This window comes from Primulina eburnea, chromosome 15 (assembly GCF_022965805.1).
Source record: "Primulina eburnea isolate SZY01 chromosome 15, ASM2296580v1, whole genome shotgun sequence".
Classification (NCBI taxonomy): domain Eukaryota; kingdom Viridiplantae; phylum Streptophyta; class Magnoliopsida; order Lamiales; family Gesneriaceae; genus Primulina; species Primulina eburnea.
Genome location: NC_133115.1, coordinates 7,652,347 through 7,796,525, shown reverse-complemented (window position 1 = coordinate 7,796,525; position 144,179 = coordinate 7,652,347). Strand labels below are relative to the sequence as shown.

Sequence of the window (144,179 nt, the reverse complement as noted above, 5' to 3'; positions counted from 1 at the left end):
AGGAGCCATACGTATAAACGAGTGATAACTATTGTTGTAGGTGAAATCCACCAGAGGTAACTTCGGCTCCAAACTTCCTTAGAAATTGATCACACAAGTTCGGAGTAGATCCTCCAGAATTTGAATCACCCTTTTGGACTGACCATCGGTTTGAGGATGAAACAATGTGCTGAACGACAACTTTGTTCTCATCGGTTAATGCAGACTCTGCCAAAAGGACGATGTCAACCTCGGATCTCTGTCAGAAAAAAATAAACACTGAAATTCCATGTAGTTGGACTACGTATCAGATATACAGCTCTGCGTACTGTGTCTGGTGAATGTCGTCTTAATAGGTAGAAAGTGTGCTGATTTTGTAAGACGATCAACTATCACCAAAATGACATTGAATCCTATGATAGTCCTTGGAAATCCCACTACAAAATCTATCGTGATATTATCTCATTTTCACTCGGGAATAGGAAGCGGCTTAAGTTTCCCTACTAGCCTCTGATATTCTCGCTTAACTTGTTGGCATGTCAAACACTCGGACACAAAACGCAAGATGCCTCGCTTCTTGCCGGCCACCAAAACAATGACTGCAGATCCTTATATATCTTTGTAGTTCCAGGATGAATGGAATATTATGAGCTTCTTTCATAATAACCTCTCTCATTGAATTGCCACTAGGAACCCATAGTCGATCTTGGTATCGACCTATGTCATCCTCCTTGGAATACAGCTTATGGCCTTTAGATTCATCTCTCGGTTTCCATTTTTTGTAATTGCTCTCAGAAAACTGTCTTTCTCGGATTCTATCTCTCAGAGTCTGTACTGTCATAGTATAAATATTAGGAGCCTCACTCATAACATACACTACAAGTTTGAATCGCTGAATCTCTGTTTTCAATTGTCTTTGAACTATCAATTAAGCGATAACAACTGTCTTTCTACTCAAATAGTCTGCAACTACATTATTTTGGAACATTTCATGTTCTCAATCTTGATTTTGATGTTAACAAAACTTTTTATTTATTCTAATGAGTTTAACTAAGTGCACAGAAACTGAAATTGATCAGGCTTCGAACTGATCAGTAACAAAGCTTAAACTGAAGTTATTGAGACGCAAACTGAAAGTGTCAACTGATTGATCGAACTGAACCAGTACAACTGAAGTATCAAGAGCAGTTCAACTGATTATCCAGTTGATAGGTGGTTCAGCAGAAGACCTTCAGAAGCCCGTCCAGCTGATGAAGTGTTCAACTAATGAAGATCCCAACTGGCCAGTTCAACTGAATCAGTGAAATCAGTTCAACTGACGAGTCAACTAATTTCACCTCACTAGTTCAACTAACCAGTTCAAAACATCAGTTAAGAGCAAACCAGTTTGCAGATACGACAAGCTTAATCCAGCTGTGCACAAAAGTACAAAATCTATTGTATCGTCAAGGTACAATAAGAGACGTTGCAGCAGCGCTTAAAGCCAATTGTTTCAGATATCTATTTGAGGGAACAAATTTAAACTACAACGGATTCTTTCACTGAGTCTCACTATACGTTCAGCCAAACGCCTATAAATAGAAGTTGAAGCTCATTGAAGATGATGATGAGAGTTGACGACTGAAAAGATAAAATACAGAGAGGGCACGCACAATGCTTATCAGCTTAGAGAGAAGCAATTAGCCCAGAGGGAACACTTCAATGTGTTATCAGCTTAGATTAGAAGCATATTTCCCTCAGTGTATGAGAACACTTTCGGGTAGTTTTCTGAGATCAGTTCACACACACACACAAACAACCACTCAAATTCCATCTTGCACAATGATGTAAAACTTGTGTATATAGTCTTTCTCACATAGACGTTAAAGAAATGTTGACTTGAAGGTGCGGCCTTCAGTCTTGTGGGGACCCGGACGCTAATCCATTCCTTAATCGTCTTGAGGAATATTTAATCATTCATAATAAACAGGGTCTAAAAATTTTTCTTTTAAAATGCAAAGCGGAAACGTAATGTAATTAAAATCCAATTACATGTTAAACATGAACATACAAATCTGATGTCATCTACAATAAACCAACTAGGTTCAACTACATATCAGTGCTGAATCCTAAGTTGCTTCTGAAGCCCGGATCTCCACGCTATCTAGTCCAGCCTCGTTCTCTTCTTGACCCCGCTCCTATCCCACCTGTTGCCATGCACACATACAGACAAGACAACAGCCGGATAACTCTGGTGAGATATAAATATCCCAGTATAAATCATGTATACATGCAATCATATAAATCATATAAGAGCATATAACAAAAATCATATCCTATATCCACATCATGATATAAATCAATAACAAGCATAAATCATATTCTAAACATGTACCCTAATCAGGAACATAATTCAATATCTAGAATAAATCCTATTCTAAGCATGTACCAATATCAGGAACATAAATCAATATCAAGAATAATTCCTATTCTAAACATGTACCAATATCAGGAACATAATTCAATATCAAACTGTCGACAATACTCGTAGCTACATCATTCAGACTAGACTCAATCCTAGTCTAGGGATCCCGGTTTCCAGATGTGGTATTCCTATATCGAATTCCGTAAAGGATGGAACCATAATCTCTATTACTCGATATAACCAGTGCCCTGGTATTCCTATATCGAATTCCGTAATAGAAGAATTCCAATACCCTTTACTCGATATAACCAAATATGGTGTTCCTATATCGAATTCCGTAATAGATTCCATTACTCGATATAACCAAACATCCAGTGTCCTGACCTAACCGTCAAGGACTGTAGCTCTATCGCTAGCATCCTATCTTGAGACATCGTGCAATGTGCCGTGGCGATACCACCACTATCCGGCACTTCTGTCACAAGATAACTTGTCTAATACCTGTTATCTAATATCAAGAGAACAAGTACATAAGTCAATTTAATGCAAATATCCATGCAATAAAATAAAGTATGTGATTTAGGGAAACTCGAGTCAAACCTCACTCGAGTTGTGCAATCTCAACTCAACATTAATTTATACCTTTATCTTCTCGCTCAGAAGAAGAAGAAGAAGTCCCGACTCTATCTCGGTCCATTCCCAATCTGGTAATAACAATATCGAACAGATATAATATCAATAAACAACTCAATTCAATACTTGTTCTGATCAATACTCAATTCAAAACGCCTAATCTGATCAATATCAATTAACTGATGTTTCGACGGTATAACAATACAGTCTCGATAACCCCGTCAGTCCGAACATCACAGATATAATACAGAACTCATAATCAATGTCGATACCAGTCATAATTTCAATAACAATACAGTTATGATATGAATTCTCAGTCAAATCGAATCCAAAAATCATAACAATTACATAAACGGTCTGTTTCTCAATCTGACTTCGCTTCTATGATGTCTAACATGACAAGAACATCATATATGAATCCTATCCAATTCTGACAATAGCATAATTTCAAATCATGTCAAAACGTAGCAAAACTTACGTCCAGTTGTAGCCTACATTGATAGGAACTCAGTACTGAAGTCGGATTCAAATTCTGACGGACGGATCCTTCGTAAATTGAATTCTAAGATCACGAAGTAAACCTTCCCTCGAAATCTCGAATTTCTGCTCAAGGAAATGAGGAAGGAATCGTGTATATATATATACACACATATATACACACGTCGCACAATTAAGGCCAAATGGCTTGCCCTTGCCGCTCGAGCGCGGAGGTTTCTGCCCGAGGATTTTCTCATGACCAATTGGCGCTCGGGCGGTAATTCTTTACCGCTCGGGCGCCATACATTCTGCCCAAATCCTTATTTTATTATCCTCTCGCGCTCGGGCGGTCAATAACTACCGCTCGGGCGCGAGACATTCTGTCCAAATCCCTTGAAGTTCACATGTAGTCTTGTTTTCGTGTCCCGATTAATCCTTTCGTAATCATATCAATTATAAATCAATAATTACCGATTACTGGGATTAAATTTCCGGGCATTACAAGTCTAGTCTAGGAGTTCAGTTAGGCATTGGGTAAGTCCTAAGCTAGGTGGGTTTGTACAAGTATTGTATAAATCAAAGTCTTCTAGTAAATTTTACCCAATGTGGTAGAAGGGATGACGTAGGAGCAGTTGAAGTCTCCGAACATCCTTAAACATATCTTGTGTACTCTAACTGTTAACCCCTATCTTTAAACTGACTTGATCAGTTCGAGTATCTATCAGTTCAGTTCTCACCATAACTGAATTGATACATACGAGAACTGATCCCGCATATCTTCAGTTAATTAGTTACACAAGATTAAAAGTTTAAACCGATTAGTTTTCTTAACGAATTATTACTTCGAGTATTTTCCGCTTGGTTTCTAACCCAACTCGATCTAATTCATCGGTGTAAACATTCTTAGAACACGAGCTATTGCAGCTCATCAAGTTTTTAGAGGATTTTCCCGATCCTATCACATTAGCTTTTCCCGGATAGTAGCTAATATCACAGTCATAATCCTTCACCAATTGTAACCATCGTTTTTGCCTCATATTCAACTCCTTTTGGGTGAAGAAGTACTTCAAGATTTTGTGATCAGTGAAAACTTGCACTTCTCCCCATATAAGTAATGTCTCCAAATCTTGAGAGCAAATACTACTGCTCTCAAGATCGACATCATGATTCGGGAAATTATTCTCATGAACCTTCAACTGTCTAGACGCATAAGCTATAACTCGGTCATTCTGCATCAGCACTACACCTAAACCAAGCTTCGAAGTATCAGTATAAAGAACGTACTCTCCTTACCCTGATGGTATCGATAAAACTGACATTGAAGTCAAAGCTTGCTTCATCTTCTCAAAACTCTCTTGGTAGTCGGATCCAAATAAACTTTGCGTTCTTCTTCCTCGAGGCGATCAAGGGTACCGCGACCGCAATAGAAGAGAATCCTTGAATTAACTTCCGATAGTAACCAGCTAGACCCAAGAAGCAACTGATCTCAGTTACGCTCTTAGTTACTGGCCATTCTCTGATTGTCTCGACTTGGATCGGCCTCGACTCCATCTCTAGAAATAATGTGGCATAAGAACGCCACTCTCTCAAGCCAAAACTCGCACTTCCTGAATTTAAAAAATAACTTCCGATCTTGCAATATTTGTAGTTTCCTTCTTAAGTGCTGACTATGCTCGTATTTGTTTCTCGAGTAAATCGAAATATCATCTATGAAGACTATGACAAACCGATTCAAATACGGTTGAAATACGCGATTCATGAGATCCATGAAGATCACCATTGGTCAACACGAATGGCATCACCATAAACTCGTAGTATCCATATCGAGTCCTAAAAGTCGTTTTATGAACATCAAACTCCTTAACCTTTAGCTAATGATATCATGAACGAAGATCTATCTTAACGAAAATCGATGCTCCTTCCAATTGATCAAATGAGTCCTCGATTCTAGGGAAGGGATACTTATTCTAGATGGTGACTCTATAACGCCTTGAAAATTTAAAGGTCCACGTAAACCACATGAATATAAGTTATTAAATTATTTTGTATTTTAATTAAATGTTTTAATTGCATAAATTAATTATGTTGTACATATTGACATATTTAAAATATACTTCTCTACATGATTGCATTAAAAAATGTATTTTTAAAGGTCAATGAAGTTGCGATCGAGGAACGGAGACCGATGGCAGAAAAACATAAAATGATTATATTAAATAATTGCTTTTAGTTATTTAAAATATGGTTGATGATTTTTCTTATTTTTTAAAATAAGGAGTTTTGAGGTGATTTTATACGTCAGGACGCAAATTTTATCGGTGTTGGTTTTTCAACAAAAACATGAATGTTTTGGCAACCCAGCTAAAAAACTTCTATCAAAACTGACTCAATTTAATGGACCAAAGATCACATTTCGAGATGTTTCTCAAGGTAAAACTTTGGGTAAGGGTAAGCTTATCCATGGTAACATTGACATTAAAGGCGTATTACTTGCTGAAAATCTTAAGTATAATTTAATTAGCATAAGTGAGTTGTCTGATCATGATTGACTTTAGTAAGCATAGTTGTACTATCAGAGATATTTCTGAATGCGTTAAATGATAGGTTACAGGTGTGGTAACACATAAAAAATTAGTTGGACCATACAACTCTGAATCAACCAATATGCTTTATTGCTTCTAACCTTTTAAGGAACTGGTTATGATATAAAATATTAAATAATTACTTTCAAAATAATTGCAAATCTGAGCAAGAAGGACTTTGTTACTGGTCTGCCCCAAACTGAATTCTCCGAAGACAAATTATGTTCAACGTGTCGGTTTGGAAAGCAATTTATGTCATGTTTTAAAAAAAAAGGTGCAACTCATTAGCCTGAAGCTTAGAATTGTTGCACATGGAGTTGTTCGGTCCTATTCTAGTTACAAGCTTAGGAGGAATGAATTATAATCTAGTTATTATTGATGATTTCTCAAGATTCACTTAGGTTATCTTCTTAAAATCAAAAGACCAAACTGCTACGGAATTGATCAAAATTTTGAAAAGACTTCTAATTAAAAAAAATCAAAATGGATTGACAAAATCAGGTCCGATAGAGGAACTGAATTCATCAATCAAACTTTGTGATTGAAGAAGTAGTTGAGAGAAGGAATATAACCCTTAAAGAGACTATTAGAACAATGATTTATGATTCTAGAATTTCTCGAAGATTTTGGGCTGAAGCAGTGAACACTGCATGCTATGCTCGGAATATATCAATGAGTAACAAGATGTTGGAAATTTGAAGTAAATTTAAAGTTTGAATAAAAATTGAGTCTCATGAATGTGGGAGTATCTTTTGGCTCTCCATATATTTGAGTTAGTTGTGAATCATGATTGTGGAAGTGTCTTTTGTTCTTGAGCTAATAGAAGGCTTTTGGCTTCATATTCTTGAGTTAACTGAAAGATTAATTGAGTCAAGTAATCTTTGCATGACTTTTGGTGTGCATTTTGGAGCTTTTAAAAAGTGTGTTCATTTCCTCATTCCACACAAAAAAAAAAAAAAAAATTAAAAAACAGCCAAGATTTCTCTCAAGCATTCTCTTGCATTTCATATTGTTAGCTTTCATTTGACCTCCATTAATTTTCGTTTATAAAGTGAAGGTATGTTTTCAGTTCGTCGGTGTAGTTACATTGTGCTAATTTGCTGCAAGGTTTTTTCCATTGTATCCTGGGAAATATTTGTTCATCTAGATTCTCGAAGCACCGTCGTAGGGGACAAATATGTTTTAAGAAAACTGTATTTCGTATATGCATTGGTTTGATTTACTTGTTTCCTATTGTTTTACATACTCAATACTATACTTCTAGTTGCATACTGCTTTTTATTAATGCTTTTCATTTACAAGATTTTTTTCGTTCCCTACTTATATATTTTTTGTTTCTATAAATTTGTTATTAGCAATTTGGCTAACAATCTTAAAACAGATTTTGTTATAATCATTATGTCATTTGTTGAAAACATGACTACTGGTTCGAATGACTCGAATGTACCAAAAGTTAGTCCCAAATGGTTTGGTTGATTCATATACAATGTGTATAGTGAAAAGTAGACAACCCTGGAATTGTGATGGTCCCTAGATCAGAGATACAAAACCGAGGGCGTCGTGGCCAAGAAATTTATTTTTAGTCTATTATTGTACTACAAGGTGGTCGACTCCAAAATGGTTACAGTCAAGTTCAAGAAATCCTTGTGATTCTTCACGAAATTCACGCTGAGGGGATGATTTTGAGCGAATCTTTCCAAGTGGCTATTTTCAAAAACTATTTGAAACAAAAGAAAAAGGAGATGAATTTTCAAGAGCTTATTGTTCGAATTCACATTGAGGAAGACAACAAGAGTTCTAAAAAAAAGATTTTTTTTCTTCAGTTGCTGCCAAGGCAAATGTTTTCGAGCATGACCAAAGCTCAAAAAGGAGAAAATTTATTCTTCCAACAAAGAAATAATGAACCACTTGATCAAATTCACGTTCATATATGCGATTTAAAAGGTGTGCAAACACGTGGTGGAAATAAACACTTCATTACTTTTGTTGACGATATCACAAAGATTTTTTTGTGTATCTTCTTAAAATTAGAGATGAAGCAATTTAAAATTTTGTCCACTACAAAAGTGAAGTTAAAAACCAACTCAGGAAGAAAATTAAGGTGCTAAAAAATGATCGTGTAGGTGAATATGAATCATCATTTACTGAGTTTTGTGCTCAACATGATATCAAACACAAAATAACTGCACCTTATTCTCCTCAGCAAAATGGCATTGTAGAGAGAAAGAATCGCACCTTGAAAGAAATTATGAATGCATTGTTATTAAGTTCTGGTTTACCACAGAAAATATAGGAGGAAGTTATTTTAACAACAAATTACCTTTTAAATAAAGTACCCCTAAAGAAGAAAGATAAAAGACCATATGATTTATAGAAAGGAAGAACTCCTTCCTACCAATACTTGGGAGTGGGGGGTGTTTTGCCAAGGTAGCAATACCCACTCCGAAGAAAGTAAAGATTTGACCAAAAATTGTTGATTGCATTTTCATTGGATATGCTCAAAACAGTAGCGCTTATTGTTTTCTTGTACATGATTCTCAAATACCTGATATTCACAAGAATACAATAATAGAATCAAGAAATGCTTCGTTTTTTGAACATGTGTTTTCATGCAAATCTAAGGAAAAATCAAGTTCATTCAAAAGATCACATGAGACAATTGGAAAAGAACAAGAGTTTAACCATGAGGTTGAATCTAGACGGAGTAAGAGAGCTAGGACAGAGAAATCCGTTGGTGCAGATTTCATCATTTTTAAGATGCAGAGTGAATCTCTAAGCTTCAAAGACGCAATGAATTCATCCTAGAGATGTAGAGCCAAAAATCTGTACACGTAAACCCATTGATTTATTAAATTTTTTAAAATTACTTATTTAATTTTTAAAAGGATTTTTAACGATAAATGATTTATGACTTGTATTATATTAAATTATTACTTGTTTATTTGATGCACGTTAAAACGTTCTCTTGAGTTTTATGTTTCAAGCGAATATTCGATGCGGGAACGGGAAAAGAGACATGTGACGATTTAGGTGAATTATGAATAAGGTGGTATTTTATTTCAAATCAAGGAAATTGTTATTTTTAAATGATTTATGAAATTTTAAGCCTTTTAAAAAACCTAGTTTAACTCATTAGATGAGTTTAAGATTTTAAGTTTTTCTAAAATACTAATTTGATTTGTTGGGAATTTTAAAATCTTAGAAGTTTAGCACATGTGTAGTTTATTTAAATTAGGGGTGTTAATCGGTTATTAGTATTTTTAATTACACTAATTATCCCCTAATTATCTCCCTAATCTATACACACACACGCACACACTCTTGCACGCCACACACACATACTCACACACACATTTTTTTGCTCTCTCTTTTGATAAGAAAAACTAGGGTTCTTGGAACTCTTTCAACAGCCACCATCTCAACCCTTTTCCCTTGCAAATTTCTGGAGTTTCACGTCCTTTTTTCGAGCAAGAATCGTGTATCAAGCGTTCCCCGGTCATCTCCCGCGATCCACCGCATCGGTATTCGTTATCTTAGAGCGTATAGAAGAAAATGCATGTATATCATTTCATTTTTCGCATCGATCTTGTCCTAGTAAATATTTTGATGTATATTGTGTGTAAAAATCCATTTATGTTATGCAAAGTTTGAGCAAATATGTTTGAAACAATTTTTGGAACGATTTTTAGATCTCAAAAACAGAATCTGCAGTCATTTCGAATCCTGTGAATTTTCAGTCGGTTTTTTGGAAAACCCTTCAACATATAAAACGTATTAATTTTCGATACCTTCGATTTCACAGTAAATTCGTAATTTTCGGACAAGAGTTGTGTGAGTTATAATCATTCTCGTGTGACTGCTCAACTGTGTTGGTTTTCAAAAAAATTCGCACAGTGCGGCGCACGACGTTAGATTTTACGGCTCGAGTGCTAGGCCTTTTGGATGGGCGCGCTCGAGCAGTAAGAAGTTACCGCCCAAGCGCCAAGATTTCTGGGAAAAAATTTAAATTAAATTTTTGTTTCGGGCATGCATGCATAATGTATTAGTATGTTTCACGTGCAAAGAAAATGTTTTATGTTTTTGAGGTATGTGAATTGTCTTGTGACCAATTATGAACGGGTTTGGAAGCCGGAGAACGTGTTTGGGGACCTCTTCACCCTGGTAAAGCATGACTGGGTTATGATCATGATTGGGAAGCGGTAAAGCATGACCATGGACCAATCCACCCAGTAAAGCATGACCGGGGATCTTATGTATGTGGTAATGGACATCCCTGTCAACCTAGTATTGTGGTTTATTCTGATCAGGCGCAATGTGTATGGGTCACTTGCTTGGAAAAATATGTGGTAATGGACATCCCTGTCAGCCCGGTATTTTTGTTTATTCTGTAAAGCGTGATCGGGGATCTACGCAAAATGATGATGATTATGCACATTTAAGTATGTACGATGCAAGAACGTTTTTGATATGTTTATGATTTGATGGCATGTATATGTTTATGTAAGTATGTTCAAATTTTAAATATGTATGTGCTACTTTAAAACGCATGTGAATTTATTATGTATTACTTGATATTCTCAGTTTATACATGTCGAGTCTTTAGACTCACTAGACTTGATCGATGCATGTGATGATGAGTTTGAGGAGACGAGTGGCGAAGACCAGTGAGATGGTCCGGACTAGGCGGAGAACTAACTTGAGGACCGCTTAATTTTTAAGGATTTTTATGCATTTTGAACTCATTTACTCTGATTTTAACGAATTACTTTATGTTTTTTAAACAAGTACTTGTTACAAGTTCGTTTACATTTCAAATAATTGATCAAGACTTTTATTTGCAAGTGTATTTTGAGATATGGTTAATTATTTAAGAAAAAATTTTATTTTCCGCCAATTTTAAGTATGTTCAAAAGTACGGTACGTTACAAGAGACCTCAATGGAAAGAAGCTATCAATTCTGAAATAAAATCCATTTTACAAAACCATGCATGAGAATTAGTGGATCTTCCTCCGGGAAGCAAATCACTGGGTTGTAAATGGATTTTCAAACGAAAAATTAAATCAGATAAAACTATAGATAAATATAAATCCGGATTGGCAATCAAATGTTACCATCAACGCGAAGGGCATGATTACTTTGACACTTATTCTCTTGTAACGAGAATAACCTCTATTCGTGTGATACATGCAATTGAGGCCTTGCCAAATGTTGAAGTTAACCAAATGAATGTAAAGACAACGTTTCTACATGGAGATTTAGAAGAGGAAATTTACATAGAACAACTTGATAGATTTTCTACAACAGGGCAAGAAAATAAGATTTGCAAAATGGTGAAGTCTCTATATGGCTTAAAACAAACACAAAAGCAATGACACACAAAAATTGATAAAATCATTATAGAAAGTGGATTTAAATTCAGTGAATGTGAAAAATGTGTATATGTAAAGAACACTGAAAATGGTTATGTCATTTTATGTCTTTACGTAGACGACATACTTATTATTGGTAGCAATGACAAGATGATTAAATCTACCAAGAAGTTGTTAAACTCAAGATTCGACGTGAAAGATTTGGGCTTAGCCGATGTGATCTTTGGAATTAAAATTCATAGAACATCATAATGGCTAGTTCTAAGTGCATCACATTATCCTTGAGAAATTCAATATGGATGACTCTTGATTGGCTTGACTCCCGATAGATACCAGTCAGCATCTATCAAATAATCGAGGCGAGAGTATGTCCCAATTGGAATATTGTTGAGTCATTGGAAGTCTGATATACTTAATGAGTTGTACAAGACTAGACTTAGCTTATGCAGTAATCAAATTGAGTAGATTCACGAGTTATCCGGGTGTTGAAAACTGGAAAATAATTATCAAATTGCTAAGATACTTAAGGTACACTCGTGACTATGGATTTCACTATACTAGATATCCCAATGTTATTGAAAGATACAGTGATGCAAATTGTATATTTGATTTGAAAGACTCGAAATCTACTAGTGAATTTGTATTCACTCTAAAATGTGCAACAATTGCGTGGAAATCTTCTAAACAAACTGTATTAGTCAGATCCATGATGAAATCTGAGTTTATAATTCCTGACAAATGTACTCAAGAGGCTGAAATACTGTGTGAATTCTTAGATGAAGTTACAAAAGGAGCAAATATGTCCCAACTATATGTATACATTATGATAGCCAATCTGTGATTGGAATGACACAAAATAATATGTATAGTGGTAATTCTAGGCATATACGTCTACCATTAGATAGCTACACTCAACTGGAGTTATCTCTGTTGACTATATTAAGTCAAAGGATAATATAGCGGATCCGCATAACAAAAGATTAAACAGAGAGTTTGCGACGAAATCGTCTAGGGGAATGGGGATTAAGCATATAGAATAAATTGGTGCAAAGGAAAATCCAACATATGCTGACTGGAGATCCCAAGTACTAGGTTCAATGGGACAATCTAATCGCAATGATTTGGTATATCACTGTAACGGTTGTCCCTAGCCCATTCCTATGATGAAACAATGAATGTTGAGGATAAGTATACAGATTTTAATTATTCTAATAAAATCAAGAAAAATCACATATGTGATAGAGAAGTGGGACTGCTTCGAATAAATTGTTAGGCTCAATTCTAGACTCTTTCGCAGAACTAGACATGCGTTCATGGCCAATATGAACACGATATAATATGCTCGACAAATCTTTCACAATAAGGAAATAATCTGGGGAAAATAGGGATGTGTCATTCAAGTTTATAAATTACCAAAGATAAGATAACATAAGCATAAGTATTATATTCAAGGTAACTTTCCTTACTTGAGTTCTTACCATAATAGAATTATTTTCATACTAGGTACCTAATTTAGGCTCTACAAATACCAAGTATTTGCTATATTTTTTTATACATTCACTCATTGTTTTAAAGAATCACTAATATATTTGTGCTAATTAAATTTGCTCTCATGGCTGACTTAAACATCAGAGGGGTTATACCAGAAACAATTCTTTCGCCCAATAACGTTTTCTCATCCACACAGGTATCATCTTGACTACTTCTTGACCAGGAGGTTTCTACTCGGCCGGATACTCTCATCCTGGGAAATTTGTTCGCCAGACCCGACCCTAGTTACATGAAATTTCGGACAGCAGCAAATAATATTGTATTTGTTTTGATTTTAAAAATACGGTATTATAATATCACTTATCTACATGTAATGTCACAAATAACCTTGAAAATATAAATATAAAAACACATATTTCAACATGGTGGGGTTTTTAGTAGTAAATTTACTTGGAGTAAGGGTAACAAAGATGATTATAATTGCATAATGGTGGGGCTTTATCAGCGTCCATTATCAATGACCAGAGTTATATAATAACACATTTTTTCTGATATATAAATTCTAATGTGTCTAAAATTACAATCCAAGCACTTGTTACCCACCAATAGTCTACATAGGTCAACATAAATGTAACGTCTCGAAAATTTCAAGGTTCGCGTGAACCATATATATGCAAATTATTAAATTTTTTTGGTATTTTATTTAATTATTTTAAAGCATTAAATGCATGTTTATTTCATTAATTCATGTTTAATTATTTTTATGCATTATATGGATAATTCATGCATGATATGATTTAATTCATGAAATTTTAAAGTTCATGCATTAGAGTTTCTAGATGCATTTCACGCTCGATCGTGGAACGGAGACCGGAGAATTTTCAGGAAAATTATTTTATTGCATGATTAATTTTTATTAATTAATTTAAGATGTTTTAAGTGTATTTTTCAAAAGATGGGATTTATTGTGTATTTTTATCCACAAGATTTTATTTTTAACGGTACACAAATTTTATCGAATCGGGAGACGTTTTGAGGTTTCGGCTAATATTATCAAAATCTTTCCAACACGAAATATTTTTCGGGATGCGTTTGGATTTAATGGGTTTACTTTTAAGCTTGTTAGGCTTAAAATCCTTTTAAAATATTAATTAACAAATTAAAGCCCATTAATCTACTTGTTAACCATTTAAAAAATATCTAAGTATTCCCTAAAACACATTTAACCTAATTATCCTTTTCACCAGCCGCCCACCCCCTCCACTCCTCAATCTTCTCGTGATTTACTTTTAAGCTTGTTGGGCCATAAACATATGTTTTCATGCTTGTAATGATCGTTGGTTGCTCGGTTTTTGGATGCTATTACACTATTTCATTCGGTTGCTTTGAATCCTTCGTGACGACTCACATATTTATATTATTTTTGTGCAAGGGCTGCCATTCGTGTGCGTCTATAAGGACTGTATACGGTGTTAAGATCGCGTCATTTTAGCTGGAGGTATGGTTTGTTAGAATAGGTGTCCGGTAAGCCAACATGTAGCTAGGATGTAGAATCCGTTAAATCAGACTACATATTAGTCATGCATAACTACTATTATTTAAAAATTAAAATGATTTCTTTTATATTTAAAGCATTTTAAAAGTTGTTAGTCATGATCATTTATTTTAATTAGTTTAGTTTTTGTCTTTTCGGTTAAATAAGCGAGGCTGGACTGGAGTTGGAGTATTGAGATAAAATTTAATGATAAGAAAATATTCCTAAATTTAATTTAAATCAAAGAATAAGTTATTTTAATGTAAAAGAATGTTTAAGGATTTATTTAATTAATTAGATATAAGTAGTAAATAAATTCTTTTATTTCCAATAATTTAATTAAAAGCCTAAATTAACCTGTGTGACCAATTGAGATAAGTTAATCTAGGCTTATTTTATTTAAGAAATTGTAACTTAACATGTTAGTAATTTATTTTAAGAATTAGCCATGCATGCAAGAAAATTAATATCCCAAATTAATTTATTAATTCACTAAAATACATAATTAGTGTTTAAAACTTTAAGGAGATAAAATTCAATAATTAAGCAATTTTTTCCTCCATTTAATAGCAAGATTTCGGCAACCTCCTTGATGGGATTTAATTAGTTTGACAACTCACCATTTTGATTCATTTCCTTATTCTTTTCTTGGTAGATAATTCCTTCATTTTTAATCATCAATAAATCATGATATAAACAATATTCTCCCCTACATTCGATAAGAAATAATCGGTCATCTCACCTCCAAAATCAACCCCTAGATCCTATGATATCATATCATTTCTATCTAACAAACAACTAGGATAGAAAGATATTGATTACCATTCAAAAATCTCATTTAATTAGTAAACTTCCCTTCATTCCCTAGCCATTTCCTCCATCCATTCCTTCGAATTTCAGATCATATTTCAGCATAGAAAAATCGAGAGAAAACACAAGAAGAATAAGAGAGAAAACAAGAGAAGAAAACTCCGTTTCCCCTGCGCCGTGTCGTCGTATTAATTTGTTTTCTTTTCAAACAAATTTCAGGCATGTATATGTCCTTCTTTTCTCTTCAATCAAGTCATATAATGATTTTTAAACATCACACGTCCATGATTTTTATGGCAAAACAGAAATCATCACAGCACTTTTCGAAAAATCTGTGCAGAATATTTTCGGCTTCCATCTATGCCTTCACGAGTTGGCTTGTTCTTTTGATTTCAGGGGTTGGCTCGGTTCCAGGAGTTCAAGGCTGCTTATGGTCATGTTATAGGATGTGTTAGGAAGGGATTAGTCCATTGGTTTGAGCCCTTTCGCCCGAGCAAAACCATTTTTGACAGGAACTTTCCATGTTGCAATTTATGAGTCTCGATTTGCATTGTTTATTGCCTAAGGTGAGGGTTCGGATCTTGGCTGTCCTAGGGGCTGTAGCCATGGTTAAAGCCCCTCCTTATCATGTCTAGGACGTGACCAAGATGACCTTTCATGGCTTGGTTCATGGTCCCATCGGTTTTTAAAATAAACAAGACAAGTGCCCCTTCGGTTTCAATTTTCCGGTTTTTGTTGTGTGAGTTGGTTTTTGAATTTAGGTGTTGGGTTGATCTTGGTTGGCTTCTAGCCCTTAGCCATGACTCATAAGACACCTTAGCATTTCTAGCATGGACCATGGTTAACCTCATATCTATTGGATCCATTATTTGACAGCAAAACAAACGCAACACCCACGCGTGCAGTATGCGTTCTCGGGTGAAGCGTTGGATTGTCTTGGGTGCTTGCTTGGATTGTGGTTGGCCTAGGGCCCTTAGCCATGGTTCAAGCCATACCTTAGGATGTTTCTAAGAGGCTCTGGTCGGTGGTTCAAGCCCCAATGACCATTAGCCTTGTAATCGAAGCGAAGCAAGCACAGCTGCTGCCGCTGGAATTTTACAGCAGCTTTGCTGCAGTTCAGAGGTCACGTATGAGTTCTTGGTTGGCTTTTAGCCTATGGCTTTGGACTGGACAGTACCTTATTGAGTTAGGAAGGTCATGTTTCTGGCCGTTCGTGATTTGGTTAAGTTTAGAAGTCGTACGAGAATTTACGGTGCAATGTGCCAAAGTGACTCTCGAAAGAGCGTTTCATGATTTTGCCGCACAATTTCGTGTATTACAGCCATATGGTTATGTTTTCCAGTATTTAAGAGTATTTTAATCATGGCTAAACGATGGTTCGATGTTGGTTTGGGTTGGTAAGAAGCCATGGTTGAATACTATGTTTGTTGGGCGTAATTATCTCGTTTTTGGTCCGATGTTGAAGTGTTGGTCAAGTTAAGTTTATTTGCATGCACCTCATGTTAGAATTAGGTCGCAGCGAGCCTGGGAATGATCCAACCCATTTGGTAAAAGCAAGATTTTATATATATTACGTGCATAAAAATATAAAATGTTTATTTTTTAGATATATGCGATATGTCTTGTGGCCACCTCACGCTTATGGGATTCAGCTTATGGGATTATTGTTTCATCCGGTGACTTACAACCGTTTTATATTTATGTATGGGTACGGATATCCAGTCCAAAGACTGTGATGATCTTTACCGCCAGTATACTGTGGTTTAGTCTTATCAGACGTGCATGTTATGTCATGTTATGTTATGGGCCACTTGCGTAGAACATTATCTCAATAGAAAATTTTGATATGCTATTTTATGACAGGGCTCTATCGAGCAAACATTTTACGTACGATTTTTCAGATATGTACGTATTTATAATTATCCATGACACGACTTTCACGTTACGCTTTATGATACGATATTTTTACGTTACGCTAGATTTTATGATACATTTACTTGTTATTCACGATATATGCATGCTGAGTCTTTAGACTCACTAGACTTGATTGTTGTAGGTACTGATGAGGTCGGGACCGAGGGCGGGGACTAGTGAGCTAGCTTGGGTCGGCAGTAATAGGAACCCGAGGACCTCATGTTTCAGCTTATTTATCATTTTTATGCTCAAACTCATTTTTGTCTTGTTGATATATTTTTAAGTGATTGTTTTGAAACAGTATTTACTTCCGCTGCTATTTTGACATTTTAACCTTTTTATCAGTTTATTTTATGAATGAGACAAGTTATTTACTTTTAAAAAAAAATTAAAATATTCCACAAATTTACAAATACGAAATACGGGCCTCTACATAGGGCTTTTATTGACTCCAATGCAAAACAATATTTATTTTAATAATATTTTACGATTTTATTCGATTATGGCATTATACTTTATCTGTATACCCATGCAAGCTGCATAGATAAAGTCCTTGAAAATACAATAGGTACCATGAGGTTTGCGTCGCAACGTAAGATCATGAAACTCATTAGGAAGTGTACCGTATATTCTAAACAAGTTCTTAGTCGAATCAGCCGCCTAAAACAAGGATAAATGTCGCTCGAGCGTGAGACTAGAATTTGTGGTGTAATGGCCATGTTTCATTGGCAAGGGCATGGAGATGTCCATTCACACAGATGGGTGATCATATGATGATACACTGAACAACCCTCCCTCGGACTATCCAAGTGGTTCCCACTTATCGAGTGGAATAGTTCGTAGTTATGGTTGTACACCATTAGTCCTTTGACCCGAGACAATGTAGGGGTTACACGTACTAGCATGCACTTTGATCCGTTTACCGACTCCATCGAGGGTCATCAGTTGGCGAGGTTGGGTGTAGTTTCGAAATACGTAGGAGCAAATGCATTGTAGTTGGGGATTCACCATTCGTCTACGGGTAAAAATATCCTATGTGATCTGATGAGTTAATAGTGCAAGGAGTCTCTGGCCATAGCAAGAAATGTGCTTTAGGGAAAGGTGTTTTCCTAGTTGCACATGTCATGCCACTATTAGTACTCAAAGATAAATCATATTGTTATCAAATTCATATTAAACTCTCGATATACCAATGGTTGCAGATTCGATCGGGATATATGTGTTGAAGGGACCGTATTGTATGCTAACCATGACTAAAGGTTCTTGCAGGCACTATCAGTGATACCTAGGGGATCATGGGGCGATGCTACTAGACGCTCTTACCATGATCCGATGGGTGCAATCAGAAATGAGTTCTGACATTCTTGATCAAGGAGTTGATTAAAAGAATGGGGTTAACTAGGGTAAACCCGAATAAGAATAAATGTTATTCTGAATCACATGGAGATGTGAACCCACGGCTAGCTGTATCTTTAAACCATTGAGAGTCACACAAGTATCGGATTCTGTGTTCCCGTTGAGATATTCAAATTTCAAGGAGTTGGAATCTGGCGACTATAGTTTGATGGAGATCAAACATGAAGCTTATAAAGGAGTTTATGAGCTGATTCCAAAAAAGATGGAAGAACTGGAAGTTGGCATGATTGCTAAATAAGGAAAGAGAGTGGAACTGCCTGTTTTGTGAAGTAGTTCAGTAAAACTGACAGCTGCCAAATATGGTAACTGCCATATATGGTAAGTGAAAATTTTGATCTTCGAAATTTTCGATTTTCATTATATGAACAAGATTTGTATCCTTGATACATGGGCGCTCTCGGATCGTCGATCAAGGTTATAATGAGTTCGAAATCATTTTTTAGTGAATTTAGAATTTACTAATTAAATTATTGTGCTAGTAGTAGTGACTGCTAACATGCATAAATTCCCATAAATGTTCTAGAGGAGTCTAGAATTAATTAACTAAGGAGATAGTTTATAAATTAAATAATAGTTATTTAATTTAATATACATATACATGTATATATTTTATATGGTGATCTAAAATATGTGTATATGATATTATTATATCATATATTATTAAAAGTTAATAAATACATTATATATTAATTATATGAGAGTTTAAATATAATGAAATTAATAGGGTCCTTGTGGGAGAGGGACTCCTAATTAGATTAGGAGTCCCACTCTATAAATAGACCATTAGGACTCCCTTGAATGAAAGTCACGGCCACTTCATGAAAGATGTGGGAATAAATTTTTGGCCTTTCAACGGCTCTGTTAGTGGGTCTTCCCACTGCCAAAGAGAAGACAACAACAATCTAGCTTTTCCTTTTTCTGCCCTAGCCGCCATACCTCTATTAGACTTAAGGAGAAACTTTCTAGTTATGAATCGGGTATAGAACCACTGCGTTAAAGTGGACTAAGATCGGCGCATCAAGCGAGGAAGGAATACTCGCGGCTAAATATGAATTGAGACAAGAATACCTTCATGAATAACTCTTTATAAAACAACTATTCGGGCGGGATCGAACGGGAAACAGGAAAAGAAAGGCTATTTCACGACTCCTCCATCGAGCAATGCAAAAAAGGGCTGGTCCGTCAAAAGCCCGGTTCTTCTTTGCTTTGTCTTAGCCCATCCCGTTTTTCAGGCCTTTCTTTAAGCTAAAGATAAAAAAGGGGTATTGATCGAAGCGATGAACCACCCGCTGTATACAAAATAAACTCTTTATCCCCATCTTCGCCCAGGCTAACGCCGCTACAGACTACTTCACCAAATGGGTCGAAGTTTTCCATCCTGTAGTAAGAAGAGGTTCGCTTACTTGTTTTTTAGTACAAGTAGCTACGGGGTTTGCTATGACTGACCTGGGAAAGAAACTGTAATCGAGGTACCATTACGAGCTCAATATATACGAGTGTTACCTCTTTGAGGTAAGCCTGCGTGAATCTTCTTTGATGCAAAAAAAAGGGGGGCCGTAATGCAATTATCCGTGAGGCTTGCAAATGGCAACGCAAGTACTAGAACTCTTGAACTAGAAAAAAGCGGAATTCTAAGCGTAACTCCATTACGAATTACTACCAACTGAAGATCTTGGTTCATCCACATTCTGCTCAGCGGACACTATTCAGTAGGAAGATATAGGAGCACGAGCAATCAGTGGTTAAGTGCCTGGTGAGACACAGGGAATTCCTCCTCTAGCTGAATCAGGTAATGTCAAATCGCCTCTTTGCGCAAATCCTTAAAAGCCAAAAAATACTATGAGGTGCTCGGAAATGCATTCGTTCAGTCGGATCACCAAAACCATACCAATCTGATAACAGCTCACCAGAAAACCTGGAAAGATTATCAAACCATCAGTCTGAACTTGGTTTCTAAACCCAGCCCCAGGCTAGGAAATTCGATGAGTCATCGTAAGAGTAGCCTTTTCAGTCATTTTCGCCCTCTCTCCAGGAAAAAAAACTAAACAGCAGAACCCCGAAGGCGAATACATCAGTTTTTTCATCTACTATTCCATGCATTAGAAATTCAGGTGCTAAATACCTACAGCAACAATGGATTAGCACCAAATACCAATCATTCTAAAAAATTGGGTTGAAAAGGATTAAGGTATGTTAATTCTACTTACTCGAAAGTGCCTTCAACATTTGAAACATGCGATCAAAGGAGAAGAGCAGTTCGTAGGGATTTACAAGAAGGGCTATATCCGCCTAAACATCGGAATAGTTTGGACTCCAGCGTTAAGAACGCAAAGGTATAATTCTAAACACCCTATAGATGTTTTTAAACACGGGAAGCCCAAGCAAAATTTTTAAACTTCCGCTGCGTCTTGAGTGCGAGAATACGATGTCCCAACATGGTTTAGTTGAGATAGCGAGAGAGGCGATCGGTGTGGTGGAAGTTTTGTCACGATTGAGCAGATCTGGAGTTTGGGCTGAAACCGGTGGCGTGAAGGGCTGTTCCATGGTGTGAACTAAACCCTGATGGGTCCGAGTCATAGCCTAGAGTGGCTGCATGCTGTTAGTCTTGACGTTGAAGCGATGCTGGGAGCATGGGGTTGTGGCTTGCATGTGTGAGCAGCCGTGAGTTCTTGGGTTCAGAGGAGTCCTTGGGGGGTCTAGGGAAGGTCGAGCCACCACTGGTCCATTTGGTTTTGTGTGAGGGAAGAAAATAACGGAAAGGGGCACGCATGGAGTTTGAGAGGAGGTTTTTGGAATTTTCCAGCAACTTTCAAGGGGTGACCGAAGGGTTTAGGAGTTGGGTTTCGAGATTTTTAGAGCCATTTAAGTTTTTATAAGGTGTGGTAAGAAGTTGGGGAAAATTTGGTTAAGTTTCAAGTCGATTCGGGTTAAAACCGGAACCCCGGTCCAAGTTTTAAAATGAATCGACAAAGTTCTGAATTTGGCTCGATTTTACGTCTAGGAATGCTTTTAAAAATGTTTTGCGACATTTTAAGGAGTTTGGTAAGCTTCGGGTCAATTTTATAGGTTCAGGGGTAAAATGATAATTTTTGGGTTTCCGGGGGCAAAATGATTATTTTGCACCCGGGGTGAGATTTTGGTCCTGGCAGCGTCCTGAGTACAAATTTATAATATTTTAAATGTTTATGAATCATGCTTTTGATTTTTAACGCAATTATGATAAAATCGTTGCATGCTTGGTTTTAAGGAAAATGTTACGTATATGCATGTTTTATTAAGTGGTGAATAAAATTTTATTTTTGAAGGATGGGATTTGGTTGTGACTGACGATGTATATATATACGATGACATAAGATATGATAAGCTGAGGCCCAGGCTCAGTGGACGGATAGTGTTGTTGCTGACGTCCCCCACCGCCCGGTACTGTGGCTATACGTAGATGGTTCCATCGATAGAGATGATACAATAGAACTGATACGAAAGTCACAACTAATGAACTGAATTGAATTAAAATAAAATGTATACGTTTATGATGACATGATCAGATGACATGATTTGACACGTTATGATTTTACACGACACGTTTATGTTCATATTTTTAAGTTCATGAAAATTATATTGAGTGTGATATTTTTCACTGCTGTGTGCCTGTATATGTACTCGTTATTCCTGGTACAGGCGTGTTGAGTCTCTATACTCATTAGGCATGTGTGATGCAGGTGAGTTCGATGTCGAGGAGACTGGAGGTGCTGGACTCTGAGTAGGCAGCTCTGGTGCGGTGACATGACCCGAGGACCATTATTTTTCCGCATACTGATTTATGTGTTGAGAGGGGTTACACAGTTTTTATACGTTGATGCTATTTCGATTTTTACACGTTTACGTTTACGTTTGATATTGGTTATTTTAAACTGCGATATTTTTATTGCGAGCTTTTAAAAAAAAATATTTTTGCACTTCTAAAAACGAGTAGACGTTATAATAATAATAATAATAATAATAATAATAATAATAATAATTGTTGTTGTTGTTGTTGTTGTTATTATTATTATTATTATTATTAAAAATTGGAGGGCCATTGCTGGCCAATCTTAAATAATAATCCTCCTCCCTGCTTAATAGATGTTGAATTCAAAATTTATTTTGATTAATATAATTATAGTATAAAAAACGTGACCTTGAGTCTGATATACATTTTAAGAACTAACATTTTTTATTTTATCAAAATTTATAAATCAGTATAAAAAACGTGACCTTGTAGTATGGTAACGATGTAACTAAAATATTTTAAACATATATCGTCCCGAACGTCATGTTCTGGTAGTTTTCCTAGCAGTAATAATTATTAATCGGAACAAAATTACCCTAAACCCAACATTGATTTAAAAACCAAGGGTCTTGTTTTAAAAAAAAACAGTGGGTTGGTGTTGTATCGGCTTCTAACGCCGAAGTTTCAACAAAGGTTCCTCCAAAAAGTTATATTGTCAAGTAACGGAAAAGCATATCCATTTTCACGCAAAATTTTCAGCGCATGCATATTTTGTCAAATTAACTCAGCCATTCAATTTTCGTACGCAATTTGATAAGACAAATTGCAAGATTATTGTCTGAAAATGATTACAAAGACTAATATGTGAATAGTAGGAGTCTAATGTATAATAATAATAATAATATTCCTATAGTTTTTTATTTGTAAGCTTCTTTTTCCCTCTATAAATAGTCCATTTTTCCTCATTTCTTATGCACTCAAAACATTACTTCTTTCACTAGTAATAAATATACAACTCGAGTCTTCTTCGTTTAGTCCATTTTTGTATTTCATAATGGGTTTGATCACTTACGAGCATGAAGTTATCTGTTCCATCCCACCGGCCAAGTTGTTCAAGGCCTTCATCCTCGATGGAGACCACCTCATCCCCAAGGTCTTGCCTGAGGCATTCAAAAGCATCAAAATTATTGAAGGAGACGGCGGCGTTGGAAGCATCAAATTGATCACTTTTGGCGAAGGTATCGAAAGATTAGCGCGATTGTCGTCGTGTTTTTTGCAACAAAAAATTTATGAAATATGTATAATAACGCAGGTAGCCAATACAAGAGCGCGAAACACAGGGTCGATGAAATCGACGAGGCAAATCATGTGTACAAGTACTCAATCATTGAAGGTGACGTTTTAGGCGAAGATCTTGAATCCATTTCCTACGTTATCAAGATCGAAGCCTCCGCTGATGGCGGCTCTGTCTTCAAGACTGTAAGCCATTACCATACCAAACACGATGCCCACGGCATCACCGAAGAGAAGATCAAGGAAGGAAAAGAGAAAGCGAAGGCCTTATTCAAGGCTGTTGAAGCTCACCTCCATGCACACCCTGATGCTTATTAAATCGCCTTCGTCGTCGAGGCCGACGCAGACGAACCGTATTCTAAATTCCTGAGTGCAACCCTTGTTTCGATCTGTTGTGAAAGAGGTTAACATGTGTGTGTTTCGGTGTGCAATATGTTTGTGGATTTGTCATGAGTTTTATTTTTAGTTTTTGTTCGCATGAGAGGGAATAAATTTAAAAGTTGTATGTGCGATTATGTTGTAATAAGTGGTTGTATTTCTTGTGTAATAATAATAATACGTTGAATATTGGATGATGTCATGATTTGCACAATTTTTTATTTGACCGATCTTTTAAATTCCTTGGCGTTTTTATATCCCATTTGACATAATTTAAATTCTTATTTATAGAGATTGATTTAGTTTATTTAGGTGGAAACATATAATTTTTTAAAAAATATTCCCGATTTGGATTTCAAATTACAGCATGCACTTATATTACATAAAATATGTACGTTTCTTCTATTGTGCAATAAAATAATTAGAAAAAGAACATATATATTAATATATTTTGGCCAACATAAAAATATTATTTAAATTTTTACCCACTTTAGTTTTTATCCTAGATATGCCATATTGTACGTGAAAAATTTCGATTTTGAATATAAATTCAGTTTGGTTATTTGAATAAATTAGTGCATGTTCAACTTAATAAAAACAAATACGTAAATGAAATAAACATCCACGGGCAACTTGTCCAATGAATGATAATTCATTATTTTAAATAGATTAATTATTACCACCACTCTTGAATTTATGCATGCAAAACGAGATATCTTATTGAAACTAGCTTGTTACTATACGCGTTTTGTGTTTTTACGCTATTTTTTTCCAAAGTTTATTTATCAAATAATTATTAAAATTGATGAAAGAAAAAATTGCCGAAGTGATATTTGTGTAAATTGCTAAGGTGTGAAATGATACGTGGCTATCATATGCTGCTTTTTGGTGAATTATTGAATGTCTGCCTAACTTCCTCTCAATGTCATCTTCAAGGTGTCTTGGAATATCTGTGTTGTGCAAGTTTGACTCCGTAATGAGCTATCGTAGCAATTATTCCGTAATCGTATTTATTTTACGAAAATGATTTACTCAAGATAATATAAGAATTCATTGTAGTCCATTATTATATATCATTTAAAATTTATTTTTCTAAATCATGTAAGATAGATAATCGGAATAATAATAACCAAAAACACACCAGAAACGTGGTTACACAAGATTACAAATAATTTCATGATCTACTATCGGATTTGTGTTAGAGCACGTGCCAACTAGCTAACTTGTGTTTTTGACTTTATTGACTATAATGTAAAAACATCTTTATTTTAATAATATTTTACAATTTTATCTAATTATGACATTTACTTTATCTGTATACTAATGCAAGCTGCATAGATAAAGTCATTGAATATATAACAGATACCATGAAGTATGCCTCTCAACGTAAAACCATGAAACTCATTAGGAAGCGTGCCATATATTTTTAAAAAAATTCTAGTAGAATCAGCCACCTAAAATAAGGATAAAGGTCGTTTGAGATTGAGACTAACATCTGTGATGCAAACACAATGTTTCATTGGTAAGGTCAAGGAGATGTTCATACATATAGATGAGTGATAATTTGACAATTTATTGAAAAACTCTCCTTCAGACTGTCTAAGTGGTTATCATTTATCAACTGGAATAGTATGTAGTTATGGTAGTACATCATTAGTCATTTGACTGGGAAAAATGTAGAGGCTCTACGTACTAACATGCACTTTAATTTAATCCGTTTATCGACTCCATTGAAGGTTGATCGAGCTTTTCTTGCACTATGAATCTCCAAGAAAAGTTATTGAAAAGTTCAAACTCAAAATGATCGTAAGTGCATGATACAAATTATGCTATAATGTATAAAAATATGGATATCGTTATACCGAGACTATATTACATGAATATTATTGTCAGTTGTCTATTCTTTAACGAATAATATTTTGAATTGATTATTAAACTTGAAACATCTACTGCTTAAAATACTACTGAATTTTTTTAAAAAAAAAAGTATAGGCCTTGGCCGAATTATACATACATATACAAAAATTCATCCCACTTCTTTTATCAAACGACCCAAATACTGAATAATATAACTGCGGTTTAAAAATAAAAAAGGTATGACCAACGGAAACGTTTACGGTTTAAAGTAAAACAACCACATAATACTAAAAACCTGCCAAACCTCAAAATATAAAAATCATAATCGTTTTGAAATATTGTTTAACCATATCCCTGGAAAAATCATAAAATGCAGAAGAAACGAAAGGTCCTCGGGCTTCCAATGCGACACCAACCCATTCCACTCAGTCATCAACACCACGGGTCTCCTCATCAACAAACTTTTCACATGCATCAATCACACCTAATAAGTCTAAATGATCAACACACCTAAACTATTATAGCAAAGTACATAACCATATCAAGCAACAGTGAAAATTACTACAATTAAAATAACTTTCATGATAATTCTAAAGCATTTCCATATACATAACCATAACATAAACATATTCAAATCATGCTATCATAAGAATATTCGTTTTTTTTTCCTTTATTGAATTCAGATCATTAGTTGTGACATTCATATCAGCTGTTGTTCGATGGATCCATTTACGTATAAACATAGTACCAGGCCGCGAGGACATCAGCGATACTCTCACCCATCAACTGAGCATTGGCCTTACATGTTTCGTGTTCGTATTCGTATTCGTATTAGTCACAACCAAGTCACATCCATCAATCATGTCATATTCATCACTTAATAACATTTCATGCATATTTTCTTGAAACCAAGCATGCAATATATTATCTGTGTTTTCATAAAAATTCAATATTCCAAGGAAATAAACATTTTACACGTTCATTTTTAATTGTTAGGGTACTGCCAGGACTGCTAACTCGACTAGAGCGCAAAATGATCGTTTTGCACCTGAAACCCTAATTTGATCATTTTACTCCTGGGCCTTAAAATTTCGAACCGAATCCATCCGAACTATTTAAAATGCCTAGAAACATACTTATCATCATTACTCAGACGTAAACTCGAGCTCATGTATTAAATTATATAATTCGTTTTGAAACTTGGACCGGAGTCCCGGTTTTAATCCGAATTAACCCGAAACTTAAAAAACTTTAAACATAGTTCAAATATTCCTAAGCAAACCCCGTATGACCCATTTAAACTATCTATAACCTCATACACATCGACATAACCTGCTGGAACACCCAAAATGAGTCATGCCCACTAAAATCGTTAAATCACATGTACTGGACTAGTGCTAGGCGCTGGCTGTATAGCGCTACGGCACTTGGTAAGAGCCTAGGTGCTATGCACCAGTGCTGCGGCACTCTAAGCGCTGCAGCACTGAAAGAGCAGTGTCGCGGCTCTAACCTCATTCGAACAAGGAACCCAATCGGTCATGACCTTGCACCATACCATGCGTGATCTAACCCATCTAGGACCATGAAGTGAGTCTCCCAAACCCTCTGGTCACTGCCCGTAAGCCGCATGCACAGCCCCTCCATCTCACAAGCCATACGTGCCATAACACCTCCAACAACCAAGTCAGGAAGAATTCACTCGGATCCCCTAAATCGCATGTTCAAGATCTGATATCAACACTTAAAATACATATACACCTACTGTGGATCATGCCTCATACCTCAAACCTAGCAGCCCCCTTCGAACCATGATAAAAGCATGAATCATATGTCAAAAGATCGAATTTCCTCATGCATTTCCGAACAACACTTAAATAAAACATTAGATATGACATCTATCATGCATAATCAAACGAAAACAAGTTTTATGGTGTGAAAGACGAGATAATTAAGGTTTCGGGTGTGCCTTTGCGATTAAAAGCTCGAAGAACAAAGTAAATGATGCGTGTTGGAACAATTCATACTCGGAATCTTGATTTTAATGATAACAAAACTTGTTAATGTGTTTCTAATAATTGTACCTAAGTGCGCAGAAACTGAAACTGATCAGGACTCGAACTGATCAGTTATCAAACCAAAACTGAAGATATCGAGAAGAAAACTGAAAGTTCCAACTGATTGATCGAACTAAACAAGTACAACTGAAGTATCAAGAGCAGTTCAACTGATTTTGTCTAGTTGATGGGAGATTCAGCAGAAGACCATCAGAAGCCCGGCCAGCTGATGAAGTGTTCAACTGATGAAGAGCCCAACTGACTAGTTCAACTGAATCAGTGAAATCAATTCAGCTGACGAGCCAATTGATTTCACCTCACCAGTTCAAGACCAGTTCAGACCATCAGTTAGAACCAATTAGTGATCCAGCTATGCACAAATGTACAAAAGCATCTATACTATCAATAGTACAATAATGGATGTTGCAGCAAAGTTTAAAGACAAAATGTTCCAAAATGACTGTTAGAAAAGTTGAGACACAGATTTCAAGGATTGTATTCAAGCTGCAACGATCACATGTGATGAGTCTTGATGTACGGTCGCATTACTTCTATAAATATAAACCAATACCATCAACAAAAATATGAATGAAAGGTGAAAAACAAGAGAGAAAAGAAAGGGCACGCTTATTTCATATCAGCTTACAAAGAAGCAATCAGCCCAATCGAGAGAACACTTCAAAGTTATATCAGCTTAGTGTAGAAGCTTATTTCCATCAATATGTGAGAACACCTTTTGGGTTGCTTTCAGAGATCAGTTCTCAAACACACACACACACACCACCACTCAAATTACGTCTTGCACAAAGACGTAAAACATTTGTATGTAGTCTTTGACACACAGAAATTAAACAAGTGTTGGTTGGAAGGTAATGCCTTCAGTCTAGACTAGGAGTTCAGTTAGGCAGTAGGTAAGTCCTAAGTTGGGTGAGTTTGTACAAAGTGTTGTATGAATCAAAGTCTTCTAGTGAATCCTACCCGAAGTGGTAGAAGGGGTGACCTATGAGCAGTTAAAGTTTCCGAACATCCATAAACATATCTTGTGTATTGTAACTGTTAACCCCTAGCTTTAAACTGACTTGATCAGTTCGAGCTGTTATCAGTTTCGTTCTCACCATAACTGAAATGATATATGCGAGAACTGATCCCCTCATCTTTAGTTAATTAGTTACACAATATTAAAAGCTTTAACTAATCAATTTTCTTAACGAATGATTATTTCGAGTATTTTCTGCTTGGTTTGTAACCAAAATCGATCTAATTCATCGGTATTTACATTCTTAGAACACGAACTATTGCAGCTCATTGAAAATATTGTGTTTGAAGCACCCTCGCAGGTTCCCGAACCGATCCATCAATGCGAGAGACGGACATCGGAGGGACGGGACAACATTTCCTATGAAAATCCTAGAGAAAACGATCAAAGAGTGGCTGTGGGACACTCGTGCTGCTTGTTGCCGTGTGGGAGGAGTTGTGCTTGGGTTGGGGCGTGTAGAATGAAAGAGAAACATTAAAAGAGTTGGGCCAGATTTTGATATATATGAGGGATTAGTGACCTAGGCTCAAAACTTCTACTAAAACAGGCCCATCAGGTCCAGTAACAATATTTTTTTTATACGTTTTAAAACACCTAAACCCTCAAAAGTCATCTAATTTGCTGAAAATCGACTATCGTTTTAAAATATGACTCGACGTGTAAAAATATCCAAAAATACTCATTTTCAAAAATTCATAATAAATACATCATATATTAAATAACTTAAACAAGTATTTAAGAAAAAAATTTCCTTAAACTGTCCCCCGTCTCCTTTCCTCATTCGAGTATTGAACACTGCTAAATACCCTATATTAAGCCATTTTAATAAACAATGCCATATAATAATAAAATCATGTCATAATCATGCATTAAATGCATTTAAAATATTTAATTAAGCATTTTTAATAATACCCTAGATTTGCATTCAGTTAGATTACGTTGCTTGAATTTTTCTATGATATTTTATGCATGAAAAATATTTTGAGCGATGTGAATTGACTGTGACAAATGATATATGATTTTGTGGGAATGTCGTGAGGGAAAAGACCTCAGAGAGAATCTATTTTCTGGAGAAGGCCCTAGAGGGAGCCACATCTATGGGAGAAGGGCCTCGAGGGAGCCCTGAAGATCGTATTTCCACGGCGGAGCCTAGTGCCCACCCCCATGGACCATGTGGAGCTGAAGACTGATCAGTCGACCAAAGGATAAATACTAGCCACTTTCAAGGATCGAACTTCACCCAAAATGATAAATGATTGAAAGCTTTATGATTAAAATGATTTATGATATGTGATTTATGCTTAAAATCTTTTCAACAATTTATTTATGCGTCAATGATTTTAAATGGTTTATTATTCTTCAAAACTATTTTAAATAAAAGTATGATTTTTAAATGCATGTGATTATATATGTATTATTTACTACTCATGTTTAGAATGTGTTGAGTCATTAGACTCACTAGGTTTGTTTGATGCAGGATTTGATGATTTTATGAGAAGCGCTGACGATTGAGTGGATCGAGTGCAGCTGTACACTCTCAAGGGATCTTTATGTTTCCGCACTAGATTGTTAGATATAAGATTTATGTTAATGATTTTATTAGAGATATTTTTATGCTTTAATTTTATGTTAGTTGATCTTTTTAAAGGTAGGCGTATGATTTTTGCTTAATCGATGATATAGGGATATTTTGATACACTTGAGGTTTAATAAATGTTAAATTATTATGATTTATGAAAATGTTAAGTTATTTTAATTAGTATTTTTGAGTTTATGATTTTTTAAAAAAAAATCGAGGTCGTTTCAATTAAAATTATCATTGACATCTATATTTATAATTTAAACCAGTTTACTACCCAAGAACTATCAACTATTCTTACTCCCTTTCTCAAGTGGTGCGTATGAATCATTTATCTAAAAAATCGATTTTAATATCCCTATTAAAAATCCAATAATAAATAATTTCAATAACACAATATTTCTTTTAATTGATTCATTTGATTAATAGGCCTTTCGAACTCTATAACTACTAACGATATATTTTCCTACACTCCTATTTAAAATTCTCTTCCCCCGAGTGAGAGATCTCCAATAAATATGACAATCCAATTATTGACCAAGTAATTCAAATAAATAAGATATAAATAAACAAAAAAATAATACGTATATATAAATCACCAATTCATAAATAAATATCTGACCAAGCTGCGTCATCCTCTAGATTAATAAACTAAGTAAAAAAAGGGAAGAAGAATCGAATCAAAGTTACCACTCCGTCTCCGATAGATGTCATCTTCATCTTTGTTCTTCGTTCTCACTCTCTTTCTTGTTCTCTAGATTTTTGTGTGTGACTGCGGCTCTCCCTTGTGTCTAGGGTTTAAATTATTATAAGTGTCTGAATGGTTGTAAAAGCCCAAGAAAATCCCATCGGATTTGTGCCTATCACGCCTCTCATGTATCCTGCGCAGCCGCGCGCGAGCTTCTAGTCAATATGCAGACGCGCTGGGAAGCGGTTTTCCACGCACGTGCTACTGTTCATTTCTTTTTTGCTCACGATTCTTCTGCTTTTTTGTTCTCTTCATTCTTCCATTTCAAAATTTAATTTATTCCTTGTTGGTCACAAGTTAAGCGCTCATGCTTGATTTCTGGAAAGACATAAACAACTGTCAAAACATGTAAATCCGCTCGATATTCCCACACTTTCATGCCACTTATTTGGGTAATTTAAGTGCAAAACTTGCATTTATCAATTGACATGAAGTTCTTGGTACTTAAGTAAAGAATTCAGAGTTGAAAGTTTTTTATTGAGCAATTATCAACACCCCCCCTTTTTGGGGGATGGTACGGAAGGGAAGGGGGGTAGACTAACTACACTATCACAACCGACTATACCCAACCCTTTAAGTGCATATTAAATAAAGCATATTCACACTTTATCTTGGGCGGATAGCGGGAATCGAACCCACCAAACGGATCCACTTACTAAAGGATTGTCACCCAAACAGTTTTATGAGCACACTGCTTGTATAGGTGTTACGTCAATTGAGGAAAATCAGTTTTAGTGAGTTTGTTATTTTAAATACTTTTTAGTTGTAGACATTTTCAGTTATAATTATATAAATTTATTTTTTTACAGAAATAAATTTTAAGTTAAATCACACTTTGATTATAGTTTAAAGTTTGATCTCAATAAAGTCTAAGTAGGACCAGTTAAAAATAGGAATGTTATTATCACAGTGCATGAAATTTCCATGCTACACATCCAGCTCATAGTTCATGTCATTCAGTTGTGTTGGTATCATGACCATTGATGACTCCTAGTTACATTGAGTGTAGCGAAGACTGTTTTGATCTTATGTTAATATGATTGATGGACTGAATTGGTTATAAGTACATTTCTGAATGACAAAAATTTTGATCTCATAAGGATATTTTCACAAACATAATTATAAGGTTATATATATAGCCCAAGTGGGAGATTGTTGGATCAATTTTATTTATATGATCTTATATGTGAATAATTATGTATTATAAAGTTTCGGTTAAGTTAAGCCCAAAACAAAGTGATCAACTAATGTTACGGGTTACAAAAGTGTAATTTTTATACTTTGAAATATCACAAGATAATGATAGATATTATCTATTTATGAGTCAGGGTCCCGAGATCGCACGGCATCACATTCACTATTCTCTCTCCCATTAAGAATATAATTCAGAAGAGAAAACTAAATGATTCTCTCAAAGAAAAGAGTGCGTAGATCTGGAAGATCAATGTCGTTCTAAAAAATTCATAATTATGATTTCAAGTAAGATTTCGCTTAAATTTTTCAGTCATTTTCTTAATGATTTAGTACGATGGATTATGTGGTTTATAGATTTTCTTCATCATACAAGGCATAACCATATTAAACACGACGCCCATGGAAGAGAAGATCAAGGGAGGTAAAGAGAAAGCAAAGGCCATATTCAAAGCTGTTGAGGCTCAACTCCATTCGCACCCTCATGCTTACTAAATTGCCTTCGACCTCGGGGTGGATGCAATAGGAGCGAACGGCAAACCTTATTCTAAAATCTTGAGACCGCCCCCGACGATTATGCTAATTGTTTCCTTCTCTTGTCAAAGAGGTTGATTTCTGTGTTTTTGTTGTCAATATGTTTGTAGATTTGTCATTATTTTTCTCTCTTCTGTTCTGTTTTAATTAGAGGGAAGAAAACAAAATATTATTTGTTTGATGAAAGAGTGAATTGTAATTCTGGTGTAATAAATAAAACGTGGAATGGATTATGTGACATTGTACAATATTGATTTAAATAAATGAATGAATAAAAAGATTGCCTTTTTTAATTTCCTGCGGGTCATCCCATTTCACACAAAATCAAAGTTTGTATAATGTCGTAAATGGATTTGATTTAGGTGGAGAATTTTGATTCGATAAAATAATTAAAATATTGAATTTTAAATTAATTTCACATTAGATGCATGTTTAGCTTAGTATACAGAGTCATTAATTTCCTCTTTCTAGAATGGTCCATATTTTTTTCTTATATATATATATTTTTAAAATTATGTTAAATAATTTAATTTTTCTAAATATTTAAATAATTATTTTACTTAATTTAGAGACTTATATTGCGCTAGTATATGAACTGATTAAGCATTTACGGGGTTTGTTTTAATTCAAATAATTAAATTTTAATATGAAGTTGAATTTAAATTTATAATTTTTATGTGGTATTTATTTATTATAATATTTTATAATATTAAGTAAATTTAATGAAATAAATTTAACTAAATAAATGAATGAATCCAATTATTTATATATTTAGGCGGATGTAAATTTAATATGTACAATATTAACAAACTTGTAAATAGAAATTTAATGTAATAAAACACATATGGTAAATTAAAGTAGTAGAGAAGATTATTTATTCCAGTATCTAATGTTGTATTTAGATTAATGAATATGTATAATTTCAAATTGTTTTACTTGCTTAAATGAACAAAATTCAAGTGAATTTTGAATCAATTATATATCAAGTTAAGCAACTTCTATGTGATTGTGGTGAATTTCAAATTTACCAAATAATAGATGTTATTTGAAAATTCATCCTCAAACCCTTCCCTGAAAATCAATTTAATTAATCCCAGCACAACCTAAGGCACCGATTAGTGCAAATGATGAATCATTAGTTGATTACATATTTTTGTTTAATTCAACGTTTGACTCAAGTTTTACAAAAAATTAGTTATAAATCATTATGTTATCCATATATATTGATTTATTATTTCTATATCATACATCATTCGTCTCACAAGTATGTTCGAAATAGATGAGTTGAAAATGAGAGTTTTATATAATGCAGACAAAATAGAAATGCCGGTTGGAGATGGACTAAGAAATATTTCCATCCAATAATACTTTTTTTTCTTAGTAGATACTTCTTTAATCTTTTCTATTAGTGGAAACTTTATTGTCGAAATGTGGAACTTTCGTGCCTTCATTTGTTGACTAATAATTAACTGATTAATAAAAAAGACAATACTTTTGGTAAAGAAATGTCCACAAGAATTGTTTCACCATGTCTCCATTTGAATGTCACAACACAAAGGCCGCCCACCCAAATTTTGTTCGAAAAGTCTCATGTTCATCAAAGAAAATCATCCTACAATATCTCCACTTGAAAAAATAAAAATAAAAATTAGGCAGCGATCACCATACACAATTTCTTGGAAATAGGCACAAACCCATCTCCACTTTATATATATTTTTATCCAGGTTTGTTAAAATTCATTTTGCTAGGCATAAATCATCTAGAATTTGATTTTAAAATACTTAAACATGGGTGTTACCGAAATAAATCAAGAATTTGCTAGCCCCATAGCCTCGGGACGTCTCTTTAATGCTTTAATTCTAAATTCTAACACCCTATTGCCCAAACTCTTGCCACAATCCATCAAAAGTGTTGAAACATTACAAGGAGATGGCGGAGCCGGAAGCATCGAGCAAGTTAATTTTACCGAATGTAAGTATTTATTCGATTATCATAATTTCTCGAAAAATTTAATTAGTTTGTGTTGGATTGAAAGATTTGATCAGAAAAAATATATGAATCTTAGATTCATCTACATTAGTTTTGGATGTGTTTTAATTATGTTACAATCGGTTTCACCTATCCCTCAATTTCATTATTATTTTTTAAATAATCGCAATAATAATAAGAGTAGGTCTCTTGTGAGACGGTCTCACGGATCTTTATCTACGGGTCAACCCTACTGATATTCACAATAAAAAGTAATACTCTTAACATAAAAAGTAATAATTTTTCATGGATAACCCAAATAAGATATCTGTCTCACAAAATACGACCAGTGAGTCGTCCCACACAAGTTTTTGCCTAATAATAATAGGGTACTTCAAATTTATATGATTTGAATCGATTGAAATTCATTTATCAAGCTAAATATCTCAACGACACAACTAAGATATATATGAAATCTTGATTTCAAATGAGTCAAAACAAGTGCACGTTTATTATATTTATATATGTTAAATTAAATTTTTCTCTTTTACATAAACAGCTAGTCATTTTAAGTATGTGAAGCATCGAATAAATGAGCTAGATAAAGAAAAACTCACCTGCAAATATAGTATGATCGAGGGCGACATGCTCGGGGACAAGCTCGAACGCATAGCGTATGACATCAAGTTCGAGTCATCCGACGATGGCGGATGCATCTGCAAGATGACCAGTGAATACTATGCTGTTGAAGGACATGAAATTAAGGAGGAGGATATTCGAGCCGGCAAGGAGAGTGCAAAGGGCATATACAAAGTTATTGAAGCCTACCTTCTTCAGAATCCTCATGCTTTTGCTTAGTTTCTATTGTTTTTATTACATACAATACATATATATATATATATATATATATATATATATATATATATATATATATATATATATATATATATATTCTTGGTTTTTAAATTTTATAGAGATTGATTTTATAGTGTGATTTGAAAATTTTTGTGTGAAATAATGAAATTTGTGAATAAAGTTGTGGTTGTATCCACAAGCTCTCTGATTTTGTAACCATGAAAAATGATTATAAAGTGAAAGATTTTCTTATGATTTGAATTTGAGGGAAGAAATTTTGAATTATGAATTTATAATGACCACATTTTTTAGAATTAAAAAAAATTTAAAATTTTAATTTGAATGAAATTAATTTAGGTACATGAATTTGATTTGTGGATTTCGAAGGAAACCCACTGTTACTAATAACAATATTTAAAGTTGATACTGAACGAATTTGAAATTTATCTAAATTAATTTTACATAAAAACTATTGTGAGACGGTTTCACGGATCAATTTCGTAGGTCGAATATCTTATTTAGGTCATCCATGAAAAAGTATTACTTTTTATGCTAAGAGTATTAATTTTTAATGTGAATATCGATACAGTTGACCCGTCTCACAAATAAAGATTCGTGAGACCATCACACAAAAAGAGACCTAATCTTAATTTTATCCAAACAATTCAAATAAATTTGGAGATTTAAATGTTATATTTATTCTGATTTAACTGTAAAAATAAACCTGGGTATTCTCTAGTTATTAATGACTTCATTTCACATGTTTCCTATCAAATTAATTTGCTAAAAATTCCCAAAAACCCTCCATCTCCAGAAATATTACAAAATAACCCGTATAATTTTAAAATTGCAACCTAACCCTTGCCACATTTTGGATTCCTGATTGACACAATACTCATCATTTCTGAGTATTAAACAAAATCTATGTACGTAACTCAACCTACTAACCCGATTAGGCATATCCCAGCTCTACGCATTGCCGACAGACTCCTTTTTGAATCAATTTATAAATCAATCAAATCGAAAAAATTGATCCGATTCGAGTTTAAATAAAGAAAAACTGAACGAAACCGATTTTACTAATATAAAAATATATAATTTTCCTAATTTAGTATGATTTTCTTCTAGATATAAAAATCTCAGATGATTTTTCGTTTATGTTCAGTTTAAAGTTTTGTAAAACCACCAAATTTGGTTTTATCCCAAACCAAACCAAACCAAACCAAACGGCACGTGACATTCAGGATTATCAAAGTTGAAACAAAAAACGATGTCCCAGAAAAAATAAGAAGCAAGTATTGCTGAGGGACGAGGAATTTAGGACCAAATATAATTCTTGAATGAGATTTTCGAACTCCAAGAATCGGATCTGCAAGCTAGAATCTTATATCTTGTTTCTATTTGTGCATCCAATTTGAAGCAAATACCACCAATTAAGGCAAAATTCGAAAGTCCATTTCGAAAATAATAACACCAGATACCAAACACAAGGACCACAAGAGCTCATTAAATTCATAGTTGATAAACAGACAATTTGGAAATACAAACAAAAGATGACTCGCATGATTACGATATGAAAGCTAGCATGGATCTCGCATCTTAAGAAAGACTTGTGCCAACAAGCACAATGGTTATGCATAATAAGTAAATAAGAGATTCTTCACTTGTATATATATGTAAGGCATTCAAGAAATGTAGAGTAACAGAACTGCTTTATGGGCAAAGGAAAGGACACGTACAAAAAAAGCCAAAAATTCTTGCTTCTTGTTAGGAGACATGCCTACTCATCATTTTCACTGCTCGTATGAGAATCTTCATCTACATCGTAAAGCACTTCATCAATACTCTCATCTTCACTTCCGCCATCTTTTTCATTGTGTTGTATTACAAGATTTTTGTAACTTGTAGCCTTGTCAATCTGTTGTCGACGCAAAACTATTAGCATAAAGTTTTACAAAAACAAATCAGTGATTTACTTGAATCTGAGACACCGTAAAGAAATTAACCTGAGCAGACACAAGCTGCAGCCGACCAGATAACTGAAATAACCCATTCATGAAGGCCCCTTTAGATCTGGTGAGCTGAATAAGAAGCAAAGGGTAAACAAAGAACAATATGCATCATATACTAGCAGGTAATCACCAAAAGTTAAGGGAAACAGGCAAAAAAAACCTATATTGAGTAATGCTATTACAATTAGTGAACACAAAATGTGTCAAAGACAATCCTTTTTTTACCAGAAATTGTCAAGTAGTTGCAACCTCCAGGTATAGACGCTATGAGATTATTCCATCAATGTTTATATTAATGGTGACAAAAAAAAATAGCTGACACTTAATGTCCACGGATTAAAAAAAAATGTTTTTATTGTGAGGAAATAACTAACTAAAGCACGACAAGGTTGATCAGGTTCATTATAATGCTTCATCATGCACACGAGAGTAAAATAACACCATGACTTTCTTAAATTATAGAGATACTCGTGGTCCGATATAAAGTAAAAACAAAAAACTAAGGTTGTGAAAATTGAGCATTATAAAGTTGTGTGTAAATGGAGAATCACGATGTCTTCGACCCACATTGATTAAAAATAAAAGTTTAAAATGGTTTATAACTGGTGGTAATGAACTCTTATAGCAACTTGACTAGTAGCTATGGAAGCTCATTATATGGTCGCGCTTACACAGGTCTAAGCCCGAGCGTGACAAAATGGGTATCAGAGATGGTCACTAGTGGGAACACTAGAATATATAAATGTTACGTGTATGGAAGCTACATCTTGAACATGCAGGACAAAGTGCTATATCCATAAGAGTGACTTTTTGAACCTAGAGAAGTCACCTCTAGATTCCCCGTACCGAAAACGTCACGTTCTGAAGTAAGAATGATTGTGATACCCTAGTCCTAACTCCCACACAGGTTGAAAATTAAAGTTAAAAAGATTTATAAGTGGTTGAAATTCTGAAGTAAGAATGATTGTGATACCCTAGTCCTAACTCCCACACAAGTTGAAAATTAAAGTTAAAAAGATTTATAAGTGGTTGAAATCGACTTTCTATAAACAACTTAGTTAACCATTTATGTAAAGTGAAGACGAATACAAAATAGTTGTTATAGGAGTTCATTGTGAAATGTGTGAGTCTGACTCAGGTTGTGACATGTATTTCAATTTGTACAAAGATTACAAAAAATCTATTGATTTGAAAAGATTGTGGTTAGAGTTAGTTTCAAATGTCAAAATACATACAGAAAGGGTTAATTACATATACCTTCTCTGAAATTTATAATAATTACAAAAAAAATCAACTTACTTTGAAAGTTACATATACCTCTCCTGGTGTATTAATCTTACGTTTACACCCACTAAATTTAAAAATTACACTCACCTCCTCTAAAGTTTTATCTACCTGTAATCATACCCTCATTTTCAAGGGAACAATTGTAAGACGGAGAAATACCTTGAGGAAAGTAAATATAAATTGTAAAAATAATGGGTGTAAATATAAGATTGGTACAAACCTCAAGAAAGGTATTACTATAAATATATGGGAAGGTATATGTAATCAAACCTATACAAAACTATGTTGAAACTAAAGAGGGGAATTTTAAGTACACAACTAAAATTTTAATTTTAAATACACAACTAAAATTTTTGAGCTCACATATACCACACAGTTGAGGTGTAGATTTTAAAATCCACTCATTCCAAATTCTATACCACCAAACCGCTGCCAAAGAGTGCATTCAGATGGAAAGTTTTCAAATCAATGATTTAAATTTATTATATTTGTTGGCTATCTACAAATTTGATGAAATTCAAACCCTTCACTCGACATTTAAGACTTTGGTTTCATCAATACAACAGATTTCAAATTCTTCCAGATCATGGTCATTTTAAGCGTCAATACTTCTATCCATAGTTCCATACGCAATCTAACAGTTCACATTACAACGGGAAAAAATGAAGGCCGCCAACATTTATGCTTGTTGCCCACAAAATAGAGTGAGAGAAATCTAAAGCACTACATGCAAAAGATAAATGAAGCTAAAATTCGCCACATTTTACCTTGTTCAAGGCATCAAGAAGTTTTGGTTCCTGAGATTTAACAAAATCTCCATGATATACTAATATACAACGTATCCATGGAAGAACATGAGTCCCGCTCTTATGTCTGACAAAAGAAACATGGCAAGAGTATGAGCTAACCATGAAAATCACGAGCAGTGGAAAATGTTGAAACATAGATGATTATCAGGAACACAATTTATATCGTATCTTCAAAATTTTGAAATCTTCCTGCGGAAAGAGGTTGTCTCGGCCTCTCTGGTAGTCAAAACAAGTTGCTAAAAAATGCTTTAGAGCATACCTTGACTGCCAAAGATCTATCAAGCCCTTTAAAAGGATGATTGCATCATTCGGTTCCATTGACAAGGTAGTCGCCTTCACCTGTATAGTTTGTAAAACAATTGTTTTTGACATAGCAATACGGGTATAGAAACAACACCATAATTATATCAAGAAGGCGAACCTTCTTATACGGTGTGTTAGAATCAAGATCAATGGCCTTCAACATTTTGGAATTCAATATTGAGCTAAGTGAACCATCGCTGTTGCCAAGTATTCCCAAAGTTCTCAGCTGGTCTTCCATACAAATGGACACCGAGTCGAAATCTTTATCTGCAAATGAAAAACACTTAATAATGAATTAATGATCCAGTCATCTTAAATATGTTACCAACAATGAGCACCATTTATTAGTTCTTCATCTTCAGGGATAAGATCCTTATTCCTTACACTGAGAATAGCTAGGCAATCAAGTTATCATATTTCAAGGGTTTAGGGTCCTTACACTGAGAATCGCTAGACAATCAAGTTATCATATTTCAAGACATTATAGAGATAGATTTCATTTACTATAGAAACTACTGTGCTAGTGGCAAATAACTAGAAGAATAAAAAGCCTTGTTGTAGTTTGTTTTATGCATGTTCAACAAAAAAAAATGATAGAAAATTGATATGAAGGGAATGAGGTTGTTAGGTTCATTAGCCCAAGTGGAGCACCCACTAAGATACTAGCCTTTTAGATGAAGAGTCTCGAAATCTTATAAGTCAGTAAAAAACATTCTATAAATCCAAAATGGGATGGCAACAGTTTTGATACCCAATGACTTGAGATGTCTGGCCACCATTCATGCATTCGCTACATATGCCACAAACACAATGAATAATTTTTTCAAGGAGGTTTAAGGGTATCACAAGAAGACTGGAGACCGTCACATTGTCACACACTGCTGATAAATAAACAGTTGATAGGTATTGTATTGCAGAAAAGATATCACTTTCCATTACGATGCGTTTAAAATTTGGAAAATATTTTTCATCAAGGGAACCAAAGCAACTAAATGACAAATACCACCATGAAGTCATTGAAGATACATTTGCCTGACTTGAAGAAATATAAAAGCAACTGGCAAAAATTAAAATCCTTCCCGTGAAAACCAGAATGATTGTGAGTTCAAGAGAAGGTCGGTTATTAACTTTTAAGCATACCTTTTTGTTCCATGGGATTAGCTCCAAATTTGCTACCAATCAAATCAAATACCTTAGGCACAGGACATAAAGCGCCCTCAGCATTTGATCGATCCAGAGCAGTAACTGTCATACATCATAAAAATTTGTTAAGATTAAAATAATTCTGATAGCAATATGAACTTTCAATACAGTATCAAGTTTATCACTAAGTGAATAAGCACTTGTCAAAAGTTCCATGTCATTCATGCTCAGCATTGAACTGAATTCAAGGTGGCATAGTCTTGCAGAAGTTTTAATTTGGAGAAACACATCAGAATATACATAGAGCACTATGCCATGTTCTAGTCAAATAGGCAAACAGCAACTGTCCGAGAAAAAATATAGCATGGGCAAGACCGGGGTGAACCAGGTAGTTGGGTGAGAAAACTAAAGGGTAAAGATACACAGACAAAACAATTTCTGTTTTCAGTTCAGAGAAATAAAATATTTCAAACCAAAAAAAATTAATATTAGGAGAAGATTAACTCGCCTCGATGGTGCATGTCTGATGCTTTCTTTGGTTTCTGAGATTGATTGATGGGAAGAAGGATCCCATCGTGTGAAATATTCAAATTTATGTCAGTCCCTGAATGCACCACAACTTTGTTGAATGATGGTTTAATTAGTAAACCATATGCAAGAAACACATGACCACATGCAGGCCTGGAAATGGCTTGTAGTTTCGCAGCAAAAACAGAAGTAACTGCCCCCTTGTGTTTCTGTCCCTCGTCACAAGCTATGCCAATTTTGGTGGGTTTGGAATTGCGTAATTCATCCATGGTATTTGCGTGCCAAAAATAGCATATACCCATTTCTGTTATAGCCAGAACAGAGAGGACTGTATCATCTTCTTCTCCACTATTGAAGCACCTGCAATCCAGGAAAACTGCGGGATGGTCCATAGCAAGAAACAAGTAGGCTGATTTTTCTTTACTACCATCAATTCTCCAAATTGCAACATATCGTTCGCCCATAGCAGAGGAAAGCACATATCTACCATCCTCTGAGAAAATCAAACATCTCACTTGCCCCTATTCAAAAATACAAATAATCCATGAATCGTGCCAACATGTACCAATAGTAAAATTCACAAATTAAATGTAGCCATGAAAGGAGTTAGAATCTCACCGGATGACCAGAAAACTTTTGAAGTTTTTTGCGATCTGAACTATTGAAAATCTTCAATTGACCTGCAGCAGTCGCTACCCTTTTCCCATCTGATATGTAGCCAACCCAAGACCCGAAGTAAGCAGAAAGAGTTTTCAACTATAAGTTCTCAAATAACAACATTGAAAGACTATCAGAAAAGATAAAACAAGATTTGCAGGCTCATAGATGTGGCAAACTTGTCAATGATTCATGTAGATAGCTATATAGCCTATCAAATGCACATGCAGAACATCAAAACAACACAGTGGAACTCTAGTTGGTATAACCAGAGCCTATACTTCTCCTATAACCTCAAGAAGATATTTATTATCGATATAGTGTTCTATATCAACAGCCCATACCAAATTATCCATCTACGTCCTTTTCACTACTTGGCAGTCATATCATCAAGTTCTACCAGAATTGTGATTATAATGACGTAACTGCAAAAGGAAAAGGAGCCTGTCCTCCAGCTGCAACATGGAATGTAAAAGTGTACCTTGGGAAACAGATAGAGAAGATATTGATCTTGACATAGCACTAAACTTTCGTAACAAATCTCCTGACATTGAGGTTATTTCACAAACCATTCCATCCACCCCAGCAGTGTAAATGCTTGAAGCATTAGCAGGAAAGGAGATGTCATTAACGCCCCTGCACTTGTCACATATAAAAACAAAAGAAAATGGTTAGACTGATCTTCTGGCTTCTGTTATTCATATCTGTAAAATGCAATTGAGTAACATAAGTACGAGCTTTGTTTCCCTATCAGCCATGATTTCACACTTTCCAGAAGATTCTAAACAAAATTTTAGAATGAAATGTCTTATTGCCGAGCTACTAACAGATCAATTATTTAAAAATCCACTTCTCCTCAAGTAGATTCATAGCGGACCATAAAACTAGGTGTTTAACTGCATCATTTTGTTAGTCCATGGAAACATTCAGAATAAATCTAAACAAAGATAATTGCAGCTGCAACTTCTACAACTATTTCACAAAAAAAAAAAACTTACCCGGGATGACAATTGTTAATTCTCCACTTCACCTGACCAGCAGACACGTCCAATGCCAGTACATCGCCACTGCCAGTTCCTAAGACCAATAAAGAACTTCCAAGCTTCCTTTTTTTCTAAATACATTAGATACAAAGGGTATATTGGGACACTCGAAAACTGACAAACATTAAAAACAACAATAAGAGTGTAAAATTTCAGCTGTCTTGAAAACTCAAACCTTTCTGTCCAAAGACAACCACTTCATACATGTATAATCCATTGAAAGGTGCCCTCGTTCATCTTTTCCAAATATACCAGTAGATTCGGCCGAAGCAATATCTGTAAATTCAGTCTGCACCTGACCCTTTCCTGTGTCCCATATCTGACAAATCCCCACATGAAACACAATAAATAAATCTTTCAGGGAGAATTAAAACTCATTCCCTAGACAAGAAACCATCTCAAGAATTCATTCTTAAACTCTCTCAGTTTCCCGTCACTCCGTCTCACGCGTGCAAGAATAAACAACATTTCTATTAAAATCAAATAAAGTTCGATACCGTATCATAAATCACAGCATATAAGCTCATTGACATTAGAATCGACAACATAAAACAAAACACTGCTCTAATACATACTTCACACTGGCAAACATGAGCCCATAAAATTTCAGTAGAAAAACGACAGATTCGTATAAGATGCATTCAAAACCGAGCCAAAGCTAAGTGTATATAACTCATATGGTAGAAGTAAATTCTTGAGATTAACAAAGCTAAACATAAACTAGAACAATTTTCTGGCTATTTATTTCCCCCTTTTTAAAATTCAATAGGATCCAAAGGTAGAAAGGCCGTACCTTGATTCTACCATCACCAAGACTTAACGCAAACAAGTCTAGAGTTGGACTGAAGGCAGTTAATATGTCTCTGATGTGGGAAGAAACCATTGTGCCTTTACTGAAAGCTGAATATTAGGAAAAACAAACGAATGATAAAATGAAAGGTGGCCCTAATAACTTGTGTGTATCTCCGTGTCTTTGCTTCACCAGTTTTGTGCATACAGGGAGGTCTGGCGGAGAGGCGGCGGCGGGAGTAGTGGTGGTGGTAGCGGCGCAAGGCGGCACTTATGCTGTTGTGTTGTGCTGGGTCATGGGCTCTAGCCTCTATTAACAAATTAAAACAGGGAGTCACGGAAATTTACCCGATTATTTACCCTTTTCTCGTAAATTTTACCCTTTTTACTCTTTTCTCGTAAATTTACCCTTTTCTCGTAAAATTTACCCTTTTTACCCTTTTCTCGTAAAATTTACCCTTTTCTCGTAAATTTTAAACGTCCAGTTATATATATATATATAAATTGGGTTTTTAATTTAGTCCGTCAATTTTAATTATGTATTTTTATTGGTGTTTTATATTTTTAGTTTTATATAATTTTTTAAAATAATAATCATGTAATTATGTTTTGATCAATTTTATTCTATCAACTTAAAATCATGTAATTAAATTATCAACATTATTTTTAAATTTTTATAATTGTGGTTTAAAAAAATAATTTGAGATATGCACATGTTTAACAACACAACTATAAATTTAAAATATAATATTAATCATTTAGTTACATAATTTTAATAAGAATAACTAAAATTTATTTTAAATAAACATAGTTACAGGACTATTTTTTATTCAAATAACATGAGTCACTAAAAATGTCACATATCAATACATATCGGGCTAAAATATGTATTTGGTTTTCATTTTATATATTTTTATATTATATATGTAGATTAATTTGATTATCGAATTGATGGAATTATGCAAAGTCAAATGAATCGAAATTCTTGTGAACAAATCAAACCAACCGAGCTCGAGTTTGGCTCGACGAACTCCAGCTTGACAATTCTATTGACTCGAGATCGAGTTTAAGGATATTCAACTTATAAGCTTGTGAGCATGCTCATTTATAGACTCTATCCTGTTTACGAGCTCTCGAACTCGGCTCGTTTATGTGGCTCGCGAGCTCGAGCTTGGATCGTTTAATATTCGCAAACATATTCGTTTATATGATTCGTTTATGTTTTGTTAGCTATTAGTTTTGTCGTTTTGGTTATTTATGAATTGATTTATATTTTTCTGTCTTATTTTGACATTTGTTTGAAGAAATACATGTTATTGTATGTTTGAGCTCGATTGTACCTTTTAACGAACCTGAATCAAGATTGAACTCGAGCTCTATTGTATGTTTAACGAGCTCGAGTCAAGTTTATTAAACATGATAAACGAGTTATTAACAAATTGAACTTGAGCTAATTGTAAATTTAGTCATTTAAAATGATTTGAGATCGAATTTCATGATAAAATCTCGAATCGAGCTCGGACCTATATAATTAAACAAGATGAGATTGATCATCATGTTGTTTGACTCGGTTTAGTTCGTTTGCCTCCCAAATAGAGACATTAGCAACACATACAAGGTGTGTGTTGTGTATGCATCTCACCGTTATAAAAATTGGCCTATGCGGTCTCCTAGGCACTAGGTGGTGGCCGACCGCCTAGAAAAAGTTAGTCTGCTTGGATATGTAAACTGAATAGTAAAATGTACGCAAGTTTATTTTTGGATGTTCGTAGACCCCAATCTTCGACGTCCTCTTTTTTCTTTTGGGAAAACTCACACTAGAAAGCTTTGATCTTTACAAGAAGTTTGTAAAAGCCATGTCCAATTTGGACTTGACACTACAAAACTGAAATTCTTGATCTACTCAACTGAATGAAAAATAGTATACAAACTGTTCTCGAATACAATGAATTCTCCTAGCACTTAATGGATCTTAATGATCATGAATAATTCTTTGTAAAGTGTGCTCGACTGACTAAGTTTAGCTCAAATACTTGAAATCTTGAATATATTGAAGATCGTAGACCTTTACTGAACTAAACTCATTCTTTATTAATAAATTATGAATCCAATGGTCTCGAGTTTCAAAAAAATATATGTTCCAAATAAAAGTGTCTGTTGGCTTGTCTTTTATTCACGTCATCAATCTCAGACATCTGTACAAAATAAGTATGGTTTTAGCAAAGTATGGAATAACTTATCCGATAATCAGTTTAGTCACATGATGTAAACTAACGTCTTTACGAATAAATGATAATCTCTTAAATTGAACTTGATAAAAGGTGCTATGATGTAATTCAGTTTAGGGCTGAGTCAATTTTGCTTGACTAGTCCAATTAAGGTAAATTAATTTAGTTTGTGGAGATTAGTTAGTTCTGTTCGGTTCGGATAACTCAAATTTTAGTCTAGTTCAGTTTACATATATAAGATTTGCCTTAAATTATTTGTTAACACCAAAACATAAATGTTCCGACAGTGCTATATTTAATAATGTTTCAATTTCCAATATCATTAATTAATTTATTTTTTAAAAATAAGAATATTCCTCATTTTTTTCTTATATATTTATTTGAATGTATTGGTTTTGAAAACCTCATTAAACAAAAAAAATTATATATTTATATATGTAATTAAAGTAATAAATTACATTAAAATATAACAGTTCAAATATTTATTTCACTAAAGACAAATTTATTTGAGACAGTTAAATCTAAAATGACAGACACAATAATTATGAACTATATAATTATTCACAATTTTTTATAGTTCATTAAATTAAATAAATATTATAATTTAAAATTAAAATAATTATTTGTAAAGAAAAAAACCATCTTAAAATTCGGTATAATATATTTTTGAAAACAATACTAACAAAAATTATTATAAAATAATAATGTGTTACGTACTTTAAAAATAAAAGAAATCAATAGTCTATTTAAACTGTTTGTTAACATATTTATGAAAAATTATTCCATGTAAAAAAATTATCTAAATTAGTTTGAGTAAGTCTCTTATTAAACTATCTCACGAATCTATATTCATGAGATAAGTCGACTTGATTCGTATATTGAATAAAAATAATAATTTGTGCGTAAAACAATACTTTTTCATGAGTCAAGTATGGTAGAAAATTTGTCTCATAAATTGACTCATTAAACGGTCTCATAAAAGTTTTTGTAAATTAATTTTAATATTTTCATATATTTAACAAAAGAAAAATGTATACAAAACATTGTATGTTTATGTCAATCAATATTAAAAAAAAAATTGAGAATATATTAGACATTTTAGAGTAAAGAAATAAACATGAAGTGTATTCCTTAATGTTTGCACTAATCACATTATTTCATTTCGATTACATTTTGTGTTTTCTTTTACTTTTAAATATTTAGTTCTTTATACTCTTTAAAATATTAAAGAAACTATAACAATTTTTATATAATATTACACTTTTCAATTATTTAGTGAAGTTGGTATATTGATTGTCATACATCAATATTATTAGTATTTAATTAGAATTTAGTATAAATAAATTTTAAAATGTTAAAAGCAATAAAAAATTTTAAAAAAATTTCATCTAATAATTGATTTTCTTTTATTTTTGAAATAAATTTATTTATTATTTAAATTTTGATAGACAAATAAAAATTGATTTTTAATATCTTTTCTATTATTTTTTGAGTAGGTCTTATGTGAGACCGTCTCACGGATCACAATTTGTGAGACGGGTCAACCCTACCCATATTCACAATAAAAAGTAATACTCTTAGCATAAAAAGTAATACTTTTTCATGGATTATCCAAATAAAGATCCGTCTCACAAAATACGACCTGTGAGACCGTCTCACACAAATTTTTGCTTTATTTTTTTGTATCAGTTCATTGAATCAATATTTGATGACCACAAGAGATAATCAAATGAAGGAAAACACCGGTTATAATTATATATATATATATATATATATATATATATATATATATATATATATATATAAATATCGAATGCAATAATAAATAATTCAATTTGACTGTGGGACTTTTATCTTTATTTGATTTGAACATAATATCAAATTATATAATAGTACCATATTTTCAATATTTGTGTAGATTTTTAAATAAGAAAAGACATGTCATTAATACAAATACTTGATCTAATACTCATAAATAATATCTTAGTGTCAAATCTAAAATATTTTGTAATCAAATATCATATAATAATACCAGATTTTCAATGTTTTGTACAAAATTTCATCCAATAAAACAATTGGGGGCAGGGTCAATGAGGATATAATTTTTTTTTTTTTTGAATCATGGCCTGCATTCTGCAAAAAAAAAAAAAAATTGGTCTTACAAAAACTAAATGCAAATACAACTATGAGTTGGAATTTTTTGATAATTTATCCTTAAATAAAAACGCAAAAAAAAAAGAAAAAGTATAGACTATTATAATTATATTTTATATAAAATTTATTATATGAAATCATTACTAGGGGGTGTCGAATATTTATTTTATATTTATATTAAAAAATTTCATTATTTAATATTTATTTTGTATATTTTGTTTTTAAAATAATTGTTTATTTGATTAATAAATAGCATTTAATATTTTACGATTAATTTTTTTATTTAAATTACATATATAAGAGATTTTGTTATTACATATTTAAATTAAAATATTATTTATTTTTTTGAATTTTTTTAAATTTTTAAAAAAATTAAAAAATAAAATAAATTTAAAAAAATTAAAAAATAAAATTGGATTTAGTTGGATTAATCGAGTTTGGGTTGTGAGTTTCGGGTTCGGTTCGAGTTGTATAATTTGAAATAATATTATAAGTAGAAGGGACGAGACAAGACCCGACCCACTTGATCTACCCGATTCTTTACGCTCTAGGAGTGGGCCACTTATTTATATTGGCTATTATTATTGTTATTTTGGCCAAACCCTCAAAGTTAGAGAAATAGAAAGTACGAAGAAAAAGGTGCAAGGTATCACGCATTATGTGTTTTCCTGTTAAGATATGTTAATTTCTGATTCTTTTTACGGTTTTGTCGAATTTTTCTTCTTGTTTTCCCTTCAATTGCTTTTGTCTGATCGCATTGTCGAGGAAAGGTACTCGTTTTATGACGTTACGTTCTTTCTTTTGAGCCTCTATTAGGGGATTTTAATTCCTGTGCTAACGCTAGATAATTAGGTTTGGAACTGAGAAATTGAGATTTGAGTACGTTTTGGGGGCGGGTTTTGATCCGAGTTGCTTTTCCCTGTGATCTATCTTCTGGAAGATAACATCTTCACTCCTTGTGGTGCCTCTGTATACAAGAAAATATAGTTTTTTACTAGTTTAAATTTGCTGTTTCTTGATTTTTCTGTGATAACTATACATAATTGTGTTCCTTGTGAAATTATTGTGGTTTTAGGGTTGAACGAGGAAATCTAATGTCGTTTTGTATTATCTTTGCAATCTGAAATTTCTGTAGTTCAATCTATTTTGATAGTTCGGCATGTCAAAGAACAAAGACGAAGGTGGTGGTCAGGATGCAGCAGAAAGAATCAAGGCGGCAGCTTTGTCCGCAACTAAGGGTCTCAGCCGAGCTCAAGCTGAGCGTGCAGCTGCAGCAGCTGTACGGAATGTGAATGCATATGGGCAGAAGGAAGAAGGACCTAGCAGATGGCAGGAAAGGAAAGAAGCTAAGAGGCAAATGTATTTGATGAGTACTGAGAAACAAGTGAGACTGGGTGAAAGGAAGGATTTCAAGAGCTCAACTTCCACAATTGGGGCAGCTTCACAGTGCCAGAAATGCTTCCAATCGGGACACTGGACGTATGAATGCAAGAATGAGAGAGTTTATATATCAAGGCCTTCTCGAACACAGCAACTGAAGAACCCAAAACTTAAAATGAAGGTTTCAATTTCTTATGATTTGGATAACCCTGATATCCCAAAGGTCGAGAAGAATGAGAAACAGGAAAAGAAGTGTAAGAGGAAGCATAAGTCCAAAACTGAATCTGATAATGATAGTGAAGCTTCAGTGTTTGAATCTGATAGTGAGACATCCTCAGTTACTGCATCAGATGATTCTGCTGTTGCGAGTGAATCAAGTTATAGTTCATCTACTGATTCTGAGGAGGAGAGGAGGAAGAAGCGCAAGAGCAAAAAGAAGAAGCAGAGGAAGAGAAGGCACAGAGAGCATAGCTCCTCGTCTGAGTCCTCTGAGTCGTACTCAGATTCAGACTCTGATTCTGAAGAGAAGACCAGTCGGAGAAAGAGCAGGAGTGGGAGGCATCGCAGAAGGCACTGAGGCTAGTAAACATGAATAATAAGGTTTTCTTGTTTGTTTTTCTTTCGTAGCTCTACTGTTTGTCGAGTCAGCTTAGCATTCTTAAGACCTGAAGACATGTAAGAATATCGCCTTTGATGATTATGTCATGACAAAGATGCTTTTATTTGTAACGTCCGTGTCTACTGTTTGTGTTAGATTCCCCTTGTTGCTTCAAATTCATGACTTGTGATACAGTGTAATTTATCTGCTGCCGTAAGTTTTGCCTTTTGGATTTAGGTCCTTCTCTTGGTCTTACGGCCTTGCATTATCTTAGAGTTATCATCTTGGGTTTTTTTGCCGGTGTGGAACGTTGTTGGTTGGATGGTATTGGCGACTAAGATTTGCGATTAGTCTTGCTTTTGATTTGCTAGCATCTATGGAGTTATGTATTCTTGAATCTTGATCTTCTAGGAGGCTAACTACTAATAACTGATATGGCCTAAATATCGTTGTTGGATTCTTTACTCGTCTTACCATGTAAAAGGATATGAAATTGCAGTTTTCGACTGCTTTAAGTTTGTCTTTTTGAGTCCCCTGGCTTATCACTCATTTCAGTCACCTGTTATCGTGTTTTAGTTGTATAGTTCAAAGCACGCGAATCCTCCATGTGATGTTAATTAAAATATTTGGAATTACATGATATCTTTTGAATTTAACATTAAGGTTAATTTCTGATAAGTTAATTTAGTTTAAGTTCAAAATTCGAATATAATGTATTCTATTTCGACTTTTAAAATAACTATATATTATGGAAATTCCTAAATAATCTAGCTCATTCTAATATAACATGATATTTGCATAATTTTTTTTTTTAAAATGTTGCTTTACTGCTTCATAATCCCAATTTCACTATTCAAAAATATATTCGCACACATTTTTATGTAACACTAAATGCAAAACCAAATATACCCTTGTAAACGAATCTTTTTCATGACATCACAAATTAACAATTTTTTGTCAATAATTGTTGGATCAATTAAATTTTGGTAAAATAATAAGACCCTTAAGTTAAAGAGAAATTTATAAAGCTCATCCAAACTAAATTTATAAGAGAAATTGAACATTCATGCGTATTGATTTCTTGAGCATAACTGATCTTCTAGGCCTAATTGATCTCAAAGCGCAATTAATGAAAGATAAGTGATTCAAGGATCACCGATAAATCCATCTTATTAAATCATTCAGGCACGTTATCGAACTGTGAATTATATATAAGAATCGTTTCTGGATTATAACTAGACGAGGAATTCACGGAAGAAGCGGATCGCAACTCAATAACTGGTTAGTACAGACCCTTTTCAAATATGAAGATTTCCACAACATTCCTCTGAAAATCAAAGCTCAGCTCACATATCGGAAAAAATCTTCATTGTAACTTTTTCAGTCTATTAAAATTTAGAATCCATGCACACTACCGAATCGTACTATTTGTCAGAAAAGACGATGAAATGACACAAAAACTTCTATTTGGAACGACAATCAAATTCAAAAAGATGACAATTGGAATCGGAGCTTATAAATAAATCAGTTGTATGAACTTTCAAACTCTCCTACAATTTTGAATTACACACTACTCGGGGTATCAAATTTTTGAGAGCCTAATTGGTCAAGGTATTATACAACACATAATTAAGACTTTTTATGTGATAATTGAGGATCAATTTGTCGATTCTTACTGGTCATTTTGTTTACGTTGCGAGATTTCTAACAGTTTCAGTAGGCCAAAGATAATCTATCCTGAAGTGGCTTGTTACAAATTGTTCGTAATCAACAATTTCTTCTAGTGGAATTCTTCATGAGTTGAAGAAGGGATAAAATAAGAGTTATTACAGTTTCCGAACATTCATAAAAATTTTCTGACTTTTTTTTTATTTTTATTTTAGTTACTTACTTTTACCTTAAATTTGATAGTCTAACTGTTCATTAGCTCTATTATTTATTGTGTTCAAACCATTTCAGCGAGCCTCTCTTTGTGCAATATCTAACTGTTAGCTAATTGATATCCATCGGCAAGAATTATAATTCAGTGTTGCTAACCCAATCGAATCAATTAATGAATTTGTTGAGATTGTTTATTGTAACCCCTCCAAAAAAATATTTCTGATCCTGACAAGTTGTATCAGAGAAGGTTAATTATTTTCTCTAGACACTATACATAAAGTGGTCTCCTTCAGTATGATATCAATGTTCTCTAATGAGGATTTTGATGATTGGAAGATAATGATTCATGCTCATTTAGCTGCAAAAGAGAATGATATGTGGTACGTCATTACAAACGCACAAATGCAGATCATGAAAGCAAATACAGTTGTGTTGCCATTACAGAGGATGTACCATAGAAGATCGAGAAACCACGAATGGAGTGGACAAGTGAAGACAAGAATAAAGACAATCTGAATAATGTGGTTAAAGACATTTTGTACAAGACGCTGGATAAGAAAACTATCAACAAGATCAAGATGTGTTCCACTGTAAAAGATATCTGAGAAAAACTAATTCAATTATGTGAAAGCAATGGACAAAAAAGGAAAACGAATTTTATTACAATATAAAGGTTTGACAACATCAAAGTGAAGGGCAGTGAGTCTAGGTCAGACTTTGATGAGAGATTTAGCAACATAATATCAAACTAACTGATTTGGAGAAAGAGTATGGCAACCGAGAGATGGACTTGAAGGTGCAAGGGAACTCCTGAGAGATTGAGAAGTTAAGAATATGGCCATGAGAGATTTTAAGGACTTGAATAATCTGGAAATCGGTGTTTATTTTGTTGACAGAATCAGTTTTATTTCGTAATAATAATAATAATAATAATAATTCAATTTGACCGCGTGACTATTATCCTTATTTGAATATAATCTCAAATAGTAAAAAAAAATTTACCTAGTAGTAACATTTTTCAATGTGATGGGATTCATCTAGTACAAAAATCAAACACGATCGCAAATGGAGTCACGCCCTCTATTCAATGAAATAAAGAACGTGGGGTTGTCCCGATCTTTTTGAATCAAGTAATTATTTGCAATATTATCCTTTAAGATACGAAAAACTTGGCAACAAATATTCACGAAGATAAAAAACTGATCTCAAACGAACCTTCAAAGAATTGGTCTTTGACAATTCGAGTGAAGAACAATCGAAAAATTCCACAAAGATTAAATCTTTGATAAGTTTGATTTCTAGTTATACAAGCAAAGTTCTGAAAATCTTGAGAGAAAACTCAAAGAAATATATTCAATCTTCAGTCATTTTGTTTCTAAAACTTTAAACTTTTGTTTATATAAAAATACACTAAATTTTTTAATCTAGGGTTTCCATCTTCAAATATGCACTGCAGTGCGGTGAGGCGGGGAATTATGGTCACTGGGGCGCAAGGGTCTCGCAGAAGGGCGCGTTGGGGCCGGTATTATGCCTTGCTAGGGCGCATTGTTCTGTGAGCTGGGGCATGTCTGGCTGTCTTTTCGGGTCATTTCGCATTCAAATGCTTTGTTGATCGATGTTTTTTCACGGAAGGATTCATTGAACTCATTCAAGTATTCAAATACGCTTGATTCTTCATCTTTAATCATCATCAAGCTTGACACACCTGTTTGTATCTCCTCTCAAGATATAGCACGTTTAAGGATCGTTTGCAGAGTACCTTGAGGTGCTTCAAACAAAATATTCTCCAAGAGCTACAATAGCTTGTGTTCTAAGAATGTATACACCAATGAATTAGATCGAGTTTGGTATAGACCAATCGGAAAACACTCGAAATAAACTTTTGTTAAGAAACACTGATATATTTGTATATCTTGTGTAGTTGAATAACAAGAAGACTAGATTAGTTTTTACATTAATCAGTTCAGTTATGATGAAAACTGAACCGATGGATACTCTAACTAGTTAAATGAGTTTGAAAACAATAGCTAAACAGTTAAGAACACGAGATATGTTTATGGATGTTCGAAGACTTCAACTGCTCCTACATCACCCCTTCTACCACCTCGGGTAGGTTTCACTAGAAGACTTTGATCGATACAAATACTTGTATAAACCCACCCAGCTTAGGACTTACCCACTGCCTAACTGAACTCCTAGACTAGACTGAAGGCAACACCTTCCAGTCAACACTTCTTTAACGTCTATGTGAGAAAGAATACATACACAAGTCTATTGTCTTTGTGTAAGTCTGTATTTGAGTGGTGGTGTGTGTGTGTGAGAACTAATATCTGAAAACTACCCGAAATTGTTCTCACACACTGAGGAAAAAATGCTTCTAAACTAAGCTGATAACATGATGAAGTGTTCCCTCACAACTGAGCTTCTTGCTTCTTTCTTAAGCTTATGTAACTTTGAGCATGCCCTCTTGTATCTGTGTTATGCTCTTGTTGTTTGAGTATTCACTGGTCCTCTATTTATAAGTGGGAAGACTGATCGTACAGTGAGACTCAATAATTATATTCGCTGCATTTAAATTTGTTCCTTGAGATCTGCGTTGTACTCCCCGACAGTCTTTCTGGAACATTTTTGTCTTTAAGCTCTGATGCAACGTCTATTATTGTCCTTTGACTGGACAATAGCTTTTGTACCTTTGCGCACATCTGGATTCCAATAAGTAAGCTTGTCTTGATCTGCAACTGATTTCTCCCAACTGATGTTCTGAACTGATCAGTTGAACTGGTCTTCTATTCAGTTGGTGAAATCAGTTGACTCGTAAGTTAAACTGATTTCACTCTTGTTTAGTTGAGCTGATCTTCAGTTGGGCTCTTCATCAGTTGAACACTCCTTCAGCTGGCCGAGCTTCTGAGGTTCTCCTGCTGAACCACCTATCAACTGAACAATCAGTTGAACTCATTTACGACACATCAGTTGAACTGGTCTAGTTTGGTTGATCAGTTGATGCTTTCAGTTAGCATCTTTGACAGATTCAGTTTTGGCTCGTAATTGATTATTTCAGTTCCAGTTATCTGCGCACTAAGGTAGATTATTAAAAACAAACAAACAAGTTTTGTTCACATCAAAATTAAGATTGCGAACATGAAATGTTCCAACATACGTCATGCCCGATCAGATTCATATCATAATGTTTGTGTCGATTTTTATACGAGAAAAGACATATCATTAATACAAATACTTTTTATACATGATCTAGTACTCATAAATCATATATTAGTGTCAGATCTGAAATATTCTGTACTCGAATATCATATATTAGTACCATATATCAATGTTTTGTATCAAAATTCATCAGAGAACAATTGGGGGATGAGGGAGGTCATAATTTTTTTTTAAATCATGGACTGCAAATTTTTTTTGGTCTTACAAAAACCGAACACAAATACAACTGTGTTGTTGGAGTTTATTGATAATTCATCCTCAAATATAAAGATGACTCATCTGATGTAACGTCCGAAAAACCAAACTTACGTAAACCACATGCATGAGAATTATTTGAATTGTTTTATTAAATTGATTTAAAATGTTTGCATGATATTTATTAAATGATTAAAGGTATGATTGCATGATTAAATGATTATATGACAATATTTCATTAAATTGAAGGATTTACCTGAATATTCGATAATAGGATGTGGAAAGGAGACCGGGGACGACCAAGACAAGAATATTTATTTTTCATTAAATATTTTCAAGGCTTCCTAATATGATTAATATAATATAATATTTCTAAAAATAGTAGAGTTAGAATTATTTCACGAGTCGAACTCGATTTTACCCGAGAACCTAGTTTTGGGCAAACGAAGAATTTTTAAAAGATCAAAAATATTATTTTTGAAAAGTAAATTTGATAAAATTTTATATTTTTATTAAATAAGAGTTATTGGGCCCAATTTAACTAAATTGATTAGGCTCAATTGCTCCTATATTTAGAGGCTCAAAACCAAAGTCCATTATCATGCAAAAATTAAATCTATAAATAAGATACCTAGGCTTCCCAAGCACCATATTGGAACAGAAAATCACACACAATTCACTATAATATTTTCGAAAAATAAGAGGGAAGAAAAGCTAGGAGTCTTCGTCGTCCGTTCGGCCTTCCTCGCCGACGATCATGTATTCGAGTATTAAAAAAGCAAAGGCACATTTTCTAAACCCTTTTGATGCATCATTCAAATCATAATATGCATATTTTAATTGTTTATACACGAAAATTATAGGTGTTTGATTATTTTTACGATAGAACGATTATTTTCAAAGTTTGAATATTTTTACGCTTATATGAAAAACGTTATGAATCCAACAGACACATTGCCAATCATATGTGTTCAAGGAATGGAAAAGAGTTGTAAAAGTGAATAAACGAGAGCTGGACAATAAGAAAGATGGCTACGTGAGTTGCTAGAAGAATCCTAGGGTTTGGAATGGTTCACATGATTCAATTAGCTCGGCGTTGTGCATGGTGGCTCATGGCTAGGCTAGGGCTCGGGTTGGGACCTGTGATGGACGTGGGCAAGGCTAGGAAGAGTCCTAGCATGGCTAGGACTCGAGGAGCAGCGTGCAAGGGAAGAGTCCGCTGATTTTAGGACTCTTCCAAGGCGCGCAAGGGTAGCAGGGGCCAAGGGGGCTCGTGGCTATGGATGGGCGGCCTAGGGTTGGTCCAATATAGTCTAGGGAGGATGGTCAGGGGTTGGGACATGGGTTGGTGCAGGTTGGTTCGCTGTTGGCTTGACCGCAACGTGAGGTAGCTTCTTGTGCGCGAGTTGTTGTGTACAACAAGCTTACAACGTCTTTGTGCGTGGTTCAAGGGCCTGGGCTGGGTTCGGTTGATTCTGAGCATGGTCCATGGTCGGTGAGGGTCAGGTGAGCTCAGTGGTGGCTCGAGTAGAAGAGTCATAGGTTGACTAGGAGTCCTTCGCATGCGAAGCCTCACACGCGCAGCTTTGTATCTTCGGTGCAGGGCTCGTACGTGAGCTAGGGTCTGTTCTATGGGTCAATGTTGGCCAGTAGGGTACCTAGGTGGGTTGGCTAGGGTCTGGTTTGAGGTGGCTTGACTGCGGCTCAACAAAATTAGGGGATGGCTCGGTGTGTTCAATTAAGGGTCAATATTGCAAAAATTAATAAGAAAATTCGAACCATGGGTCCACGGGGGTGGTTCATGGCTCACAAGGGTTGTTTAGGTAAAACAAAGGCTATGTTTAAAGTTTTGGAAGAAAATATGAAAGTTTGAATTTATTCGGGAACTAAACGCCTCACGAATTATTAATTAAAGAAGAAAAAGTCACAATCGAGAATATTACGTCTAGGGGCAAAACGGTCATTTTACACCTGGGTAGTACGAAAATTCTTGGCAGCGTCCCGAAGGATCACATCGCATGATAAATGATATTTTATGATGATTTTTATGAAAATATGATATTTTACGATTTATGGTAAAACTGTGTAATTTTTAATGTAAAATTCTATTTTTGAAATGTCATGATATTTTACGATTTTCTTTACTATGAAAAATGTTATTTTACAAAGGTGGAAATGAAATGATATTTTATGTCGTACTCTATTCATCCTGGGAGTACGAAGATGTACAAGACCTGCAGTTATTATATTGGTAGCCAGGGATGAAGAGGGATATTAGACGATTTGTATCCGAGTGTCTGATGATCGAGCAAAACTTGCACAGTGAATAGTCCCAAAATTTATTTTATAATTGAAAGCTCGATTTAAATATCGCAAGTGCACGATAGTCAAGTTATAATAAACGTAAGTGAATACGAGTATCGATCCACAAGGACTGCGTTACAATATTTTTATTTTCAAGTAAAGTTCTTTAGCAACGATAGAATGAGTTGATGATTGAACTAATGTAGAATAAACAAGTAAAATAATTAAAATGCAAAGGAAATGTGTTCAAGAATGCAATGATTAATTTGGATCAAATCAAAGGAGAAATGAATTTGTTGGGAAATTATCAGTTCACTTACCACTCGTGTTTAAATAATTGCACTCGACTTTTACTCGTGCATTCGACGGAATTCCCTATACTAATTAATATACTCTGTCGAGCTATATTAATATTAATCATAAACATGCAGTACTCAAGTGTCCTCAAGTATTTAACAGTTCAAGATTGCATTACATTCTATGGAATCCACTAGCTTTCATCCGGGTGAACTATCACTATCGACACGTACCCAATTCCGTATATCTACTAAAATTGTAAATCCGTGGTTTATACTATTTGATCGTATTGTTAATTATTCTATCGAAATCATTAACAACATGAAATAATCAAAGGAAGTTAGCTAAGCTTCGATTTAAATAAGAAAGAACAATAGAATAAACAAATCACTAGTAAAAACGTCGAGAAATAATGTTAAACAACGAGTACGGGGTAGGATCCCCTCAAATCCCAACAAATCTAGAGTTTAGCTACTAAAATTCATAATAAAAACCAACAACAATCTAAGAATTAAAAACTGAATAATGAAAATACTAAAGATGACGACGGATGACGGCCACGACGCGTGGAAATCTCGAGGTCTTCGAATCTCCTTTGCTCCTAGCCTTTTCTCCAAGAAAAAATGATGAAAATAATGATATCCCCCTCCAAAACGGCGCCCCTCTCGTGTATTAGGTCTATTGTGTAGGATAGAGTCCATAAAAAGTGAAACAAATCTTTTCAAATCTCGTGCCTCGCTAGGGCGGTCAAAAGTGTCCGCCCTAGCGAGAGGTTCTCGCAGAAAATTCCTCGGCCATGTCCCTGGGTTCGCTGGGGCGGTCACTTTTGACCGCCCTAGCGAGACTCTTTCGCAACAACTCCTCGGCTAGACCAACATGCTCGCTGGGGCGGTCAATTGTGACCGCCCTAGCGAGTCCTTCTCGATGTTTTGGCACATATTCTCCCACTTTTTGGTTCAATTCCTACAAAATAACCACCAACTACACGAGATCAGTCATATGCTAAATAATGCTAGAAAAATGCTAAATTAAACTAAAACAAACAAATATGATGCATGAATGCGACTCAAAACCAACACTAAAAACACGTAAAACCGAGTCCTATCAACCCCCTCATACTAACCTTTTGCTCGCCCTCGAGTAAAATAGGTTAAAGCACGAGATACTAAACAAACTCAACAACCACAAAATTACTCAAAAAAGAAATAACTAACACGAGTAAATGTCAATGGTGAGTTAACACCGTTTATGTTCATGCCTCAGTTTACTTTCCCACTACCAATCAAGTCAAATCGCAACCGAATACTCATTCTCATCTACACATAAATCTCGACACTAATTTGAACGTGTGTGTGTGTCATGATGGGTCTAGTCATTCGTACTTCAAATGGATCAATTATCAAATCATGCGAGTCACTAAATTAACACTTCAATACCAGTCTCACTAGCATGCATCCCCGTGTTCATTTATCACTAGCCATAAATTTAACTTTATTCAACTTCTAAGTGCAGATAAGGGTGTCGAAAAGAAGGAAAATTAGCTCAAGTGGCTAAAAGTTGGGAGTACACCGATCATTTTCATTGTGCAATCGTCAAGACTTTTCGTCTGACTTTCCTCGTCTCCTTACATCTCCAACTTTTAGCCTAGGAATAGAATTTCATTCCTTTTATTTCGGCTCCCCCTCACCTTACATCTCCTTCTTTCTTCTCTTTTTCTCTTTTTTTTTTTTAAATGCACAATTTTCACACATGTACTCCCTAGGCTAAGAATATAATACTTTGGATTACAGCTGGTTAGGAGTATGACATTTTAATTCAGTGCATTGGAAAGGAGGTAAATGTAAAGTTCAAGGCAAATTAAATTTTCTCATTCAAGGTCCCAATTAGCGACTTATTTTCACGGGTTTACATGCTAAATCAACTCATAACTGGTGCCTTTCAAGTTGACCACACAAAACTTTCAAATTTCACCATTATTCCTACAAAATTCTAGTCCCCACACATGTGTGCTCAAAAAGTTCAAATTTTGTACCAAAATTCATGCTTTAACAATCAAGAGTACCGTTCACGAAGTGACCCAATCAATACTTTTGTAAACTATCAATTCAAATCATCATTGGCTCATAAACTATGTTTTCTCACCATAAACGACACCAAACAAAAGAAATGCAACGAAACTAAGCCAACTAACTAAACAACCAAAACAATCTACCCCCCCTCATACTAGAGTTGTGCAATGCCCTCAGTGCACAAAACGAAACAAACACTAAAAACCAAAAAAACTCATGAATGCAAATGCAATGACAGAATAAATAAAAAGAAAGCGGAAACAGTAAACTCCCCTGGTCAGAAATCATCCTCCTCGTCATGCTCAGGCGGTGCAACTCCCTCGTCAGCTGCTGGGGGTATAGGATAATGGTACTGAAACTGGAAGGGTGGCGGGTATGCGGGTGCAGGTGGCCGTCCGGACGTGTCGATGCCCAAATGAGTGGAGATCCCCTGCACCAAGTACTCGATGTTCTGAATATGAGCTTGATTAACGGCCTGATACTCAGTCTGATAAGTGGCCCAAGCGCCCAAGTCGTTGATGCGATCTCGCATGGCACGGCGGCGTGGCTGCGGAGGTGGTGGTGCATGTCCTAAGGCCGGAGGTGGTTGAGCTGCTCTCCCATAATCGAAAAATACCTCCTCGGGCAGCTCAGCCTGTCTTTTCTCCCTCTTGGATCGATAAAGAGCCTCATCAATGGCTCTCATCGGCGGTAGCCACTCATCATCATCGGCAAATATCACCCCCGCTCGGGCACATAGCTCAGTCACTTTTGTCGGAAAGTAAAACGCCAAATTGCTGCTGTTTATACACATGTTGAGCTGTCCAAAGATGAGCCTGCCCACATCAATCACCATCCCAGTATATATGGCATACAGAACAACCGCCCGCTCTCGCTGCACATCACTCGTATGACCGACCGGCATCAATCTCTTAGATAAAAACGCATACCACAATGCCGCGTCCACTTTCAAAAAAATTTCAAGAAAAACCGTATACGTCCCCGGTTGTTTCCAAGTGGTGCCCGGATAACAGAGTGTGCGAATAATCAAATCATAATCCGGGTTAAGCACCCACGCCTGAAACGCCAAATCATCAACCGACTGTAAACCCAACATGTCATTGATCGAATGGGAATCATACGGGACTAGATGTCCCTTCACAAATGCCTTATGCTCATTCCCCTCCGGAGCGTTGGCATAGAATTCACGCACAACCGGAACCACTGCTGCGTTCGGTTGTGCCACAAAGGCAGTCCACCCTCTTCCTGCTACTAGGAACTCCGCAAATTGACCGATAATACACGGGCTAAATCCTCGCTCAGGGATTGGTTTCCTATGTAGTCTAGAATTTTCATATCTCTCCCTAGCATTATCATTCACAAACATAGACGGAGTAGACCGAGAACTAGAGGCACCACGAGTTACCTTAGATCTTTTGGGTGCCATGTGGGGAGTGGAGTGCACAAAATATCCAACCGCCGGAAAATTGTTGTTGAAGGTCGCCGGAGAAGCTCGCCGGAATTTGTGGAAGATGACCAGAGCAGAAAATCTTGTAATCTAAGTGCTTCCTTGTGGAAAGTATGGACCAAGATGGAGTCTTTGCCCTGAAAAATCAACAAAGAAGAAGGATTAAGCACAAAACATGGAGGGGGCGTCGATTATTTGAGAGGAAAGGGGTAGGGTTCGAAGTGGGGAAGAAAGGAGAAGGGGAAAGGTTTTTATATCTTCGCGACTCGCTAGGGCGGTCAAAAGTGTCCGCCCTAGCGAGAGGTTTTCGGTGACAGACTATTTGAAAAATATGAGGGCTCGCTGGGGCGGTCAAAAGTGTCCGCCCTAGGGAGTGGTTCTCGCCAGTAAAACCAATTTAAAAAAAATTCGCTCGCTGGGGCGGTCAAAAGTGACCGCCCTAGCGAGGCGTTTTCGGTGGCTATGTTTTTGAAAAAAGACGAGGGCTCGCTGGGGCGGTCGGTTTTGACCGCCCTAGCGAGACACTCTCGAAAAAAAGAAATAAATAAAAAAATAAAAACAATGAATGCCATGCCATGCAACTACCTAAATGCAAATGATGCGATTAAGGAATAAAGGAAAAAGATAAACTTAACATAGGGAGTAGAAGTAGTTCTCAATTTACAGTCTAGAGCTCGACTTTTCACCCATGTCCTCAATGACTGTCATGGAGCCGAGTGACCCCAATTTGTGGCTCAATTGTGCCACCGATATAGTGCTTCAATCTTTGAGCGTGGACTATGAACGGCTCCTTTTTCCCATCTCGTATAGCACATGTCGGCGGTTCCTTAACGCTTCACTTCCGAGGGGTCAGGTCTCTTCGAGCTCCCAATTCATCCAATTTCATTCTCACTGGCTTCGTCCATGGGTGGTTGACATTAAAGTATGCTCCTCTCTCGGATATTTCTTCATCAGGTTCATCCTTCACTTCAGTGGTGAGGGTGACTTCCAATGAATCCTTTATAGCATCCTGCACAAATTGACACACAAGTGAATCCGATGAATCAACTATAAAACAATCATTAGTGTGCAGTGGATGCTTAAGAGCGTTAAAAACATTAAAAGTGATTTATTCCTTTCCCACTCTCAATCTCAACTTCCCTTCTTGCACTTCAATCACGGCCTTGCCAGTTGCAAGGAATGGTCTCCCTAAAATCAAAGGCATCTCCCTATCCTCTTCCATGTCAAGCACCACAAAATCTGTAGGAAATGTAAACTTTCCCACTTTCACCAACACATCTTCTTTGACTCCTCGTGGATGTTTGACAGATCCGTCAGCTAGTTGCAAGGACATCTGTGTGGGTTTAGGCTCGCCCAATCCAAGTTTCTTGAATACAGATAAAGGTATAAGATTAATGCTCGCACCAAGATCACATAAAGCTTTAGAAAAGACCACATCACCAATCATGCAAGGGATAGAAAAACTCCCTGGATCCTTTAGCTTTGGTGGGATCTGGTTTTGTACCAATGCAGAGCAATTCTCAGTCAATTTTACCGTCATGGGATCCTCCAACTTTCTCTTATTAGCTAAGATGTCTTTTAGAAATTTAGCATAACTCGGCATTTGCATCAAGGCATCAGCAAAAGGAATATTGATATGCAATTTTTTAAATATCTCAAGAAATTTACCAAATTGTGCATCTAATTTAGCTTTCTTCATTGCTGCAGGAAAAGGTGGAGGGATAACAATTTTATTTTGTGCAATAGGTGTAGATGTAGAGTTAGAAGACTTACCTCCTCGAGTTTCCACCTCATCCTCACCGTGCTTGGTCTTTTCCTCATTAGACTCGAGTGCTTTTCCACTACGCAATTCCACAGCCTTCACATGTTCTCTTGGGTTAGTTTCCGTGTTGCTTGGCAAAGCTCCTTGCTCCCTATTAGCAATCAACTTAGCCAATTGTCCAATTTGATTCTCTAACCCCCTTATGGATGCATCTTGATTCTGAAATCTCGTCTTTGTTGCAGAAATAAATTTAGTCATCATTTGCTCTAAATTAGACTTCTCCTCCCGAGGCGGTTCTGGCTTGAATCCTTGGTGCATCCCATATGGTGGACCTCTTTGTTGGCGATTTTGGTTGTTTTGACCTCCCCATGAAAAGTTTGGGTGATTCCTCCATCCCGGATTATATGTGTTCGAGTAAGGATAATTTCTAGGACGGTTCTGGAATCCCACTTGTTTTACCGGTGCTCCCTCAGGCACATAGAATGGATTGCCATCTTGGCAATCCTGCACATCATGCTCACCCCCACACTTATCACAGAAAATTTCTTGCAGACGCATAGCCGACCCACTCATGCTCATCCCATCAATCTTTTTATTCAACGCCTCTAACTGTGCTGAAACCGCCGCCAGATCATTAACTTGATTAACTCCAGCACCTCGTCTCTGCCTATCAGACTGAGGATGATAGCTACTAGCAGCCATTTCCTCCAATAACTCATATCCTTCCTCAGCCGTTTTTCTCAGTAAATTACCACATGCAGCAGCATCTATCATGGTACGGTTAGGAGTAATCAGACCGTAGTAAAAAGTTTGAACAACTAACCCAAGCGGCAGCTCATGGTGTGGACATCTCCTCAACAAGTCCTTGTAGCGCTCCCACGCCTCGTAAAGTGACTCGTTCTCATATTGAGCAAAAGTAGTAATGTCGGCTCTAAGCTTCATAGTCTTCGACGGAGGAAAGTACTTGATCAGGAATGTCTTTGCCATATCCTCCCATGTAGTGATAGACCCTACAGGCAAACAGTTTAACCACGACTTAGCTTTATCTCTCAGTGAAAATGGAAATAAACGCAAACGAACAGCATCATCAGACACGCCATTAAACTTAAAAGTATCACAAATTTCAAGAAAGTCAGCTATATGAGAATTAGGATCGTCAAGTGCACTTCCCCCAAATTGGACAGTGTTCTGAATCATCTGAATGATAGCTGGCTTAATCTCAAAATGATTGACTCGGATGACTGGTCTAACGATGCTTGGACGTGCTCCATCAAGAGACGGCTGTGCATAATCCAACATCGGTATACGCCTTTGCTCCTCTCTTTGTTGATTGCCTTCCATTCTTTCCATTGCTCTTTTCTGCTGTAGTCGAAGTCTAGCTGTGCGTTCAATTTCGGGGTCAAAAGGCTCAAGCTTAAACTCAAGTGATCTTCGCATGCACCGCAAGAAAAATTTGCAACTCAATGAGAGTATCAAATAACAATAAAATAAATAATACTAAAGAATTTAAATGAAAAATAAAAAATTATGAATCAACAGTCCCCGGCAACGGCGCCAAAAACTTGATCGAGCAAAACTTGCACAGTGAATAGTCCCAAAATTTATTTTATAATTGAAAGCTCGATTTAAATATCGCAAGTGCACGATAGTCAAGTTATAATAAACGTAAGTGAATACGAGTATCGATCCACAAGGACTGCGTTACAATATTTTTTATTTTCAAGTAAAGTTCTTTAGCAACGATAGAATGAGTTGATGATTGAACTAATGTAGAATAAACAAGTAAAATAATTAAAATGCAAAGGAAATGTGTTCAAGAACGCAATGATTAATTTGGATCAAATCAAAGGAGAAATGAATTTGTTGGGAAATTAGGTGCAGGGCTCGTACGTGAGCTAGGGTCTGTTCTATGGGTCAATGTTGGCCAGTAGGGTACCTAGGTGGGTTGGCTAGGGTCTGGTTTGAGGTGGCTTGACTGCGGCTCAACAAAATTAGGGGATGGCTCGGTGTGTTCAATTAAGGGTCAATATTGCAAAAATTAATAAGAAAATTCGAACCATGGGTCCACGGGGGTGGTTCATGGCTCACAAGGGTTGTTTAGGTAAAACAAAGGCTATGTTTAAAGTTTTGGAAGAAAATATGAAAGTTTGAATTTATTCGGGAACTAAACGCCTCACGAATTATTAATTAAAGAAGAAAAAGTCACAATCGAGAATATTACGTCTAGGGGCAAAACGGTCATTTTACACCTGGGTAGTACGAAAATTCTTGGCAGCGTCCCGAAGGATCACATCGCATGATAAATGATATTTTATGATGATTTTTATGAAAATATGATATTTTACGATTTATGGTAAAACTGTGTAATTTTTAATGTAAAATTCTATTTTTGAAATGTCATGATATTTTACGATTTTCTTTACTATGAAAAATGTTATTTTACAAAGGTGGAAATGAAATGATATTTTATGTCGTACTCTATTCATCCTGGGAGTACGAAGATGTACAAGACCTGCAGTTATTATATTGGTAGCCAGGGATGAAGAGGGATATTAGACGATTTGTATCCGAGTGTCTGATGATCGAGCAAAACTTGCACAGTGAATATTCCCAAAATTTATTTTATAATTGAAAGCTCGATTTAAATATCGCAAGTGCACGATAGTCAAGTTATAATAAACGTAAGTGAATACGAGTATCGATCCACAAGGACTGCGTTACAATATTTTTATTTTCAAGTAAAGTTCTTTAGCAACGATAGAATGAGTTGATGATTGAACTAATGTAGAATAAACAAGTAAAATAATTAAAATGCAAAGGAAATGTGTTCAAGAACGCAATGATTAATTTGGATCAAATCAAAGGAGAAATGAATTTGTTGGGAAATTATCAGTTCACCTACCACTCGTGTTTAAATAATTGCACTCGACTTTTACTCGTGCATTCGACGGAATTCCCTATACTAATTAATATACTCTGTCGAGCTATATTAATATTAATCATAAACATGCAGTACTCAAGTGTCCTCAAGTATTTAACAGTTCAAGATTGCATTACATTCTATGGAATCCACTAGCTTTCATCTGGGTGAACTATCACTATCGACACGTACCCAATTCCGTATATCTACTAAAATTGTAAATCCGTGGTTTATACTATTTGATCGTATTGTTAATTATTCTATCGAAATCATTAACAACATGAAATAATCAAAGGAAGTTAGCTAAGCTTCGATTTAAATAAGAAAGAACAATAGAATAAACAAATCACTAGTAAAAACGTCGAGAAATAATGTTAAACAACGAGTACGGGGTAGGATCCCCTCAAATCCCAACAAATCTAGAGTTTAGCTACTAAAATTCATAATAAAAACTAACAACAATCTAAGAATTAAAAAATGAATAATGAAAATACTAAAGATGACGACGGATGACGGCCACGACGCGTGGAAATCTCGAGGTCTTCGAATCTCCTTTGCTCCTAGCCTTTTCTCCAAGAAAAAATGATGAAAATAATGATATCCCCCTCCAAAACGGCGCCCCTCTCGTGTATTAGGTCTATTGTGTAGGATAGAGTCCATAAAAATTGAAACAAATCTTTTCAAATCTCGTGCCTCGCTAGGGCGGTCAAAAGTGTCCGCCCTAGCGAGAGGTTCTCGCAGAAAATTCCTCGGCCATGTCCCTGGGTTCGCTGGGGCGGTCACTTTTGACCGCCCTAGCGAGACTCTTTCGCAACAACTCCTCGGCTAGACCAACATGCTCGCTGGGGCGGTCAATTGTGACCGCCCTAGCGAGTCCTTCTCGATGTTTTGGCACATATTCTCCCACTTTTTGGTTCAATTCCTACAAAATAACCACCAACTACACGAGATCAGTCATATGCTAAATAATGCTAGAAAAATGCTAAATTAAACTAAAACAAACAAATATGATGCATGAATGCGACTCAAAACCAACACTAAAAACACGTAAAAACGAGTCCTATCATCTGACGTGTCAGCTAGTGAAAGCGGAACATCAGAGACCAGCAGGTATGCTCAAGCCTCTTTCTATTCCCGAGTGGAAGTGGGAGAATGTCACCATGGACTTCGTTGTCGGTCTGCCGAAGTCAGTCAGAAGATCGAATGCTATATGGGTGATTGTTGATCGTCTTACGAAGTCAGCTCATTTCTTGCCTATTAAGACGACTTTCTCCATGATCCAGTATGCAGAGTTATATATCCGGGATATCGTTAGACTTCATGGCATTCCCGTTTCTATAGTATCTGACCGAGATCCTAGATTCACTTCCTCATTTTGGAAGAGTCTACATTAGCTATGGGTACGAAGTTGTTGTTTAGCACAGCTTTTCACCCACAGACAGATGGTCAGTCCGAGAGAGTTATCCAGATTTTGGAGGATCTTCTTCGTGCATGTGTTCTTGATTTCTCCGGGAGTTGGGAATCAAAGCTACCGTTGGTGGAGTTTACCTATAAAAACAGTTTTCAGTTGTCTATATGTATGGCTCCGTATAAAGCACTGTACGGTCGCAAGTGTAGATCTCCTATTCATTGGGATGAAGTAGGGGAGAGATCAGAGTTGAGTCCGGAGATTGTGCAGCAGGCTGCTGATGTAGTAGTCAAGATCCATGGCAGGATGAGGACCGCTCAGAGTAGACAGAAGAGTTATGCGGATCAGAGGAGGAGAGATCTGGAGTTTGCTGTTGGTGACCATGTTTTCGTGAAGATTGCACCGATGAAAGGTGTCATGCGGTTCGGAAAGAAAGGAAAGCTTAGTCCGAGATTCATTGGACCATTTGAGATCCTCGACAGAATTGGGACATTAGCTTATCGTGTTGCTCTTCCGTTGAATCTGCCCGGAGTACACAACGTGTTTCACGTCTCCATGTTGAGGAAGTATATGGCGAATCCATCGCATGTCCTAAACTTTGAGCCGTTGCAGCTCACTCCGAACTTTTCTTATGAGGAAAGACCAGTGCAAATTTTAGACAGACAGGAGAAAAAGCTTCGGAACAAAATGGTCAAGCTAGTGAAAGTCAAGTGGCTCAATCATTCGGAGGGGGAAGCTACATGGGAATCTGAGCCAGAGATGAAGAGTCGATATCCCGAGTTATTCGGTAAGATTTAATTTCGGGGACAAAATTTCTTTTAAGGGGGGGAGAGTTGTAGAACCCGGAAATCAGATTACGTATAAGCCATGCATAATTTATATTATTTAAATTAAAATTGAATATTTTACATATATATGAAGTGTTTTAATTATTTTAAAAGTAGATGTTTAGTTTTATCTTTTTAGGATAAATACGCGAGGTCGTACCGGAGTTTGGAGATTTGAGATAAGATTAATAATAAGAAAATATTCCTAAATTTAATTTAAGGCAAGGAATAATTTAATTTAAAGAAATAAAATGTTTTAGAATTTATTTAATTAATTAGAGCTAAGTTGGTAAATAAATTCTTTTAGATTCAATATTTAATTAAAACTTAATTTAAATATGTAAACAAGTGGGGATAAATTAATCTAAGTATAATATATTCAAGAAATTAAACCTAATATTTAAATACTTAAATTTTAAGTTAAGCTTACCATGCAATGTTCTATTCTAAATTAATTTGTCATTCATTAAAAATATATAATGAGGATATTAAACCTTAAGAATTTAAAATGCAAGGTTTGAATAATAATTTACCATACAAATGAGTAGTAACTTTCGGTCAACCCGTTTCAAAGGTGTAGTAACTTTTCCTTTCAAAGCACCTATAATGAGACCTCATGATGTATTCATTTCTTTAATCATTTTAATACACTAAGTGGTAGTAAATTTAAATACCATAATTCACATAATTTTCCTCAACCTATTAGTCTAGCAAATAAACGAGATCATGCAAGGAAAATGAGAAAAGAATCATCTAGCAAGGAGAGAAAGAAGCAATTCAAAAACCATGCAATTCCTACACTTGTAACTCCCATTTTAATGTATGTTATTGGACCTTAAACACTCACCTTTATTGTCAAGCAAACCCACACTCTCACCCTTGAAAAATATCAGAAAATAGCATCTTAGATTCGTGAGTTAGCACCTGGAATAAAAGAATGATAGCAGCTACAGCAAGGTGAAGAAACAATTCAAAAATCCATTCCACTTCTTGACTTGTAACTCCTAACTAAATGCATATTATGACCCCTTAACACCTCCTATATCCTTCACCTTTATCCCTTACATTTCCTACACCAATATGCTCGAAATTATCAGAAGAGAACAACAGCTAAAAATCGAGAACAACAGTTGAAACGAGTAAGAAAGAAACCAACTCCGTTCCGTCACGTCGTATTGTCGTTTTGATTTGTTTTCTTCAAAACAAATTCCAGGCATGTATATATTGTTTCTTTTCTCTTCAATCAAGTCCTATAGATATTTTAAAACATTATATGATCAAGATTCATGAGGCAAAACGAAATTTGACAGCAACAATTTTGAAAAAATTCTGCACAGGTTATCTCCATTGACTTATGTTTCGTTTGAGATGTTGCTTGTGGTTTACAGGTGGTTGCTTGGTTCCAGGCTTCCAAGGCTGCTTCTAGGCATAAATTAGAATGTGTTAGGTTGTTTTTGGTTCGATGGTTCAAGTTCATACACGCACACACGAAGAAATGACAACAAGTTCTTCTTAAGTGCAGAATGAGACACGATTTCTGCCATTGAGTTGTTTAAGTGGAGTGTTCGAACCTTGGCTGTCCTAGGGACTGTAGTCATGGTTAGAACCCTCCCTTAACATGTATAGGGTGTGACCAAATCGGTATTTACAAGCTTGGTTCATGAATCCATCAGAATTTTACATCAACAATGCAAGAGTCACTCGGTTTTTCCCTTTTCAGTTTCTGTGTGAATGTGGTTTGGTCTTGGTGTGTTGAGTGGATTATGATTGGCTCCTAGCCCATAGCCATGGTTCATACAACACTCCTTCATGTCTAGATCGAGCCATGGTTGATTAAATGGCCCTTGGAACGAGACAAGATAGTAAAATATTTCAATACAAACCATCACACAGTAAGTGGTGCTCTAGGGTTGGGCTGTGATTTGTCTTCGGTGGTGGCTTGGTTTGTGGTTGGCTTTTAGCCCTTAGCCATGGTCCAAGTCATGCCTTAGGATGTTGGTAAGGGTCTCTGAGTGGTGGTTCAAGCAAATGTCCATTTGTTTCAGATATATACCTCATGTACACACCACAGCCGCTGCTGAAATTCTGTTTTTTGACAGCAACTTTAGGTTGCGGTTTTTGTGGTGGTTTGAGTTCTTAGTTGGCTTTTAGCCCATGGCCTTGGACTGGACAGTACCTTAATGAGTTAGGAAGGTAATGTTTTTGGCCGTTTGTGATTTGGTCGAGTTTAGAGGTCGTAAAAGAATTTACGGCGAAAGATGCCCAAAATGACTCTCGAAAGAGTGTTTTATGTTTTTGGATTCCTTTCACCTATTTTCGTGTTTTACAGTTATTATGCATATTTTTCAGTATGTTTGGGGTATTTTTAATCATGGTTAAACGTCGGTTTAATGTTGGTTCGGGTTGGTACGAAGCCATGGTTAAAAATCAAGTTGTTGGTCTGAATCGTCTCGTTTTTGGTTCTATTGTTAAGATTTTGTCAAGTTAAGATTCATTTCATGTGTCACATATTAGTAGTAAGTCGCAGCAAGCATGGGAACGATCCAACTCATTCGGTAAAAATAAGGTTATAATTATATTACGTACATAAAAATATAAAATATTTATTTTTGAGATATATGCGATATGTCTTGTGGCCACCTTATGCTTATGGGTTTGGAAATCGGTAAGAACAACCGAGGACCTCTCCGCCCGGTGACTTACGACCGGTTTATGATTATGTATAGATACGGACATCCAGTCCAAGGGCTGTGATTGATCTCTACCGCCCAGTATAATGTGGTTTAGTCTGATCAAGCGCTTACGCTATGTTATGGGCCACTTGCTTAGAAACATTATCTCTACCAGAAAATTTTGATATGTTATGACAGAACTCTATTGAGCAAAACTTTTACGTATGATTTTCAGATATGCACGTAGATATAATTATTCATGATACGATTTTCATCATGCGCTTTACGATACTTTATTTTTATGTTGCATGCGATGTTATGATATATTTACTTGTTATTCACGATATATGCATGTTGAGTCTTTAGACTCACTAGACTTGATTGTTGTAGGTATGGACGAAGTCGAGACCGCGGGCGGGGACTAGTGAGCGATCTTGGGACAGCAGTAGTAAACCCGAGGACATCATGATTTAATTTATGCACCTTTTATTATTCAAACTCAGTTTTAATACGTTGGATTATTTTTAAGTTGATGTTTACGTTGGATTATTTTTAAATTGTTGGTTGAAAACAATATTTGCTTCCGCTGTTATTTTAAAGTTAAAATTATTTACATGTTTATTTTATAAATGAGGCAAGGTGATCATTTATTTAGAAATTTTTTTATAATTCCGCAAAAATACGAGTACGAAATACGGGCCTCTACATAGTCACTTTCAAGGATCAATATTCACCCAAAATGATAAATGATTTAAAGCTTTACGATTTTATGTTATATGATTCATTTATATTGAAAATTATTTTAAATGATTTATTTATGTTCAAAAATTATTTTAAATAAAAGTACGATTTTAATGCATGAGTCTATATATATGTATTACTTGTTATTCATGTTTAGAACGTACTGAGTCATTAGACTCACTATGTTTGAATGTTGCAGGATTTTGTGATATGAGAAAGCGCTTATGCTTGAGTGGATCGAGTGTAGCAGTACACTCTCGAGGGACATTTATTTTTCGCACTAGTTTATCAGATAAAAGATTTAAATGATTATTGTTAATGATTTTATTAGGGATTTTTATACTTTATTTTATTGTTAATTGATTTTCCTAAAGGTCGATGTAGGAATTTTGGTTAGTTGATGATTTAGAGATTTTTACACACTTGAGATTTCAAATGTTAAATTATTATGATTTATGAAAATGTTAAGTGATTTGAGTTTATGATTATAAAAAAAAGAAAAAAAAAATTAGTGTACGTTTCATCTGTCATTTCTCAACTTGAGTTGGACGTTCGCTCACTCTCAATGGTTGTCGCTCTTAAGCGACAAGAACTTCAATTGCATGCGGTTGGAGAAAAGGGTAAGTTTGACTCAGACCTGAACCTTGATGAAGTGCTGAATTCTGAGAACATCAAATACTTATCTATCACTCAGGTACCACCATCTTCATATGTTACCGCTTCGCTTGATTCTAAGAAACCGATTTAAAATGCTATGACAAGTGATGTGACATCCTTTCTTCCAACCGCCAAGATCATTATGACAAAGGATGTTCTCATCACTGAGGCAATTTGTCAACAAGATGAACCGGGTTCCTCGACAACTCCTCAAGAGATCCACGAGGAAGATACATTTGTTCAAGAGTTTGAAACAGTTGTGCCTCCTCTCTTGGCGCATATCAGTCATTCAGAAGTTCATCTTATCTCTGCCGAAAAAACTGTGCAATATATTTCTGACTTTGATCAGGGCACAACTCAATGGAGATCTCTTCTCCTTCAAAGTCTGAATCTGTTATTGATACTGCTCAAGGCATTCTCCCAGAACCGTTAGTATCTTCACCTGCTGAACCCAAGGATGACAATGTAACTGTTGCTTCTCCGACTCTAGTCTCTTTTGTTTCTGAGGCTCCATCAACCGGTCTGGTAGCACAAGAATTCCCTAGCGAAGAAATCCCTGTTTCGTCTGTAGCATTTGAAACCACAGTTGATGTTTTGGCTTCTGAAATCGATGAACCTCATCCTTCCAAGTCAACCGAAAAAGCGTCCTCTTCTCAACTGGCCTCCTTCAAAGCTAGAATACTCTCTTCATCCAATCTATTTGAACCCGAAGAAGAATAATTTGTGGAAGAAGACAGGCAGAAGGAGATTTTGGACCGTATGAAGACTATGGATCAATCAATTTTTGCCCTCAACCGGAAGCAATTTGATCTCAAGGAAGCCTTTCAATCCATGAAATCTGACATCTCCAAGGAATTTCTTGTCGTGAATACAAGAATTACCTTCCGACAAGAAAGGCATATTTCTCGCATCTCAATTTGTGCACTGAGCTTTCGGGCCAAATAACTAGACTTAAAACACATGTTGATCAGTGCATGGAGGCCCAAGGAGCGTAACTTACTGAAATCATGCAATTCCTTATGCATGATGATGTAAAAAGGGGGAAAGAGAGAGGCAAAAGAAACTTAAGAAAGCAGAAGAAGCGGTTAGGAAAAGAGTTGCAGAGCCAAAGCAGATGAAGCCTTGATGCAAAAACAACTTAAAGAATAGAAGAAAGTTTAATGTATTGTATCTATTTCTGTTTAACTGTTTTTATTGTCTGGAGTTTGTAGTTTTCATTCACTCAATAAAATACAAATTTTATTTTATCAAGCTTTCTTAAGTATTTTGTAAATTGTTGTATATTTCTGTAGCTGGGTTTTGTCATCACCAAAAAGAGAGAAGTTGTTAAGAAATTATTATTATCCTAAAGTTTTGTGATTGACAAAATCAAAGCAGCATCTAACTGTTTCAGGAAAACTATTGGAACATTTCATGTTTAACAATCTTGATTTTGATTATTAACAAAACTTGTTATTTTGTTTCTAATGATTTACCTAAGTGTGCAGGAAGCTGGAACTGATCAGACTTCGAATTGAACAGTTAAACGAGCCAAACTGAAGCTTTCAAGAACGCCAACGGAAAGTACCAACTGATTGCCCAAATTGAATCAGTCCAACTGATGTATCATAGAACAGTTCAACTAATTGTCCAGATAGGTAGTTCAGCAGAAGATCTTCAAAATTCTGGCCAGTTGATGACGTGCTCAACTGAGGAAGAACCTAGCTGACCAGTTCAAATGAAAGAGTGAAATCAATTCAACTGACGAGTCAACTGATTTCACCAGCCCAACTAGAGATCAGTTCAGATGACCAGTTAGGTGAATCAGTTAGGGATCAATCTAGTGGATCCTACCCGAGGTGGTAGAAGGGGTGGCGTAGGAGCAGTTGAAGTATCCGAACATCTATAAATATATCTTGTGTATTAACTTTTTAACTATTGTTTTCCAAACTGATTTGATCAGTTCGAGGTGTTATCAGTTCAGTTATTACCATAACTAAACTGATCATCTGCTTTTTAGTTACTCAGTGTACATAAGTTAAAAGGCTTTCAAATATATCAGTGTTTCTTAATGAAGGATTACTTCGAGTGTTTTCCGCTTGGTTTGTAACCAAACTCGATTTAATTCATCAGTGTTAACATTTTTAGAACACGAGCTATTGCAGCTCATTGGATAATATTGTGTTTGAAGCATCACAAAGGTGCCCACAACACACGATCCTTCAAAAACAGCCGTAATTTATTTTATATATCAGGAACACTTCAAAACTGCTTGGAGCTCAATTGCCTATATGTGAGGCCCGGGGCCGAAGAGGGCGGGGGGTGATCGCCTGTGCCATGAGGTGGCACAGACAATGAGCGGCTCATGGCAGGCTTCTAGGTGGAGGGAACATGAATGGACCGTTCTTACACTGGAAGGAGAGAGATTCCGAAACTGTTCAATGTAATGGACTGTACAGTTGAAGAGGGCTTAAAAGATTTGATTGGTACTACTCATATCACGAAGGTGCGTCTTTTTTTCGGTAGCTCATCACATAAGAACTCTAAAGTTAAGCGTGCTTGACTTGATGCAATTTTGGGATGGGTGACCTCCTGGGAAGTTTCCCAGGGTTCGTGTGAGTGAGGACATAAGCACGCTGGAAAGACCCGTCTTGATGCAGTGAGGACAATCGTTGAATGTGGGGCGTTACAAGTGGTATCAGGGCCGACCTCTCCGAGTACGGTGTGGTTCGGGGACAAACAAAGCGGAAGCTAGTGGGCATATGAGGCCCGGGGCCGAAGAGGACGGGGGGTGATCGCAGGTGCCATGAGGTGGCACGGACAATGAGCGGCTCCTGGCAGGCTTCTAGGTAGTGAGAACATGAATGAACCATTCTTACACCAGAAGGAGAGGGATTCCAAGACTGTTCAATGTAATGGAATGTACAGTTGAAGATGAATTAAAAAATTTGATTGGTACTACTCATATCACGAAGGTGCATCTTCTTTTCGGTAGCTCATTACATAAGAACGCTAAAGTTAAGCGTGCTTGACTTGGGGCAATTTTGGGATGGGTGACCTCCTGGAAAGTTTTCCAAGGTGCGTGTGAGTGAGGGCATAAGCACGCTGGAAAGACCCGTCTTGATACAGTGAGAACAATCGTCGAATCTGGGGCGTTACACTATAGCTTGAAGAAGTTTCAACTATTATAAAATTTTTAACCGGCTGTTCAAAATCTTCAAACCGCTTCATTAAAGAATCATTCATTGTTCACTTAATGAAATACATTCTCTGACCGGCTCTGGACATTCAATGTTTTTTCAACGCTACAAATCAACCATATCTTGCACCAGTCTCGATAAAAATATGCATTTATATCACTATCCCAGAATAGAAAGATTGGTTAAACATCCTACAAGCTTTGATGGAGCTAACAATTAATACAAAATGATTCTCAACATCAACTCTTCAAATGTATGAGATTTAAAGTTGCACAAGAAAAGAGAACATTAAATACTTGCTGAAGAACATTTAATGAAGTTACAGCTGATAGTGACACATTATTTCAATGCTATAGGTTTACATTATACATTTTTTCCGATCGTTGGGATGACAACTTATAAAAGAGGAATTGAAGAATGCATATGGGAGTTCGATCAATTAAGCTTTTCAACTACGCGATTGTTTTACTACTAAAGCTTGCATACTCAAAGATTTGAGCGCACTTAAAGTTCATATACTTCATCGCTCATCAAGCACGTACTCAGCAGAAAAATATCTGATCATTCCGGGATCAACTTCTTGCTACTCAAAACATATAGTTTTCTTTTATCAGTAACCTTTGGTTATTTGATTGATTGTGTTGTCTGGTGAATCGAGGATTATTAAAATTCATAAGTGTAAAGTGATCACTAAGAGATCTAAAATATGCAGTGTGATAAGTCCTAATTGGAGTGTGTTGTTGCAATAAGTTTGTAAAGCCAAAGCTTTTTTAATGAAATCATTCCTAAAGAGGAAGAAGGGGTGACATATAAGTTTTATCTCTGAACATCCATAAAAATTCTGTGTCTTCACTTTCCGCGAGCACTTACATTTCAAACCGTTTCTTGTTAACAAGCTAGCCAATCAGTTGACGCTACTATTAGAAATTTTGAACCATTTTCTATACTTTTCAAATGGTTTACAATTTTAACCATTCGAGAAAAAATTTCAAACACCTAAAGATGATTGAAAACAAATTTTAAAAGCAAATATTTTTAAAGAGTTTATTCACCCCCTAAATTCTTTCCCTATCCTAACAAAACAATATACACGAATATAATAATATTTGATATAAAATTTATTATTTAAAATCATTACTAGGGTGTTAAAATCGACACAATTTACCAACTTGATACGGTTCGACCCGAAAAAAAAATCATGTTTGGGTTTGGATTTTTCGAGCTCGGGTCAGGTCGGGTTGGACCTAATATTTGACCCGAGAAAATAATCTGATGAGAGTGGGTTGACTTGAAAATTTTAACTTTTTTAAGATTATATAACTAATAAATATTTCCTATAATTTTATATATTATATTTTGAACAAAAACAATTATTGTATATTTAAATTAAAAATTTCCATAATTTAATATTTATTTTGTATATATTTATTTTTTTAACAATTATTTATTTGATTTAGTATATATAATTTAATTTTTTACTATTAGATTTTATAATTTAAATCATATATAAAAGGTATTTTGTTATTATATGTTTGAATTAAAATATTATTTATTTTTTTGAATTTTATTTAATTTTTTCAAAAAAACAAAAAATAAAAATCAGATTTAGTTGGGTTAGTAAAGTTTGAGTTCTGAGTTTCGGGTTAGTTGGAGTACATGTTGAAAAATTTTTAATGGTCTTATTTATTTTGTACATACGATGCGTGTGTATATAGTCTTTTTTATCATTATCGATGAACTAAAGTGAAATTTGATAAATTATTGAGGGACTAAATTAATATTTGAATTGTTGAAATAAAAAAAAATAAAAATAAAAACGTGTGTTGAAATGTAAAAAATAAAAATTAAAAACAAAAGTATAATATTAGTATATATAAGGGTAAAGTTGAAAGAAAAAATTAATGCTTTTTTTTAGATGATTATTGTCATGTCGTAGAGCCCGTTTGGTATCAAAAGTTTTTTGATTAAAAAAGTACTTTTTTAAGTTGGCTTTTAAAAGTGATTTTTTAAGTAAAAGTTGTGTTAATATTGTGTTTGGATGAATAGATCAAAAGCACTTTTTAAATTAATAAATGTGTTTGGATACATATCATTAAAGTGTTTTTTTAAGGTTATTAAAAAAGCTAGTGAAAAAAGCTCTAAAATAGGGCTTTTAAAAAAAGCTCTATTTTCAACTTAAATAAGTGCTTTTTTAAGCACTAGAAGCCCACCCAAACAAATTAAAAATTTAAAAAGCACTTTTTTAATTGTAGCTTCTTATACCAAACGGTCTCGTAAACTTTAATAAAATAGAACCGACCCGACCCGACCCGCATTATCTAACCGATTCTTTACTCGCTAGGAGTGGCCACTTATTTATATTGGTTATTATTATTATTTTGGCCAAACTCAAAGGCGGAGTAGTAGAAACTAAGAAGAAGAAGGTGCAAGGTATTGGCCTAGAACACTCGATTTCTTCACTCATGATATGTTTTCCTGTTAAGATATGTTAGTTTCTGATTGTTTTTACGGTTTTGTAGAATTTTTCTTCTTGTTTTCTCTTCAATTTCTTTTGTCTGATCGCATTTTCGAGGAAAGGTGCTCGTTTTATGACGTTACGTTATTTCTTTTGAGCCTCTATTAGGGGATTTGAATTCTTCTGCTAATGCTAGATAATTAGGTTTGGAACTGAGAAATTGAGATTCGAGTACGTTTTGGGGGCGGGTTTTGATCCGATTTGCTTTTCCCTGTGATCTATCTTCTGGAAGATAACATCTTCACTCCTTGTGGTGCCTCTGTATAGAAGAAAAAGTAGTTTTTTACTAGTTTAAATTTGCTGTTTCTTAATTTTTCAGGGATAACTATTACCAATTGTGTTCCTTGTGAAATTATTGTGGTTTTAGGGTTGAACGAGGCAATCTAATGTCGTGTTGTATTATATTTGCAATCTTAATTTCTGTAGTTCAATCTATTTTGATAGTTCGGCATGTCAAAGAACAAAGACGAAGGTGGTGGTCAGGATGCAGCAGAAAGAATCAAGGTGGCAGCTTTGTCCGCGGCTAAGGGTCTCAGCCGAGCTCAGGCTGAGCGTGCAGCTGCAGCAGCTGTACGGAATGTGAATGCATATGGGCAGAAGGAAGAAGGACCTAGCAGATGGCAGGAGAGGAAAGAAGCTAAGAGGCAAATGTATTTGATGAGTACTGAGAAACAAGTGAGACTGGGTGAAAGGAAGGATTTCAAGAGCTCAACATCCACAATTGGGGCAGCTTCACAGTGCCAGAAATGCTTCCAATCGGGACACTGGACGTATGAATGCAAGAATGAGAGAGTTTATATATCAAGGCCTTCTCGGACACAGCAACTGAAGAACCCAAAACTTAGAATGAAGGTTTCAATTTCTTATGATTTGGATAACCCTGATATCCCAAAGGTGGAGAAGAACGAGAAACAGGAAAAGAAGTGTAAGAGGAAGCATAAGTCCAAAACCGAGTCTGATAATGATAGTGAAGCTTCGGTGTTTGAATCTGATAGTGAGACATCCTCAGTTACTGCATCAGATGATTCTGCTGGAGTGAGTGAATCAAGTTATAGTTCATCTACTGATTCTGAGGAGGAGAGGAGGAATAAGCGCAAGAGCAAAAAGAAGAAGCAGAGGAAGAGAAGGCACAGAGAGCGTAGCTCCTCGTCTGAGTCCTCTGAGTCGTACTCAGATTCAGACTCTGATTCTGAGGAGAAGACCAGACGGAGAAAGAGCAGGAGTGGGAGGCATGGCAGAAGGCACTGAGGCTAGTAAACATGAATAGTAAGGTTTTCTTGTTTGTTTTTCTTTCGTAGCTCTACTGTTTGTCGAGTCAGCTTAGCATTCTTAAGACCTGAAGACATGTAAGAATATGACATTTGACGATTATGTCATTTCAAAGATGCTTTTATTTGTAGCGTCCGTGTCTACTGTTTTTGTGTTAGATTCCCCTTTTTGCTTCAAATTCATGACTTGTGATACAGTGTCATTTATCTACTGCCTTTTTCCAGTGATGATGCAATGATCATTTTATCATTTCCTACCATTGACAAGAAGCTTATTTGTTATGTCATTTCAATCTCCGTCATAAAAAATAAATTTGAGTGACTTTTCCATCTGTAAGTCTTAACCTTTTGGATTTAGGTCCTTATCTTGGTCTTATGGCCTGACATTATCTTTAGATTTATCATATGGGTTTTTTCCAGGTGTGGAACGTTGTTGGTTGGGGGTGGGGATATTGGTGGCTAAGAGTTGCGATTAATCTTGCTTTTGATTTGCATGCATATATGAAGTTTTGTATTCTTGAATCTTGATCTGCAAGGAGGCTAACTACTAGTAACTGATATGGCCTAAACATTGTTGTTGGATTCCTTGCTCGTCTTACCATATAAAAGGATTTGAAATCGCAGTTCTGATTTTATAGTAAATGACTGAGTTTTCGAATACTTGTAAGTTTGTCTTTTTGAGTCTCCTGGCTTATCACTCAATTCAGTCAATTGTTATCGTGTTTTAGTTGTATAGTTCAAAGCACGCGAATCCTCCACGTGTGTATCTGTTAAGTGTTATCAGGAGTGGTTTTGATTCACAAAAACTCAACTTTTGGTTGCTCACTTGCTCTTGTGTATTGTAACTTTTGAAATTTCAGCACATATGAGCAATTGGACATCTGCCCTTTCTCGGCGTGTGGTTCCATTGATGCAAACAAGAGTTCTTTTACTTGCCATGTACTTGCCATGAGCTGGCTGGCTTTATTGTGATTCAATTTTCAAGCCCGAAACATACTCATTTCCGTGATGTATAAGGACTAAAAGAAATTGAGATATAATTATAATTTTGAGGGAAAAAATTGGAGATATAATTATAATTTTGAGGGAAAAACTGTTTTTTGGTGTTGGTTTCTTTGTGATTTTGATTCTTTTATGTTATCAAATTGCGGTTTTAATTTTTTATCTTATGATTTGTGTCAACTTTAGTCATTTTTCATGGGAAGTGCTGATGTGATATTAGATATGTAATCGCTGCGTCAGCGTTAAATTGGTGTTAAATTATTGTCACGTCGAAAAAATGACTAAAATTGAAAAGAAATATGTAAAAGACTAAAACTTAAATTTGACAATATAGATGACCAAAATCGAAAAGATAAAAATACACAGAAAAAAGAAGAAGTTACTTTACTATTTTTATTAATATACTTTAATAAAATTATTAATTTTCAGTATGACTTAATGAAACATTTACTACTTAAAATTTTGTTAATATATATATATATATATATATATATATATATATATATATATATATATATATATTTAAAAGCTAGGACAAAAAATACATACTCATAAATATTTAAATAAGTTAATCAGGCATTCTAAAATTCGTCCAATCACTGACTAAAAATAACTGCAGTTACACAAAATTTTAAAACACAATCAATCTCCTAGTCTTCAGTTTTAAAAGGGAAACTCGAGCGTAATGCCAAAAATCGGACAATTCAACGACATAAAACAAGTTTCAAAATCATTTCAACATAATGTTTAGACCCATGACTCATAATCGTATTATGCGGAATAAATGCGAGGTCCTCGGGTTATCAAGTACACCTCCAGCTCCGCCTACTCAGTTTTCAGCGCCTCCAGTCTCCACATCCTCATGGTCACCTGCATCAATCACACATAGTAAGTATAAAGACTCAAACATCTGAACCGTAATAACAAGTACATATACATATCATGCAACAGTGAGAAGTACTGTAATTAAAAAAAGTTTCATGATCTTCAAAAGCATAAATTCTTTTTTTTTTTTGATCGGAAACTATCATTTTATTATACTAATAATAATTCAGTTTACAAAGCCAGTGGATGAGCGATCCACAATCCACCACATGAAATAAAGACTACAAAATCTTCAAAAGCAAATACAACACCAATCCATAACCAGACGGCGGGGATATCAGCGACAGTTTTATCCATCCACTGAGCCTTGACCTTACATGTTCGTGTTTGTGTTCGTATTAGTCACAACCAACTCACCTCCTTAAAAAACATTTCATCGTATTCATCACTTGTGAAACTCATGAATATATATATATTTTCTTAAAAGCAAGCATGCAATTTATTATCAACACTTTCATAAAAATTTCATATACATAATTAACATTTATATTTTAAACAAGCATTTTCAGTTATCAGGGTACTGCCAGGACTGCAAATCTAACCCGCTCAAACTTATCAAACTCTTTAAGGCTGCGTTTGGTTGCAGGATAAAATAAACTAATGATTAGTATGTAAATGATAAAGAAAATGATTGTCGTAGAAATGTAATATATGGTAGTATGTTTGATAAGATTTTCAAGTGTAGGATAATTTTGAAATTTTTGATGAAATGACAAAATCGTCCTTCCTCTTTTTTTTGTTCTTCCACTCCTGCGGCGGCGGTCTGGCAGTCCAGCGGTGGTCCGGTGACGGCGGTGAGTCGGCGGTCCAGCGGCGGCGATGGCGGTCCGACGAAGGTCAGGCGAAGTCTGTGCGGTGGCGGTCCGGCGACGGTCCGACAAGGGTGGCGGTGGTCCGGCGGCGGTCCGACGAGGGCGGCGGCGGCGGTCCGACAGCCGAGGTGGTTCAGTAGCGGCGAAAGAAGAAGGGTAAAATTGGAAAGAGAGTAGGGATAGAGGAGGGATTAATAATCCTACGGAAGGAGTTATTATTTAATCACACGTAACACAACCTAATTATTTATAAGAAGGATTGAGCTGGTTAAATAAAAATCATACCAAACACATGATAAAGAGTGATAAAATAATCTATCCTACTTAATTCGGCCAACCAAACGCAGCCTAAACATACTTCTAATCATTTCTTTAAACATATCTTGAACCCCTGCATTAACCTCTATCTTTCGTTTCAAGGTTTAGATCGGAGTCCTGTTTAACCCGAGACTTGATCAAATTTTTAATCATAGTTCAATAACTCCTAACCAAACTCCGTATCACTCAAGTTAAACAATTATAACCACAAACATGTATGTATAACTTACTGGGATCCCCAAAACGAGCAATAACCACAAAATTCTCAAAAATACAAGTACCGTACTAGCGCCTACACGCTGGCAGCGTCGCGCTGCTGCGTTGGGTAAGCGCCTAGGCGCCAAGTACCAGCGTCGCGGTGCCACAAGCGTCGAAGCGACAGCACCGTGGCGCCAACCCTGCGGACAAAAATCCCAAATCGACTTTCGAAACTAAAATCTACCCCACTCCCAACCAGCCTGGACCAGACCCGAACCAACCTCTCCTAGACCATCTTTGGACCCTCCTGGACGGACTTAGCCGTGGACCCTGGCCCCATGCATGTTATTGAGAAACTTTCACCTGAACGCCACAAAATCGAGCCCGTCTAACCACAACTCATCCGATCTTCCCCTAGCCCATGATTAGCCATATGCGAGCCATCCTGGAACACGTCTCAGATCCACAGAGTCTGATCCAAGGTCTGGAACTACCCTTGCACTGTTGTACCCATCGCATCACCCAATCGAACCAACCTATATCCCAAAACTCGAAGATTCGATCAATTTTCCCTTTAAACTTGCATCGATCTCAAGAGCAGCACATACGCTCTTACATATCTACTATCAGATCACTCCTAAATCTCGAGTCTGGAAGCCCCTTCAATATTAGTCAAGAAACGTGAGAAGTATGACAAGAAAAATGTGTATTTTCATGTGGAATTCAAGTAAAACCGATGCATAACACTATATCCCCAATATATAATGCAAGCACACTTCGAAACATGTAATATGATGTGATCGATGCGAAAATAAGAAAATCGTGCATTCCTTTGCATATATATGCTTGAAAAGCAACTCAACGACGTGAGAAATGGGCACTGGAGGGATGGCGCGACTTTTACTATGAAAATTCTTGAGAAAATCGAGCTCAAACCCTGCTGATGGATGTGTGTGAGATGGCTGCCGAGAGGAGGAGAGGAGAAGGCTAGGGTTGGCGTGAAAGTGATGGAATAATAAAAAGAAGAGTGGGCCTAGGTTTTGGAATATTAAAGTGAAATCATTTTGGCCCAAAATTCTACTAAAGTAGGCTCATTAGGCCTAATAACATGCAGGTAAAATATTTCGTATAATTATGCTTTCAAAAAATATTACTCGAGCCCTCAAAAAGTCTCTATTTGTTAAAAATCGCCTACTGATTTAATAGTATGGTTCAACGGGTAAAAATATCTTAAAAATGCTCACTTTCGAAATTCCAAATAAATTCACTATATATTAAATAATTAAAAATAAATATTTAATAAAAACATTTTTCATTAACCGTCCCTGATCTCTATTCTTCAATCGAGCACAAAATACTGCTAGAAGCCCAAACAAATTCAATCTAGTAATTCATGAAATAAAACACAAATTCATGTCATAAACATGCATTTAAAAATTATTAAATAACATTTTAATAAAACCATAGATTCGCATGTAGTCAGGTTACGTCGTTTGAATTTCTAGATCTCATAATTCCTCCCCCCTTAAATTGAATTTCTTCTTCGAAATTTAAAACTTACCCAAAAGATCTGGGTAGCGACTCCTCAACTCCGACTCGGTCTCCTAAGTAGACTGCTCCTCGGAATGATTTAGATACTAAACTTTGACCATCTGAGTCACTTTGTTCCGGAGTCTCCTCTGCTGTCTGTCCAAAATTTGGTTAGGTCTTTCCTTGAAAGATAGGTTCGGCGTCAGCTGCAGAGGCTCATAGTTTAGCACATGCGAAGGATTCGACATGTCTTTTCACAGCATCGAGACGTGGAACACATTATGAACTCCCGACAGATTCGGCGACAACGCAACTCTGTATGCTAGTGTCCCAACCTTCTCGAGGATCTCGAATGTCGGCTCTGAGCACTCTTCATTCTATCCCGGATCTTGACTACTAGCTCTGTAGTCTGGCTGATGATATAAGGGCCCAACTCTGCTCTTTCCCCTACTTCATCCCAATAGATCGGTGACCTACACTTTCTCCCATAAAGCGCCTCGTATGGAGCCATACCGATAGATGCTTGATAACTATTGTTGTATGAGAACTCCATGAGAGGTAACTTCGGCTCCCAGCTGCCCTGGAAGTCGATCATGCAAGCCCTGAGTAGATCCTTCAAGATTTGAATCACTCTCTCAGACTGACCTTCGGTCTGAGTTTACTGAATAACAACTTGGTACCCCAGATGTAAATCTTGGGTCCCTATCTGACACAATGGACACTAGAATCCCATGCAATCTGACTATCTCCCTGATTTACAGCTTTGCGTACTGAGTCATGGTGAAAGTCTTCTTGATCGGAAGAAAATGTGTTGATTTAATGAGCCGATCGACTATCACCCAAATGAAATTATATCCTCCAACTATCCTCGGTAGCCATGTCACAAAATCCATAGTGATGTTCCCCATTTCCACTCGGAAATAGGGAGCGGTCTCAGCTTTCCTGCAGGTCTCTGATGCTCTGTCTTATCCTGCTGACATGTCAAGCACTCAGACACAAAGCGCAAAATATCTTGATTCATGCCCGACCACCAATACAAGGTTTGCAGATCCTTGTACATTTTCGTACTCCCCGGGTGAATAGAATAAGGGGTGCTAGGGGCTTCCTTCATAATGTCTTCTCTCAGTGAATCATCACTAGGAACCCACAGTCTGTCACGATATCGGACTATGCCTTCCTCAACAGTATACAATCTCAGACCTTGGAATCATCCCTCTGTCTCCACTTCTGTAACTGCTCATCAGATTACTGCCCTGCTCGAATCCCATCTCTCAGCGTCGACTGCACAGTCAGGGTAGAAAGATTAGGAGCATCTCCCCTAGCATAAACATCAACTCAAATATCTGAATCTCTGCCTGCAAGGGTCTCTGAGCTGAAAATTGAGCAATCCATACAGTCTTCCTACTCAGTGCGTCGGCTACTACATTAGCCTTACCCGAATGGTAGCTAATGTCGCAGTCGTAGTCATTCACCCGCTCTAACCATCTCCTCTATCTCATATTCAGATCTTTCTGTGTGAAGAATTACTTCAAACTCTTGTGATCTATGAGAATCTTGCACTTCTTCCCATACAGATAGTGTATCCAAATCTTCAGGGCGAATACTACTGCTGCTAGCTCGAAGTTATGACTCGGCGAATTCTTCTCATGAACCTTCAACTGTTTGGTAGCATATCACTCTATCATGCTGCATCAGAACTACTCCCAACCCTATTTCGAATCATCTGTATATAGTACATAGTCCCTTTGTCCTGATGGCATAGCTAGAACTGGCGCTGAAGTCAATGTTTGCTTCAGCTTTTCAAAACTTTCCTTGTACTCTGATCTCCAAATGAATTTGGAATCCTACTTCGTCAAGGCGGTCATGGGTACCGCAATAGAAGAAAAGAGTTGAATAAACTTCCTGTACTACCCAGCTAATTCCAAGAAACTGCGGATCTCAGTCACACTCTTAGGCACCGGCCAATCTCTGACTCCCTCAACCTTGCTGGGTTCCACCTCGACCCCATCTATGGAAATAATGTTGCCTAAGAATGCCACTATGTCCATCCAAAACTCACACTTGCTGAACTTGACATACAATTATCTTTCCTTTAAAGTCTGTAGCGCGGTCCTCAAGTGTTGATTGTGATCCTCTCTGCTCTTCGAATAGATAAGAATGTCATCTATGAAGACTATAGCAAACTGATCCAAATATAGATGAAATACGCGACTCATTAGATCCATGAAGATCGCTGGCGCATTAGTCAGTCCGAAGGACATCACCATAAACTCATAGTTCCCATAACGCGTCCTGAAAGCCATCTTGTGCCTATCAGACTCTCTCACCTTCAGCTGGCGATATCCTGATCGAAGATCTATCTTCGAAAACACTGATGCTCCCTGAAGCTGATCAAATAGGTCTTCGATCCTGGGCAGAGCATATTTGTTCTTGACTGTGACTCTGTTCAGTTCTCTGTAATCGATGCAGAGTCGCATGTTGTCGTATTTCTTCATCACAAACAGTACTTGCGCCCCAATGGAGAAAAACTCGGGAAAATAAAACCCTCGTCCAGCAAATCCTGAATCTGATCCTTCAACTCTTTCATCTCTGCAGGTGCTAAATGATAGGGTGCCTTGGAAATCTGCACTGTTCCTAACATCAGCTCAATAGAAAAGTCCACCTCTCTGTCTGGTGGAAAGCCAGAAACATCCTCAGGAAAGACGCTAGGAAAATCTCTGGTGATCTCGACGTCCTCTAGTCTCAAACTGACTGGCTCAGACATGACACGACACTCGCCAGGAATGCTTGACAACCTCGCTTCATAAGTTTCCTCGCACAAATAAAAGAAATGATGTGAGGCATTTGTTTGTTCCTTTCCGCCTCGAAAACAAAAGATTTCCTGCTGGGCGGTTGCGTAGAAACTGACCTCTGCCGGAAATCTATTGAAGCTCCATTCGACGAAAGCCAGTCCATGCCCAGATTGATGTCAAATTCAGGCATTGGTAGCACTATCAGATCTACCTTAACAGAATTCTTCTGTAATCGAAGCTCCACATTCTTCACTATCCTCGAAGTAAACATTTGATCTTCGGAAGGAATCGAAACTTTGAAGTCCAAATCCATGGCCTCTGGTACAATTGCTAGTCTCTTGACAAAAGTTTTGAATATAAATGATTGTGCAGCTCCTGAATCTAGCAGTGCATATGTGGCTACACCTGAAATAAATATCATTCATGCGACAAAAATATACCATCAAATCCGATCAAGCATAATAATTCCAGAGATGCTAACAATACAACACATAATTATCAAAAATTCTCCAAATAAATCTCTAGAATTTCTCGAATTTACACGAATTTCTCGACCAAAATTTCGAAATTAGCACTTGAGTTCCTAAAAATTTCGTTTTTCTCATCAAACAGGCCCTACAACTTTCGAAAAATCTCAGTTTCGACCCTAAATGTTCGGCTATTTGCAGTTTAGTCCCTCAAAATTGTTAAATTTATCTAATTAGAACATGCCACCTATTTTATAAGTTTTCAATCCCAAGAGTGATTCCATCAACCGAATTAACATTCCATGCAATCAAAGCTATATAAAGGTTTTTAAACAAGAATGTTACTAGTGATCAGTGTTGAGTCTGGCTCTGCCTCCGTCTCCTCGGCATGCATGACATAGGCTCTGCCAGTATTAGGGTCCTTGTTCCTTGGGCGTTTTGCTGCTTTGTGGCCCTCCTAATTTCAAATAAAGCACTTAAACATCCCCACATGTATTTACCGTAATGGAAACGGTTGCACTGATGGCAAGGCTGCCTCTCCTCCTGTCTCGGGGCACCTGGATTCTAAGGGGGACTTTGCTGCCCCGGATTCTTAAACTGTCCCTGGGGCCTCTGCTGCCCCTGATGTCTTGGAGGCCATGTGAACTGTCTCTTGCTGGGATGTGAGCTCTGCTGGGCCTGATGCCTCTTAGTCTGTATGTCTATATTGATATATCTCAAAGCCTGCTCTACTTGAAAGGCACAAGCAGTAGAAGCTCATAACTCGCCGGCCTCATTAGCATGACATCCCGACGAATGGTCGGTGTGACACCCTGTAAACAAAGGTGCATAAATGCATTTTTATTAGTATAATTTTTATTATTTTCACTTTTAAAAATTTTATCACATTATTTTTCGGAACAAATTTTATTTGTCCAAAGTATCTAGAAATACATTAAAATACATCACAATACACTTAAAAATTCATCAAGCACTATAAGGTTCTCATTCCAAAATCAAATACCCAAAATATAATAAAATATTATAAATAAACTCAACATATATGTTAAGTAATTAATTACAATAATTATTAAGTTCAATATAAGATAATTATGTTCAATAATTAGATACACGAATATAATAATATTAAGTTTGGATAAACATGAGATTTTTTCTATTTAATAAATAAATAAAAATAATTTAAAAAAAATAATAAAATTAATTTTGGATTCTCGGCTATAAATACTGGACACTTTCTTCAATTCAACCAAAGTAAATCAACCAACGGAGAGAGAGAAGAAAGAGAAAGGAAGAGGGAAGAAGAAAGGAAAGGAGAAAAAGAAGAAGAAAAAAATAGAAGAAAGATCTATACCCTTTTCCGAAAATTCCAATAAATCACCAACTACTCACCTCATATCGTAAAGCAACATAGCGCTGGAGGTGACGTAAGAGGATCGACCGAAAACAAGGAAATCCAACAAAGATATTCCGCAAATCGGCAATGGTATCCCGTATTGAAGCTAGGTATTTTTCGCTCATTTTTCTTATAGCTACACACCAAATTAGAGGTCAGATTGAATAACAAAGTCGTACCTCTTGTTGCATAGATGAGGTACATACCGTCCGTCACCCCAAAATATTGCCGGAACTAACATTTTCAGAATGCCGGAGTACCCTAGTTCACCATAGGACGATATTTAAATATGGTATCGTTCGGTTAGGAATTTGACAAAACTTTCAATAAGAGAATTCAAGATCATAAAAAGTTACACATGCTGGAAAAAAACCGGCCGCGCGTGGGCGCCAGAAGGCCACTCACGCGCCGGCACCATCGGCGCGTGTACCACACGCGCCGCCGGAACGGCGATTTTCCGGCGGCCGAACGTTTCTGATGATATTTCCGACTTTTTGGCCAACTTTCGTAATATTTGGATATACCTTCTAATTAATATGAATTTTTGAAACTTAAGTAAAATCAACCGGGTTAAATTTTGAACAAAAAATAATCTGGAAATAATCAGCTAGTTACTTAAAAACCTCTAACATATAAATATCATTCATAATATATTTTTAGGACTTGCTCCAAGAACTCGGAGTATTAATCAAGCCTAAATTGTAAGTTATCAGGTGAGGAAATTACTATTCATTCTTCTATTAAAGCCTTTGGCATTTGGCCTGGAAATTTCAATAGCATTTATTTAATGTTATATTTTCTTGCATATTTATGAATGGATTGATATATCATTAATGAATGGAGTCATGGACAACGGATTTCGGTCCGGAAATTAAATCCATTGGACAACGTGGCTTCGGCCCGAAAAATGAGTCAATGAACAACGAGTCAAAAGTCCCGGGTATATGGTTCATCTGAACAACGCGCAACGAATATTTCGGTCCGGAGAATGGTTCACCCGGCTCGTAAAAAGTGCTCAATTAGAGCCACCAATGTTATTTTATGGAATTTTCATTTATCTATTATTTCATTGCATATCATTCATAATATCTAAATTTTTATTCCTATTATTTCATGTATAATTATGATGAAGTGTTATTTAAAAGCCATATATTGATTTAAACTCACTAAGTCCTCAAAGACTTAACCCTCTGTTTCTTTTCGTCTATTGTAATTTCCATACACAGGAACCCCCGAATTGGAACAAGAGGAAAATAACTGAAGCTGAAATAAGAGCATTTGAAAGTTGAGATGATCTGTTTATAAATGAATGTTAAACTTCCGCTGTAACATAATTGTACATATGAATGTTAGACTTCCGCTGTAAAATAATTGTACATATTTGAAATAAGAACGTAAATATTTGTAGATAATCGTAGAACGTAATTAAAATTTTATCTACAATAAATTTCTAATAATAATAATGCTAAAAATAAAATTAGAAATTCAATAAAGAAAGATTGAAGGTAAATGTGGCACCTAGTAAGGGAATAATTATGAATTCCTAAACCAGGCGCCACAGTCGGTCTGAGGCCATCCATGAAGTGCCTCAACTTCTACACAACACCCCTAGCTATAATGGGTACAAAGTGGCAGCCCCTGTCAAACATCTGGATGAACTCCGAAACAGACGAGTCCCCCTGTCGGAGACTCATGAAATCTTGGGTCAGACGCTCCCTGACGTCTGCAGGAAAGTACTTACCGTAGAAGAGGTCTTTAAACTGATCCCACATGAGAATAACTAGAATAACCCCGTGGGAGGCTCCTTCCCACCAAAAAGACGCATCGTCCCGCAACATATAGGTGGCACATCTGACCCTGTCAGCATCCCTCATGTCCAAGTATTGGAAGTGCATCTCCATTGATCGTATCCAACCCTTTACCACAAATGGGTCGGTGGTGCCACTAAATTCCTTGGGGTTGAGCCTCATGAACTGCTCATATATGTCTACCTGCGGTCTAGGAGCTTGCTTAGCCTGCTCCATCAAACATGCAATCCACTCCAAAACAAGAGTAGCAGGATCTCCTGGTGGTGGTGGTGGAAAAGCTCTATCACCTCCAAGATTTCCATCCAGCCTGTCTATATCAGGAGCTCTTCCGGGAGGCATAATTATATGAATACATTATAAAATCTAAACGTAACCAACATACGATCCAATCTAGCTTTTAAATCATTTAACCTTAAAACATATACACATCTAAACATGTACTGTAAAACATAAATCATGTAGACATGAAGGTGAGAGCATAAAACTTCCAAAACATTTAAAACATGTAAACTTACAGACGCGAGGCTTGACGATTGAGCTTCTGAAGTTGGCGGTGACACAATCCCTATACAAGAACCCTTGCTCTAATACCAACTGAAATGTCTGCTACTTAAAATTCCACTGAATTGTTTGTTTAAAAGCTATGGCCGAATATACACACACTCATGCACATTAAAATAAGTTAATCAGACATTTTAAAATTCATCCAATCACTGAATAAAAATAATTGTAGTTACACAAAATCTTAAAACGTAATCAATCTCCTAGTATTCAGTTTTAAAAGGAAAACTCGAGCGTAATGCCAAAAGTCGGACAATTCAACAACGTAAAACAAGTTACAAAATCATTTCAACATAATGTTTAGACCCATGACTCATAATCATATTATGCGGAAGAAATGCAAGGTCCTCAGATTATCAAGTTCACCTTTAGCTCCGCCTACTCAGTCTTCAGCGCTTCCAGTCTCCACATCCGCATGATCACTTTCACCAATTACACTTAGTGAGTCTAAAGACTCAACACATCTGAACCGTATTAAGAAGTACATATACATATCATGCAATACTGAGAATTACTATAATTAAAATAAGTTTCACGATCTTCAAAAGCGTATATTTAAACATAACATAGCATATTTAAATCATGTCCCATCGTATCATCGTATACGTGTTCATTTTTCTTACTGAATTCAGATCATTAGTTGTTACTTTTGTATTAGCTCTAAGTCGATGGATCCATCTACATATAACCGCGGTACCAGGCGACGGGGACAATAGCGACAGTTTTACCCATCCACTGAGCCTTGGACTTACATGTTCGTGTTTGTGTTCGTACTAGTCACAACCAACCCACCTCCTTCAATTACATGTCATCGTATTCATCACTTGTAAAACTCATGGATATACATACATTTTCTTAAAAACAAGCATGCAACGTATTAATCAGTATTTTCATAAAAAAATCATATTCATAATTAACATATACATTTTAAACATGTATTTTCAGTTATCAAGGCGTTGCCAGGACTGCTAACCCGACCCGCTCAAAATTATCAAACTCCTTAAGCATACTTCTAATCATTTCCTTAAACGTATCCCGAACCCCTGCATTAACCTCTATATTTCAATTCAGGGTTTAGACCGGAGTCCCGTTTAACCCGAGACTTGATCAAAATTTTAACCATAGTTCAACGACTCCTAACCAAACTCCGTATGGCTTTACATAAACCATTTATAACCACAAGCATGTAGGTATAACTTACTGGGACCCCAAAACGAGAAATATCCACAAAAATATTGAAAATACATGTACAGTACTAGCGTCTATGCGCTGGTAGTGTATCGATGTGGCGCTAGGTAAGCTCCTAGGCTCCATGTACCAGTGCTGCAGTGCCACATGGGCAGCGCCGCGGCATCAACCCTGCGGGCAAAAATCCCAAAATCGACTTTCGAAGAAAATCTACATTACTTCCAACCAGCCCGGACCAGACTCGAACCAATCTCTCTTAGACCACCTTTGGACCTTCTTGGAGGGACTTAGCCGTGGACCCTAACCCCATGCACGCTATTGTGCAGCTTTCACTCGAACGCCACAAAATCGAGCCCGTCTAACCACAACTCATCCGATCTGCCCCTAGTCCATGATTAGCCATACTCGAGCCATCCTGGACCACGTCTTAGATCCACCAGGGTGTGATCCAAGGTCTGGAACGACCCTTGCACTACTGTACCCATCGCATCACCCAATCGAGCCAACCTATATCCCAAAACTCGAAGATCTGATCGGTTCCCCCTTTAAACTTGCATCGATCTCAAAAGCAGCACGTAAACTCCTACATATCTACTATCATATCACTCCTAAACCTCGAGTCTTGGCAGCACCTTCAATATAAGTCAAGAAACGCGAGAAGCATGACAAGAAAAATGTGTATTTTCGTGTAGAAGTCAAGTAAAACGATGCATAACACTACATCCACAATATATCATGCAAACACATTCGAAACATGTAATATGATGTGATCGACGAGAAAATAAGAGAATCGGTCGTGCCTTTGCGTATATACTCTAGAAAAGCAACTCAACGATGTGATAGACGAAAACCAGAGTGACGGGGAGACTTTTTCCTATGAAAATTATTGAGAAAACCAAGCTCAAAACCCTTCTGATGGATGTGTGTGAGATGGATACCGAGAGGAGGAGAGGAGAAGGCTAGGGTTGGCATGAAAGTGAGGGAAGAATAAAAAGAATAGTAGGCCTAGGTTTTGGAATATTAAAGTGCAATCATTTTGGCCCAAAATTCTAATAAATCAGGCCCATTAGGCCCAATAACATGCGCGTAAAATATTTCGTTTAAGTATGCTTTCCAAAAATATTTCTTGAGCCCTAAAAATATCCTCCATTTTGTTAAAAATCGCCTACCGGTTTAAAAGTATGGTTCAAAGGGTAAAAATATCTTAAAAATGCTCATTTTCTAAAATTCCAAATAAATTCACTATATAATAAATAATTAAAAATAATTATTTAATAAAAACATTTTTCATTAATCTTCCACGGTCTCCGTTCCTCGTTTGTGCGCGAAATAATGCTACAAGCTCAAATAAATGCAATATAGTAATTCATGAAATAAAACACATATTCATGTCATAAACATGCATTTAAAAATCATTATATAATCATTTTAATAAAACTCTAGATTCGCATGCAGTCAGATTACGTCGTTTGAATTTCTAGACCTAACACTTAATGTATAATTATTATAATATAGTATTAGTAAATTGAATATAAATTGTCTTTTAATTTTATTTATGTTTTAATAATGTCAAGGAATTTACTCGGTAAAAGGTTAATTAAAATATTTTAAATTAAATGATATATTTCGAATTTAACATAAGGTAAATTTTTGATAAGTTTATTTAGTTCAAGTTCAAAATTCGAATATAATGTATTCTATTTAACTTTCAAAATAACTATATATTATCGAATACCTAAATAATCTAGCCCATTATAATGTAACATGATATTTGCAAAAAAACATTTTTTTCTCCAAATGTTGCTTTACTGATTCAGAAATCCAATTTCACTACTCAAAAATATATTTTCACACATTTTTATGCAACACTAAAGGCGAAACCAAGTATACCCTTGTAAACGAATATCATGAATATTTTTCATGGCATCACAAATTAACAATTCCTTTGTCAATAATTGTTGGATCAATTAAATTTTAGTAAAATAATAAGGTTACTGAGTTAAAGAGAAATTTATATATGCCATCCAAACTAAATTCATAAGGGAAATTGAACAATCATGCGTATTGATTTCCCAAGCTAACTGATCTTCTAGGCCTAATTGATCTCAAAGTACAACTGATGGAAGATATTTGATTCAATGATCAATGATAATCCATCTTTTTAAATCAGTTAGGCACGTTAGCGGACATTCTCTGAAGATTTCCAGAACATTCATCTGAAGATTTCCAGAACATTCATTTGAAGATCAGAGCTCAGCTCACAAATCGAAAAAAATCTACATTACAACATTTTCAGGCTGTTATAATGTTAGAGTTCATGCACATTACCGAATCGTACTATTTGTCAGAAAAGATTATGACATGACACAAAAACTTCTATTTGGAAACGACTATCAAATTCGAAAAGACTACCGTTGGAATCGAAGCCTACAATAGATCAGTTGCATAGACTTTCAAACTCTCATATAATTCTGAATTACACACATTACTCTGAGTATCAAGTTCCAGAGATCTTAAGTGTTCAAGGTATTATACAATACACACTAAAGAGTTTTTATATGATCGTAGAGGATCAATTCGTGATATTATATTCCTTAGAGAAATACTTGTAATCGACATAAAGAGATTTATTTATCATTTTGTTTATGTTGCGAGATTTCTAAGAGTTTTAGTAGGCCAGAGATAATCCCTGCTGAAGTGGATTGTTACAAATTGTTTGTAATCACCAAATTCTTCTAGTGGAATCTATAAAAATTTTCTATGCATTTTTATTCCGTTTACTTATTTTTACCTTAAATTTAATAGCCTAACTATTCATTAGCTCTGATATTTATTGTGTTCATACCATTTCAGCTAGCCTCTCTTCGTTCAATACCTAATTGTTGGTTCATTGATATCCAACAACAGGAATTATAATTCAGTATTGATAACCCAACCGAATTAATTAATGAATTTGTTGAGATTTTTTTTACCCACCTTTAAAAAATCTTTCCGATCCTGACAAGTGCCATCAGAGAAGGTTACTTATTGTCTCTGGACACTACATAAAATGGTCCTCTTCATCATGATCCCAATGTTCTCTAACGAGGATTTTGATGATTGGAAGATAATGATGCATGCTCATTTAGCTTCAAAAGAAAATGATATGTGGTACGTCATACAGACAGACAAATGAAGATCATGAAAGAAAATACAGTTGTTTCCATTACAGAGGATGCAAAAAAGAAGATCGAGAAACCACGAATGGAGTGGACAACTAAAGATAAGAATAAAGACAACCTCAATAATGTGGCTAAGAACATTTTGTACAAGATGTTGGACAAGAAAACTGTCAACAAGATGAAGATGTATTCCACTACCAATGATATCTGTGAAAATCTGATTCAATTCTATGAAGGTAATGAACTAACAAGGGAAACAAATTTCTATTGCAATACAGAAGTTTGACAACATCAAAATGAAGTCCAGTAAGTCTATGTCAGATTATTATGAGAGATTTAGAAACATCATAATCAAACTGACTGCTTCGAGGAAAGAGTATTCCAACAAAGAGATGACCTTGAAGGTGATAAAGGAACTCCTGAGACAATGAGATGTTAAGACTATGACCATAAAAGATTTTAAGGACTTGAATAAGCTGGAACTGCATGATATGTTCGCAAATCTTAAAGCTTATGAGTTTGAATTCAAAACAAAAACAAATGTTGAATCCACTTCCAAACTGACCAAGGCACTGGCTACTACATCTATAGAACAATTAATATCGAAAGATAAGTTAGTCGAGCAGTTGAGTAATGATGCTATGTCATTATTCGCGAAGACGTTTGACATGTTTTTTAGGAAGAACCAAGGAAAATTCTCGACTAACTTATCTTTCGATATTGATTGTTCCATAAATGCAGCAGCCAGTGCTTTGATCAGTTTGGAAAATGATTCTATGTCATTATTAGTGAAGACATTTGACAAGTTTTTGAGGAAGAACCAAGGAAATGACCAAGTTTCTAGTAAAAGGAACCATCTCAAGAGAGAGTGCATTAATGAGGACAATGCATGTTTCAACTATGGGACACTTGGTTACTTCATAGCTGACTGTCCCAAACCCAAGAAAGATAAGAGATTTCAAACTGACAAAGATGAAAAATCTCATGGTAAGAAGAAGAAAACTAAGAATGATAAGAAGTTGTTCAAAAAGAAATCAGAAAATACTTGTGGCCGAGGGCAGTAAAACAAAGTGAGCAAATTATAACTGTGGTTCGTCTGAGTCAGAGTATTCCAGCAGTAGCAGCGATGAAGAAGATGTACAATGCCTCATGGCAGATGTCGAGCTAGAATCCACCAGTAAAGAGGTATTGTATTTTAGTTCAACTGATTTAACACGAGATGATTCTATCACAACACTACAAGATAATGTAAATGAGTACAAGAGAAAGCCTTCCTAAAAAAATGTTGAGCCTAATTGTTAATAGTTTGGCAAAGTGAAAAATCTCAAGGAAGAAATTGAAAAGCTGAGACTGAGAATGAGTGAGTAAAATTTGAGTATCAAGAATTGATTTATGAGAACAAGAAATTAGTTGAGCTGATCAAACTTTGGAACGAGTCTTTAGTCAATCTTGAAAAAATGCAGGAGCTACATAAGCTATCAGGAGATAGGACATGTCTCAAATTCAGTAGTAATAAAATAACTTCTGAAACAAGTACCCAGTCGCAACTGAAGATGCGCAAGAGAATATATTCACTTTGATAAGTCCAGTGTGTTATATAAACATCAGAATCCTACCTTTCATGCTGTGAAACTTGTTGAACCAATGAACTAGGGCATAAAATTTGGTGTAGAGTATACACTCGAGAGTTCCCATGCCAAGTGTAGCTGGTTTGGTACTAGATTTAGTTCGGCAAGACACAAATCTATGAAGAGTAAGCCCCACCGATACCATAATAGTAAGCATGTTGAGACGATTGGGTACCAGTTGATCTTATCATGAGTTTTGCACATGATAGTTAAGCCCTGAGAGTTCTCATTACAAGACAAACTGGTCTATTCAAATATACACAAAACATCATATATATATGTTTTTGTACAACCCTTTCAGGACAAAGAGTCTGCTCAACCAGTTAAAGTTATCCAACTGTTGGTTCCAAAAGGATAATCTTGTTTGGATCCAATAGTATTGGGTTACAGTTAAACTTATCTGTACTTGTAGGTAAAGAAGGAAGAAGGTTGAAAAATTCAGTATGGTACTTGGATAGTGGTTGTTTGAGATACATAACTAGTCAAGCTTAGCTGTTAACTGATCTGATCAAATGTGAAGGATATAAGATCACTTTCGATGATAACACGAAGGGTAAGACCGAGAGTAAGTGTAAGATTACTCATGAAAATATTGTGATTAATGATGCACTGTTTATTGAGAATTTCTGCTATAAATTGATCAGTATCACTCATCTTTGTGACAATGTTTATTCAGTTGAATTCTTAATAATAACTACTTGATTAAGGATTATAATAATCAAAATTTGCTGAAAAGGATAAAAAGTGATAATACATATAAAATTGATTGGAATAGTAGCCTCACCGACCTATTTTTTAGCAGTTAATCATGATAAACAATTGTTATCACATAAGCGCTCGAATCCTCTTAATTTCAGATCAATTAATAATATTCTTAAGTTAAATCTAGTTGATGAATTGCCTGGTATAAAATTTGTTAAGAATCATGTATGTTGATCATGGTACTGAATTTACTAACAAAACGTTGAATGCATATCTATTAGAACAAGGAACTCAGCATGAGTATTCCACAGCTAGGAAACCTCAGCACAATGGAGTCGCTGAACGAAGAAACAAAATCTTGAAAGAAGCTACTCAGACAATGCTTGGCGATTATGGTGTTTCTCAAAGATTTTGGTTAGAAGAAATCAATATTGCATGTTATACACAGAATGGGAAGATGATTAAGAAGAAGGTTGGTAAAAATCCATATGAAATATGAAATATGAGTAAGTCTAACCTTTATTATTTTCATATATTTGGATGTAAATATTATATTCAGAATAATGATAAAATCATTTGTCTGCTTTTGATGCCAAATATGATGTAGGAATATTTCTTGGTTGTTCTGCAGTAAGTAAGGCTTATTGTCTCTTTAACAAGAAAACTTTGGATGTTGAAGAGACAATTTGTAACGTCCGAAAAAAAAATCTACGTAAACCATATGCATGCAAATTATTTGAATTGCTTAATTGTTTTATTTAATTGACTTTAAATATCTACTTGATGCATATTATATGATTAAATGTATAATTGCATGATTATATGACTTGATTTCATGAAATTGAGTGATTTTACCCGGATATTCGATAATAGGCAGGGGAAAGGAGACTGTGGACGACCAAGAGTAGAATAAATATTTTTCACTAAATATTTTCAAGGTTTCTAAATATGATTAAGAATGATTTAATTTTTTAAAAATGTTGGAGTTCGAATTATTTTACGAATCGAGCTCGATTTTTCCTGGGAAGCCGGTTTTGAGCAAACGAAGAGTTTTTAAAAGATCAAAAATAAATTTTATAAAAAATTATGTTTCAATTAAATAAGAATTATTGAGCCCAATTTAACCAAATTGAGTAGACCCAATTGCTCCTATACTTGGAGGCCCAAAACAAAAGCTCGTTATCATACAAAGTAAAATCTATAAATTTGTTACCTAGGCTTTCAAAGCATGATAACCAGCCAATTTTTACACACACTAGAACACACAAATTTCAAAATTCTTCAAGGAGAAAAGCTAGGGTTCTTCTTCGTCCCGTCGTCCATCTTCACACTCTCGCCAACGATTGAATATTCGAGCGTTTTAAACGCAAATGCACGTTTCTTAAACCCTTTTACACAACATTCAAAACATAATACACATGCTTTAATTGTTTATGCATAAAAAATATAGGTGTTTGATGATTTTTACGGTGGAACGATTATTTTCAAAATTTTGACTATTTTAATGCTTATATGAAAAAAGTTATGAATCCAAAGGACACGCTGCCAATAACATGTGTTTAAGGGACATATTAGAGTCGAAAAAGAGATAAAAAAAGGGCTGGAAATCGAAGGGAAATCAAGGAGAGGAGCCTAGGGTTTTTCTAACTACACATGGTAAACCAAGGCTCGGCTTTGTGCATGGGGGCCTGCGGTTCGGCTAGAGGCTGGGCTGGACATGACTAAAGGTGGGGAAGAGTCATAGCAGGGCTAGGACTCAAGTCCTAAGGCTAGGGAAGAATCCAAGTGAAGAGGAACTCTTCCCCCAAGCTCGGGTATGACGGCAGTAGCCAAGGGGGCTCGCAGCTGGGGCTGGCTGGTTCAAGGTTGGTCCATTAGGGTCTAGGAAGGATGGTCAGGGTCCGGGTCAAGGGCTAGTGCAGGGTGGTTCACTGATGGCTCGACCACAGCGTGAGGGAGCAACAAGAGGCGCGCAACTGCTGTTCCTTATGCAGGTGGCTCGCGGCACCATAAAAATTTAAACCCAGCCCAAGACCTCGCCATAATTTTTGGCATATATCTATTGAAGTGTCCAGGGTCGGTGAGGGTCAGGTGGGATCGGTGGTGGCTCGAGTAGGGGAGTCCTAGAGTCACTAGGAGTCCTAGGCGTGAGGAAGAGGTACATGCACAGCTTTGTACCTTCTGTGCACGGTTTGTGCGTGAACTAGGGCTGGTTCTAAGGCTCAGGGTCAGTCAGGAGGGTACCTAGATGGGTTGGCTAGGGTCTGGCTTGAGGTGGCTCGACAAAATAGGGAGATGGCTCGGTGGGTTCAATCATGGGTAAAAAATGCTAAATTAATGAATAAAATTAGAACCATGGGTCCACGGGGGTGGTTCATGGCTCAAAAGGATAACTTAGGTAATTAAAAGTCTATATTTAAAGTTTGGGAAGAAAATAATAAGTTTTGAATTAATGCGGGAATTAAACGCCTCACGAATATTTAAATATGAATTTAATGAAAAGCCTCGAATTTAAGCTGAATTAAATTATGAAAAATTAGATGTAAGCTTAAATAATTATTTGGGATAAGCCCATTTCACTAAAAGTAAGAGAAAGTAAAAATCGAGAAATTTACGTCTAGGGACAAAACAGTCATTTTACACTTGGGTAATACGTAAAAGCTTGACAGCGTCCCGAAGGATCATAACACATGTTAAATGATATTTTATGATGTTTAAAATGAAAATATGAGATTTTATGATTTATGGTAAATTTGTGCAATTTTTACTGTAAAATGCTATTTTTGAAAAGTCATGTTATTTTACGATTTTTATTGTTAAAAAAAATGCTATTTTTAAAATATGGAAAATATACGATATTTTATGTTTTTAAAAGAAAAATGAAAAATATTTTGAGAGATGTAAATTGACTGTGATAAAGAGGATATGTGGTAGATCCGTTTTAAGAAGGAATAGTGAACTTACAATTTGTGGGGGATCCGTTTTAAGAAGGAGAGGTGAACTTACAATTTTGTTGGGATGTTGTGAGGGAAAAGGCCCTAGAGGGAGTCCGAAGATTGTAATTCCACGACGGAGCCTAGTGCCTGTCCCCATGGGCCATGTGGAGCTGAAAACTGATGAGTCGACCAGAGGATACAAGCTAGTCACTTTCAAGGATCAAACTTCACCCAACATGATTAAGGATTGAAAGATTTACGATTTTACGGTATATTATTTATATATGCCGAAAATTATTTTAAATGGTTTATTTACGTTCAAAAATTTATTTTAAATAAAAGTATGATTTTATTGCATGTGCTTGTATATGTATCACTTGTTAGTCATGTTTAGAACGTGCTGAGTTATTAGACTCACTAGGTTTGAATGACGCATGATTTGATTATATGAGGAGCGCTGCGCTTGAGTGGATCGAGTATGACAGTACACTCCCGATGGACATTTATTTTCCCCACTAGCTTGTTAGATAAAAGATTTAAAAGGTTTATGTTAATGATTTTATTAAGGATTTTTAAGCTTTATTTTATTGTTAGTTGATCTTTTAAAGGTTAAAGTAGGACTTTTGGTTAGTTAATGATTTAGAGATTTATTTTATGTACTTGAGATTCAAATGATACATTATTATGATTTCTGGGTATGTTAAGTTATTTTATTTAGTAATTTTTGAGTTTATGATTTTGTCATTAAAAAAAATTAAATTAGCGGACGTTTCACAATTCATGTTGTATTTGATGAAACCGAAATTATTTATTATCAAAATAATCTTGGAGATCTGAGTAATAAGATGAAAGCTATTGATTTGGAAGATGATAGTGAGGATGAGATCAATGTGAACAATATGATCCATCAGTCACATGAACCCGAGATTCCAGATCAGACATCTAGATAAGTTAATGAGGAACAAGAATATTTTGTCGATAAACAAGCTGGTCTGAACCAAAATGAAACGAATTAGACTGATGATATCCAAGATAATGGGAACCCGACTGAAGAACCAAATTGATCCTACTCAAAACATTGCTGACAACAATCTGGTTGGACCTTTCTTCTAATGGAGTAAGAGTTATCCACCATCTCCGGTGATCGGTAACCCTTCAACACCCCTCAGAACTAGTTAACAAATTCATAAATAATACTTGCATGCTTATTTCATTTCGCAATTAGAACCTAATAAGATAGACTAAGGTCTCTTAGATAGCAGTAGAAGTTATGCAGGACAAATTGAATCAATTTGACAGAAAAAGAGTTTGATACTTATTTCATAGGCTTACTTATCAATCATTAATAAGAACTCGATGAGTTTAAAAACAAACCAAATGAAGATGGAATTGTGGTTAGGAAAAAAGAAAGATTAGTTGCACTAAGATTTAGACGAGAAGAAGGCATAGATTTTGAAGAAACCTTTACTAGCTAGGCTAGAGAGAATTAAATTTTTTTACTTATATTGCTTATAAAAATTTCAAAATGTTTCAGAAGGATGTAAAGAGTGCCTTCCTGAGCGGTCTACTTCAAGAAGAAGTTTATATGGAACAACCTTCAGGTTTGTCAATCATATCTTACATGATTATTTGTTTAGATTAAATAAAGATTTATATGGATTAAAACAAGCCCCACAAGTCTGATATGACACTTTATCATAGTTGATCAAAATTTCACAATTAATTATGTAGATAAAACTTTATTCATATTTTTCAAGAATAATCATTATTTATTAGTCCAGATTTATATTGATGATATTATTTTTGGATCAAATAACTCAAAAAATTGTGCAAGAATTTTGCCAAAGCTGATACAAGATAAATTCGATATGAGTATGATGAGCGAATTGATGTTCTTTCTAGGCTTACAAGACAAACAGTTAGACTCAAGGATTTTCATAAATCAAGCCAAATACACTAAAGATATGCTGAAGAGATTGGAATGGAGACATACTCAGCTGCAGCGACCCCTATGAGTTCATAAGTTAAGCTAGATAAAGACGAAAAGGGAATATCAGTCGAGATAACCATGTATTGAGGTTTAATAGATTTCTCAATTTACCTACCTGCCAACCGATATGGTATTATGTTTGTAGAATGTATATGTGCTCATTTTCAATCTGATCCTAAAAGTACTCATTACCTAGCTGCTAAAAGAATTCTCAAGTATTTAAAAGGAACTCATAAGAGAGGCTTATGGTATCATTAGGATTCATCTTTCATATAATTTGATATTCAGATGCAGATTATGCTGGATGCAAACTTGATAGGAAGAGTACGAGGGGAACTTGTCAGTTTCTTGGATACCGACTGGTTTCTTGGTTAAGCAAGAAACATACATCAATTGTCACTTGAACAGCCGAAGCTGAATAACTAGGTGCTGAAAGTTGTTGTGCTTAACTATCGTGGATTCAAAAAAGTTAAAAGATTATGAAATTGAATCAACAGAGTCACTAATCTTTTATGACAACATAAGTGCAATCACAATCTAATCTAATTTTGCACTATCAGACAAAGAATATTGATATTTGACATCATTTCATCCGAGATCAAGTGTTGAAGATTAACATGAAATTGGAATATGTTTCAACCGAGAAATGGAAAACTGATATATTCACGAAACCAATCACCAATGATAAGATTTTTTACTTAGAAATATTTTATCCTTGTTGATTTATTTTAGAAATACACGTGTTTCGTGAGAACTGACACAAGGAGTCTTAATGATAAGACAACTGTTAGTTGGACTTAGAGTCTCACTAATTTATCAGTACTCCTAGTCTAACCAATCTTATCATGTGGTAATGGCTTTAACGACTCATTTATTTACTCAAACAACAATTAAGGAAAATCTGACTATTTAAAAAATTTAATTCTTATTTATCAAGTTTGAATTTTTCAAAATTGTTTAAAGATCCTATTAAATCACAAATTATTTGTATACCGCAATTTTTTTAAAAAATGTTCAAAAGTTTTTACTTGACAGCTTGACTCATGTCTTGACCGTCTGACTTAGTTTGCACATACAAATATCAGTTGTTCTCTCTTATTTTTATCACCTACCTTTTGAATTCTCAGAATCCCATCCTTCAAGTTTTCTTTGCATTCAAATTTTCTCACTTTCTTTCAAGATTTCTTTGCAGAAATGACAATTCCTTCTTACAATGTGAATCCCTACATCATAGATTTTGAACCCATATACTCTCTTTTAGGATGCAGCTATTGTTTCTGTTTTCAAGTTGATTGAGTCATCTAGACTAAAGGTGTTTCTGAGAACTTCTCTGGTTATCTATGTACCAGAGTTGAAGAACTTCTATGCTAGATGATTTGTTGCTGATGATGGAAAGATATTATTATGCCATTAGGCGAGAAAAAAATGCTTATAGATGAAACTTTCATTGCTACTTTATTTAAGTTGCCTATTGAGGGTCGTCATTTCTAAATCTGTCTTGGACGAGATGAAGATCAAATTCCCTGCCACCACTGAGCCTATCAAAAGTTTGGAATGAAAAAGGATAGTAGATTGAGTATCAAATCCTGGATGATGTGGTAGCCAACCGATTTTGGCTAAGGCAATTTATTCTGATGCCTTTACAAATGACAAGTTTCTGGGTATGGTCGCTGTAGATTCTGATATGAAGATCAGCTAATCAGCAATTCTATTCTAAATACAGATTTCGATGATCTAGTTAGCGATGAAATCCCATGGATTTGCCATTTCGCTTAGGAGATTATTTGAAAATGTTGGTATTTCTTTAAGTGAACCAGTTAACCTCCACAAATTCAAGATTTTGAAGGCTCGGAATGTGACAGCATTGATGCCTAAGGGACATTCTTTGAATATGTCCCCTGCAGCTCTACTGAAAAATAAGAAAGAGATAGTAGAAGAGATGAAGACCATGAAAAAGTCAAAGAGCAGCAAAGCTCAGGTCCCTAAGCCCAAAAGGAAATGGGTACTTCAGTCCAGTGGCTCTGAGACTGTCAGCCCTCCTCCACTCACAAAGAAGACACGTACTATCAAAACCTAGCCGACATTGAGTCTGTTAATGCCCAAGCCAATTGTAGCAATCCCAGTCTCACAAATTCTGGGAAAACAAACTGTTACAGATGTTATAACGTCCCAAAAGTCAGAAAGTCCATGTAAACCACGTACATGTAAATTATTAAATTTTTTTTGATATTTTATTAAATTCTTTTAAAGCATAAAATACATGTTTATTTTATTAATTTGTGTTTAATTGTTTTCATGCATTTTATGCATAATTATTGCATGATAGTGATTTATTTCACGATATTTTAAAAGTTTCATGCATTAGAATTTAAATTTCATTTCGCGCCTGAACGAGGAATGAAGACCGGAGAATTTTCAAGAATTTTTTTTATTAAACGATTAATTTTTATTAATTAATATAAGATATTTTAAAGGTATTTTTAAAGAAATGAGATTTACTGGGTATTTTTACCCGCATGATTTTATTTTTAATGATACGTAAATTTTATCAAATCGGGTGACTTTTTGAGGGTTCGGCTAATATTTTCAAAGACTTTCCAACACGAAATATTTTTAGGGAGTGCGTTTGAGCTTAACGAGCCTACTTTTAAATTTGTTGGGCTTACGACTCTTTTTATACCTTTTATTATAAAAAATAGGCCCATTAGTTGGTTGTTAGCTATTTAAATATTGCCTAATTATGATCTTAACCTAAACCTAAACAATTCCCACAGCCGACACCCTCCTCCTATCAGCAACCTCCTCGTGATTTGCTGGAACTAAGCTTTCGGTGCCACATTTCTCCTTCAAGCAAAGAACACATCCCTTCGACCGTGTCCCTCGATCAATTGTCCAAGATTTTTCCACCAAGGCACGCATGTATTCTCCTTTTTGTATCATTCACGCTATATGTATGTTAAATGTGTGTTATATCATGTAAAAACTTTCGATCCAACAGCTGCACACAAGGAATTATCGGTTTTTCTTTTTTATGCATTTTCAACCATCACCACTCACGTTTTCTGGTTTTTGTTGCAAGGGGCTGCGGTTATTGATGGTAAGGGGCTGTTCAGATCGTGATTGGTAAGATTTAAGTGATCGTGTGCGCAGATGGTTGGGTTTTTGATGAATGGACGAGGGCCGATCATGTGTGAGTTGTGAGATGGTACGATCCACTCTTCCTGCTACACCAGCTGTGCGAGGGCATTTTCCAGCCCTGGACCAGACCCTGGTGGGTCTGAGTTGGGGTCTGGAATGGCTCGAACCATGCTGGAGTCGAAGGATCAAACGATGAGCCATGTTGGGAAGGGTAGTCTCGGTAGGGAGCTTCTTGTTGTTTCTCGGATCCTAGCCGTTAAGATCGTGCATGGGGATGGTGTCATGGTTCTGATGGGTGCCTTAGGGTCTGGTCTAGGTCCCAGGTAGGCTGGTTCAGGGCGGGTGCTGTCGGGGTAGGCTAGGACGTAAGTTTTTGGGAAGGTGAAGGTAATGGAGTGCAAATAAGGAAGTGCCGAAATGCCTTGTAATTTTCTGGAATTCAGCCGTGGGTTTAGGGGCTGGAATTGTTGGGTTTCAGGAACATTATAGTGTTTTTAAGTTATGGTAAAAATTTGGGAAAAATTTGGTTGAGTTTCGAGTCGATTTGGGTTAAAAACAGGGACCCCGGTCTAAGTTTTAAAACGAATTGGTTAAGTTATGAATTGGGACCGAGTTTACATATAAGAATGCTTTTAAATATGTTTTGGGACATTTTAAGGAGTTTGGTAAGCTTTGGGTCGATTTTAGAGGTCCAGGGGTGAAACAATAATTTTTGGGTTTCCAAGGGGCAAAATGATCATTTTGCACCCGGGGTTAGATTTTGGTCTTAGCAGTGCCCTGAGCACAAATTTATGTTATTTTAAATGTTTATGCATCATGATCACGATTTTTAAGATTTTATGAAAATATACGTTTCCTGCTTGAATTTAAAGAAAATGGCATTCATGCATGATTTTTATAAGTGATGTAAATGATGATGTTTTGAATGATGAGAATTAGTTGTGGCTATCGAAGTATATGTAAATGTTTAATACGTATATGTAAATGATGATGATGAGGCCTAGGCACAGTGGATGGGTGATCCTGTCACTGATGTCCGACAGCCGTCGGGTACCGCGGTACTATGTATGATGGATCCATCGTAAATGATGATGTAGAATAGTCACCTCTAATGAACTGAATTCACCAATGATAAATGATGAATGATAAATGATAAATGATAAATGATGAATGATGAACGATAAATGATAAACAATAAATGATGATTAATGATGAGCTGTCTTGACACATCATGATTTTACACGACACGTTTATGTTACGTTTTTAAAGTTCATGAAAGGTATGTTGATTATGGTATTTTTCACTGCTGTGTGCTATGCATATGTATTAGCTATTAACGGTGCAGGTGTGTTGAGTCTTTAGACTCACTAGACGTGTGTGATGCAGGCGAGCTTAATGATGAGGAGACTGGAGGTGCCGAACTCTGAGTAGGCAGACCTGGTATGACACGACCTGAGGACCGTATATTTTCCGCATTATAATTTATTAGATTGAGTGGAGATGAATATTTTCCTACGTTGATGATTTTTAATATTTTGACTGGTTCATGTTTACGTATGATTTTGGGATGAGTTTGGTTATTTTAAACTGCACTATTTTTATTGTCAAATATTTAAGATCATTTTTAAATGTTATATTTTTCTGTACGGCGCGTGCATGAGAAACGTTTAAATATTATTTCGAAAATGCAAATTTTAAAAAAAAAAATATTTCCGCACTTTTTAAAATGAGTAGACGTTTCAGATGCTGTCAAGGCAACATATCAGGAGGCTACTGAAAGCATGTGGTTGTCAAATCCAAAGTGACTACAGTCCCTGATCCAACGAGTGTGATACACTTTCCAGTTCCTCCCCCATCTCCTTGTCCTAAAGGAGCCATATCAAGGATTATATTGAGTCCGCCAAGTTATGTCTCGAATCTAAATTTTCTACAACATCAAAAAAGAGAAAATAATGGCAATTTATGAGGAATAATTTAAACCTATATTTGTAGTTCAAACTCAGATTGACCTACCAATAAACAATTGACAATTTACACAACAGAATAAAGAGTCAGTTCAGTGATAAACTGAATTCGCGAATCTTGTTGTCAATGTCAATCAGCTAACTTGATAAAAGTGCGGAAATAACTGAAAGATATATGGAATAAAACCGAGAAGGAAAGAACATAAGATTTCTGGATGTTCGGAGTTTCAAATACTCCTACATCACATCTTCTATCTTGAAGATATGATATACACTAAAAGACTTTGATCTATACAATGAATTGTAAAAAACCCACATCAGTTTAGACTTAATACTGCCAAAACTGAAACTCTTAGTATCAATAATCTTTATCAATTCTTAAGTGATAAGAAAATTTTTTAGCACAACTGATCTCTACATGATCGAATAATATAACAATAAGTGTTTTGTGCTTTAAGCTGAAGTATAGCCTGAAAGTGTGCTTTAAGATGAAGTATAGCCTGAAAGCTATGAATATGTATACTAAGTGTGAGCTTTTGAGAGCTTTTTAAGCTGAAAGAGTAAGCACAGAGTTCTGCTTGATAACTTGAAAAATTGCGTAGCTTGATTATTGTTCTTCAACTGATCTTTCTCAGCTATTTATAGGCTTTGCTTCCAATGATAACAATGAATGAATTTTGAATCTTTATATCCATTGTATAGCCACGCCAACATTCTTCTGTCAATCATACACTGTAGCTTTTCTGAAATGAGGCGTTCCAACTACATGTTGTAGTCTGCTCTTGTATAGTTGTCGGTTGATAGCTACGTTCCTTAACTAATGACGTGTCAAGCTTTTGACATAGCCGACAGGATTAACTGATTGTCCAGTTGACTATACAGTTCAGTTAGCTTAGCTGAGTTCAGTTGCCTTTGAATATATACGCATTAATCTTCAGTTCGGGAAACTATCAATTTACTAATTTTCAGTTCAGTTACCTTCAGTTTTCTCGATCAGTTGTTCAATTTTTTCACGTTTAATTTGTCAAACTCCGAAAACAAGATCTCAACAATTTCCCCCTTTTTGATGTTTCACAAAACTTAGAATTTATGACTGATCAAACTGAACTTCTCGGTTCAGTTGAAACGTACTCCAGTCTGATTGACTTATTTAGAGCATGATCTATGATGAAATGATGTCTGACGTCAATGTGTTTGGTCCTGGAGTGAAGAACTGGATTATATTTTATTGCAATTGTGCTTGTATTATCACAGAAGATTGGTGATTCTTCTGCAATGACTCCATAGTCTTTCAGTTGTTGCTGAATTCAGAGTAGTTGAGCGCAACAGCTAGATATTATGCTTCATTTGTGGAAGTTACTTTGGATGTTTGCTTCTTGCTGAACCATTAAATCAGTTTGTCTCCTAAAAATTGACATGATCCACATGTGCTTTTACGATCTAGCTTACACCCTGCATAATCTGCATCTGAATATCCAACTAAATTCAAAGATGACTCCTTACCACACCATAAGCCCACATTTTGTTCTCCTTTAAGATATTTCAATATGCGTTTGGCAGCTGAAAAGTGCGATTGCTTAGGATTTTCCTGAAATCTAGCAGTCACGCAAACAACAAATACAATTTCAGCACGACTAGTAGTTAGGTATAACAAATAAGCTATTAAACCTCTGTAGAGTGTCGTCTCAAATGATATCCCCCCTTCATCTTTATCTATTTTAATCGACGAGCACATGGGAGTACTTGTAGATGAGCATGTCTCCAAGACAAATTCCTTAATCAGTTCCTTCGTGTATTTGGTTTGACTGATTAAAGTACCATTTTCAAGTTGCTTCACTTGTAGACCGAGAAAGAATGTCAGTTCACCCATTATACTCATTTCAAATTTTTCCTGCATTAACTTGGCAAATTTCTGACGTAATTTGGATTAATTGTCCTAAAAATTATATCATCAACATATATTTACACAAGTAAAATATGATCATTCTTTGAAAATTTGACAAAGTCTTATCAACTATGTAGAACCCGATTTCAGTACACGTATAACCCATGCATCTATTTAAATTATTAAAGCATTTAACTTATTTTAAAAGGAGTTTAGTCATGCATAATTATTTAAATGCATTATTTTTAATTTAATTACGTTTTTGTAATGCACGTTAAAACGTCTTTCGAGTTTCATGTTTCAGGCGATCATTCGAGGCGAGATTGAGGAAAAGACCCGGTGACGATTTTTGGCAATTTTAAAGATGGTATTTTATTTTAAGTTGAGTTTGGGGGCATTTTAAATAATTTAGTGAGTTTTAGCATTTTTGAGCCTAAATATTTATTTAGTGATTTTAAGAGTTTAAAACTTTTAAAATTTAGTATTTTATGAGATGTTAGTATTTGGAATCCTAAAATTAATTATTTTTGTGAGTTTATGATTTTAGAACTTTCAAAGTCTAGTATGGAGTGTTATATTTTTAATTATAGAGTTTCATTTAAAAGGTATAGGAGAGTTAGTGTTTGATTAGTAGATAAGTATTTTTAATTAAGCAATTAGTCTCCTAATTAATCTAAAACACACGCCACACACACACAAACACACTTTTACACACACTAGCTCACGCCTAAACACACACACACAAGTTTCATTCTAGATTTATTATTTTAAAAGAGAAAACTAGGGTTCTTCAAAGAGCATAGCAGCCGTCCCCCTTCCCTCTCAAATTCCAGCAGATTTCGTGATTTTATTTCAAGAGAAACGGTGCCACGTTCGTCCCGGATCGAGCCTCTCTCCATCTCCGCTTCGGTGTCGTCTTTCGGTAACGTTATCATCAAAAGGCACGTATATTCTGTTCTTGCTGTGTCGATCAAGTCATATATCGAATTGCGTTGTTTTTATGCATAAAAGTTATGTATGATGATAGTAGTTTGAGCGGATCATGGATCGGATCAATCTCGAAGGAAAATTTTTAGATCTAAAACTCGTTTTTACTGTTCATGTCAAAACTGCGATTTTTCTGTTCATATTTTGGGAAAACTTTCAACGGCAAAAACGTAGAATTTTTCGATACCTTTGATTTGATATAAAATTCAAGATTTTTGGACGAAAAGTGAGAGAGTTATGATATTTTTCGTGTGACTGCTCAAACTGAAATTTTAAGAAAAATTTGGTATCATTGTATTTTTGAAGTTTTATGTTGCAGGCTTCGTTGGAAATCGACGGGCGATCGTCGCTGCGTATGAGTATGTTAGTATTGAGGTTTGTTGTATTTTTCAAGGTTTTGTTGGACTTCGTTAGGTGTTTGAATTAGTTTAAAGTCGTAGGAACTCGATTGATGTCAATTGCTAATTAGCGTTGTATTGGGTAGTATGGTGGACGTCGTATCTTGAAGTGTTTATATAAGTTTTATGCAATGTTATGGTGTCCTTAAGGTGTTGAATCATAGTGTTCAAGTGTCAATTTGGGTGTGTAGGCATGTGCATAAGTTTTCTCGCAGGTTTCTTCGTACAGTGTGCAGACGGACCCCCACACGGACCCGAGCACGGGGTCCGTGCCTTTGTTTCCATTTGGTGTTCCAAGACAATAGCCACACGGACCTCAACCCGGACCCTCACACGGGGTCCGTGTCTTTTCCTTTTCGAGACACTTGACATGCAGTACCTACACGGACCCCCACCCGGACCCAAGCACGGGGTCCGTGCCACTTCCGTTTTCCGACACATTCTAGGCAGTAAGTACACGGACCCTCTCCCGGACCCAAGCACGGGGCCCGTGTACCCTTGTTTTTGGGAAATATTTGTAAGTTCATTTTAAGTTTGATGTTATGGGTTAGTGCAAGGATTATTAAGGGCGTGTCGTGGGAAATTGTAGAAGGTCCTAAGATATGATTGAGCTTGAGAGTAAGCATGAGTTTTCTACGTCTAAGTAATGCAAGTTAAGTATGAAATTCACGTTAGTAAGTTGCAGCAACGGCCCCAGTCGAAGTCCAACGAATCCCTCAACGCCAAGTAAGTATGAATGACGTGCAAAGGAAATGTTTTAAGTTTCGAGGTATGCTAATTGTCTTGTGACCAAAGAAAGTTAGGATTGGAAAGCGTTAAATCATGAACGGGGACCAATCCGCCCGATAAATTATGAACGGGTTAGATCGTGGTTGTGAAGCGTTAAATTATGAACGTGGATCAACTGGCCTGTTAAATTATGAACAGGGATCTTATGTATGCGGCAGTGGATACGTCCCTGTCAGCCCAGTACTGTGGTGTGTCTGATCAGGCGTTTATCATGTTAAGGGTCACTTGCTTTGAAACATCCTCTACGTAAAATTATGCAGCCAAGTATGTGAAGTATGATAGCATGTTTAAGAAAAGTTTATGATCATGGCACGTCGTAGTATGTATGTTCAAGTTCAAGTTTATTTCAAGTTGAAGTTTATGCAAGTTCAAAAATAAAAGTTATGTATGCCCTATATTAAAGATGCATGCGATTTTATTATGTAGTACTCGTTATTTCCAGTTTATACGTGTTGAGTCTTTAGACTCACTAGACTTGATCGATGCAGGTGAGTACGATGAACAGGAGACAGGAGGTGGCGACCAAGGGGCAGGCTTGGGCTGAGCGGCAGGCTAAACCCGAGGACCGCAAGTTTATGTTTTTAAGCACAGTTTAAAACACTCTGAATTTAATGATTTGAATGTGAGATGTTTTGAGACAGCGTTCTTTTAGCAAATTTTTAATTGGTGATGGATTATTTTAAAAATATTTTTATGGATGTTGGGTGACGACCGTATGGATGTTTTTATTTAATAAAATTTTTAATTTTTCCGCAAATTTCAAGTAGTAAAAGTACGGTACGTTACAGTTGGTATCAGAGCGGTGTTCTTGTAAAGGGTTACGCCTACTGCCAGTCGCAAGAAGCTCTCGAAGTCACACCTCAAGTCTGTAAGTTTTAAAGTTTCAAGATTTATGTTTTGTAGTATGCATTGAGTTACGATTTCAGCATGCCCATGTTTTAAATTCAGTACGTGCATCATATGTTATGTATATCACGATCATACATCTTGGGTTTACGTGTTGGGTAATTATTGGAACAGTATGCCTCCTAGACGTGAGATTAATCGGGAAGATAGGTAGGAGGACAGAGAGCCTCGAGTCGAGGAGAGGGCCAATCCTCCACCACCTCCACCACCCGACATGCAGGCCCAGATGATGGCTGGAATGACTCAGTTCTTTGCCCAGTTTATGGGTAACCAAACAGTGGCTGATACAGGGGTGAGACCCAGAGCTGAGGCTGTCTACGAGAGGTTCAGCAGAATGCACCCAGATAAATTCTCAGGGACGACGGACCCATTAATAGCGGAGGGATGGGTTAAATCCATCGAGGTAATTTTCGATTTTATGGAGTTGCAGGATACTGATCGAGTGAGGTGCGCTATCTTCCTACTTCATGGGAGTGCAAGAGTTTGGTGGGAGAGCGCATCAGTGATAGTTAACCTACAGACTCTCACGTGGAATGAGTTCAAAGAGGTGTTTTACTCCAAGTACTTCACTGAAGAAGTGCGTACGAAACTGATTGGGGAGTTCATGACGCTACGACAGGGAGATAGCAGCGTATCTGATTATGTGCAGAAGTTTGAGAAGGGTTGCCAATTTATGCCCTTAATCGCCAATGATGTTCAGGCCAAGGTGAGACACTTTCTCCTTGGAATGCGGCCGATCTTGCGCCGTGACGTGAAGGTGGTAGGACCTATGACCTATGAGGTTGCAGTAGCGAGGGCATTGGAGGCAGAGCAGGACATGAAAGAAATTGAGAAGGATCGACTGGGCAAGAGGCCCTTTCAGGCACCGCAGCAACACCAGCAGTATCAGCAACGACCACCATTTAAGAAGCCCTACCAGGGGCAGCCTGGAAAGAAACCATACCAAGGACCACCTAAGGGCAAGGGTCCTATCCAACAGCAGGGGGCGCCACAGAAGCCCGGTAATTTCCCTGTTTGTCAGAAGTGTAACCGCCAGCATCCAGGACCATGCTTGTATGGGTCAGGCAAGTGCTTTAAGTGTGATGCTACCGACCACATGCTAAAGGAGTGCCCGCAGTGGAAGCAGCCAACTCAAGGCCGGGTATTCGCCATGCACGCTCAGGAAGCGGATCCGGACACTACTTTACTGACCGGTAAACTTTCCTACCTAAGCTCAGTATTACTTGCCTTGCAGGTGAATTTTATTTGGGGATTTTTAGGATGCTAGTATTGTTTGAGTATATTTAGGTTACTATCTTGTTAGCATTATTTTTGAATGGCATAGGACATCGAATTTTATTATGCGTAAGGTTAATGTTAGTATTTTGGATATAAGTTGTGTTATGCTAACGCATCTCAGGGAACATTTTCATAAAGAGATTAGCTACAACTGCACTGATAGATTCAGGAGCCACTCACTCCTTTATATCAGAGACCTTCGCTAATCACCTGGACATCAAGTCCATCGGCCTAGACTTGAACTTCTCAGTGACAGTCCCATCAGGGGAAGAGTTGTTAGAGACCAGTGTGATCAGGGATATCGATCTAGAACTGCAGGGCCACCTAGTGTATGCAGATTTGATCGTATTGCCGATGCCAGAGTTCGATATCATTTTGGGCATGGACTGGCTGACTAAGAACCGAGTTCTAATCGATTTTCAGAAGAGGTCGGTATTGGTCAGACCGCTCGGTATGGAGCAGTTTTTATTCGAGCCAGCTAGATGGAGGAGTTTTCCTCGTATGATTTCGTGCATGCAGGCGAGGAAATTAATTTCAAAGGGATGTCAGGCTTTCTTGGCCAGTGTTATAGCAGCGCCTGACGTGCCCACTCCTTCTATTTCAGAAGTGCCAGTAGCCAGAGAATTCCCAGACGACGTCACAGGCCTTCCACCAGATAGAGAGGTGGAGTTTGCCATCGATCTCATGCCTGGTACAGTGCCGATCTCCAAGGCACCGTACAGATTAGCTCCAGCAGAGATGTTAGAACTTAAACAGCAGATTCAGGAGCTCTTAGACAAGGAGTTTATCCGCCCGAGTTTCTCACCATGGGGCGCACCAGTACTCTTTGTGAAAAAGAAAGATGGGAGCATGAGACTGTGCATCGATTACCGCGAGCTGAACAAGGTAACGATCAAGAATAAGTATCCGTTGCCACGAATCGAAGATTTGTTCGACCAGTTGCAGGGAGCCACCGTGTTCTCCAAAATCGATCTTCGATCAGGGTATCACCAACTGAGAGTAAAGGATGCAGATGTGCATAAGACAGCTTTCAGGACCAGATACGGGCATTACGAGTTCTTAGTTATGCCGTTTGGATTGACCAATGCTCCAGCTATTTTCATGGATCTCATGAACCGAGTATTTCAACCGTTCCTCGATCAGTTCGTCATAGTGTTCATTGACGATATTCTCATATACTCGAAGAGCCATGAGGAGCACGACCAGCACTTGAGGACAATTTTGCAGACTTTGCAGAGCCGTAAGTTGTATGCAAAATTCAGTAAGTGCGAGTTTTGGTTGCAGAAAGTCGCGTTTTTGGGGCATATAGTGTCTAGTAGAGGGATTGAAGTGGATCCAGCCAAAGTGGCAGCTGTCAAGGAATGGGTAGAGCCAAAGAATGCATCCGAGATCCGCAGCTTTTTGGGCTTAGCAGGCTACTACCGTAAGTTTATTCAGGGGTTTTCGTCTATAGCAGTGCCACTCACTTCACTAACCAAGAAGAATGCTAAATTTACGTGGAGTGATGAATGTCAGAAGAGCTTCGACACCTTGAAGCAAGCTCTCATTTCCGCACCGGTGTTAGCCATGCCATCAGGGCAAGGAGATTATGTGTTATACACCGATGCATCTAAGCTCGGTTTAGGAGCAGTGTTGATGCAACAGGGTCGAGTTATAGCTTATGCTTCCAGACAGTTAAAGGTGCATGAGAAGAACTACCCGACTCACGATTTGGAATTAGCCACCGTTGTCTTTGCATTGAAGATTTGGAGGCATTACTTATACGGCGAAAAGTGTCAGATTTTCACCGATCACAAAAGTCTCAAATATTTCTTCACGCAGAAGGAGCTGAATATGAGACAGAGACGGTGGTTAGAACTTGTGAAGGACTATGATTGCGAGATTAGCTACCACCCGGGAAAAGCTAACGTCGTGGCAGACGCTTTGAGCAGAAAGGTGGCAGTCATAGCACAATTGTCAGTTCAGAGACCGCTTCAATCTGAGATTCAGAGGTTTGGTCTAGAGATTTATCGTAAGGGCAGAGCTCCTAGACTATCTAATCTGACAGTCAAATCTGATTTACTAGACCGCATTCGAGCAGGACAGTCTTCAGATGAGCAACTACAGAAATGGAGACTGAAGGATGAAGCTAAGGGCAGTGTGTTGTACACAGTGTCAGACGGTATCGTGAGATACAGAGACAGAATGTGGGTGCCTAGTGTTGATTCGATCAGACAGGATATTCTGACAGAGGCACACGCATCTCCGTATTCTATTCACCCAGGAGGTACCAAGATGTACAAAGACCTGCAGATTTTGTATTGGTGGCCAGGGATGGAGAGAGACATCCGCAGATTTGTATCTGAGTGCCTCACTTGTCAGCAGGTGAAGGCAGAGCATCAGAGGCCAGCAGGTATGCTTAAGCCGCTCCCTATCCCAGAGTGGAAATGGGAGAACATCACTATGGATTTCGTCGTTGGGTTACCTAAGTCAGTCAAAGGGTCTAATTCTATTTGGGTTATAGTGGATCGACTCACTAAGTCAGCGCATTTTCTGCCAGTGAAGACGACTTTCTCCATGACGCAGTATGCGGAGCTTTATATCCGGGAGATAGTCCGTTTGCATGGTTTCCCAGTCTCTATTGTGTCCGACAGGGATCCGAGGTTTACATCGTCCTTCTGGAAGAGCTTGCATGCAGCTATGGGGACGAAGTTACTGTTCAGTACAGCTTTTCACCCGCAGACAGATGGCCAGTCTGAGCGAGTGATTCAGATTTTGGAAGACTTGCTAAGAGCTTGCATGATTGATTTTCAGGGAACTTGGGAGTCTAAGCTACCTCTAGTGGAGTTCACATACAACAACAGCTTCCAAGCATCCATAGGTATGGCTCCCTATGAAGCGTTGTATGGTCGGAAGTGCAGATCGCCAGTTCATTGGGATGAAGTTGGTGAGAGAACAGATCTAGGCCCAGAGATAGTTCAGCAGACTGCAGAAGTGGTGGTCAAGATTCGTGACAGAATGAAGACCGCCCAAAGCCGTCAGAAGAGCTATGCCGATAAGAGAAGAAGAGATCTCGAGTTTGCCGTTGGGGATCACGTTTTCGTCAAGATAGCACCCATGAAGGGTGTTATGAGATTTGGGAAAAGAGGCAAGTTGAGTCCGAGGTTTATTGGACTGTTCGAGATTCTTGACAGAGTTGGGACATTAGCCTATCGTGTAGCCCTTCCGCCGAACCTGGCCGGGGTACACAATGTGTTCCACGTCTCGATGCTAAGGAAATATTTGGCTAATCCTTCGCACATTCTGAGTTATGAGCCTTTGCAGCTTGCTCCAGATATGTTTTATGAGGAGAGACCGACTCAAATCCTCGACAGACAGGAGCGCAGACTCCGGAACAAAGTGACTAAGCTAGTCAAAGTTCGGTGGTTAAACCAATCAGTGGAAGAGGCCACTTGGGAGTCAGAGACAGATATGAGGCTTCGCTACTCGGAGTTGTTCGGTAAGACTTAATTTCGAGGACGAAATTTATATAAGTGTGGGAGGAACTGTAGAACCCGATTTCAGTACATGTATAACCCATGCATCTATTTAAATTATTAAAGCATTTAACTTATTTTAAAAGGAGTTTAGTCATGCATAATTATTTAAATGCATTATTTTTAATTTAATTACGTTTTTGTAATGCACGTTAAAACGTCTTTCGAGTTTCATGTTTCAGGCGATCATTCGAGGCGAGATTGAGGAAAAGACCCGGTGACGATTTTTGGCAATTTTAAAGATGGTATTTTATTTTAAGTTGAGTTTGGGGGCATTTTAAATAATTTAGTGAGTTTTAGCATTTTTGAGCCTAAATATTTATTTAGTGATTTTAAGAGTTTAAAACTTTTAAAATTTAGTATTTTATGAGATGTTAGTATTTGGAATCCTAAAATTAATTATTTTTGTGAGTTTATGATTTTAGAACTTTCAAAGTCTAGTATGGAGTGTTATATTTTTAATTATAGAGTTTCATTTAAAAGGTATAAGAGAGTTAGTGTTTGATTAGTAGATAAGTATTTTTAATTAAGCAATTAGTCTCCTAATTAATCTAAAACACACGCCACACACACACAAACACACTTTTACACACACTAGCTCACGCCTAAACACACACACACAAGTTTCATTCTAGATTTATTATTTTAAAAGAGAAAACTAGGGTTCTTCAAAGAGCATAGCAGCCGTCCCCCTTCCCTCTCAAATTCCAGCAGATTTTGTGATTTTATTTCAAGAGAAACGGTGCCACGTTCGTCCCGGATCGAGCCTCTCTCCATCTCCGCTTCGGTGTCGTCTTTCGGTAACGTTATCATCAAAAGGTTTGTATATTCTGTTCTTGCTGTGTCGATCAAGTCATATATCGAATTGCGTTGTTTTTATGCATAAAAGTTATGTATGATGATAGTAGTTTGAGCGGATCATGGATCGGATCAATCTCGAAGGAAAATTTTTAGATCTAAAACTCGTTTTTACTGTTCATGTCAAAACTGCGATTTTTCTGTTCATATTTTGGGAAAACTTTCAACGGCAAAAACGTAGAATTTTTCGATACCTTCGATTTGATATAAAATTCAAGATTTTTGGACGAAAAGTGAGAGAGTTATGATATTTTTCGTGTGACTGCTCAAACTGAAATTTTAAGAAAAATTTGGTATCATTGTATTTTTGAAGTTTTATGTTGCAGGCTTCGTTGGAAATCGACGGGCGATCGTCGCTGCATATGAGTATGTTAGTATTGAGGTTTGTTGTATTTTTCAAGGTTTTGTTGGACTTCGTTAGGTGTTTGAATTAGTTTAAAGTCGTAGGAACTCGATTGATGTCAATTGCTAATTAGCGTTGTATTGGGTAGTATGGTGGACGTCGTATCTTGAAGTGTTTATATAAGTTTTATGCAATGTTATGGTGTCCTTAAGGTGTTGAATCATAGTGTTCAAGTGTCAATTTGGGTGTGTAGGCATGTACATAAGTTTTCTCGCAGGTTTCTTCGTACAGTGTGCAGACGGACCCCCACACGGACCCGAGCACGGGGTCCGTGCCTTTGTTTCCATTTGGTGTTCCAAGACAGTAGCCACAGGGACCTCAACCCGGACCCTCACACGGGGTCCGTGTCCTTTCCTTTTCGAGACACTTGACATGCAGTACCTACACGGACCCCCACCCGGACCCAAGCACGGGGTCCGTGCCACTTCCGTTTTCCGACACATTCTAGGCAGTAAGTACACGGACCCTCTCCCGGACCCAAGCACGGGGCCCGTGTACCCTTGTTTTTGGGAAATATTTGTAAGTTCATTTTAAGTTTGATGTTATGGGTTAGTGCAAGGATTATTAAGGGCGTGTCGTGGGAAATTGTAGAAGGTCCTAAGATATGATTGAGCTTGAGAGTAAGCATGAGTTTTCTACGTCTAAGTAATGCAAGTTAAGTATGAAATTCACGTTAGTAAGTTGCAGCAACGGCCCCAGTCGAAGTCCAACGAATCCCTCAACGCCAAGTAAGTATGAATGACGTGCAAAGGAAATGTTTTAAGTTTCGAGGTATGCTAATTGTCTTGTGACCAAAGAAAGTTAGGATTGGAAAGCGTTAAATCATGAACGGGGACCAATCCGCCCGTTAAATTATGAACGGGTTAGATCGTGGTTGTGAAGCGTTAAATTATGAACGTGGATCAACTGGCCTGTTAAATTATGAACAGGGATCTTATGTATGCGGCAGTGGATACGTCCCTGTCAGCCCAGTACTGTGGTGTGTCTGATCAGGCGTTTATCATGTTAAGGGTCACTTGCTTTGAAACATCCTCTACGTAAAATTATGCAGCCAAGTATGTGAAGTATGATAGCATGTTTAAGAAAAGTTTATGATCATGGCACGTCGTAGTATGTATGTTCAAGTTCAAGTTTATTTCAAGTTGAAGTTTATGCAAGTTCAAAAATAAAAGTTATGTATGCCCTATATTAAAGATGCATGCGATTTTATTATGTAGTACTCGTTATTTCCAGTTTATACGTGTTGAGTCTTTAGACTCACTAGACTTGATCGATGCAGGTGAGTACGATGAACAGGAGACAGGAGGTGGCGACCAAGGGGCAGGCTTGGGCTGAGCGGCAGGCTAAACCCGAGGACCGCAAGTTTATGTTTTTAAGCACAGTTTAAAACACTCTGAATTTTTATGATTTGAATGTGAGATGTTTTGAGACAGCGTTCTTTTAGCAAATTTTTAATTGGTGATGGATTATTTTAAAAATATTTTTATGGATGTTGGGTGACGACCGTATGGATGTTTTTATTTAATAAAATTTTTAATTTTTCCGCAAATTTCAAGTAGTAAAAGTACGGTACGTTACAGACTGATCCAACAGTAAAATCATGATCAGTTAGAAATTTTGAAAGTGTTTCATACTAAGCTCTTAGAGCTTGTTAAATACCATATATATCTTTTTTCAAATAATAAACATTATCAGGAAGAGAGCGATTAACAAAACCAGGTGGTTGTTCAACATATACTTTTCGTGCAACTGACCATTTCGAAATGCACTCTTGACATCCATTGGTAGACTTTGAAGTTTTTGAATGAGGCATAAGCAAGAAATATTCTGATTGCTTCCAGTCGTGCAACTGGTGTATATGTCTCGTCGTAATCTATCCCTTATTCTTGCCTATATCCTTTTGTTTTAAGCCTCGCTTTGTTGCGCACAACTGAACCTTCTTCGTTCAGTTTGTTCGGTAGACCCATTTTGTACCTATAATGGTTTTAGAAGTTGGCTTTGGAACTAAGTTCCAGACATTGTTATGGGTAAACTAATTTAGCTCTTCTTGCATAGCATTTATCCAGTTAGGGTCAGCAAGAGTTTCATCAGTTTTCTTTGGTTCCAGTCGGGAAAAAAAGCTGGATGAATAAATAAATTAATCATTTGTATCCGAGTTCTTACTGGATCAGATGGATTACTGTTAGAAACTGAATTTCGGAAGTTTGACAAACTGAAAGCTTAATAGATTGAACTAACTGATCAAGAAGACTGATAGAAATTGATCTGAAATATGCAAACTATCTGTTTCCCATAACTGAAGATTAGTACGCAGAATTTCAAAAGCAACTGGACTAGCAAACTGAGCTACACAGACAACTGACTGATCAGTTGGAACTTGTCAGTTACTACAAATAGTTGTGAGCTTATCAGCTACATTCTATCAGCTGATCTTTCATAAGAACACTCCATCAATTAAGGAAAAGGACGTTCAACCGACAATTGTACAAAAGCTGATTGCAAAAAGCAGTGGGATCACCACATTTCAGAAAAGCTGCAGTGTAAGACTGTCAGAAGAATGTTGACGTGGCAATCAACGGATAGAAAGTTTAAAATCGCATTCCATATTATCGTTGGAGGCAAAGCCTATAAATAACAGAGAAGAACAGCTGAGAAACTCTCTGATCTCGCCAAGTGTGAATCAACCCGATTATTATACTAGTCTTACTCTGCTGAAATCTTTGCTCACGCCTATCATATACATTCTTAGCATTCAAGGCTATACTTCGAGCTCACAAGAACAAACTGTTATTTCTTTAATAATTGATCTTCAAGAGATCAGTTGTGCTAAATTATTTCAGTCCATTCTAGTAATGTAAACTTGTTTGTAACTAAGAGTTTCAATTTGGCATTGTTAAGTACATAACTGAAGTGGGTCTGTACAACTCTTTGTATCTATCAAAGTCTTTTAGTAAATATCTTATTTTTGTGATAGAAGGGGTGACATAGGAGTGTTTGAAATCTCAGAACATCCATAAAACCTTGTGTCTTCTTATTTAAGTTTTATTCTATCTGTGAGTCAGTTTATTTCTACACTTTTATTGTTAACTGATTGATATCGACTTACTAGATTCCCGAGTATCAGTTTATCATATTCTAAACTGATTACCATGTTATCATTCAACAAAATTCCAATGTTCTGCAGAAAGGATTTTGATGATTGGAAAATTAGAATGCAGGCTCATCTAGCTGCACAAGACGATGACATGTGGTACGTTATTACAGACGGACCCATGAAAATATTAAAGGCAAACACTGTTGTTTCCATAACTGATAGGGCACCACATCGCATTGAAAACCCCCGAGATGAATGGACAGCTAAAGATAAGAGAAAATCCAACTTGGACAACGTGGCTAAATACATCTTGTACAAAACGTTGGATAAAGTCACTTTCAGCAAAATAAAAATGTGCAAAACTGCCAAGGAAATTTGGGAGAAACTGATTCAGCTCTGCGAAGGAAGGAGCAAACTAAGGAGAATAAGCTATCTGTTGCTATTCAAAAGTTTGACAATATCAAGATGAAGATTGGAGAATCCATGCATGAATATGATGAAAGGATCATCAGCATAGTAAACAAACTGAATGCACTCGAAAATGTGTATTCAAATAAAGAGTTAGCACTGAAAGTAGTCAGAAGTCTTTCCAAGGAATGAGATGTTAATACCATGGCAATGCGAGAATCAAAGGACCTGAACAAGGTCGAACTTCATGATTTATTTGCTTATTTAAAAGCCTACGAGTTTGAGTTGCAAACCAGAGTAAGAGAACCTTCTAAACCAGCTACTACAAACGCCCTAACTGCTGTCAAACTGTAACCAACTGGTTCAGTTGACAAATTTGTTGATAAGTTAAGCAATGACGCTATGTCATTATTGTTCAAAAAATTTGTAAGATTTATGAGATGAAATCAAGGAAATTTTCAAAGACAATATAAGAGAAATAACTCCAAGGAAGAACCCAATGCTTTCTACAACTGTGGCAAAGCTGGTCAATTTATTGTTGACTGTCCTAAGCCAAAGAAGGACAGTCGAGGCTCAACTAAAAAGGAAAAAAGTTCTTACGAGCACAAGAGAAGAACTAAGGATGATAAGAAATCATACAGAAAGAAACATGAGGTACTTCTAGCAGAGGAAAGCAAGTCCAAATGGGCGGAATATGACAGTGATGATTCAGAACATGAGAGCTTGAGATGAAGAGGAGGTCCAGTGTCCGATGGCTGATGACACAGAACTGGAGTCAACTAGTCAACATGTATTCGAATTTAGTTCAACTGACTTCACACGAGATGAAATTATTTCTACACTTCATGATATGGTCAACGAGTATCACAAAGTTGCCCTATCTTTTGAGAAGTCCATAGCAAATCAAACTGACCCCAAAGACGATAAAATTGAAACTGATGAATCAGTTGATCTGTTGAGTCTTAAATGAGAGATTGCTGAGCTGAATTCTGATAGAAGAAAGAATCAATCTATGAATCAACAGTTAATGCTTGAGAATTCAAAGCAAATTGAGCTTATTAAGGCATGAAATAAATCATATGTTGCACTGCTGAAATACATGATAAGAAAAAATCAGTTACTGATAAAAATGGTTTTGCGTTTAGTAACCAAAATAAAACTTCCACCAGTGATACTCAGCCAAAACCGAACATGGGCAAAGGAAAATATATTCACTTTGTAAAATCAGTTGTGGTACAAGAACAACCTGAGTCAAGTAAACCAGTAGTACATCCTATTGAAAATAAGAACAAGGCTAGGATGTATGGTATTGGTTATAGCCCAAAAATTTAAACTGACCCACAAAGTCAGTCATAAAAAAGGTTCTGCAATAAATACCGGAACTATTATAATGGCTACTCAAATTATTAAAACAACAAGCCAATTCAAAAAAGATATCGGCTGAACAACCAGTTGAACAAGGCTAAAGCTCGTATTTCTTCATCTGCACACTACACATCAAGCACACACAACCGAGAAAAACTATTTGGAACACAACAACTGGAAAGTCAGTTAGATTGGTCCAAGTCTGGGTTCGTAAAGGACTAATCAGTTTAGGACCCAAATAGATGTGGGTACCAAGATTATATATTGTGTGTGATTGCTGGTGACCGGTACAAACAAAGAATCAACCTGGTATCTGGATAGTGGATGCTCACATCATATGTCAGGGGATGCAAATTTGGTATCCTAACTGTTCAAATACAGTGGTCCAAACATCAGTTTTGGAGACAACGCCAAACGTAAAACTGTGGGTAAGGGTAAGTTTATCCATGGTAATTTTACTATCAAAGATGTTTTACTAGTTGAGAATTTGAAATATAACTTGATTAGTATCAGTCAGTTATGAGACAATAAATTTCAATTCAGCTCGACAGACACACTCGCTCAGTTAGAGACTCAGCTGATGAGGTCATCCTAACTGGCAATCGTTGTGAGAACACCTACAAATTCAGTTGGACTGATCAACCTTATGCACTAGTTTGTTTTATAGCTTCCAAATCTTCTAAAAATTGTCTGTGTTATAAGAGGTTGAACCACCTAAACTTTAAATCTATTGCCTATCTGATTACTGGTTTGCCCAAAATAGATTTTTCAAAAGACAATTTTTTCAGCATGTCAGTTTGTTAAGGAAGTAAGATCTTCATTTAAAAAACAAGGGTTGTATATCATCTTCCCGATGCCTAGAACTGCTACATATGGATATTTTTGGTCATATACCAGTCATGAGCTTAGGGAGAATGAAATACACCTTAGTAGTCGTGGATGATTTTGTTAGAGTAGGTGCCCGTCGAGCCAAGTGTTGGCCGAGTGTTCTCGATGAAACTCTATGTAAAAACGATCTTTATTTTAATAATATTTGAATTTATTATATTGGCGCATCTTTATCTGTATACCCATGCTAGTTGCATAGATAAAGTCCTTGAATATACAAATAGTAGAAAGAATATGAGATGCTCATATGATGAGTATCATGAAACTCATATTTGGAATACTGTATATTCTAAACGGTTCCTAGTCGATTCAGTCGCCACTAAGAAGGATATAGACCGCTCGAGTTAGAGACTAGTATCTGCGATGTGAGTACCATGTTTCATTGGTAGGGGACATTGTGATGTCCGAACATGCAGATAGGTGATCCTTGTAGAGTGCACTGAACAACCCTCCATAAAAGGACTTTCCAAGTGGTTCTCACTTATCGAGTGGAATAGTCCTAGTTTATGGTTGTACACCATTAGTCCTTATGACCCGGGACAACATTGAGACTCTATGTGCTAGAATTACACTTTGGCTTGTTTACCGACTCTCATGGGGTCATCAGCTGGCAAGGTTGGGTGTTCTGTCGAAACATATAGGAGTCGATGCATTGTAGTCGGGGATTCACCGCTTACCTTCGGGTATGGATATCCTATGTGTTCTCATGTGTATGTAGATTGAAATCTCTGATCAGAGTATGGTGGTAATTATGAAAGGGGTTTCATAGATTACACCATCGATGCAACTACAACATGACACATAGTATCGATTCATTGACAACTCTCGATAAACCAATGGTTGTCGAATCGGTCGGGATATATGAGTTGAAGGGACCGTACTATACGCTAACCATAATTGAATGGTTCTTGCAGGCACTATCATTTGATACCTAGGGAATCATGTAAGTGATGTTGCTAGGCGTTTAACATGATTCGTTGGGTGCTATCAGACTTGAGTTCTGACGTTCTTGTTATCAAAGAGTTGATAAGTAAGAATGGAGCAATTGGGGTATGCTCATATAAGGACATGTTTAGTCCGAATCACATGGAGATGTGAACCCACGGCTAGTTGTATCAATGAACCATTGAGGGCCACACAAGTGCTAGCTTTCTAGATCCCGTTGAGAAGTAAAATTAGTTCAATGTGTTGAACGACTTATAAATGAGTTTATAAGTGTATGGAAAAATAGAAGTATGGCTTCTATGAGAGAAATGTAAATTTTAATTTATGGAAGTGTTCCTAAATTAAAATTTGGCCAATTGAATAATGTATTTGAAAATTGTGATTTTCATAAATATTATTATGGACTAAATTAAATTAATTCAAGTGTTGAATTAATTAAACACTAGTGGACCTAGTAGAGTCCAAATAATTAAATTAATTCAAGTGTTGAATTAATTAAATCATATTGAGTCTTGTAGAGCTCAACTTAAATTAATTATTTGACTAGTGGGACTTGGGTAAATTCAAGTAATGTTTAATTAGTCTCAAATATGTTTGAGATAATTAAATTTAGTCCATGGTTTTTATTTTGATAATAAACCATATAATATGCATGCATGGGAGGTGAAGGGTTGGAGACAACTTTTGCAACTATCAAGGCATGGCATGCTACTTTTGTCTCTACTTTTTGCAAGTCCAAGACAAGTCTCCCTTCCCCCTCATTCATGCAAGATGGCCGAATTCTATATACACAATTCTCTCAAGTTTTCTCTCAATTTTTCTCTTCAAGTGTTGAGGAAGAATAATACTTCTCCTTGAAAAATCCTTTTATTTTTCTAGTGCAAAATAAAAGGGGTTCTAGTTTGCTAGTGGTGGGCCTAATTTTGAAGGAAAGATTCAAGAACAAGGTGAAGCTTGTAGATTGTCTTGCCATCAAGAGCTTAGTTGTATATCAACTAAGTTGGAGCCATCATCAACCTTAAGAGGTTGATAGGTAACTATTTCTAAACACACTATGAATGTCATTTTGGTGTTTTATTGTATTTCCTACACAAAATCAAGGTGGCCGAAATTTATATGCTAAAATCGAAATTTTTGTGCTTCCGTTGCGTTTCCGGCCACCGTAACCGATCCCCTTTCAAGTGGTATCCGAGCTATGGTTACGTTTTTGTGTAGCAAATACAAGATATTATGTTGAGATCGATTTCTAACCGCATGAGTGTATTTTTTGCAACAAAATACCAAGGCCTTTTTGGGGGCATTTCGGGCAGCATGTTGCTGCCCGTTTCGGGCAGCAAGGGTAGCCCTCGGGCTGCCCGAACGCCCCTCTTTTAAAAATAAAAAAAAAATTTTTGGTTGTTACCGGAATCCGGTGACGGAGCTCCGGCGACGGCGATGACGACTAGAGTTTTCCAAAAGTGTTTTGGATTATCAAAGTGTCATGGGCCTTGAGTTGTTGAGCCATTGGATGGCTAACATGTTTGTGATTTTAAATGGGCCAAAATGTTTTTGGTGAAAAATAATTTTTTGGGCCCTTAAGTTTAAAATTACAAAAGTTGCAAATATTTTCTCATGAAATAAATATTTTAAGTTGGATTTTAAATATTTATAGTAAATGGTGATTTACAAGAAATTCGGTTATAAATAAATTAATTTGAAAGTAGACAAAGGTGTTTGTATACTTTGTTAATTTAGTTTATAATCGTGGCGGTTAGTGATTGGATCAATATATATAATATTGGATCAATTAATTATTGTGATAATTAATTGATGGTGTATGATATGTGATATTATGCATGAAGGATGATCAAAAGCCCAAGCCCAATTTGCTAGATGTATGCTAGGATATTTTGTGTTGAATGATTGTAATAATTATCAATTCATAAAGTGGGCTTGGTTTATGGCCCGTTCCCACCCCATGAGATGTATCCCTATTTGCCATGGATATTTATTTGTAAATATTAGTATAGTGGATTATCAAGATTGGAAGATGGTGGCCATGATGATTATGAATATCGAAGACATGTAAATATTGGAAGCTTATGTAATAGTTGCATTTGCATCCCGTGCATTTCCCTAGGATTGGACCTAGGCCCGTGTTTAGCTCACACGGTCCGTTAGTATTGGGGCGATTGATCATCCTTGTTTGTTTACTGTTTATAATATATGCATGATATGTTATAAATAATGAGTATGTGCGTTATTATTATGATAATAACAAAGTTGCATGAATCCGGCAAACATACGATCAAACATGGCGAGCTTTTAAAATAAAATTAATGATGAGACCTTTCAAAATTAAAAACCCTCATTTTGAATAAGATTCAAAATTAATATCAAGCCCGAAAAGGGGAATTATAAATTTGTTTATAATTTCCTTGTCTTCCATCGACAATGGGTGCATGATGAACGCTACCCGTACTCGGGGCTCGGCTCATATTATTGGGGGAGCTTTGGGTGCCGGAAAGCTGTGACATCCATTGACATGGTGATGTGAACTACGTGGAACTCCCATGATTTCGGCTCATATTATTGGGGGAACTCATGGCGACCGTCCATTAAGGTTCAATATCGATGGGTTAGGCTTGACACGTAAAGATGAACGACGTCATATTATTGGGTCCTAATCAAACGTGAGACAAAAGTTTACGTAGAGGGTTGCATTGTGATGCAATTGAAAACTACCTTTTAGGAATTGTGATTGGCTGATATTATTCGGGATCATAATTCGCTAATTGAACCTTACGTACCTACTGAGGAAAGGAGTTTCCCGTTTTCACTAGAGGGTAGTGAAAGATGTCAAAACAGTGGGAGTAAACATTTATAAAGTTAAAGTCCATACTTTATATCTTACTAAATATTTTAAAATAGTCATTAACATTTATATGTTTACTTTTCAGTACTATTTGACAATGTCTTCAATTCGCAATCCGCTTTCTGTCATACTCGAAAAACATGTGTTAACCGGACCTAACTACCTCACTTGGCTAAGAAATCTGAAAATTGTCTTGAACTCGGAAAAGATTGCATATACACTAAATGAGTCGCCCCCTGATAAGGCTCCGACTGACTGCACTCCTGAGGAATTGCAGACCTACAAGGATTGGTGTGACCATGACTTGAAGGCCAAGTGTTATATGCAGGCTTCTATGAATGATGAGTTGCAGAGGCGTTTTGAGGGTGCAAAAAGTGCTGCTGACATTCATTTGCACCTCAAGGAGCTCTTTGGTGAGCAGACTCGGCCTCTTAGGCATGCTACCGTCAAGGAGCTAATCACTTTGCGCATGCGAGATGGGGCCTCGGTCCATGAGCATGGCCTAAAGTTGATTGGACTCGTGGACAAGCTTGTTGGCATGGATTTGATGTTGCCTTCGGAGTTGACCACCGACGTGTTGCTGTTATCGCTGCCTAGCTCGTTTGATCCTTTTGTGGTGAATTTCAATATGAACAAGATGGAACCGATCCTTGAGGAGTTGGTGAACATGCTTGTGACTTTTGAGTCCACCATCAAGAAAGAGAAGTCGGTTCTTTATGTGGGTTCTTCATCTAGTACGAAGACCGATCCACGTATGAAGAGGAAGAAGCGTTCTTTCAAACGTCCCAAGAAGAACGTGCCCTTGAATAGGCAAGCTCCGAGTCCCGTTGTGGTAGCTACACCAGATAAAGCTAACAAGACTGTTGATGTTTGTCATCACTGCAAGAAGCCTGGACATTGGAGGCGTAATTGCAAGGAATATCTTGCCCAGAAGGGTTCTGGAAAGGGTATGTTCTATATTGAAGTAAACATTTCAATTAACTCTACTTCTTGGGTATTGGATACCGGCTGTGGCTCACATCTCTGTAATGATTTGCAGGTGATGGGAAGAAGTAGGAGGCTCCGGGAAGGTGAGACCTTCTTGAGGATGGGCAATGGAGCAAGAGTTGCTGCCAAGGCTGTTGGAGATGTTTACTTGCATTTGAACAATGATTTTAAGTTTGTTTTGAGAGATGTTTTGTTTGTACCAGATTTGGTGAAAAACATTATTTCCATTTCTATGTTGGACAAAGATGGATTTTCTTGTTTATTTAGCAAAGGTGTTTGCAACATTTACAAGAACGAATGTTTAATTGGTACCGGAGAATTTGAAAACGATCTCGACACCTTAAAATTGAAAGATATTCCACTTAACAATGTCCAAGCTGTAACAACAACAAACAAGCGCAAACAAGATACTCTAAATTCGGCACAATTATGGCATGCTCGATTAGGACATATTTCCCTAAGAAGGATGAACAAGCTAGTGGGAGTGGGCATGTTTAATATGTCTGATATTAATGCTCTCACGACTTGTGAATCCTGTCTGAAAGGAAAGATGACCAAGATTCCCTTTAAGGGCCATGTGGAGCGAGCCAAAGGGTTATTGGATTTGATCCATACCGATGTGTGCGGTCCGCTTAGCATCATTACTAAGCATGGACATGCCTACTTCATCACCTTTACCGATGACTTTTCGAGGTATGGGTATGTGTATTTGATGAAATACAAGTCTGAAGCCTTTGAAAGGTTCAAAGAATTCAGAAGTGAAGTGGAGAAGCAATTGGGACGAAGCATCAAGACACTTCGATCGGATCGAGGTGGTGAGTACTTGAGTGCCGAGTTCCAAGAGTATCTTAGGGAGAATGGGATTCTCTCACAGTGGACTCCGCCTGCTACACCACAGTTGAATGGTGTTTCGGAGCGTCGTAACCGGACTTTGATGGACATGGTTCGGTCTATGATGGGGTTCACGGAGTTGCCGCCATCATTTTGGGGATATGCGCTTGAGACAGCGGCACTGTTGTTGAACAATGTCCATTCAAAAGCAGTTGACAAGACTCCATATGAGATATGGATGGGAAAGCCACCCAAATATTCTTATCTTAGAATATGGGGGTGCCCTGCTTATGTGAAGCAGGTAGTGGGAGATAAATTGGATAGTCGATCCATTTTATGTTACTTTGTGGGATATCCAAAGAATTCGGTTGGATACTACTTCTATCATCCCCAAGAAACAAAAGTGTTTGTTTCTAGGAATGCAACCTTTTTGGATAAGGAATTTCTATTGGATAGAAAAGGGGAGATGATAGAACTCGAAGAAGTTCGAGAGACACCCACAATTATAGAACCCACACCCAAAGAGCCAAGAGAGGAGATACAAGCTCCTAGAAGATCCGAGAGAGTCTCGAGACCACCTATGAGGTATGGTCTGCTTCTTGAAGAGGACCATGATGAGCCTAACCTAGGATGTGATCCAAGGACCTTCAAGGAAGCATTATCTGATGCCGATTCATCCAAGTGGCTTGAAGCAATGGAATCTGAGATGAATTCCATGCATTCAAACCAAGTGTGGAATCTCGTGGATCCACCTGAGGGAATTGTTCCCATAGGGTGCAAATGGATTTACAAGAGGAAACTTGGGGCGGATGGGAAGGTATTGACCTTCAAGGCGCGATTGGTGGCAAAAGGATATACTCAAAGACAAGGAGTTGACTTTGAGGAAACCTTTTCTCCAGTTGCAATGTTCAAGTCCATAAGGATTTTGCTAGCCATAGCTGCATGATATGACTATGAGATATGACAGATGGATGTTAAGACAGCCTTTCTTAATGGGGATATTAAGGAAGAGATTTACATGTCTCAACCCGAAGGGTTTACATCTATCGGAAGTGAGCATATGGTATGCAAACTTCAAAGATCTATTTATGGTCTAAAGCAAGCATCTAGGAGTTGGAACCTTAGATTCGATAGTACAATCAAAGAGTTTGATTTTACTAAGAATCCTGAGGAACCCTGTGTGTATAAGAAGGTCAATGGGAGTGCTGTGACATTTTTGGTGTTGTATGTTGATGACATTCTACTCATTGGGAATGATGTAGGAATGTTGCAATCAACTAAGATATGGTTAGCAAGCAAGTTCTCGATGCAAGACTTGGGTGAAGCATCTTTTGTATTGGGAATACAGATCTATAGAGATAGATCAAAAAGATTGCTTGGTCTCACCCAGTCCACATACATTGATACCATCCTGAAGCGGTTCTGGATGGATGAGTCCAAGAGAGGACATCTACCAATGTGTCATGGCGTGTCCCTATCCAAGTCCATGTCTCCCAAGACTGATGAAGAGATAGCGGCGATGACACGCATTCCATATGCATCTGCAATTGGTAGCATCATGTATGGGATGATATCTACACGTCCTGACGTGGCCTTCGCACTAAGTGTAGTGAGTAGATATCAATCCAACCCTGGTCTTCCACACTGGAAAGCTGTGAAAGACATCCTCAAGTATTTGAGGAGGACCAATAAATTGTTCTTGGTCAATGGGGGTGGAGAACTAAAATTGGAAGGCTATACCGACTCTAGCTTCCAAAGCGATATTGATGACTCAAAGTCAACCTCTGGATTCATATTCATGCTCAATGGTGCTGCTGTCTCTTGGAAGAGTTCCAAGCAAGACAGTACAGCGGATTCCACCACTGAGGCAGAATACATTACTGCATCAGCTGCAGCAAAGGAGGCAGTTTGGATAAGGAATTTCGTCCAAGAGTTGGGCGTCATTCCTAATGGAGTTGCTCCTGTCCCTGTGTTTTGTGACAACACGAGAGCGATTGCTCAAGCAAAGGAGCCGAGGTCTCATCAGAAGTCCAAACACGTATTGAGAAAGTACCACATCCTCAGAGAGATCGTGGAAAGAAAAGATGTCATGATTGACAAAGTCGACTCCGCAAATAATGTTGCTGATCCACTAACTAAGCCTTTACCAGGACCATCATTTGAGAAGCATCGCGAATCAATGGGTCTGAAGTATATGGGTAGTTGGCTCTAGTGCAAGTGGGAGATTGTTAGAGTAAGTGCCCGTCGAGCCAAGTGTTGGCCGAGTGTTCACGATGAAACTCTATGTAAAAACGATCTTTATTTTAATAATATTTGAATTTATTATATTGGCGCATCTTTATCTGTATACCCATGCTAGTTGCATAGATAAAGTCCTTGAATATACAAATAGTAGAAAGAATATGAGATGCTCATATGATGAGTATCATGAAACTCATATTTGGAATACTGTATATTCTAAACGGTTCCTAGTCGATTCAGCCGCCACTAAGAAGGATATAGGCCGCTCGAGTTAGAGACTAGTATCTGCGATGTGAGTACCATGTTTCATTGGTAGGGGACATTGTGATGTCCGAACATGCAGATAGGTGATCTTTGTAGAGTGCACTGAACAACCCTCCATAAAAGGACTTTCCAAGTGGTTCTCACTTATCGAGTGGAATAGTCCTAGTTTATGGTTGTACACCATTAGTCCTTATGACCCGGGACAACATTGAGACTCTATGTGCTAGAATTACACTTTGGCTTGTTTACCGACTCTCATGGGGTCATCAGGTGGCAAGGTTTGGTGTTCTGTCGAAACATATAGGAGTCGATGCATTGTAGTCGGGGATTCACCGCTTACCTTCGGGTATGGATATCCTATGTGTTCTCATGTGTATGTAGATTGAAATCTCTGATCAGAGTATGGTGGTAATTATGAAAGGGGTTTCATAGATTACACCATCGATGCAACTACAACATGACACATAGTATCGATTCATTGACAACTCTAGATAAACCAATGGTTGTCGAATCGGTCGGGATATATGAGTTGAAGGGACCGTACTGTACGCTAACCATAATTGAATGGTTCTTGCAGGCACTATCATTTGATACCTAGGGAATCATGTAAGCGATGTTGCTAGGCGTTTAACATGATTCGTTGGGTGCTATCAGACTTGAGTTCTGACGTTCTTGTTATCAAAGAGTTGATAAGTAAGAATGGAGCAATTGGGGTATGCTCATATAAGGACATGTTTAGTCCGAATCACATGGAGATGTGAACCCACGGCTAGTTGTATCAATGAACCATTGAGGGCCACACAAGTGCTAGCTTTCTAGATCCCGTTGAGAAGTAAAATTAGTTCAATGTGTTGAACGACTTATAAATGAGTTTATAAGTGTATGGAAAAATAGAAGTATGACTTCTATGAGAGAAATGTAAATTTTAATTTATGGAAGTGTTCCTAAATTAAAATTTGGCCAATTGAATAATGTATTTGAAAATTGTGATTTTCATAAATATTATTATGGACTAAATTAAATTAATTCAAGTGTTGAATTAATTAAACACTAGTGGACCTAGTAGAGTCCAAATAATTAAATTAATTCAAGTGTTGAATTAATTAATTCATATTGAGTCTTGTAGAGCTCAACTTAAATTAATTATTTGACTAGTGGGACTTGGGTAAATTCAAGTAATGTTTAATTAGTCTCAAATATGTTTGAGATAATTAAATTTAGTCCATGGTTTTTATTTTGATAATAAACCATATAATATGCATGCATGGGAGGTGAAGGGTTGGAGACAACTTTTGCAACTATCAAGGCATGGCATGCTACTTTTGTCTCTACTTTTTGCAAGTCCAAGACAAGTCTCCCTTCCCCCTCATTCATGCAAGATGGCCGAATTCTATATACACAATTCTCTCAAGTTTTCTCTCAATTTTTCTCTTCAAGTGTTGAGGAAGAATAATACTTCTCCTTGAAAAATCCTTTTATTTTTCTAGTGCAAAATAAAAGGGGTTCTAGTTTGCTAGTGGTGGGCCTAATTTTGAAGGAAAGATTCAAGAACAAGGTGAAGCTTGTAGATTGTCTTGCCATCAAGAGCTTAGTTGTATATCAACTAAGTTGGAGCCATCATCAACCTTAAGAGGTTGATAGGTAACTATTTCTAAACACACTATGAATGTCATTTTGGTGTTTTATTGTATTTCCTACACAAAATCAAGGTGGCCGAAATTTATATGCTAAAATCGAAATTTTTGTGCTTCCGTTGCGTTTCCGGCCACCGTAACCGATCCCCTTTCAGATTTTTCAAGATTTACTTGGTTATTTTTATTAAATCCAAAGACCAAATTGTTGCACAACTGATTAAGCTTCTCAAAAGACTATTAAATGAAAAATCAGTTGGGATTGATCGAATAAGGTCTGATAAAAGGACTGAATTCATCAATAAAAATCTTTCACATTTTTTAGAAAATACTGGGATCAAGCATGAGCTCTCAGCAGCAAGAACTCCTCAGCAAAATGGTGTAGTTGAGAGAAGAAATCGGACCCTTAAAGAAGCTACTATAACAATGCTTGTCGATTCTGGTATTTCTAAGATATTTTGTGAGAAGTAGTAAACACTTCATATTACAATCAGAACAAATCAATGATTAATAAGAATCATTGAAAACACCGTAGAGATCTGGCATGGACGTAAAAACGTGGTTTCTTATTTCAAAATATTTGGCTGCAGATGTTTTATTCTTGATCATGGCAAAAATCATTTAAAAGCTTTTGATGCTAAATCTACAGAGGGAATATTTTTTGGGTATTCATCAGCTAGTTAAGCTTACATAGTTTTTAACAAATGCACTTTGAACGTAGAAGAGTCTATTCATGTTGTATTTGATGAATCTGTGCTAACTGATAAGCCAACTGATCCAGTTGAGCTAGTTGATCGCTTTACAGATATTGATTGGAGGATGATAATGAAGAAGATAATTACATCAATCGAAATATCCTTCAAACACCAGAACCAGAAGTGCTAGATCAATCAGTTGAACAAGAAATTGTTATTGATAACCAGTTGGTGGAGCAAAATGATAATACTCAGTTACCAACAGATACAACAACAACTAAAACTGAAGAAAATATTCAGTTGCCAACCGAAGCAGTTGCTGAGTTGGATGCAACAAATGCTGAGTACAAATGGAAGAAATCACATCCACTAGAATTCGTAATAGGTAGTCCATCTGATTCGGTAAGAACTCGGAATCAAATGTTAAATTTATTTATTCATTCAAGTTTCGTTTTCCAATTGGAACCTAAGAAAACTGATGAAGCTCTTGCTGATCCTAACTGGATAAATGTCATGCAAGTAGAGCTAAATCAGTTTACCCATAAAAATTTCTGAAACTTAGTTCCAATACCAGTTTCTAAAACCATTATAGGTACAAAGTGGGTATACAGAAACCTAACTGAACGAAGATGGTTCAGTTGTGCGCAACAAAGCGAGGCTTGTAACACAAGGATATAGGCAAGAAGAAGGAATAGATTACGATGAAACTTATGCATCAGTTGCAAGATTAAAAGCAATCAGAATGTTCCTTGCTTATGCCTCATTCAAGAACTTTAAAGTCTATCAGATGGACGTAAACAGTGCATTTATGAACGGTCAGTTGCAGGAAAGTATATGTTGAACAACAACCAGGTTTTGTTATTCACTCTCTTCCTGATCATGTTTATAATTTGTACAAAGCCTTATATGGTCTTAAACAAGCTCCAAGAGCTTGGTATGAAACTCTTTCAAAATTCATAGCTGATCATGATTTTGCTGTTGGATTAGTTGATAAGACTCTGTTTAAATTTTCAAAGAATGATCACATTTTACTTGTGCAAATATATGTTGATGATATTATTTTTGGGTCAACTAACCTCAAATTATGTGAGAAATTTTCTAAGTTAATGCATGAAAAATTCGAGATGAGTATGATGGGTGAACTGACAATTTTCCTCGGTCTGAAAGTGAAGCAACTGGAAACTGGTACTTTTATCAGTCAGATCAAATATATGAAGGAATTTCTTAAGAAATTTGGCATGAAAACATGTTTAGCTGCAAATACTTCCATTAGTTCATCAATCAAATTAGACAATGATCAAGGGGGAATATCAATTGAGACGACACTTTACAGAGGTTTAATAGGTTCATTATTGTACCAAACTTCTAGTCGTCCTGATATTGTATTTGTTGTTTGTATGTGTGCTAGATTTCAGGCAGATCCTAAGCAATCACATTTTTCAGCTGCTAAATGCATTTTAAAATATCTTACAGGCACACAAAATGTGGTCTTATATTATTCTAATGACTCTTCTTTCAATTTAGTTGGATATTCAGATTTATATTATGCAATATGTAAGCTAGATCGTAAAAGTACCAGTGGATCATGTCAATTTCTAGGAGACAAACTGATTTCATGGTTCATCAAAAAGCAAACATCCATAGCAACCTCTACAACTGAAGCAGAATATCTTGCTGATGGAAGCATGCTGTGCACAACTGATCTGGATTCATCAACAACTGGAAGACTATGGAGTCATTGCAAAAGAATCACCAATATTTTGTGATAATACAAGCACGGTTGCAATTACATACAATCCAGTTCTTCACTCTAGGACCAAGCATATCGATGTCAGGCATCACTTCATCAGAGATCATGCTCTGAAGAAAGCAATAAGGCTGGAATACATACCAACTGAAAAACAAGCAGCTGACATCTTCACCAAACCGTTGCCAGAGACTAAGTTTTCTCATTTTCTCAATATTCTTGATTTAATTGATCTGTCTTAATTATATCAATGATAATGTTGTTATGTCAGTTGTTGTTAATTTTTATTCAGTTAGTCAATATCAGTTAATAACTATTTAGTTAGTCTTTATCAATAAGTTAACTGTTTGTCAATTGATATCAGCTCGTATGCAGATAAGGAAACAACAATGAATCGAAACTACAATTTTATTGATAAAATCTCATCCAGATTACACGATTCAGTTCCCTTTCAGTCGCATCTTGCCAAAGGGATAGCCAGTTAGATAATTCATGACAGTTAACTCTTCTAAAACCTTCTGAAGAAGAAATCTTTTCCAGCACATTCCACTCCTTCATAAGCATCAGCTGAATAAGACCTTCATCAGTGGCAAGATCTGAAGTATGGATGACTTCAAGATGCCTCTTATACTTTCTTGAAATTTCCCTCTTCTTATCAGTACCAAATAATCCATCACGTTGAATGGTCTGGAGCTCATGTATCTTGGTCCAAGTGGACACGACCTTTGAAAAGACGAGTTCTTCGATATCTTCCTTCAAACTCTCCAAACGGCGAGGTGTTAATACAGAAGAGGGAAGTTGGAATTGCTTGAACTATCCATCCCTGTTTAACTGTTATTATCTAATAACTTTTCTATTATTTATAGACAGGCTGATATTGAAGAAATAGAAGAAAACAAAGAGACTCTAGTCAACCGAAATTCCATTGATTTATTCAGACTAAGCTTCTCTTACCCTTTCTTTTATTAATATGCATTTATTGAGGGGGAATATCGATCATAAACGGTTAACTGAGAAGACAATAATCAGTTGGTCTTCAACTGAAATGACTCAGCCTTCAACTGATCACTCAGTTGCTGACCTAACTGATCTTCTCCAATAAGTTAACTAATAAATCGATAAATATTCCATAATAAGTGATGTGATTGATAATTACACATTTAATTGATGTCTTTCAACGAATAGTGTTTTAAAACGTGGCCCCACATAGCCCATTTAAAACGTGTCCGAAAATTTGAACAGTCACATACATATATACTTGAAACCGCTTCATTTCAATTTTTTATTTATGCGCATTTCAGTCTACAGAGCAAATCAATACACATGTCTTTCTCTCACACAGATAACCAATCTTTCAGCAATGGCAAATCAAGTTCCGGCATACATGTTGAACGCAATGACAATTGATTTTGATTCAGTCCTGCCTGTCCAAGACAAGGATATCAAGAATGTATTTATCAAACTGGAGTCTTCTGGACTAAAGACATTTCTGGGGTTATCTTCCCAAGAAACTTATCCAAAAGAGATTCAGGTTCTCTATGTCAATGGATTTATCTCTACTGACGGCAACATCAGTACTACCAGTAGCATCACTACTACCATCACCTTTAGCAACATCTTTCAGCTGCCTAATGATGGAATGGTGTGGGGACCCGGGCTCTATTATTTTCTTTGGGATTAAATGGATCTTATAAAAAAATGTGGGTCAAATTTCGCTTTTCAACATTAATTCTAATGTATGTAAACAAGCATAAGTTCTTTATTTATTTTACAAACATACAAACATGTCTTGTTCTACTACATCAATCCAACTGGTGTTTAATACAATACCAATACAAATAGTCCAAGTCTACTAAAAACGATTAGTCCTCTGCTGCGCCCGAAGTCACCACGCTATCACGATCTCATTTCTGTCTCGACCCAGATCCTGCCCCACCTGTTGTTATGCACACATACAGACATAACAACAACCGGAAACTCCGGTGAGAACAAATCCCAGTATAAACATGTATACATGCATATAATCAATCTAAAATATGAAACATGCCATTATGAATGACAATCATCTAAACATGCAATGCGAATCAAATCATGTCTGGACTCGACTCGACTAGAAATCTAGGGATCCCGGTGTGAATAAGACGATCTATCACCTACCCTCCCAATCGGGGTGACGGTACGTCTTATTCCTAGACTTCGGCCTAATCTGTATCCGCATCTACAATAGGAGACTGATCTTCCCATACGCTGTGATACACCGAACATCTAGAAGTTTGACTGTTCTGTCAAGACTCCCTATCTTAAATGCAATGATTAACAGTCTGTAAACAATGCATAATCAATTCAAAGATTTGAATACAAATTCTATAAACAAATCACAATCATAATTCAAGATAAACAATAAATCTAGTATGTGATTTTGGTTGGGAAACTCAAATGTGATCTCATTTGAGTTGTATTTCCCCAAACAAAACATGCATTATACCTTTCTTGTTAAACCTTTATCGATGTTGAGGTCTCGAAAACGAATCTTACCGATGTCAATCTGAAATGGCAATGTAGAGGAGTACCATGTCACAATACTACTCAATTCAAGTCCTATACCATTCATATTCAATCTCGGTGTACATTAATGGCATAACGACGTAGTTTCTCGATACTAATCGATCTAAATCGCATCATATATCAATAATCAATAACCTCAATTCATATTCATCATAATCTATACATCCTAAGCTCATATCTCTTCTGAATTCTCTATCTTTCTCATTCAAGACATGCTGAAAATCATAACAAATGCAAACGATACCATTTCTTCCATTCGTTTGCAAATATACAATGCTTACTATGTCAAGAACACAATATAACTATCATATTACAATTTCCCCAATTCATAAAATCTGCATCATGGTGGAATTGAAGGAAACTTACATTACTTTGAAGCTCTTACTGCAAGGATCAATAATCTAAGCTCGGATTTGAAATCAGGCAGCTAAATCTTGCACAATCTAGTTTTTAAGCCATGAAAACTTGGAACTTTTCCATGGATTCTCGGTTCTCTCTTGCTGGAAATGGGAGAGAATGAATCAGCAATACATCTATATATATCCTGCCATGTGTCATTACAAGAAACAAGAGTGGCTTTCTCGCATGCAGCACCGCGGGTGCGGTCTCTGCAGCACCGCGGGTGCGCTCATGTTTCGGCAACCCTAGCATTTTCACAAAATGTCGACCGCAGGTGCGGTCTCTGCAAGACCGCGGGTGCGGTCTTGTCACCGCGGGTGCGGTCTTCCTACACCGCGGGTGCGGTGATGCTACGAATAAAATGTGCCAACTTTCTGTCCATGCACCGCGGGTGCGGTCTATGTTGCACCGCGGGTGCGGTATGGCTTCGGCTTTTCTTGCTAAAATCCATAATGGCATGACCGCGGGTGCACTCCTGTTTTGAGCGCGGTTGCAGTCTTGCAAACCCTAATTCTCATGTCTTTTCTCCTTTCCGTGCACGTCATGCATCCCCATATCTTCCGAGTATCATTTTAATGAAAACTAATAATCTCGAGCCTTACATTTCTCCCCCTCTAAGAAATGATTTCGTCCTCGAAATCACAAGTAATTTTCAATTATACATGACAAGTAATATAATCAATACTGAAAATTTACTTACATCATGTAAATAATTCGGGATGTTTCTGGCGCATATCTGCTTCTGTTTCCCAAGTCGCTTCTTCGATGCCATGACGGCTCCATTGGACTTTCACTAATGGAATAGTCTTCGTCCGGAGCTTCTTTTCTTTCCGATCCAAAATCTGTATCGGTTGTTCAACGTAGCTCAAGGTCTGATCAAGTTCAGCTTCGTCAGGCTGAATGACATGAGAAATATCTGGCATATACTTACGCAACATTGACACATGAAAGACATCATGTATCCAGGATAACGAAGGAGGAAGAGCAAGTCGATAGGCTCGGTCACCAATCTTTTCTAAGATCTCGTAAGGACCGACGTATCTAGGAGACAACTTCCCACGCTTACCAAATCTGACAACGCCTCTGAATGGGGAAATCTTTAGAAATACTCGGTCTCCTTGCTCGAATACCAACGGTCTACGTCTGACATTGGCGTATTTGGCTTGCCTATCTTGTGCCGTCTTCATTCTCTTCTGAATGACTTTCACCTTCTCAGTCATGTCACGAATCATATCTGGCCCAAATTCTGGTACCTCTGAAACGTCATCCCAGTATAGCGGAGATCTGCACTTCTTACCATATAAAGCTTCAAACGGTGCCATCTCAATGCTCGTCTGGTAGCTATTATTGTAAGAGAATTCACAAAGAGGTAGAGAATCTTGCCAACTAGTGCCAAAATCTAGCACTACGGCTCTCAACATATCCTCTAAAGTTTGGATAGTCCGCTCTGACTGTCCATCTGTCTGAGGATGATAAGCAGTACTCAGGTGTAATGTCGTACCTAAGGCCTGCTGTAAACTGTGCCAGAAGTGTGAAGTGAATCGTGGATCACAATCTGATACGATAGACTTCGGCACACCATGTAATCTAACTACTTCTCGGACATATATCTCCGCCATCTGATCATATCGATAAGTCATTTTGTAAGGAATGAAGCAAGCTGATTTGGTCAGTCTGTCAATAATGACCCAAGTTGCATCACAGCCTTTAGATGATCGAGGTAACTTCGTCACGAAATCCATGGAAATGTGATCCCATTTCCATTCTGGAATAGCTAAACTCTGAAGTAAACCTCCGGGCTTCTTCCTCTCGGCCTTCACCTGTTGGCAATTTAAGCATTTTGACACAAATTCGGTGATATCTGACTTCATCTGCTTCCACCAGAACTGTGTCTTCAAGTTGTTGTACATCTTTCGGCCACCAGGATGAATGCTGAACCGACTACAGTGTGCTTCTGATAGAATCTGATGTCTCAAATCTGAAACATCTGGCACAACAAGGCGGTAATTCACATACAGCACATGATCACGCACCTGATATTCTGATAAATGCCCTGATCTGACCATCTGAATCGATTTCTGTACATTCTGATCTGTTCTTTGTGCTTCTTGAATCCTCCAAATCAAATCGGGTTCAACATGAATGGTAGCAAGTCGTAGTGGCCTACTATCTGTATCAAATTCTAATTTGGACAAACAGCAAGTTTCAACTAAATTTGTAACACCTATCGTCGATAAGGATAGGGAACAAACCTTTCGACTCAAGGCATCCGCTGCTGCATTTGACTTCCCTGAATAGTATTTGATCTCGCAATCAAAGTCTTTCAGTAGATCAAGCCATCTACACTGCCTCATATTTAGTTCTGATTGAGAAAATAGATACTTCAGGCTTTTGTGATCGGAATAAATCTCAAATTTCTCGCCATAGAGATAGTGACGCCAGATCTTTAATGCAAATACGATAGCCGCCAGTTCAAGATCCTGAATGGGGTATCGAACTTCATGTGGTTTCAATTGTCTCGAGGCGTATGCGACCACATGACCTCGCTGCATAAGAACACATCCCAAACCTCTGTGAGAGGCATCGCAATATACAACGAAATCACCTGTACCTGAAGGTATCGTCAGTACTGGAGCACTGGTCAGCTTCTTCTTCAATTCCACGAAGCTAGACTCACAATCCTCAGACCATATAAATGGCGCATTGTTTTGCGTCAATTGAGTGATTGGTTTTGCAATACTGGAGAAATCTTTAATAAATCGCCGGTAGTATCCTGCTAGACCCATGAAACTGCGTATCTCTGGCACAGAAGTCGGTCTCGGCCAGCTAATCACAGCTTCCACTTTACTTGGATCTACAGCAATACCATCTCCAGATATGATATGTCCCAAAAAGACAACTCGATTCAACCAAAATTCACATTTTGACAATTTAGCATACAACCTCTCATTTCTCAATGTCTGAAGTACAATTCTGAGATGCTCTGCATGCTCATTTCTGTTCTTCGAATACACCAGAATGTCATCAATAAAGACAATTACAAAATCATCTAAATACCTCTGAAAGATTCGGTTCATCAAGCTCATAAATACCGCTGGAGCATTTGTTAAACCAAAAGGCATGACAATAAATTCGTAATGTCCATACCTGGTTCGAAATGCTGTCTTCGGTATGTCTACATCTCTAACTCTGAGCTGGTGATATCCGGATCGTAAATCAATCTTAGAATAAACAGAGGATCCCTGTAATTGATCAAATAAATCGTCGATGCGTGGCAATGGATATTTATTCTTCACTGTCGCTTTGTTCAATTGCCGATAATCTATACACAATCGCATCGATCCATCTTTCTTTCGCACAAAGAGCACTGGTGCGCCCCAAGGAGATACACTGGGTCGGATATATCCCTTGGCCAGAAGATCTTCTAATTGTGCTTTCAGTTCTTTCAGTTCAACAGGCGCCATCCTATACGGAGCTCGGGATATAGGAATAGTACCTGGCATAAGATCTATGCTAAAATCTACCTCTCGAGCTGGAGGTAACCCTGGGATCTCGTCGGGAAACACATCTACAAACTCCCGTACTACTGGCAAATCTGCCAATGCCGG

At 36.5% G+C, this 144,179-nt stretch overlaps 6 protein-coding genes and 1 non-coding gene across 18 annotated transcripts; 5 read left to right on the top strand and 2 right to left on the bottom strand.

Moving 5' to 3' along the window:
- Window positions 1-23,353: 23,353 nt before the first annotated feature.
- On the top strand, window positions 23,354-24,247 carry LOC140814865 (major allergen Pru ar 1-like). The gene is made up of 2 exons (XM_073173963.1): window positions 23,354-23,617; window positions 23,692-24,247. The coding sequence occupies exons 1-2, from the start codon at window positions 23,434-23,436 to the stop codon at window positions 23,988-23,990; spliced, it is 483 nt and encodes a 160-aa protein (XP_073030064.1). The 5' UTR covers window positions 23,354-23,433; the 3' UTR covers window positions 23,991-24,247.
- A 10,506-nt stretch (window positions 24,248-34,753) lies between these two features.
- Window positions 34,754-35,903, top strand: LOC140814426 (major allergen Pru ar 1-like). The gene is made up of 2 exons (XM_073173398.1): window positions 34,754-35,021; window positions 35,578-35,903. The coding sequence occupies exons 1-2, from the start codon at window positions 34,838-34,840 to the stop codon at window positions 35,874-35,876; spliced, it is 483 nt and encodes a 160-aa protein (XP_073029499.1). The 5' UTR covers window positions 34,754-34,837; the 3' UTR covers window positions 35,877-35,903.
- A 1,473-nt stretch (window positions 35,904-37,376) lies between these two features.
- LOC140813951 (uncharacterized) lies at window positions 37,377-44,749 on the bottom strand. Its single transcript, XM_073172784.1, has 13 exons — window positions 44,638-44,749; window positions 44,449-44,555; window positions 43,831-43,974; window positions 43,611-43,726; window positions 43,094-43,248; window positions 42,574-42,662; window positions 41,936-42,476; window positions 41,425-41,529; window positions 40,403-40,551; window positions 40,241-40,320; window positions 39,940-40,045; window positions 37,880-37,954; window positions 37,377-37,791 (listed from the first exon to the last, which is right to left on the bottom strand). Exons 1-13 carry the CDS (start codon window positions 44,648-44,650, stop codon window positions 37,654-37,656), a joined length of 1,818 nt encoding a protein of 605 aa, XP_073028885.1. The 5' UTR covers window positions 44,651-44,749; the 3' UTR covers window positions 37,377-37,653.
- Window positions 44,750-49,410: 4,661 nt separating this feature from the next.
- LOC140814844 (uncharacterized) lies at window positions 49,411-50,935 on the top strand. 4 transcript variants are annotated; one of them, XM_073173936.1, is made up of 2 exons: window positions 49,411-49,472; window positions 49,980-50,935. In XM_073173936.1, the coding sequence occupies exon 2, from the start codon at window positions 49,986-49,988 to the stop codon at window positions 50,781-50,783; it is 798 nt and encodes a 265-aa protein (XP_073030037.1). In that variant the 5' UTR covers window positions 49,411-49,472; window positions 49,980-49,985; the 3' UTR covers window positions 50,784-50,935. The 4 variants fall into 4 exon arrangements, with proteins under 4 accessions (XP_073030037.1, XP_073030038.1, XP_073030040.1 ...); XM_073173937.1 differs by having other exon boundaries at window positions 49,425-49,472; window positions 49,962-50,935; XM_073173939.1 differs by lacking the exon at window positions 49,411-49,472 and adding an exon at window positions 49,481-49,596.
- A 13,875-nt stretch (window positions 50,936-64,810) lies between these two features.
- Window positions 64,811-64,917, top strand: LOC140815790 (small nucleolar RNA R71). The gene has a single exon (XR_012114435.1). It is a non-coding gene; the product is annotated as a small nucleolar RNA R71 (small nucleolar RNA).
- A 13,835-nt stretch (window positions 64,918-78,752) lies between these two features.
- Window positions 78,753-81,223, top strand: LOC140814689 (uncharacterized). 9 transcript variants are annotated; one of them, XM_073173742.1, is made up of 3 exons: window positions 78,820-78,869; window positions 79,042-79,172; window positions 79,324-80,425. In XM_073173742.1, exon 3 carries the CDS (start codon window positions 79,348-79,350, stop codon window positions 80,143-80,145), a length of 798 nt encoding a protein of 265 aa, XP_073029843.1. In that variant the 5' UTR covers window positions 78,820-78,869; window positions 79,042-79,172; window positions 79,324-79,347; the 3' UTR covers window positions 80,146-80,425. The 9 variants fall into 9 exon arrangements, with proteins under 9 accessions (XP_073029844.1, XP_073029846.1, XP_073029847.1 ...); XM_073173743.1 differs by lacking the exons at window positions 78,820-78,869; window positions 79,042-79,172 and adding an exon at window positions 78,753-78,812; XM_073173745.1 differs by lacking the exons at window positions 78,820-78,869; window positions 79,042-79,172 and adding an exon at window positions 78,755-78,812 and having other exon boundaries at window positions 79,342-80,425.
- A 6,181-nt stretch (window positions 81,224-87,404) lies between these two features.
- Window positions 87,405-91,709, bottom strand: LOC140815431 (uncharacterized). Its single transcript, XM_073174544.1, has 7 exons — window positions 91,162-91,709; window positions 89,968-90,086; window positions 89,559-89,698; window positions 88,913-88,981; window positions 88,515-88,626; window positions 87,914-88,107; window positions 87,405-87,722 (listed from the first exon to the last, which is right to left on the bottom strand). Exons 1-7 carry the CDS (start codon window positions 91,707-91,709, stop codon window positions 87,405-87,407), a joined length of 1,500 nt encoding a protein of 499 aa, XP_073030645.1.
- Between the last annotated feature and the right edge of the window lie 52,470 nt (window positions 91,710-144,179).

Bases quoted from the DNA above. Each gene is read 5' to 3' on its own strand.
- LOC140814865 (XM_073173963.1), top strand. From the start codon at position 23,434: ATGGGTTTGATCACTTACGAGCATGAAGTTATCTGTTCCATCCCACCG. The intron at 23,618-23,691 runs GTATCGAAAGAT...ATAATAACGCAG, and splicing joins ATTGATCACTTTTGGCGAAG to GTAGCCAATACAAGAGCGCG.
- LOC140814844 (XM_073173936.1), top strand. From the start codon at position 49,986: ATGTCAAAGAACAAAGACGAAGGTGGTGGTCAGGATGCAGCAGAAAGA.
- LOC140813951 (XM_073172784.1), bottom strand. The intron at 40,321-40,402 runs GTTCGCCTTCTT...CAAACTATACAG, and splicing joins CTAACACACCGTATAAGAAG to GTGAAGGCGACTACCTTGTC. The intron at 37,792-37,879 runs GTTAATTTCTTT...CGTCGACAACAG, and splicing joins TGCAGCTTGTGTCTGCTCAG to ATTGACAAGGCTACAAGTTA.
- LOC140815431 (XM_073174544.1), bottom strand. From the start codon at position 91,709: ATGCCTCCCGGAAGAGCTCCTGATATAGACAGGCTGGATGGAAATCTT. The intron at 88,627-88,912 runs GTGCCTTTCAAG...ATTTGAAATTAG, and splicing joins GTTATGAGCTTCTACTGCTT to GAGGGCCACAAAGCAGCAAA. The intron at 88,108-88,514 runs GTAACATTCTTG...TATTTATTTCAG, and splicing joins AGACTCAACACTGATCACTA to GTGTAGCCACATATGCACTG.
- LOC140814426 (XM_073173398.1), top strand. From the start codon at position 34,838: ATGGGTGTTACCGAAATAAATCAAGAATTTGCTAGCCCCATAGCCTCG. The intron at 35,022-35,577 runs GTAAGTATTTAT...TTACATAAACAG, and splicing joins GCAAGTTAATTTTACCGAAT to CTAGTCATTTTAAGTATGTG.
- LOC140814689 (XM_073173741.1), top strand. From the start codon at position 79,348: ATGTCAAAGAACAAAGACGAAGGTGGTGGTCAGGATGCAGCAGAAAGA.